At 42.6% G+C, this 113,266-nt stretch overlaps 4 protein-coding genes and 1 long non-coding RNA gene across 15 annotated transcripts; 2 read left to right on the top strand and 3 right to left on the bottom strand.

Annotated features, from left to right (window-relative positions):
- Positions 1 to 9,269: 9,269 nt before the first annotated feature.
- Positions 9,270 to 41,027, bottom strand: stra6l (STRA6-like). Of its 8 annotated transcripts, none has more exons than XM_020487354.2 (18): positions 29,657 to 29,770; positions 29,378 to 29,492; positions 27,308 to 27,408; positions 24,641 to 24,771; positions 23,736 to 23,856; positions 22,357 to 22,402; positions 19,953 to 20,078; positions 18,372 to 18,445; positions 18,003 to 18,114; positions 17,722 to 17,875; positions 17,272 to 17,347; positions 17,069 to 17,150; positions 16,914 to 16,962; positions 15,470 to 15,587; positions 15,041 to 15,160; positions 12,108 to 12,271; positions 11,154 to 11,312; positions 9,270 to 10,232 (listed from the first exon to the last, which is right to left on the bottom strand). In XM_020487354.2, exons 1-18 carry the CDS (start codon positions 29,671 to 29,673, stop codon positions 9,982 to 9,984), a joined length of 2,016 nt encoding a protein of 671 aa, XP_020342943.1. In that variant the 5' UTR covers positions 29,674 to 29,770; the 3' UTR covers positions 9,270 to 9,981. The 8 variants fall into 8 exon arrangements, with proteins under 8 accessions (XP_020342943.1, XP_020342948.1, XP_031684277.1 ...); XM_020487359.2 differs by lacking the exon at positions 29,657 to 29,770 and adding an exon at positions 40,931 to 41,027 and having other exon boundaries at positions 9,287 to 10,232; XM_031828417.1 differs by lacking the exon at positions 29,657 to 29,770 and adding an exon at positions 40,931 to 41,027 and having other exon boundaries at positions 9,287 to 10,232; positions 29,420 to 29,492.
- On the top strand, positions 31,422 to 43,012 carry LOC109894764 (uncharacterized). The gene is made up of 6 exons (XR_004210545.1): positions 31,422 to 31,691; positions 38,790 to 38,870; positions 39,005 to 39,240; positions 39,680 to 41,041; positions 41,342 to 41,447; positions 41,560 to 43,012. It is a non-coding gene; the product is annotated as an uncharacterized LOC109894764 (long non-coding RNA).
- Positions 43,013 to 43,059: 47 nt separating this feature from the next.
- Positions 43,060 to 51,123, bottom strand: LOC109893876 (probable pancreatic secretory proteinase inhibitor). The gene is made up of 4 exons (XM_020487078.1): positions 51,069 to 51,123; positions 44,702 to 44,736; positions 44,172 to 44,284; positions 43,060 to 43,102 (listed from the first exon to the last, which is right to left on the bottom strand). Exons 1-4 carry the CDS (start codon positions 51,121 to 51,123, stop codon positions 43,060 to 43,062), a joined length of 246 nt encoding a protein of 81 aa, XP_020342667.1.
- Positions 51,124 to 54,500: 3,377 nt separating this feature from the next.
- On the top strand, positions 54,501 to 63,140 carry LOC109894124 (beta-1,4-galactosyltransferase 1-like). The gene is made up of 6 exons (XM_020487353.2): positions 54,501 to 55,086; positions 56,698 to 56,933; positions 60,562 to 60,749; positions 60,956 to 61,078; positions 61,446 to 61,550; positions 61,796 to 63,140. Exons 1-6 carry the CDS (start codon positions 54,720 to 54,722, stop codon positions 61,923 to 61,925), a joined length of 1,149 nt encoding a protein of 382 aa, XP_020342942.2. The 5' UTR covers positions 54,501 to 54,719; the 3' UTR covers positions 61,926 to 63,140.
- Positions 63,141 to 65,866: 2,726 nt separating this feature from the next.
- LOC109894763 (phospholipid-transporting ATPase ABCA1-like) lies at positions 65,867 to 106,442 on the bottom strand. 4 transcript variants are annotated; one of them, XM_031828103.1, is made up of 48 exons: positions 106,292 to 106,442; positions 103,871 to 103,976; positions 102,549 to 102,642; positions 99,695 to 99,836; positions 99,319 to 99,437; positions 93,135 to 93,256; positions 91,948 to 92,139; positions 90,269 to 90,358; positions 86,226 to 86,472; positions 85,759 to 85,898; positions 85,437 to 85,553; positions 83,858 to 84,052; positions 82,898 to 83,106; positions 82,523 to 82,699; positions 82,013 to 82,235; positions 81,670 to 81,891; positions 81,242 to 81,446; positions 80,930 to 81,037; positions 80,618 to 80,792; positions 80,111 to 80,242; positions 79,751 to 79,890; positions 79,500 to 79,637; positions 78,734 to 79,005; positions 78,375 to 78,447; positions 78,016 to 78,218; positions 77,806 to 77,863; positions 77,570 to 77,686; positions 77,128 to 77,276; positions 76,727 to 76,851; positions 76,362 to 76,448; positions 76,006 to 76,195; positions 75,783 to 75,877; positions 75,634 to 75,666; positions 75,391 to 75,496; positions 74,994 to 75,068; positions 74,252 to 74,421; positions 73,602 to 73,779; positions 72,713 to 72,828; positions 71,855 to 71,999; positions 71,434 to 71,557; positions 71,135 to 71,264; positions 70,774 to 70,957; positions 70,402 to 70,508; positions 69,993 to 70,134; positions 69,504 to 69,638; positions 68,993 to 69,189; positions 68,619 to 68,862; positions 65,867 to 68,367 (listed from the first exon to the last, which is right to left on the bottom strand). In XM_031828103.1, exons 2-48 carry the CDS (start codon positions 103,934 to 103,936, stop codon positions 68,224 to 68,226), a joined length of 6,852 nt encoding a protein of 2,283 aa, XP_031683963.1. In that variant the 5' UTR covers positions 103,937 to 103,976; positions 106,292 to 106,442; the 3' UTR covers positions 65,867 to 68,223. The 4 variants fall into 4 exon arrangements, with proteins under 4 accessions (XP_031683963.1, XP_031683964.1, XP_031683966.1 ...); XM_031828104.1 differs by having other exon boundaries at positions 77,579 to 77,686; XM_031828106.1 differs by having other exon boundaries at positions 78,779 to 79,005.
- Positions 106,443 to 113,266: the final 6,824 nt, after the last annotated feature.

Below are 113,266 nucleotides of genomic sequence, written 5' to 3'. Positions count from 1 at the left end.
GTTTGGGGCTTGTAAGTAAGCATTTCACTTGTTGTATTCGGCACGTGTGGCTAATAAAATGTTATTTGAAACCAGATGGCCTCTACGGGGATACACAGCATACACTTCCTAGGAAGAAATACTCTGTCTTTCGGATTTCAGACAAAATCTCCACTATGAATCTGCTGCTATGGAATTAGCCAAATCTCCAACTGGAGAAAGGAGGGTCCCACTTGACTTACCAGGAGCTTTCTGGGTGGTATTCGAAATGCGATGGTTGACTTCATTCACCAGTCTAGAATGAAAAGGTACATTTCTTGTCTGGCCTGAAGAAAAACAGAGGTAGAGTATTATCTGTTGGTACTATTTGAATGCAGAGAAGACATTTTGCAGTAACGTTACATCAAATGACATTGAATACGGTATAACATCACAAACCACCTATGTCTTACACAATGGTATGCGTTAGTGCCCTCCACACCTCTCATACTAAAACATGTGTTCCTTCCACTCACCTCTCACTCTGTTTCACCTGAGTGATGGACTCCCTGTTCTGACTCTGTAGAGGCCGGAGCAGGGGAGGGGTTGACCCTCTCATCATGCCGGCTGTACATCTTCCTGATGTCTTCCCCCAGCGCTGAAGCCTCCACAGGTGTTGTAGCTCCGCGGCCGTTGGGGTCCCATGGAGGTGTAAGGCTGGCTCCAGCCAAAGCGCACTGGAGTACGGTCAGGCTGACGCAGGGACATGCGAGGCTTCTCTGGAGGAAGACAAGGGGAGAGATGGAAGAGGTAGATGTCAGTGATGATTAGCATCCTGCATCATTTTTTCACTCACTGATGTGCAAAGAATCAGGAGAGAGAGAGAGACGGAGAGAGAAATATGATTTTGGTCTGAAAGGCCCTTATTCTTAGCTCTTTAAAAAAAAAAAATCAAGTTCTCAAAGGAATAGTTAACTGGGCCATCGAGGAAAGACACATTCAGAAAAAGAGCCATTGCCAGATGACACTGACTGTGACAAGGACAGACGAGACCTAGCATAGAACACAAAGTTTGAAGCCAATTTCGACCTCATCTGACAGTTCAGCATCTGGGAGCTGCCAGACGCCCTCTTGCTGGACTTCTGAAGAGCGACCAGCTGAGCGATGTGGGCCGTTTCTTGACAGACTGCAGCAAAGCACATTATCTATAGGAGAAATATGGAGAGTACAAGCTCATACAAAGTGACACATATTGGCTTAAAACTTAAATCTGACTAGCTCAACTCTCCTCGAACTCCAAATCTGTCCTTCCTCCTGAAATGTGTACGTCTCCACTTCCCTTCATTAGATTTAAAAGGAAAGTAGTAGGTAGAAAGGAAACTGATGGTATAAGGGTTATGCTGCTTGCTCCCGAGGGACACAGGCAGATTTTTTTTTACTTAGTCGGCTCGGGGATTCAAACCAGCGACGTTTCAGTTACTGGCCCAACGCTCTTAACCACTAGGATACCAGACACCCGTTTATTGGGACGAAGACCTTGCCTCCCCCCATGCAATTCTCCATCCTAACCACAGAGGGGGTACTGCGGAGGAAGCACTCCAGTGAAGGGTAGCCCAGCTTTCGGTCAGGGATGAACTCCCCCGTCAGCGACCTGTATTCCGCCTGATGGACACCCCGTTCTTATTGGCCTGGAGGACAGCCCGGAGCATCTTCTTCATCAGACATCCTGACACCTGGTCAGGAACATAATGAAGAAGACAGCTGTCAGTATCAACACAAAATTACGAATGAACTACTTTGTATTGGGGCACCATTTTGTTCCTTCTTAAATACAAATAAACAAATGGAGACAATTTAGAATGAATGTTCAATCATTGCGCTAGATAGCTAAGTCAGTTAGGGTCTACAGTCACCAAACACACAATTACCAAGGCCTCAAATATGCTCGCTAAATACTTCAGCTGTAGATATGTAGTTAAGTTAAAGTTACCTCGATATAACCAGCTCAAAAACTATCTAGCTATACGGTTGCCCACTTAGGCTACAGCTTTCCCAGTGTTTGTTGTTAGCCAACCAAACAAAAGTGGTGATTGCAGCAAAGATGTTTAGAAGGTTACAAAAGTTTGTTTTGATTGTAGGTTGAACTGGATGACAAAACAGTGGGGCACCTGTCATGGGGGGACGCCGATCTTTGGGCGGTCAAACACGTTTTTCAAAGTAACTTTTCCTATAAACATGCATTGTCCTGAGCTACTGTATCCAATGTCAGTCATTGCACTATATTACTGTCTACGGGTAAGCTGTAGCCTTAACGTTGCTGGCAAAAAAATATGCTAGCTAGCTAGCCAACGTCTGCTAACGTTAACTAGCGCCTAGCGGGCAAGATCACTGGAAGTTATTGTAACGAAAGTATCCAAGCTTCAAACTAACGTTAGCTAACGTACATGGCTATTGTTAAAAGTCGCGTGTGGGGCGCCCACGTTCCCTCATGTTCAGGTTGTCAAATGTAATAATTATCAGCATTCGTGGCAGCTTTTAGTAAATATGTGATTTATTTTATTGTAAGACATTTACATAAATGTAATTATTCACGTTCAAGTCAAAGATACTCAATTACAATCATTGATGCAACCAGAATGTCAACATATTGAAATACACTTGACTGTGGCCTATGTACAGTATGTGTGGCATACTATAGCTGCTGGACATAGTTTGGGGGTAGGAACGCTGCGATGGGGGGAATGCAGATGATTTATTTTTTTTGCAGGTGCTGAAGACTTCTACATCAGTCTGCTAATACAGAACTAGTAAAGGCCCAGTGCACTACTTTTGTGATGTTTAACTATGTAATAACTGAAATGGTCTAGTCATTCCTTTTTGTAGACACTCTTATCCAGAGCAACTTACGGTTACATTTGCATACTGGTCCCCCATGGGAATCAAACCCACAACCAGAGCATTGCCAACAGCATGCTCTACCAACTGAGCCACATTATTACATCATCACAAACCACTTGATGTCTCAATGTACACAATTATTGTATTGTGCATTGTTTTTCTTCATGGTGATGGAAAGTCTACAGGTACAAACCTAGATGATTATTATTACATATATTTATATATATTAAATGTAACCTTAATTTAACTACACAAGTCAGTTAAGAACAAGTTCTTATTTACAATGACAGCCTACACCAGCCAAACCCAGACAATGCTGGGCCAATTGTGTGCCGCCTTATGGGACTCCCAATCACAGCCAGTTGTGATACAGCCTGGAATCAAACCAGGGTGTCTGTTGTGACGCCTCAAGCACTGAGATGCGGTGCCTTAGACCGCTGTGCCACAGCTGCGCCACTCGTGATGACCAGCCTATGTACAATACAGCAATGTACATTTATCTTAAGTGGTTTTTAAGGACGCTAAATAAATACTGCAAAAAAAAGGGGTTGTTATCCATGTTTTCACAAGGAAAAGTCCACAGACCCACTCCAAAAGGCTTTCGGAGCTATCATCGACTCAGTGGGTTTTGTCCAACCTGTCTCCGGACCTACTCATTGCCACAGTCATACTCTGGACCAAGTTTTGTCCTGTGGAATAAATATTTTGGATCTTAATGTTTTCCCTCATAATCCTGGACTATCGGACTACCATTTTATTACGTTTGCAATCGCAACAAATAATCTGCTCAGACCCCAACCAAGGATCATCAAAAGCCGTGCTATAAATTCTCGGACAACCCAAAGATTCCTAGATGCCCTTCCAGACTCCCTCCACCCAGCCAAGGACGTCAGAGTACAACAATCGGTTAACTACCTAACTGAGGAACTAACTTTAACCTTGCATATTACCCCAGATGCAGTCGCACCCCAAAAAAACAAAAAAAAAACATTTGTCATAAGAAACTAGCTCTCTGGTATACAGAAAATACCTGAACCCTGAAGCAAGCTTTTAGAAAATTGGAACGGAAATGGCGCTACACCAAACTGGAAGTCTTCCGACTAACTTGAAAAGACAGTACCGTGCATTATCGAAGAGCCGTCACTGCTGCTCGATCATCCTATTTTTCCAACTTAAATGAGGAGAATAAGAACAATGAAAAATTTATTTTTGATACTGTTGCAAAGCTAACTAAAATGCAGCATTCCCCAAGAGAGGATGGCTTTCACTTAAGCAATGATACATTTATGAACTTCTTTGACGAAAAGATCATGATCTTAAGAAAGCAAATTACAGACTCCTCTCACGGACTCCGCATATTTCTCCAAAGCTCAGAGACAAGTTTTTTAATACTATATATCCTGACACATTGATGAAAATAGTCTTGGCCTCTAAACCTTCAAGCTGCATACTGGACCCTATTCCAACTAAACTACTGAAAGAGCTGCTTCCTGTGCTTGGCCCTCCTATGTTGAATATAATAAACGGTTCCCTATCCACCAGATGTGTACCAAAAGTGGCAGTAATAAAGCCTCTCTTGAAAAAGCCAAACCTTGACCCAGAAAATATTTTTTAAACTATCATATTGAATCTCCCATTCTTCTCAAAAAAGTTTTGAAAAAGCTGTTGCATAGCAACTCACTGCCTTCCTGAAGACAAACAATGTATACAAAATGATTCAGTCTGGTTTTAGACCCCATCATAGCACTGAGACTGCACTTCTGAAGGTGGTAATTCACCTTTTAATGGCGTTAAACCAAAGCTCTGCATCTGTCCTCTTGCTCCTAGACCTTAGTGCTGCTTTTGATACCATCGATTACCACGTTCTTTCGGAGAGATTGGAAACCCAAATTGGTCTACACGGACAAGTTCTGGCCTGGTTTAGATCTTATCTGTCGGAAAGATATCAGTTTGTCTCTGTGGATGGCTTGTCTGACAAATCAACTGTAAATCAGTGTTCCTCAAGGTTCCGTTTTAGGACCACTATTGTTTTCACTATATACAGTTGAAGTCGGAAGTTTACATACACCTTAGCCAAATACTTTTAAAATCAGTTTTTCACAATTCTTGACATTTAATCTGTAACGGTTCTCCTCTTCGTCTGAGGAAGAGTAGTCAAGATCAGACCAACACACATCGTGGTAAGTGTCCATGTAAGTATTTTTATAGAACAGAACACGAAACAAAAATAACAACGAGAATGTAAGAAACGAAACAGTCCTGTCTGGTGAAACAACAAAAAACAGAAAGCAACTACCCACAAACACAGGTGGGAACAGGCTACCTAAGTATGGTTCTCAATCAGAGACAACGATAGACAGCTGCCTCTGATTGGGAACCATACCAGGCCAAACACAGAAGTACAAAACATAGATCAAAACATAGAATGAACACCTCAACCCAAAATAGAGACATAAAAAAGAACTAAGGTCAGGACATGACATAATCCTAGTAAAACTTCCCTGTCTTAGGTCAGTTAGGATCACCACTTTATTTTAAGAATGTGAAATGTCAGAATAATAGTTGAGAGAATGATTTATTTAATCTTTCATTTCTTTCATCACATTCCCAGTGGGTCAGAAGTTTACATACACTCAATTAGTATTTGGTAGCATTGCCTTTAAATTGTTTAACTTGGGCCAAACATTTTGGGTAGCCTTCCACAAGCTTCCCACAATACGTTGGGTGGATTTTGGCCCATTCCTCCTGACAGAGCTGGTGTAACTGAGTCAGGTTTGTAGGCCTTGCTCGCACACGCTTTTTCAGTTCTGCCCACAAATTTTCTATAGGATTGAGGTCAGGGTTTTGTGATGGCCACTCCAATACCTTGACTTTGTTGTCCTTAAGCCATTTTGCCACAACTTTGGAAGTATGCTTGGGGTCATTGTCCATTTGGAAGACCCATTTGCAACCAAGCTTTAACTTCCTGACTGATGTCTTGAGATGTTGCTTCAATATATCCACATAATTTTCTTTCCTCGTGATGCCATCTATTTTGTGAAGTGCACCAGTCCCTCCTGCAGCAAAGCACTCCCACAACATGATGCTGCCACCCCCGTGCTTCACGTTTGGGATGGTGATCTTCGGCTTGCAAGCCTCCCTCATTTTCCTCCAAACATAATGATGGTCATTATGGCCAAACAGTTATTTTTTTGTTTCATCAGACCAGAGGTTATTTCTCCAAAAGTACGATCTTTGTCCCCATGTGCAGTTGCAAACCATAGTTTGGATTTTTTTAATGGCGGTTTAGGAGCAGTGGCTTCTTCCTTGCTGAGCGGCCTTTCAGGTTATGTCGATATAGGACTCATTTTACTGTGGATTTAGATACTTTTGTACCTGTTTCCTCCAGCATCTTCACAAGGTCCTTTGCTGTTGTTCTGGGATTGATTTGCACTTTTTGCACCAAAGTACATTCATCTCTTGGAGACAGAATGTGTCTCCTTCCTGAGCGGTATGACGGCTGCATGGTCCCATGGTGTTTATAGTTGGCACTATTGTTTGTACAGATGAACGTGGTACCTTCAGGCGTTTAGAAATTGCTCCCGAGAATGAAACACACTTGTGGAGGTCTACCATTTTCTTTCTGATGTCTTGGCTGATTTCTTTTGATTTTCCCATGATGTCAAGCAAAGAGGCACTGAGTTTGAAGGTAGGCCTTAAAATATATCCACAGGTACACTTCCAGTTGACTCAAATTATGTCAATTAGCCTATCAAAAGCTTCTAAAGCCATGACATAATTTTCTGGAATTTTCCATGCTGTTTGAAGGCATAGTCAACTGTAAACTTCTGACCCACTGGAATTGTGATACAGTGAATTATAAGTGAAATAATCTGTCTGTAAACAATTGTTAGAAAAATGACTTGTGTCATGCACAAAGTAGATGCACCTAACCGACTTGCCAAAACTAGAGTTTGTTAACCAGAAATTTGTTGAGTGGTTGAACAACAAGTTTTAATGACTCCAACCTAAGTGTATGTAAACTTCTGACTTTAACTGTATTTTGCCTATTGGTGATGTCATTCGGAAACATAATGTTAACTTTCACTGCTATGAGGACGATACACAGCTGTACATTATGATGAAACATGGTGAAGCCCCAAAATTGCCCTCCCTGGAAGCCTGTGTTTCAGACATAAGGAAGTGGATGGCGGCAAAAGTTTTACTTATAAATTCGGACAGAGATGCTAGTTCTAGGTCCTAAGAAACAAAGAGATCTTCAGTTGGATCTGACAATTAATCTTGACTGTTGTACAGCCATCTCAAATAAAACTGGGAAGGACCTCGGCGTTACTCTGGACCCTAATCTCTTTTTTGACGAACATATCATATTTCTTTTTTTTGTTTGAATTTTAAACCTTTTTCTCCCCAATTTCGTGGTATCCAATTCTTTAGTAGCTACTATCTTGTCTCATCGCTACAACTCCCGTACGGGCTCGGGAGAGACGAAGGTTGAAAGTCATGCGTCCTCCGATACACAACTCAACCAAGCTGCGCTGCTTCTTAACACAGCGCCACCCAACCCGGAAGCCAGCTGCACCAATGTGTTGGAGGAAACACCGTGCACCTGGCAACCTTGGTTAGCACGCACTGCGCCCGGCCCGCCACAGGAGTCGCTGGTGCGCGATGAGACAAGGATTTCCCTACCGGCCAAACCCTCCCTAACCCGGATGACGCTAGGCCAATTGTGCGTCGCCCCACGGACCTCCCGGTCGCGTCCGGTTACGACAGAGCCTGGGCGCGAACCCAGAGTCTCTGGTGGCACAGCTGGCGCTGCAGTACAGCGCCCTTAACCACTGCGCCACCCGCGAGGCCTCAAGCATATTTCAAGGACAGCTTTTTTCATATTTCAAGGACAGCATTACAATGGCTTGCTCCTACCTATCTTTCCGATTTGGTCCTGCCGTACATACCTACACGTACGCTACGGTCACAAGACACAGGCCTCCTTACTGTCCCTCAGCAACCAGCTGGAGGTAGGGCTTTCTCCTATAGAGCTCCATTTTTATGGAATGGTCTGCCTATCCATGTGAGAGACGCAGACTCGCTCTCAACCATCAAGTCTTTATTGAAGACTTATCTCTTCAGTCGGTCCTATGATTGAGTGTAGTCTGGTTCGGGGTTGTGAAGGTGAACGGAAAGGCACTGGAGCAACGAACCACCCTTGCTGTCTCTGTCTGGCCGGTTCCCCTCTCTCCACTGGGATTCTCTGCTTCTAACCCTATTACGGGGGCTGAGTCACTGGCTTACTGGTGCTCTTCCATGCCGTCCCTAGGAGGGGTGCGTCACTTGAGTGGGTTGAGTCACTGACGTGATCTTCCTGTCCGGGTTGGCGCACCCCTCGGGTTTATGCCGTGGGGGAGGTCTTTGTGGGATATACTTGGCCTTGTCTCAGGGTAGTAGGTTGGTGGTTGAAGATATCCCTCTAGTGGTGTGGGGGCTGTGCCTTGGCAAAGTGGGTGTGGTTATGTCCTGCATGTTTGGCCCTGTCTGTGGGTATCGACGGACAGGGCCACAGTGTGTCCCGACCCTCCTGTCTCAGCCTCCAGTATTTATTCTGCAATAGTTTATGTGTCGGGGAGCTAGGGTCAGTTTGTTATATCTGGAGTATTTCTCATGTCTTATCCGGTGTCCTGTGTGAATTTAAGTATGCTCCTCTAATTCTCTCTCTTCCCTCGGAGGACCTCAGCCCTAGGACTATGCCTCAGGACTACCTGGCCTGATGACTCCTTGCTGTCCCCAGTCCACCTGGTCATGCTGCCACTCCAGTTTCATCTGTTCTGCCTGCGCCTATGGAACCCTGACCTGTTCACTGGACGTGCTACCTTGTCCCCGACATGCTGTTTTGGACTCTCTCTCTCTACCGCACCTGCTGTCTCTAAAAAATCCAACTGACATTTACTCCTGAGGTGTTGACCGGCACCCTCTACAACCAATGTGATTATTATTATCTGACCCTGCTCGTCATCTATGAACGTTGGAACATCTTGGCCATGTTCTGTTATAATCTCCACCCGGCACAGCCAGAAGAGGACTGGCCACCCCTCAGAGCCTGGTTCCTCTCTAGATTTCTTCCTAGGTTCTTCCTAGGTTCTGGCCTTTCTAGGGAGCTTTTCCTAGCCACTGTGCTTCTACATCTGCATTGCTTGCTGTTTGGGGTTTTAGGCTGGGTTTCTGTACAACACTTTGTGACATGTGAAAAGGGCTTTATAAATACATTTGATTGATTGACTGATTGATGTCATTTGATCAATAAAAATAATTAATTTGATGTGGATGTTTGTGTCTTTACCCATAACTTTGCACCTTTGATGTGAGGACATGGTTTTGTTCTTTCTGGATTCCATTAGAATGACAATCAAAGAGAAAGGGACTTCAATTCCGACAATTTAATCCTGCAAAATGTTCTTAATTATACAACTAGCTTTTTTTGCCACAGCAGAGATGCTGAATTATTTTGTTGCTTGAGCTACAGACATCTATATTGTTCTGCTAATAGTAGTAAAGACCCAGTGCACTATTTTTATGAGAAGAAAAAAAAACATCTTTAAGAATAAACATATTTTAAAATGTATATACAATACCAGTCAACATTTTTGATACACCTACTCATTCAAGGGTTACACTATTATTCTACAATGTAGAAAAGTAGTACAAATAAAGAAAAACTCTTGAATGAGTGGGTGTGTCCAAACTTTTGACTGGTACTGTATATTTTTTTAATGATGATTTTTCAGGGAGTGCTGCAGCGCCTTCAGCACCTCTACTTCCCTCGGCTATGTGGCCTACTAAAAACAAACGGGCCATTATGAGGTAAAAAGCATAACTGTGTCCATTTGTCCTGTCATCTTTCACAGTAGGAGTAATTATGTAGCTATTTTCCGAATTTACAATACATTAATTATATTATTCATCACATACAATACATTGTAAGAGCTTGGCCTACAGAAGAATTGGCCTGTAGTATCAAGTGTAGCACTCATGAGCCAAAACGTGTCCTCTGAATGTCTGTAGGTCTACTAAATGTTACATCACAGTATTGTACTACACTATTTCAGGCCGCCCGTGTATAAACCCGGAGCAGAATCAGTCAGTTAATGCCTGCCCATTGGTCATCGTCTGATCTGACGTAACTGTAGCGGCTGTGGCCGTCATCTCTGGTGCCTGTCCCATCTGTTCAGTCTGAGAGGCCAGCAGCCAGGCTTGGACCACAGTGTCCTGGTGGTGAGTGGGACTGGACGAAGTCCTGTTCTTCCTCAGGAGGATCAGTCGTGGGTTCTTCATCAGGGTGTAGAGGAGCATCCATCGCCGCCTGGCCCTGCTTCCACGAGCTGAATCTACAACACAGTGGTATTAGAGAGAACTTCCACGGGCTGAATCTACAACACAGTGGTATTAGAGAGAACTTCCACGGGCTGAATCTACAACACAGTGGTATTAGAGAGAACTTCCACAGGCTGAATCTACAACACAGTGGTATTAGAGAGAACTTCCACGGGCTGAATCTACAACACAGTGGTATTAGAGAGAACTTCCACGGGCTGAATCTACAACACAGTGGTATTAGAGAGAACTTCCACGGGCTGAATCTACAACACAGTGGTATTAGAGAGAACTTCCACGGGCTGAATCTACAACACAGTGGTATTAGAGAGAACTTCCACGGGCTGAATCTACAACACAGTGGTATTAGAGAGAACTTCCACGGGCTGAATCTACAACACAGTGGTATTAGAGAGAACTTCCACGGGCTGAATCTACAACACAGTGGTATTAGAGAGAACTTCCACAGGCTGAATCTACAACACAGTGGTATTAGAGAGAACTTCCACAGGCTGAATCTACAACACAGTGGTATTAGAGAGAGACTGACATTATCTACAAAATATGTATTGTCCCAGTGTTCCTATTTCAGGTCTCAAATGTCACTTGTGTGAGTTGTGGGGCGTCCAGGATCTGCTAATTTGTCTCTTTTGATTACGTCTGGGTTGGGCTACTGAGGTTTGCAGTGGCGGAAAAAGTACATAATTTTAAAGATACCTTAGTAGAAAATTACTCAAGTAAAAGTGAAAGTCACCCAGTAAAATACTACTTGAGTAAAAGTCTAAAATGATTTGTTAGGGTTAGGTATCAAAAGTAAATGTCATTGCTAAAATATAAATAGTAAAGTACAGATACCCCCAAAAAACTACTTTAAAGTGTTAACAGCCCATTATTTGATCTGCAGCTGTGTTCATGACATCTTAATGTTAACTGACCTGGTGAAGATGTGTTGTTGAACGTGGAGTAGGATGCTGCCTCGGTGGTCCTCTGTTGTTTTGCCATGGTGTTGGACAGGAGAAGATGGCAGAAACACACCATGACTGGATTGTTGTGGTAGTGGTCTGCAAAAATCATCCCGATCCAAGTGCTGTAACCTAAAATAGACAGTCAAATAGTTACATTCTATATGACATGCACTTGCCACACAATCTTTGTCATACAAATCCTGTGAAATGCTGCCACCTTCTGTATAAATCCTATATTACAGGCCCTGCGATTGACGAGAGCAGTGTTTCCAAACCTTAGTCCTGGGGCCACTCCTCTGGATGCACGTTTTGGTGTTTTGCCCTAGTACAACACAGCTGATTCAAATATCCAACTCATCATCATGCTTTGATTATTTGAATCAGCTGTGTAGTGTTGGGGCAAAAAACTAAAGGTGAACTCAGAGGTGGGGGGGTCAGGACCGAGTTTGGGACTAGTCCTGTCCAAGGGGTGTACTTGTTCACATCAAGCTGCCACACTCTACAGCAGTGGTAGGCAACCCTGGTCCTGGAGTGCTACAGACACTTCATGATTTGGATTTAACTGACCTGGAAGACCAGGTGTGTCGAATTTAGGCAATCACTGAACTAATTAATTAGCTCAGTTGGTCAGGTGTGGTGTCTCGTTGGAACAGAATCCTGCAGTACTGAAGATATTCCAGGAACAGGGTTGCCTGCCCCTGCTCTACATAAAGGAGAGATAGGCTCCTGCTCCTATGAGCCGTTCTGGCTGGCTATGCACTTATATTACAGTGATTGAATCACCTGTTTGTACGTAGCTGCACCTGTACATGTGTGAGTTTTCAACCAAAAACTATAGGCTTTAGTCAGAGCCTTTAATTAGGGCGGAGAGTTTTTCTTGGTTAGGGAAAACCATCTGGGCCCTAACTAGGTCACTAAACTGACCAGGGTCCATGGACTCGTATCCCTTCGGCATGATGGTACGGTCGATGCGTGACACCAGCCAGGTGCCCACCACGCAGCTGGTTAGCAGACGCAGGATGCAATTACTCAGGCCCATCACAACGTTGTAGAAGAAGAAGAAGTAGTTGAAGTTGTGGAACGCCTTCCTAAAAGGGGAGATACCATAGAGTGCCATGTCAACAATGTACACTGAGTATACCAAGCGCTAGGAACACCTTCCCGATATTTCGCCCTCAGAACAGCTTCAATTCGTCAGAGCACGGAAAGTGTTCCACAGGGATGCTGGCCCATGTTGACTCCAATGCTTCCCACAGTTGTGTCAAGTTGGCTGGATGTCCTTTGGGTGTTGGACCATTCTTGATACACACAGGAAACTGTTGAGCGTGAATAACACAGCAGTGTTGCAGTTCTTGACACAAACCGGTGAGCCTGGCACCTACTACCATATCCCATTCAAAGGCACTTAAATATTTTGTCTTGCCCATTCACCCTCTGAATGGCACACATACACAATCCATGTCTCAATTCCCTCAAGGATTAAAAATATTATTTTTACCCTGTCTCCTCCCCTTCAACTACACTGATTGAAGTGGATTTAACAAGTGACATTAATAAGGTATCACAGCTTTCACAGGTGTTCTTAATATTTTGTATACTCAGTGTATGTATTTCCTGATATGTATGCAGAACATGCCAAAGTGGGGTCACTGCGTGTGTCTTTGGTTGTGTGTGTTCTTGCGTGTGTGTGCAAACAACTTGACTGCACATTGTCTTTGCCACAGATTTATGCATTATGAAGCTCAACTAGCCCTGGTTTGGGTGAAATGCTGTGTCAACCCATAAAATCTCCTCCAGTCTGTCACCAGAGGCATGCAAGATTAACTTGTAAATACTGGTTGTGTTTAACGCTTCACATTAGCTTGTGGACATTAGCGTTTATTAGGTGAGAACCACTATTACTAATCCCCAGCGTTAACCCTGGGTTAAGAAAAGCTTGCGTAACTAAGGTCAACTAAAATAAATAGCTGTGGGTAAAGAAAAATACTTGTGAAAAAAGATGTTATGATGTAAACCAGGAAGTCCAATGCCAATTTTTGTCCCAATGTTTACATTTGCAGTATGATATGTATAGTACAATGGAAGCTGTTGAGGGGAGGACGGCTCACGATAATGTCTGGAACTAAGCTAATGGAATGGCATCAAACACATAGAAACCATGTGTTTGATACCCTTCCACTGATTCTGCTCCAGTCATTACCTCTTATGGTACAGTACCAGTGAAAAGTCTGGACACACCTACTCATTTAAGGGTTTTTCTTTATTTTTTACTATGTTCTACATTGTAGAATAATACGGAAGACATCAAAACTATGAAATTACACACATGGAATCATGTAGTAACCAAAAACTAATCAAAATATGTAATATTTGAGATTCTTCAAAGTAGCCACGCTTTGCCTTGATGACAGCTTTGCACACTCTTGGCATTCTCTCAATCACCTTCATGAGGTAGTCACTTGGAAGGCATTTCAATTAACAGGTGTGCCTTGTTAAAAGTTAATTTGTGGAATTGATTTCATTCTTAATGCGTTTGAGCCATATTATGGCAAGAACAGCTCAAATAAGCAAAGAGAAATGGCAGTGCATCATTACTTTAAGACATGAAGGTCAGTCAATACGGAACATTTCAAGAACTTTGAAAGTTTCTTCAAGTGCAGTTGCAAAAACCATCAAGCGCTATGATGAAACTGGCTCTCATGAGGACCACCACAGGAATGGAAGACCCAGAGTTACCTCTGCTGCAGAGGATAAGTTCCTTAGAGTTAACTGCACCTCAGATTGCAGCCCATTGTAGCTTCACAGAGTTCAAGTAACAGACACATCTCAACATCAACTGTTCAGAGGACTGTGTGAATCAGGCCTTCATGGTCAAAATGCTGCAAAGAAACCACTACTATACGACACCAATAATAAGAAGAGACTTGCTTAGGCCAAGAAACACGAGCAATGGACATTAAACCGGTGAAAATCTGTCCTTTGGTCTAATGAGTCCAAATTTGAGATTTCTGGTTCCAACTGCCGTGTAAGGTTTGATGGTACTTTGCTGGTGACACTGTCTGTGATTTATTTAGAATTCAAGGCACACTTAACCAGCATGGATACCACAGCATTCTGCAGCGATACACCATCCCATCTGGTTTGCGCTTAGTGGGACTATCATTTGTTTTTCAACAGGACAATGACCCAACAAACCTCCAGGCTGTGTAAGGGCTATTTGACCAAGAAGGAGATTGATGGGGTGCTGCATCAGATGACCTGGTCTCCACAATCACCCAACCTCAACCCAAATGAGATGGTTTGGGATGAGTTGGACCGCAGAGTGAAGGAAAAGAAGCCAACAAGTGCTCAGCACATGTGGGAACTCCTTCAAGACTGTTGGAAAAGCATTCCAGGTGAAGCTGGTTGAGAGAATGCCAAGAGTGTGTAAAGCTGTCATCAAGGCAGAGTGCAGCTACTTTGAAGAATTTCAAATCTAAAATATGTTTTGATTTGTTGAACACTTTTTCGGTTACTACCTGATTCCATACGTGTTATTTCATAGTGTTGTGTCTTCACTATTATTCTACAATGTAGAAAATAGTCCAATTAAAGAAAAACCCTTGAAAGAGTAGGTGTGTCCAAACTTTTGACTGGTAATGTAAATGTGGGTGTTTAATCATGCACCATGTCCTCCCTTGTCATCCTTTAATTAAGGAACTGTTAAGCATTCTTCTTTCTTTGTGTGAGCGTTCCAAAGAAGCACACTAACCATAGATTGTGACTGGGTAGAGTTGTGATGGGTGAATGACTGGTGACCAGTAGGCTAAGGTGAACGTTAGGTCAAGAGGTATGGCCTGTGTTGCATAATACCCCACCTGTTGTTGAGTGCCAGAGGTTTCTTCCTGTCTGACGGTGAGATCTTGTCCTGAAGGAAGAACACTTGGACCAGCACCACCTGTAGTATAACCAATCCTATAACGATACCTATGGTCAAACTGATAGAGAGAACGTTACTTCATACAGGATAAGGAATCTCACACTGCTTGGATATGCATACATACCAGGAAATATGTTACGTCGACGCTCAATGGGTAAAGAAATACCAGCGATCAGTGACATTTTTTCATATGAGCTGAGCGGCTCCTTGAATATGTTTTATTTCTGAATAGTTAGAGCCTGTTTAAAGCACTGAACGGGCCAGTTTCCCAAATCCAGATTAAGCCTAATCCTGGACTCAAAAACACTTTCAATGGAGATTCTCTGTTAATCTGGGTCTGGGAAACTGTCCCATGGAGTACACTTACAGAATGGTTCCCATGTTGGTCAACATTTCCAACACTCTTCCATTTTGGATGGGGAGGACCACTCCGTAGGTAAAGAGCAACGCAAAGACGAACTGGACAAAGTGAACAATTAGAAAACCTGGAAGAAATTGGAGAACTTTCATATAGAATGCATTTATTTATCTTTTACCTATCCAATAAATAATTATTCACGGTCACCTCCAAAATTATTGGCACCCTTCATAAGGATGAACAAAAAAGACTGTAAATAATACAAATACTGCGCTATACTGTATCCCCCCCAAAAAAGTGACAATTACATAGTTTTATACTAATACAATTGCTCGGAGAAAGAGATTACGCTTAAGAAGTTTTTTTTTTTTATCTAAAAAAGATACCTGTCAATATTACTGGCAACCCTGAAGATTATTATAAATAAAATCAAACTAAATCAAATCTGCATTAACATTCTACTTTTTAAAAATGTATCTCAGTTTAAGGAACTGTATTGTGGCCTTCCTTGGCTTGCTGTTTCACTGGGGTATAAAATGAGGTAACACACGTGCAAAATCCCTTTGTCATCCATCACCATGCAGAAAGGCAAATAAATCACAAATGAAAAGAGACAACTGGTTGTTGACATTCATAAATTAGGCAATGGCTACCAAAAAAAAAACTGAAAAACCAAATATACCACTTACCACTACTAGGGCAACATTTACAAAGTTTAAAACCACTGGAACTGTGGTAAACTTCCCTGGTAGAGGACCCAAGTGTATCTTGTCCCCACACACAGTGAGGAAGACGGTTCGGATGGCATCAAAAAATCTTGGGGTCACCAAGCCTCCAACTCAAAAGTTAGACACCAACACCATGCCAATAGGCTATTTTATTGAGAGCAAACAACAAATGTAAACTCCTGGAGTTTGCTAAACGGCATTGGCACTTGGATTGGAACCGGGTGCAATGGCCATCGCAGTCTCCGGACTTGAAACCCACTGAAAACCCGAGGTTTGAATTGATGAGGGCAGTCCATAAGCGCAGACCAAAGGATATCAAGGATCTGGAAAGAGTCTGTACGGAGGAATGGTCTAAGATCCCTACCAATGTATTTTTCAATCTCATTAAGCATTATCGGAGAAAGGCTTAGCGCTGTTATCCTTGCAAGGGGAAGGCGCACAAAGCGTTGAAATCAGGAAAATCATTTTCACAGATATCTTTGCGATTTCATTTTATTACTTAAAACGAAACATTTTTCTCTGAGCAATTTTATTAGCATAAATTAGTATTGTGTTTATCATATAATATGTCTCTGTATTGGTATTACTTCTTTTCCACAGTATTCTTTTCTCATCTTTATCAAGAGTGGCAATCATTTTGGAGGTGACTGTTTATGTCTCATTCTATATATCCCCTTATAAGAATGTATTGTGTGGGTTGAAAGGAAGAGGAAAGGTTGTTTTACCCCACAAAGTAAATGCTATTTGCCATCCGGAGTATCTTGTGATGGCAGCCTGTATGTAACGTTACAAAATATGACTCTTAAATATTTTGACACTACAAATAACATTCCCAATAATTCTGTGGAACATTCTGGCATTGGAATGCGCTGCTACTCACCACACTGACTGCAGAATTGGGATTATGGAACTTCTCAGGAAGAAAGGCCTTCTCCCCCGCCCACAATCTCTTCAGATGTTTCCTGTGACAGGGCGAAAATTATAACAGCAATGCTAACAGATCATACATCATTTACATAATCTATACTGTGTATATAGACTATATGGAATATTTGTGGAATAACTGCATCAAACAGGACATACCGGTAGCATGCTAACACATGGAATGTGTATGACACAGACGTTAGGCTGGCAAAGATGGTTGTGGCTAGCCAGCACCCTGGAAAATCATTCAAACAAACAAACTGACACGTAAACTATGCAGACTGATGAATGATAATGGTACAAATATTCAGACAAACTCTGCACTCTTTGAAAAAAGGGTTCCAAAAGGGTTCTTTGGCTGTCCCTTATGGGGCTGTCCCCTATGGTTCCAGGTCGAACAATTTGGGTTCCATGTAGAACCCTCTGGAACCATGTAGAACCAGAGGATTCTACATGGAACCCAAAAGGGTTCTTCAAAGGGTTCTCCTATTTGGACAGCCGGAGAACCGTTTTAGGTTCTAGATAGCATCTTTCTTTCTACGAGTGTGGGTGCGGCAACACACGCAGGCAAGCATACACACACACAATAGTCTAAACCATGCTCCTTACTTCTGGCAACGTGAGCGAATTCCTCAAATTGGGGGATCATAGCTACAAATATCTCTGTCTCATTGCAGGAAAAAGCCAGCTTCTTCAGTTGGTCTTTCAGAACATCCAATTTATCAAACGCATAGTCACTGAGACTATAGTCAGCCAAAGTCATCTGTGGAAGGACAGACGCACCCAAAGCACACAGTCAGAAGCACACAAAAATATGTCAAATAAAATACCTAAAATAAGTGTAAAATAACACATGAAAAACCTAATCCCGCCCATATAACAAGGCGAACCGTGTATAAGCCAATCAGGGATATGATGGATGTGCCGATCATTCTGTTAGGGAACTTGAAGTGGGGGTCCCAGTCATAGACCCTCCTCTGGAACCAACTGGCCTCCAGTTTCCTATCAAAACGATTACCGGAATTTAACGAAACCATTCTTAACGCTCCATGAAAAATCTTTAAGACACACAACCAGTTGATGCTGAATGTTTGCATGACCAACGATGAAATGTAAATGATTGTCACGTGTTGAACATAGTAGGCCTAATTTTGAAACCAGGCCAATGGTGGTGTATTTATTAATGGTGTGACAGGCTGTTACCAATGATTTACTTTTATATAACCACAGAATATATCATGAGCCAGTGTTTCTCCTACTGTTCAATAGGGATCCTCCTCAACAACCTCTGTACATGCTTGGCCTGGTGACACTGGATTAGCTGGTCTTGGTCCTGAAAGAAGATTCTTGTCAACAGACAAACTCATCATTCATTGGATGGTTGCTCCTCAAAGTCGGGCATGTCTAAAGACCTTTTGGCATGCTGAAGACTAGTAAATGCTAACCTAGATCTCTCCCCTTGTTGTGACGGCCATTTCTTTTGGAATGATCTGAAGTTCATGATATATATATAGTTGAAGTCGGAAGTCTACATACACTTAGGTTGGAGTCATTAAAACTCGTTTTTCAACCACTCCACAAATTTCTTGTTAACACAATATAGTTTTGGCAAGTCGGTTAGGACATCTTCTTTGTGCATGACACAAGTAATTTTTCCAAAAATTGTTTACAGACAGATTATTTCACTTGTAATTCACTGTATCACAATTCCAGTGGGTCAGAAGTTTACATACACTAAGTTGACTGTCTTTAAACGGCTTGGAAAATTCCAGAAAATTATGTCATGGCTTTAAAAGCTTCTGATAGGCTAATTGACATCATTTGAGTCAATTGGAGGTGTACCTGTGGATGTATTTCAAGGCCTACCTTCAAACTCAGTGCCTCTTTGCTTGAAATCATGGGAAAATCTAAAGAAATCAGCCAAGACCTTACAAAAAATGGTAGACCTCCACAAGTCTGGTTCTTCCTTGGGAGCAATTTCCAAAAGCCTGAAGGTACCACGTTCATCTGTAAAAACAATAGTACGCAAGTATAAACACCATGGGACCAGGCAGCCGTCATACCGCTCAGGAAGGAGACGCGTTCTGTCTCCTAGAGAATATCGTATTTTGGTGCAAAAAGTGCAAATCAATCCCAGAACAATAGCAAAGGACCTTGTGAAGATGCTGGAGGAAACAGGTACAAATGTATCTATATCCACAGTAAAACGAGTCCTATATCGACATAACCTGAAAGGCCGCTCAACAAGGAAGAAGCCACTGCTCCAAAACCGCCATAAAAAAGCCAGAGTACGGTTTGCAACTGCACACAGGGACAAAGATCATACATTTTGGAGAAATGTCCTCTGGTCTGATGAAACAAAATCAGAACTGTTTGGCCATAATGACCATCATTATGTTTGGAGGAAAAAGGGGGATGCTTGCCAGCCGAAGAACACCATCCCAACCGTGAAGCACAGGGGTAGCAGCATCATGTTGTGGGGGTGTTTTGCTGCAGGAGGGACTGGTGCATTTCACAAAATAGATGGCATCATGAGGCAGGAAAATTATGTGGATAAATTGAAGCAACATCTCAAGACATCAGTCAGGAAGTTAAAGCTTGGTTGCAAATGGGTCTTCCAAATGGACAATGACCCTAAGCATACTTCCAAAGTTGTGGCAAAATGGCTTATGTAAACTTCCGACTTCAACTGTAAATCTCATTTGAATATGAGTCGTAAATAACACAAGTATGTATTTCATCATATCTGATATACGCTATTGAGATTCATTTCCCCATTTCACTGACACAAATCCTCAAACGGATGTGGTAACAACTATTTCTCCAACTGAAATTCTCACCTCAGTTTCAAGCCGGAGTCGAATCCGAACAGCTTTGACCAGCATGTATGTGAACCGCCCCAGGAGGAATACGAGAGACAAAATGGTCGGCCACTGGTAGACGAGCTTCTGGTGACTACCCAGTATCTACAGAGTACAAGTTCAAATTCACATGGCAGTCATAGACACAGAAATACATAGGCCACACCTACTGTAAAGAGTGATGAATGACCTAGAAAATATGGTCAGGGATATAGATTTTGAACGTAGTAAGTGAGAGGAATAACTCATTTGGCATGTGTGATAAAGATATATTATTGAATGCAATGACATCACATACTGTACTGGGAACTATATGTGAGATGAATGGCTTGGGAAATATGCTAAATGTTATACAGTGTATAAGCATTTGAACGTAATGACAATGCTAATAAACGGATGCAAACCTGCTTTGTGAGTGGTATTAGCATCAACGACAGGTATTCAATACCAATCAAGTTAGGATAAGACCTATTTTGTCTGCTATTCAGACAGGCTTTTCTGTTTTTCTGTGCTATCATGCCAGGATGTCGGAAACACAAAATGGATTTAACACATTCTATCACACAATCATCATAGTGGTGGTTCGTCACCCCTTCCCAGAAGAGTGCATATCCATTTTTATTTTCACCTTGATAAGTGCTACAGTCAGTGGCGACTCGTCATTCAAGGCAGGTGGGGTTTTGAGCCCCAGATTTGTTGTTGTTTAATTACAACGTATTTCTTTTTTTTGGGGGGGGGGGGGCTTGCCTGTTTTGCATGTTATTTTGGCATTAATACGTGTCAGTTTGCAAACAATGTAAAAAATGACATATCATTGAGTTAATAAAGCAGCATACAAACATGGTCTCTTTTTTGTTGTCTTGAGTAAGGCAGCTCCAAAATGGTGGTGTTTCAGCCTAGCTCAGTGCTTTCTGTGGTGGTGGGGCAAGCCAGCAGAAAATACGGAGCGTTGCGCAGTGATTGACTCAGTGTTCTATCACTCATGGGTGACTTTACGTCACTGCCAAGAGTAAGAGGAGACATTGAAAATTCTAGCCATTCGGCTGCTGCCATAGAAGTGCCCATCCAAGAAGGCTCAAGGTCATTGGCCACAGATAAAAGGTCGTCAAATCACGTTATATCTACCGTAGCTTTGATTGGACTGATCATTTCAACATCATACTTCACAATCTTAGATAGCAGTCATCAACATGAATCAAGTTGACAAATCCTTTTTAGTCCTTGTCATTTGAAGAGAAATTATAGGTAAATCGTATCGGTGCTCATCGGCCATTGAACATTACAGTTGGAAATCGCAAATTCAATGAGTGGTTTGGAAGGAATCAGTGACAGTGGCTGTGTGGTCCCAAATCTGGGATTAAGGGTCTCTTTTCCAATAAAACAATTATAAACATTCAACATTGGCCACGCTGTCAATGAAGCATGATTTGTGCCGCACTCAAAACAACTGTTAACTTGGAGGATCGCCGTGCCACCTTCCTGTTCAAGTGAGCCGAGTGCAACAATGTGAGTCTAAAAATGTATTGTATGCTGCTTCATAAATTATGTAATATGCCAGGGAGATACAGTATGCATACTGTAGCTAAGAAAGTAATACTAAGTGTATGTTGTGTAGTAAGACGGTAGTAGTCCATGTGCCTCACCCTAAAAATGTGGTTCATTTACCCCTCTTAATTTTGTCTACTGTTCTGACTGTTCTACTGTAGCCTATAACTTGTTTAAGAGAAATGTAATCATTGAATATTGTAAGGGCTTTCATTGTCTGCTTATATGCCCACTTTATTTATCCTACGGTTCGGACTTGGTGTACAGGGAGAACACTGTAAGAACGGCCCATGTTCTGAATTCTGTCGCCATACATTTGAAAGTGCTAAACAAATAGTTAAAACGACTATGTCCGTCCTAGTTCGCTCATTAATGTCTTAATCGAAATTACGGATGGCCTTTTATCCGCTTGTCGTCCCCTTATGCCATAGCTTGTACATTTCAATTGTCATTATAAACCACATTTGTTTAAGTAAGTCAGCAATATCAGCAATGTTTTTTTGAAAGGCAGTAAAGGAGGCTGTGGTAAGATGTTGGGACTGCCGTTTGGACAGCTTTATGTAGGCCCTTTGTAAGACCCTTTTGTCACCGTTATAGTGCAATTAATGTATTGTTTAGTGTTGTGTAGTGGCTTTGCTGGCATGCATCCCACTTTTTATTTTTTTTGCCCCACAAAGATTTACATGCTAAAATCACCACTGACTACAGTACTCTTGCTTGCAGGCAGTATATGTTGCTAAACCACCTTGCTATACCAGCCTGTTATGCCACATTGTTTAAAGTATTCTGAATGGCGAGGGTAAACGACTATGTGTTGGCTTGTTGAGTACTCACCTACCTTACCAGTGGGACACATCACTGTATCCCAAAGCGTGATGATTATCCTGCAAATAAAACCAACCAGGCTATTATAGGGAGTCCTTAGATCAACACAACTCCTGTTCAGTAAAATCGCTGGGCAGTTCCTGTAATGACTAAATCAAGCTGTCTACAGGTACAGTGCTGTGAAAAAGTATTTTCCCCCTTTTGGATTTTCCCTGTTATTGCATATTTTTTCAACCAAAACCTAACATTAGATAAAAGAGAACCAAATAACAAAACAAAAAAAACGTATTTTATTTCTATAAATAACAAAGATATGCAATATCCAATTCCCCTGTGTAAAAAGTAATTGCCCCCTTACACTCAATAACTGGTTGTGCCACCTTTAGCTGCAATGACTGCAACCAAATGCTTCCTGTAGTTGTTGATCAGTCTCACATTGCTGTGGAGGAATTTTGGCAGACTTCGAAACTGCATTTTCCCCCAGAACTGCTTTTTTCAGCGACATGTGTGGGTTTTCAAGCATAAACTGCTCGTTTCAAGTCCTGCCACAACATCTCAATTAACTTAAGACTTTCTGGACTTTGAATAGGCCATTCCAAAACTTCAAATCTCTTGCTTTTTTACCATTTTCATGTGGACTTGATTTGTATTGTGTGATTTGTAATTTTGAATAATTGGTTTTGCTGAATGACCCAGCTGCGCTTCAGCTTCAGCTCACAGACGGATGGCCTGACATTCTCCTGTAGAATTCTCTGATACAAAGGAGAATTCATGGTTCCTTCTATTAAGGTAAGTCATCCAGGTCCTGAGGCAGCAAAGTATCCCCAAACCATCACACTACCACCACCATGCTTGACCGTTGGTATAAGGTTCTAACTGTGGAATGCAGTATTTGGTTGTCGCCAGGAATAATGGGACCCATGTGGTCCAACAAGTTATACTTTTGTTATATATTTGTCCATAGAACATTCTTCCAAGAATCTTGATGATCATCCAGGTGCTTACAGGCGCTTTTTGGTCAACTTCAGTCAACTTTTTGGATGAGATGGGTACCATTATGTCTGGCAAAAAACCATACACTGCATTCCACAGTAAGAACCTTATACCAATGGTCAAGCATGGTGGTGGTAGTTCCCTTTATCTAAAATGTGGTTTTGGTTGAATATCTAATAACATGCAGCATAAAAAATATGCAAGAATATAGAAAACCAGAAACGGGGCAAAAACTTTTCACAGCACTGTAAGTCCCTATAGAGCCAGGAGATATTCGTCCTGACCATGTGTCCTGCCTGACCAGAAAAAACTCTGGACCCTGACTTCAACTGGTCAGGTCTTAGGGTCGGCAAAAACTCCTGACCCTACATCATGACGTCACATAAACCGTGCACTCACCATGTCAAAGAGTAGAGGATTCCCAGAACAGCCCCAAACTCTCGGCAAGGGGTTGACAGACACGCAAAGAAAGGGAAATAGGCCATGCCCACCTCGAGAGCACCCACAAGGTACACAAAAGCTGCAAAGACAAAGACAAAGTTTAGCTTGTTTTGAGAGCAGTGCACATATCATTGTCACTAGGGCTATGTGGTCAGGAAAAACTCCCAGCCCTAACCATTATCAATGCTACAGTGCACAATACAGCAAACAGTGGCATTCATGAATCAATCAAGTACTCTTCCTAGGTTCCTGCCTTTCTAAGGAGTTTCTCCCAGCCACCGTTGTCACGGATCCTTGTTCCAATGTCTTTTGGTCGTGTGAGTACCTGTGCTGTGTTGTTTTGGCTTTCGTGCCGCTTCTATTGTGCAGATGATTACGGGTCTCGACCCCCGTGTAGTATCATTGTGCGCTTGTGTATTTAATCAAGGTACTCCTCGCTTTTTTGTGTGGGTTTCAACCCTGTGTTTTGTATACGTGTTTGTTTGGTCTTCATCCCCGTGCATTTACATGGCACGCTGTAGTTTGGGTCAATAAAAAAAAACAGATTACGCATTCCTGCGCCTGTCTCCCGATCCTTCATACCGACGTGACAACCGTGCTCTTACATCTGCGTGGCTTGCTGTTTGGGGTTTTAGGCTGGGTTTCTGTATAAGCACTTTGTGACATCTGCTGATGTAAAAAAAGGGCTTTATTAAATACATTTGATTTGATACTAGGGAGATGAGAAACCCAGCAGGTACTGAGACCCCTCTGAGGCTCTAATGTTGCCCGACACTCCTGCTACACTGGCGTTCCACTCGCTAAACGACATTCTGACACACCCCTGTTCAGTATTCCATTCACTCAGAAACATTTTGAATTACCTTTGGCCCAGGGTGGAACGTTGAAGGTCATGTAATGCTCTGAGAAAAGAAGCAAGACACTGGAGGATACAGCTCCGAAGGCAAACCCATAGGACCATCTGTTACTGAGGTTCTCCATGAGGTCCAGAGGCCTGAGAGGGAGGGGGTAGTAAGAGGAGTATGTTTGTATCTATGAAGAGTGTTCAAATATTCTATCACACCCTATCCCTCATGTAGTGCAGTATTTAGGACCAGAGCCACACATCATACTCCCCATGTAGTGTAGTACTTTTGATCAGAGCACATACCCTACCCCATCTACGGTGCATTTTTGCATGTGAGCTCTCAACATTTTTAACATGTTTTTTACAATAACATAGTTTGGGAGTTAGAGAAACTTGGATTTTTCGGCAGGGATATGTACAGGATGCTAGCAGGATGCTAGGATAACCTTTACTCCAGATCAAAACTCCAAACCTACAACCTAACTTTGGACAGACCAGATACAACTTCATTTAGCACTGAGGCGTGAAGTGAAAGGTGTCGAAGCCTCTGAGCCCAACACATGGCAGGAGACTCACAGGCTACCCCTCCCAAATCCAGAGACCTTGAAACACCCTGCTGCTATTCAGAGACCATCCACTGACATTTTCTACAAGAAATCTGCCTCCAGAAATAAAGCTTCTCCCAAGTGGGTGTGACACCTACTCCCGCTGCCTGCTGCACTGCTGCTTGGATTCCACCTGGCGATCTGTTCACCGTCTGCCCTGGCTTGTCCCCTTGTCCCCCCCCCCCTCTCTACCGAGCTTTCGTTCGCCTCCAACACACAGGCACTGTTGGGGTGAGTGACTCTGAACTTACAATGGCTAGCCCCAAGTCGTTTTTTTTTTCTTGTGCATTTTGCTCTTTTGCCTCATGACTCCTGCATGCTTTGTTGACTATGAACTTTCTTGTTTACCGTACCGTGGGACAGACTATGTTTGTTCCCACATTCGGACTCTGACTCTATTGGTTACACAGACTTTTGGACACCCATCCTATTCTAACCACCTCTCGCCTGCTTTGTTTCATGTTACCTGATGAAATTGCTGTATAATATGATCCTGTTGCCATCTAATGCACATTCAAGTGTCCTAAATCAACACCTTAGAGCTCTCCCTGTCCTCTGCCGTGCCTTGATTGTATTACTGTTGATATCTGGAAAGCTTTCTTAGTGTCCAACAAGCTTTCTCTGCCCTTCACCTTGTTCTGAACACAAAAGTAATGTGGTTTAGTAAGAAGAATGCCCCTCCCCACAGGTGTGATTACTACTTCTGGGGATTTAGAGCTTGTGGTAGTCACCCTCATACAAGTACTTGGGAGTATGGCTAGATGGTACACTGTCCTTCTCTCAGCACATATCAAAGCTGCAGGCTAAAGTTAAATATAGACTTGGTTTCCTTTATCGTAATTGCTCCTCTTTCACCCCAGCTGCACAACTAACCCTGATTCAGATGACCATCCTACCCATGCTAGACTACGGAGATATAATTGATAGATTGGCAGGAAAGGGTGGTCTCGAGCGGCTAGATGTTCTTTACCATTCGGCCATCAGATTAGCCACCAAAGCTCCTTATAGGACACATCACTGCACTCTATACTCTTCTGTAAACTGGTCATCTCTGTATACCTGTCACAAGACCCACTGGTTGCTGCTTATTTATAAAATCATCTTAGGCATCACTCCCCCTATCTGAGATATCTACTGCAGGTCTCATCCAACACCCGTTCTGCCAGTCACATTCTGTTAAAGGTCCCCAAAGCACACACATCCCTGGGTCGCTCGTCTTTTCAGTTCGCTGCAGATAGCGACTGGAACGAGCTGCAGCAAACACTCAAGCTGGACAGTTTTATCTCAATCTCTTCATTCAAAGACTCAATCATGGCCAATCTTACTGACAGTTGGGGCTGCTTTGCGTGATGTATTGTTGTCTCTACCTTCTTGCCCTTTGCGCTGTTGTCTGTGCCCAACAATGTTTGTATCCTGTTTTGCGCTGCTAACATGTTGTGCTGCTGCCATGTTGTGTTGCTACCATGCTGTGCTGTCATGTGTTGCTGCCATGCTGTGTTGTCGCCTTAGGTCTCGCTTTATGAGTGCTGTGTTGTCTCTCTTGTCGTGATGTGTGTTTTGTCCTATATTTTGTATTTAATTTATTTCTATTTTTAATCCCAGCCCCCATCCCCGCTGGAGTCCTTTTGCCTTTTTGGTAAGCCGTCATTATAAATAAGAATTTGTTCTTAACTGGCTTGCCTAGTTAAATGCACTATATAGAAAGCATTACAGATGTAGGATCCTAATTTGATCACCCTTTTGTTGCTGACAATTTTCCTGCACAGCAGGAAATGCAAACTTGTAGAGTATTCAAAGTTTAAAAAGGCTTCTTAAGTTGTTAATTTCCACTTTAAAATGTCCGACTTAATTTGCCCTGATGAAAAATGGATCAACCCAGACAAAAGCATAATAATTCACATTTCCTGTTGCTGCAGGATTATTTGTTTGCTGTAGCAAACTGGCTCAAATTAAGATCCTATATTTGTATATTGGGAATAGGATGTGATTTGAGATGAAAACGGGTGTGTGTCTGTCTCTATCTTTAAGGATCAGCATGGGTTGACCGGTAAAGGGTCAGGGGTTACGGTGTGACTCACACAACAATGCCAAAGCGGTTGTTGAGAAAGGGGAGCTTCTCATCAATGGGCAGGTGTCTGGATCTCCTCTGCAGGGCCGACAGCACAACCACGATGACGAACTATGTAGAATACACAAAAGAGAGCAAAGACTAGGGTTGCAAAATTCCAGAAACTTTCAATAAATATTCTGATTTTCCCAAAATCCTGGTTGGAGGATTCCTGGAATCAGAAGGGAATAAGCAGGATTTCTGGGAAACCAAGGAATTTATTATTTAAATATAATTGATATTTCCTTTGTGGGCTTTTGTTCCTGTACAGGCTTCCTTCTTCTCACTCTGTCATTTAGGTTAATATCGTGGACTAACTACAATGCTGTTTATCCATCCTCCGTTTTCTCCTATCACAGCCATTAACCTCTGTTAACTATTTTAAAGTCACCATTGGCCTCGTGGTGAAATCCCTGAGCGGTTTCCTTCCTTTCAGGCAACTGAGTTAAGAAGGACATCTGTATCTTTGTAGTGACTGGGTTTATTGATACACCATCCAAAGTGTAATTAATAACTTCACCGTGCTCAAAGGGATATTCAATATCTGCATTTTTTTCTACCAATAGGTGCCCTTCTTTGTGAGGCATTGGAAAAAAATAATCTGTGTTTGATAATCACTGCTCGACTGAGAGATTTTACAGATAATTGTATGTTTGACTTACTCATCTCTGTACCCCATTCAAAAATCATGTTAAACACTATTATTGCACACAAAGCGAATCCATGCAACTTATTATGTGACTTGTTAAGCACATTTTTACTCCTAAACTTGTTTAGGCTTGCCATAACAAAGGGATTGAACACTTAAATTGTAAAAAATTCAAGGGGTGTGAATACTTTCCGAAGGCACTGTTGAATACATGATAATTTGTCAGAAAAATAGCATTGTCTTATTACATAAGCATATCTGTAGTAAAAAAAACACAGTTGAACAGAATATATCTTCTGTTGACGTACTACACTATCTAGAACCTAAAGGAGCTATCTAGAACCTAAAAAGGATTCTTCAGCTGTCCCCATAGGATAACCCTTTGAAGAACTCTTTTTGATTCCAGGATGACCACTTTAGGGTTCCATGTAGGACCACCGAGGGTTCTACATGGAACCCAAAAGGGTTCTACGTGGAACCAAAAAAGGTTCTCCCTGGAACCAAACAGGGTTCTCCTATGGGGACAGCCGAACCCTTTTTTCGAAGAATGTAGTGTTACTGGCATCAGTGGATGTTGGTAACACTTTACTTGACACCTAGTGTCATAACACGTTATGATACGGTCATAACCATGTCATAATGTCATAACAGCTGACATAACTTGTCATAACCTGTCATAATATGGTCATAATACATATATGTAGACCTGATGTGAAATTGATTGCATTATTTTATGGCTGGTTATGACACCTACAAAAGATTGTCAAAACCAACAAAACTTACCACACAACGTAAAACATTCCATTACATCATAGCCTACAACATTTTCTGAAATTGACCATACTGAATGATCATTGTAACTGTGAACACATTGAAGTCAGACATGCACCTACCCCAATGCTCTGTTGACTGGGATGAATGCAGGAGACGATTTCAGGAGCAGGACAAGACACCCATTTTTTGGACTGATGACTGACATAAGGGCATGTACGTGATAGGTCTATCTGGCTTACATCATTCCGATCATACTGGTCATAATGCTTCTTGACAGTGTCATAAAGTGTAAAAACCCGACTTTAAACAATTCATTACATCAACAAAGGATTTAAGAAACAAACTTTCAAATGGAAACTTACTGGCAGGGAAAAAGACACATTTGAATAAATTTGGGTTTTGTCACAACCAGCCATAAAATAACGCAATATATGTCCCAACAGGTGTAAACATATGGGTCATGACAGTGTTATGATCATATTATGACAGTGTTATGATCATATTATGACAGGTAATGGCAGCGGTTATGACATATAATGACATGGTTATGACATATAATGACATGGTTATGACTGTATCATAACGTGTTATGACGCTAGGTGTCAAGTAAAGTGTTACCTGAATGTTAATGTACTGTACGGGGACACAGAGACCCCTTACCGACGGAACGAGAGAATAGTGTAAGAAGAGGTCCATGGATACACCACTGTCACAGGTCTGGTTTGGAGAGCCCCTTCAAGACAAAGATAAATAAACAATTAGAAAAAGGGAAGTAGACTTTCAGACTGAATAATACATTTCCGCCATGAACAAATTAGTAAGATGTGCGTATTTACAGTTATCAAGCATCCCCTTCTAACTGATACAGTAGTTAGACAAAATTTGAATTGCACTCACATGTTGCCTCTTATCATGTTGAAACTACTTTCAACGAGCAAGGGAGTAACATAAAATACCGTTCTTAAAAGCGACAACAGAAAGTTCTCTCTACTGATAGCTCTCAAAGCCCCGTTTCCTAGTTGCGGTCATGTGACGTACCTTTGACCCCAAACTTCACTGATATGTTACCGTGCGATAGCATGGTCAACAGAGAGCCCAGTAACAGATAACCTGAATGGAATCGATGCCATGGTTTTCTCCCTCCAAAGGATAGTTATTTTCCTGTGAGTTTATCATTACTAAGCTCGTCACTCGTCTTCACTGTAAAATGTATTACTGTATGGGCTATTTTTCAACGGTGCTTTGAGGGACAGTAAGAAACAAAAGGTTTTATTTTGAGGAAGCAGTGCTTTGACGGTTGAGTTCTTTCGATACACTCTGTCATTTAGGCTAGTATTGTGGAGTAAATCCAATGTTGTTGATCCATCCTAATTTTTCTCCTATCACAGCCATTAAACTTTGTAACTATTTTAAAAAGTCACCATAGGAGTCAAGGTGAAACCACCGAGTGGTTTCCCTCTCAGGCAACTGAGTTAGGAAGGACGCTTGTATCTTTGTAGTGACTGGGTGTATTGATACACCATCCAAAGGGCAATTAATAACTTCACCATGTTCAAAGAGATAATCAATGTCTGCTTTTAATAAATATACAGTACCCGTCAAAAGTTTGGACACACCTCCTCATTGAAGGGGTTTTCTTTATTTTTAGAATTGTAGAATAATAGTGAAGACATCAAAACTATGAAATAACACATGGAATCATGTATGAGAACCAAGTACAGGGAGTGAACATTTAATGAAACACGGAGAGGAACAGAATACGGACAGTGTCTGGACAGGGGAAAACAAAACAACAATAATACTGAGACAATAATCTAACCGAGGAATAGACAGATATAGGAGGGGAAATCAACAAGGTAATGTAGTCCAGGTGAGTCCAATGAGTACTGGTATGTGTAATGATGGTGGCAGGTGTGCGTAATGAAGGGTAGTCTGGCGCCCGAGGAGGAGCAGGAACAGGCATGAAAAAGTAATTTAAAAATCATGTTAAACACTATTGTTACACAGAGAGTAAGTCCACGCAATGTAGCATGTGACTTGTTAACCACAGTTTTACTCCTGAACTTATTTAGGCTTGCCATTATCAAATGGTTTAAATACTTATACTCAAGGCATTTCAGCTTTTCATTTTTTATTAATTTGTAAAAATGTCTAATAACATAATTGATAATAATTAATAACACAATTTTTTTGGAAGAATTCGAGGGATGTGAATACTTTCTAAAGGCACTGTAGTTACAACAGATAATTATAGACTAACACGTGACAATAACTTAAATAAATTAAATATGTTACTTAAGCATATCTGGTTAACAACTGTTCCCTTCCCGTAAAGGGAATGCATCTGTCCGTGTCTTCCGGCACATACAATCATGTTTATTCCATATCAATCAATATCCACAATAAATCAAATACAGGAAAATAATAGTTTCTCTCAGCCATAGCCCAGTGGTGGCTGGTGCCGGTAGAAACTAAGAAGGCAAGATACCGATACTGTCAGGTTTGTTCAGAGGCTTGTCAACAGGTTGGTTTTTATGTGATGTTAAAGTGCCTCACAAAAGACATAAGGTTGGTCAATTGTTGTTTTGTAGTCTGACGTCAAATGTTGGCAGAAAAACTGGCCAGGCAGGTCGAGTGTACCAATGAGTGTGGTGGGGAAGCTTGTTACCAGTAAACTTTTGTGTTGTAGCCTGTGATTCACAGCACACACCGGTGAGATGGTGAAAAAACTATGCTGCAGGCTTTTGCTTTTAGGTCTCTTATATTTCTCAGTATATTTCTGGTACTCAAATGTTACTGAATCGAGTAGGAATGCTTTGCTGTCCAGTTTGAAGGATAACCAAACTGAAGATGGATTAATAAAATCAGGAGTCTATTATAGAGTTATCCGCTTGCAGTCACTTCAGAAAAGAACAAATAATGAAAGAAAATAGTAAGTAATGTGCTGTATAACTTCTAAATATATGCAAATATATGGATATTCTGACACTATGATTATGTTTTTCAAAATCAGGTGAAGACATTTGAAAACAAGCTAAAGATTTTCTTAATGTCATTTCATGGCACATGTATGGCATATAGTAAGCTAAAAGGCTATTGTTGATTAAATAATTTGATCATAGCTTGATCATAGCTTTCATATAATGTTATATTTCTTGACTCACATAGTAGAAGTACATTAAATACATATATAGTGAATTTGGTATGACTAACAAGTATGAATGATGTAACATCATGTTTCTCATGTTACCCATGTGTACATTTCACGTTACCATACCTCCAAAATCACGTTGTTGTCACGCCTCCCTTGGGGGTCTGGAGAATTTTGTATTGTAAAAACGGTTTGAATGGTCCGCTGACAAGATTTTGATTGGATGCTACATTTTAAGAACCCTCCCCACATGCCCGTAGAAGCGGTTCTGTGTATCATGTGGCGTCCCTTGAGAGGGCAGGAACAAGATGTACAGCGCATACGGAAAGTATTCATACTTTCATTTTTCCACATTTTGTTACGTTACAGCCTTATACCTAAAATGTATGAAATAAACATTTTTCCTCATCAATCTACATACAATAAATAGCCCCCCTGTAGCCCCATCCAGTAACCACGAGCACAACAGTTCCTTGATTTTAACTGGCGGCTTTATTCTGTAGTTTTAGTCAGAATTATCATCTTCCGTGAGAACTATAAAGTAAATGAAAATACAGTTAAGCACACTCTTACAACCTTCTGGTCTTACGAGTGACTTATTAGCTTGGTAACATAACTCTGAAGTGCTTCCATACAAAAAAAGTTTAGCCGGAGCAATAACAGTATCAGATTAAAACACAATGAATAAAGGAAAAATACCTCATTGGCTGCTTATTACAGAAGGGAGGAAATCAAAACTTCACACTTATTATTCCTGGCATGAATTCACGGTTCATCCTTAATTATTCTAACGTTTCCATCCTAACATACACACTTCAAGCTTTACGAACTACACCCGAAAACATGAAAATTTAGCTAACACAGCGCGGTATTTCCTTCACTCCAAAGGTGTGTTGCTACGATAATGATCCCCGTTACAACAGTTATTAGCCACGTAGTTCCGTTTGTCTTATAATTTCCCCCCGCATAGCGAACACGTAAACAATTCAAACAAAAAACAACGACATAGACTTACAGGTAAATTGTCAGTTACATACCCCCTAATGACAAAGCGAAAACTGTTGATTTTTAAACATTTTTGCAAATGTATTTAAAAAAAACTGAAATACCTTATTTACATAAGTATTTCAGACTATGAGAGTCAGAATTGAGCTCAGGTGCATCCTGTTTCCATTGATAATTCTTGACATGTTTCTACAACTTGTTTGGAGTCCACATAAGGTCCCACAGTTGACAGTGCATGTCAGAGAAAAAAAACCAAGCCATGAGGTTGAAGGTATTGTCCGTAGAGCGCTGAGACAGGATTGTATCGAGCCACATCTGGTGAAGGGTACCAAAAAATGTCTGCAGCATTGAAGCAAGAACATAGTGGCCTCTATCATTCTTAAATGGAAGAAGTTTGGAACCACCAAGACCCTTCCTAGAGCTCCCCGCCTGGGCAAACTGAGAAATCGGGGGAGAAGGACCTTGGTCAGGAAGGTGAACCCCAGAGTTCCTATGTGGAGATGGGAAAACCTTCCAGAAGGACAACCATCTCTGCAGCACTCCACTAATCAGTGGCCAGACGGAAGCCACTCCTCAGTAAAAGACACATGACAGCCCGCTTGGAGTTTGCCAAAAGGCACCTAAAGGACTCTCAGACCTTGAGAAACAAGATTCTCTGGTCTGATGAAACCAAGATTGAACTCTTTGGGCTGAATGCCAAGCGCCACGTCTGGAGAAAACCTGGCACCATCCCTACAGCAAACTTTGGTGGTGGCAGCATCCTGCTGTGGGGATGTATTTCAGTGACAGGGACTGGGAGACTAGTCAGGATCGAGGGAAAGATGAATGGAGCAATGTACAGAGAGATCCTTGATGAAAACCTACTCCGGAGTGCTCAGGACCTCAGATTGTGGCGAAAGTTCACCTTCCAACAGGACAACGACCCTCATCAAACAGCCAAGACAATGCAGGAGTGGCCAAGGGGAAAGTCTCTGAATGTCCTTGAGTGGCCCAGCCAAAGCCCGGATTTGAACCCGATCAAACATCTCTGGAGAGACCTGAAAATAGCTGTGCCCAAGAAGACTCGAGGCTGTAATCGCTGCCAAAGTTGCTTCAACAAAGTACTGAGTAAAGGGTCTGAATACTGATGTAAATGTGTTATTTCCATTGTTAAAAAAAAGAAAATGTGCAAAGATTTCTAAAAACCTGTTTTAGCTTTGTCATTATGGGGTATTGTGTGTAGATTGATGGGGGGGGGGGGACAATTTAATCAATTTTAGAAAGAGGCTGTTACGTAACAAAATGTGGAAGAAGTCAACGGGTCTGAATACTTTCCGAATGCACTGTAGCTACTCTTTGCTTCAGATGATAGAATACCATCAGGCCAGTAATGCCATCATACTGTAGACCTGTGGCTGCATTGGTGATGCAAGCTGTATGTCAAGCTGCTAAATGGATTCAGATAGCTGATATACTGAGACAGAGTGACAATCAAATAAAAGAGATCGGAGATCTTACAGCCTGACAACAAGGAAATGTTCATTTGAGAATACAACAGAAACAGAGACACATTACGGACAGAAACCCTTCCCCTCTTTATTGCAGGATTCTGATATGTGATTCATCACCATTAGTTCATGAGACGCGCGTTAATTTTGAAGACTAGTTTAACGATTAAAAGAAGTTTAAACACTTCACTTCAAAGAATCAACACTTTATCACTTCAAAATGTACAAATATCGCGGTGGCGATTTTAGCATGTAAATCTTCAAATCAAAATCGATTTTAATTGGTCACATACACATGGTTAGCAGATGCTAATGCGAGTGTAGCGAAGTGCTTGTGCTTCTTGTTCCGACTATGCAGTAATATATAACAAGTAATCTAAGAAATTCACAACAACTACCTTATACACACAAATACACACAAATGTAAAGGGATGAATAGAATATGCACATTTAAATATATGGATGAGCAATGGTGTGCGGCATAGGCAAGATGAAGTAGATGGTATAGAATGCAGTATATACAGTGGGACTTATTTTCCACCATAATTTGCAAATAAATTCATAAAAAATCCTACAATGTGATTTTCTGGATTTTTTTTTCTCATTTTGTCTGTCATAGTTGAAGTGTACCTATGATGAAAATTACAGGCCTCTCTCATCTCTTTAAGTGGGAGAACTTGCACAATTGGTGGCTGACTAAATACTTTTTGCCCCACTGTACATATGATATGAGTAATGTAGGATATGTAACATTACTAAAGTGGCATTATTTAAAGTGACTAGTTATACCTTTTTATTTAAGTGGCCAGAGATTTGAGTCTGTATGTTGGCAGCAGCCTCTCTCTGTTCGTGATGGCTATTTAACAGTCTGATGGCCTTGAGATAGAAGCTGTTTTTCAGTCTCTCTGTCCTAGTTTTGATGCACCTGTACTGACCTCGCCTTTGGATGATAGCGGGGTGAACAGGCAGTGGCTCGGGTGGTTGTTCTCCTTGGTTATCTTTTTGGCCTTCCTGTGACATCGGGTGCTGTAGGTATCCTGGAGGGCAGGTAGTTTGCCCCTGGTGACGCATTGCACAGATCGTACTATCCTCTGGAGATCCTTGCGGTTGAGGGCGGTGCAATTACCATACCAAGCGGTGGTACAGCCCGACAGGATGCTCTCAATTGTGCATCTGTAAAATTGTTAGATGACAAGCCTAATTTCTTCAGCCTCTTGAGGTTGAAGAGGCGCTGTTGCGCCTTCTTCACCATGCTGTCTGTGTGGGTGGACCATTTCAGTTTGTCCGTGATGTGTATGCCGAGGAATTGAAAACTTTCCACCTTCTCCACTACTGTCCTGTTGATGTGGATGGGAGGGTGCTCCCTCTGCTATTTCCTGTAGTCCATGATCATCTCCTTTGTTTTGTTGATGTTGAGTGAGAGGTTATTTTCCTGACACCACACTCCGAGGGCCCTCACCTCCTCCCTGTTGGCCGTCTCGTCATTGTTGGTAATGAGGCCTACCACTGTAGTGTCGTCTGCAAACTTGATGATTGAGTTGGAGGCATGCATGGCCACGGTCATGAGTGAACAGGGAGTACAGGAGAGGGCTGAAAACGCACCGTTGTGGGGCCCCAATGTTGAGGATCAGTGGTGGGGGAGATGTTGTTTCCTACCTTCACCACCTGGGGTGGCCCGTCAGAAAGTCCAGGACCCAGTTGCACAGGGCGGGGTCGAGACCCAGGGTCTCGAGCTTAATGACGAGTTTAGAGGGTACTATGGTGTTAAATGCTGAGCTGTAGTCAGTGAAAATCATTCTTGCATAGGTATTCCTCTTGTCCAGATGGGTTAGGGCAGTGTGCAGTGTGATGGCGATTGCATCGTCAGTGGACCTATTGGGGCGGTAAGCGAATTGGGGTGGGTCTAGGGTGTCAGGTAGGGTGGAGGTGATATGATCCTTGATTAGCCTCTCAAAGCACTTCATAATGACAGAAGTGAGTGCAATGGGGCGATAGTCATTTAGTTCAGTTACCTTAGCTTTCCTGGGAACAGGAACAATGGTAGCCATCTTGAAGCATGTGGGGACAACAGACTAGGATAGGGATTGGTTGAATATGTCCGTAAACACACCAGCCAGCTGGTCTGCGCATCCTCTGAGGACGCGGCTAGGGATGCCGTCTGGGCCAGCTGCCTTGCGAGGGTTAACACGTTTAAATGTTTTACTCACGTTGGCCACGGAGAAGGAGAGCCCACAGGCTTTGGTAGCAGGCATTGTATTGTCCTGTTATCCGTGATTGACTGTAGACCCTGCCACATACGTCTTGTGTTTTAGCCATTGAATTGTCTCTATACTGACACTTTGCTTGTTTGATTGCCTTGCGGAGGGAATAGCTGCACTGTTTGTATTCGATCATGTTTCCAGTCGCCTTGCCATGATTAAAAGCGATAGTTCGCGCTTTCAGTTTTGCGCGAATGCTGCGATTTAATCCACGGTTTCTGGTTAGGGAAGGTTTTAATAGTCACAGTTGGTACGACATCTCCGATGAACTTGCTAATAAACTCGCTCACCGAGTCAGCGTATACATCAATGTTATTGTCTGAGGCTATCCAGAACATATCCCAGTCCACGTGATCGAAGCAATCTTAAAGCGTGGAATTTGATTGGTCAGACCAGCGGTGTATTGACCTGAGCAAGGGTGTTTCCTATTTTAGTTTCTGTCTTTCGGCTGGGAGCATCAAAAGGGATTCATGGTCAGATTTGCCGAAGGCAGGGCGCGGGAGGGCTTTGTATGCATCGTAGAAGTTAGAGTAGCAATGATCCAGAATTCTGCCAGCTCGTGTCGCGCATTCGATATGCTGATATGTATTGAGCTCAGGTTAGCTTTGTTAAAATCCCCAGCTACAATAAATGCAGCCTCGGGATGTATGGTTTCCAGTTTACATAGAGTTCAGTGAAGTTCTTTCAGGGCCGATGAGGTATCTGCTTGGTGGGGATATAGACGGCTGTGACTATAATCGAAGAGAATTTCATTGGAAGATAATGCGGTCGGCATTTGATATTAAGGAATTCTAGGACTTGAGTTCCTGTATGTTGTTGTGATTACACCATTAGTCGTTAATCATAAGGCATACACCCCCACCCTTCTTCTTACAGAGAGATGCGTGAAGAAACCGGGTGGCTGTACCGACTCTGACAACGTATCCCGAGTGAGCCATGTTTCCTTGAAACAACAGAGAATGTTACAATCTCTGATGTCTCTCTGGAAGGCAACTCGTGCCCTAATTTCGTCCACCTTGTATCTAGAGATTGGACATTGGCGAGTAATATGCTCGGAAGCGGTGGATGGTGTGCTCGCCTTCTGAGTCTGACCAGTTGGTGGGGCAAACTCAGCCATTTTATTTTTACGCATGCTAGTAAAGCCACTACACAACACTAAACTATACATTAATTGCACTATAACAGTGACAAAGAGTGTCCATAAACTGTTAAGAGTCTACATAAAGCTGTCCCAACAGCAGAGCTTTCCTTTCAGCAACATGGAGTGAATCCTTACCACTGCTACACCTAATATGGCTGACTCGCTTAAATAAATAACGTTTCTACTGACTCCTTGTGGATTTGTGTAAGTTGATAAGAACTACATTCTCCAACAATCATGAACCATACACAAACATTATTACATTCATGTTCAGCAAATTCATGATGTGTGTTCTTATATCATTAACACTTAGCTCCAAGTACAAGCAAGTGCAAGAAAACAAGCTGTGACAAGGTAGGCCTATTCATTCAGCAATTTCAAATGGACACCAACAGAAATTGTGAGTCCATGTAACTTACTATGTGATTTGTTAAGACAAATTTTACTCCTGAACTAATTTAGGCTTGGCTAAACAAAGGGGCTGAATACTGATGCATCAACTATATTTTAGTTATGCATTTTTTTGTTATCTTAAAAAATATTTTTTAAGTCTTCCGTTTGACATTACAGAGTATTTTGTGTACATTTGACAACAAATGTCAATTAAATCCATTTGAATCCCACTTTGTAACACAATAACATTTGAAGAAATGCCAGGGGTCTAAATAATACTATAGCAAGTCATTACTTTACTCACATTTTCTTTTGTACAGTGTAACCGATGTGAAACGGCTAGCTAGTTAGCGGTGGTGCGCGCTAATAGCTTTTCAATCGGTGACGTCACTTGCTCTGGGACCTTGAAGTAGTTGTTCCCCTTGCTCCGTAAGGGCCCCGGCTTTTGTTGCGTGATGGGTAACGATGCTTCGTGGGTGTCAGTTGTCGATGTGTGCAGAGGGTCCCTGGTTCGAGCCAAGGTAGGGGCGAGGAGAGGGACGGAAGCTATACTGTTACACCAGCACCTGAGCAAATTTTATATTTGATTTTTCAGAAACTACAGAGACCAAAACCCACTAAACCCCCTTTGTGACCGAGGAATTCAAGAAATGCCCAGATCCCTCTCCACTTCTTGGTACATGGTAACATGGAAAACAATAAATACAATTCCCAATCAATACCAATAGTACTGATACCACTTCTAAAGGCATCAAGTCGCCACATGAATAGATTAAGTTCATTTAATGTCACTTTTCTCCTGACCTGCAGTGGGGCCTCTCAGGGTGGAGTTCTCTACGCCTGTCAGCTTGGACACAGTGAGGAAGGAGAACCCAGGTCTGCAGGGAGGAGGTCGCTACAAACCACATGACTGCATCGCCCTCCAGAAGGTTGCTCTCAACATCCCCTTCCGCCATCGTGAAGAGCACTTCAAGTTCTGACTCCACTACCTCCATCCTGTCTTACAGCGCCAACAGCTGAACTATGGCATCTATGTTATCAATGAGGTACAGTACAACACACATTTGGAAATGTAAAACTTAAATTTAACACTTACATTTAAACACTTGAATGAAACACTTAGGGCCTGTTTCCCAGGAAACAGATTAAGTCTAGTCCTGCACTAAATAGATAATACAATGAAGATTATCCATTCAGCATGCTATTAAGAGCAGAATTAGGCCTAATGTGTTTCCAGAAATATGGCCCTTAAATGACGTAGAGCCTGGTTCCTCTCTAGGTTCCTGCTTTTTTTAGTGAGTTTTTCCTAGCCACCATGCTTCTACATCTGCATTGCTTGCTGTTTGGGGTTTTAGGCTGGGTTTCTGTATAGCACTTTGTGACATGTTAAATCTACTGAATTAATAAGGGCTTTATAAATACATTTGATTGGTTTACAGTAAGATGTTTAATATTCATCTTGAGGATGCCTTTTACCTTTATTAGGATGGAGAGAACATGTTCAACAGGGCCAAGCTGGTGAACATTGGCTATGCTGAGGCCCTGAAAGAGTATGACTACGACTGCTTTGTGTTCAGTGACGTGGACATCATCCCCGTGGATGACCGCAACCCCTACAAATGCTTCAGCCAGCCCAGACACCTGTCTGTCTCCATGGACAAGTTTGGCTTCAAGTACGCGTGATGTCCTATTGCAGTGCCACAGTACGATGTCGACCTCGAAAGATAACCTTTATTTTTGAGTGAACTATCACTTTAAAGGATTAAATGCTGACCCAGGGGTTGTTAATGTTTCCTCATACCTACTGTATTACCCAGGGGGGGGAAAGGACTCTAAGGGCTCGATGCAATCTGTATCGCTGAAGCGGTAGAGATTACGCCACTTAAATGTGAAAGTATTTCCCGATGGAACCGACATATGCAGCGTTTCCCCGGGAATGCAGTCTCCACTAACACAGGAACATTGCTATTAAATGTAACTCTGGCTACAACGCAGAACTTTAGCGCTACGGATTGAATAGATCCCTAACACTTCTTCAATTCCCACCATCGGAGGCCACAGCACGACAGAACAGGAAACTATAATATGTCATAATATATATTTGACATTTAGCAAACACTTTTATCCAAAGTGACATGCATGCATTTTTGTTGGCCCCGGGAATCCAACCCACTATTCTGACATTGCAAGCTCCGTGATTCACTCACGAAGCTGCAGTGGACCCCCAAGGGAGAGCCCGTCATGTCCAACGCCTCAACCACGTGGCTATCACAGCTGCTCGCATATCTAGCATATCTGTTTTTTCTGATTGAGCATATCGATTTTTTGATTGTCTTCTTCTCATCCATAGTTTACCCAATAATCAGTTCTTTGGTGGTGTCTCATCGTTGAGTAAGGAGCAGCGTCATTGTCACGCCCTGACCTTAGTTATCTTTGTTTTCTTTATTATTTTGGTTAGGTCAGGGTGTGACAAGGGTGGTTTGTTTAGTTTTTGTATTGTCTAGGGGTTTTCTAGTCTAGGTGTTTATATGTCTATGGTTGCCTAGATTGGTTCTCAATCAGAGGCAGCTGTTTATTGTTGTTTCTGATTGGGAACCATATTTAGGTAGCCATACTCCTCGGTTATTTTGTGGGTTGTTATTCTATGTTTAGTTGCCTGTTCTGCACTAGCCATATTGCTTCATGGTTAGTTTTGTTCAGTGTTCGTTCTTCTATTAAATAAGTATGTTCGCTTACCGCAATGCGCCTTGGTCTCCACTTTATGACGACCGTGACAGTCATGAAATTCAACGGCTTTCCGAGCAGCTACTGGGGCTGGGGTGGTGAAGATGATGACATTTTCAACAGGTAAGAAAATGTTTAACCTCCTAAACATGTACCACATCGTAACTCTTGATCTTACTAACTTTTGCCTGCTCATAAAATCACGTGATGCACACTGGATGATGTCATCAGTATCTCCGGATGATGTCATCGGAAACATCTTTCACTTAACACTTATCTTTTCAACTAAAAAACATAACCTGCCTTTGCCACATTATGTTGACATTGCGGTGGTGCTGGAGAGGATGCTTTTTGTTAAAACGTTTTTTTTTTCTTCTCTTAATCAATTTAATCAAATTCCTTTCACTGGTCTTATTTCCATAGGGTGAATAACAGAGGAATGTCCATCCCTCGTCCGGACGGCGTAGTCGGAAAATGCCGGAATGATCCATCACGAAAGAGACAAAAATAACAACGACAATCCTCAGAGGTAAAGCTTTAGAACAACCCCATTCACTAAGTTCCCCCTCAAGTTTTGAACTACCACCTGTTCCCCAACTATACTCCAAATGTTGATGACAGTTGATTATTTTGACCTGCAGGTTCAAGAGAATAGATCATTACGTTAAAGACGATGGATACTGATGGCCTCCACTCTCTCGAGTATGAAGTTGTCGCAGTTGAAAAGCATGACCTGTTCACAAAGACTACAGTTGTTGTGAGGATGACACCCAAAGATAAAGAAGACATGGACAAAGGATGAATGAGGAAGAGATGAACTAGCAGGGCCGGATCTTGGGCCTGACTAATCAGTGTCTGTATGTAGCCTCGCTACTTTTATAGCCTCGCTACTGTTTCTCTGTCTTTTTACTGTTTTTATTTCTTTATTTATCTATTGTTCACCTAATACCTTTTTTATGCACTCTTGGTTAGAGCCTGTAAGTAAGCATTTCGCTATAAGGTCAACTACACCTGTTGTATTCGGCGCATGTGACAAATAATCAACTTTGATTTGAATGTGCTGTTTGCTCATGTTATTCTACACATTTTGCCATGATGCTGAGAGAATGTTTCAGATTTAAAGTTATTTTCTGGCAATTCTACATATTTGTCCATGGCTTATGACATGTTTAATATGCTGTCTGGGGGGCCGCTGACCTCCAGTGGGCTCTCTGGGGGTTGGGGTCCCCGGGGCGCGTGCCCGTTTGTAAATCCGGCCCTGTGAAGAAGGCAGGAACCACCTGGAATGAGGTCAAGGAAACTGCCCAGAACAGAGTTAACTGGAGCTGCACCATTGAGGTCCTTTGTTCCACTAGGAGCTGAAAGAAGTCAAGTAAGTGAAGTCAAGGGGAGGCCTGTGTCAATAGAGTATGTAAACGTCTGTCACCTGTGCGTACAGTACGAGAGGTGCTGAGTAAAGAGGGCAGCAGCGCACAATCTATTGCATTAACCAATAACCTATTGCAGAGGCTGCAGCGGTTATAATGCAACACTGTAGAAACGTAACATCTACTGACTGACTTAGTATGAATCTTTGAGGTGTCATGATGTCCACCTACTAATTGGCCCGTTTGTCCTTCAAGCTGCCTGATTGGCAGAGCTTTGTGCAGTACTGCTTTCACCGTAATCCTAATGCAAGTTTCCAACTCTGAAATAACCCCCCTCCAAGCTCCAATTACAAATGGGGAAAGTCTGAGGTGATTTTGATACCCACGTTTACGAGTTGTGACATTTCAGCTCTGATCATTCACCTTTTCAAGGAGCATTTGAAGGCAGCTTTACTTTTGTTTTACAAATACTGTATTTTTGCTCTACACTAGTGTACATCAAGCAAGGGCTATGGAATGTAAAGTTTTCAGAGATGCTTTTTGATATGGTTGTTGATCGAATGTGTTGCCTTTCCTCCTTTGTTATTTGCTCTTTTCTCTGTGAAAATCGGAACTTTCGTTTTGTTAATGGGTTATTATAGTGTGGCTACCGTGTGAGTCATTGGGAAACTCCAACAAACAATTAGAAAATGTTCAACATTTCAAAATAAATACATATGATGATGATGATGATGGTCATGATGATGTCATTTGTTTGGTGATGTCAGACCCCACTTAGCAGCTCTCCTCCATGACCAAGAGGTCCATTCTGGTCTCCCTGTAGAGAAAGGAATGGGGGGGGACAGATTTAGGATCTTAATTTGATCACTATTTTGTTGCTGAATTTTCCAGGAAATGCCTCTGATTGAGAACCACTCCAGGCAACCATAGACTTACCTAGAATCCTTAACTAAACACAATCCCATAAACTACAAAACCCCTAGACAAGACAAACACATAATCACCCATGTCACATCGTGACCTAACCACAATAATAAAGAAAATACTAAAGCCAGGGCGTGACACTAGTCTATGATGAGATTACTATGGATAAGGGCAAGAATAATTTTACTTGTCAAATGGCAGTCAAGCATTGATCATCATGTCACCAAAATAAGACCCTCGATAGGTATTGGAAAGGAGCATCAAGGTCATCTTGCACTTTCACCATCCTGTGATGTTCATAATTGATTTAATCTGTATCCTAATAATCTACATGCTTTCCCGAGTTGTAGTGGGAGTACCACACACCATATCATTGCGTGACTTCAAGTTTACTTTGATATTATGGTTATGTCAATATTTACGCTTAAAGACGTTTCCGCCACCATTTCTCGCATAATTCATTATACCGACACAAAAAGATCCCACCATGGCCAACCAATTAGTTTTATCTGTCTGCATTTATACAATTTTACCTGAACTACCTGTTTCCATCACAGCTGTCATGATTTTTTAAATATGCTTTGTCTTTACTCACATAAACTGTGGATGGAAACGTGGTTCCAGAAGCACCTTAGTGGGCACAACGTTACATTGTAGGAGCCTACAGAATGTGGATTTTCCTTAAATACTGGTTTGATTGAATTCAGTCCCTTGTACTTCAGTGTTTTACTGGACATGTTAAGTGTTGTTGCTGTAAACTGACTCTCTCAGCCTTATAGTGACAATGTTGGACAGGGCTGTGAGAAAGGAGCAGCTGTGTTCCAGGGAAATCGTTCAAATTCTTTTTGTGTTTCAACTTGTCTGGAATGCCTGATGGGCAGGGTTTTGGAACTAGCCTAGCCCAGTTTAAGTATCTGAAATGATTTCAAACAATGCTTAACCCAGGTATGTACAGTACTCACTGTCTCTGAACACAGAGTGCACACTCATTGGGGTAGGTCTTGCCATCGGTGCCACACACATGAGCCAAGTTTATAGGGCAAGCTAGGATCTCCACCATATCAACACAAGATGGCTGCAAAACAATATCACATTACTGTTAAAACCAAGAGCATGGGCAGTCACGAGAGTGTAATGCTACATAATGCTCAGTTAGAAATGCATTGTGTAGAACAAGTCTGAATGATATGATTGCATGTCGTGTAGAATAGGGATTGATTGTGTCAGTTCTATTGATTACATGTCTATCTGCTGCAACATTCTGAATGTTTTATGACACTGAATTCACAGAATAGGGTGAAATTGTCCCTAGATGCTGATCTTGGGTTTTGCGTTTTCCCCGCTAATGGTTAAGGTTATTATTAGGGTAGGGGAAGATGATCCTTGATCTGTACCTAGGGGAAACTTCAACCAAACTGAATTCACACTAGGTTTAGTTTAAATAAGAAGCAGTAATTACATTAAACATTAAGCATGTTAAGATCAGCCTTACCTTTCTGTAAAGTCCAGAGTTCTCTTCTTCTGCGCCTGAAGAAAACAAATAGTATGTTACAATGTTTTTCAAATCCCCTCAAGAATGTTATTACAATGTCAGACCATGGAGGTTTAGATAACATCATACACATTTAACCACAATCTCATGTACTGTACATTAAAACTGGTATATCATCTGGCCACCTAGCCATTATAGTTTCAACATAGTTTCATAGTCCCTTCAATTGAATAAACTTTATTACACCCCTACAACGACACAAGGCGAGACCCAAATGCAGACACAGGAGGCAGATGGTTTGAGCTCTGGTATTTATTATAATCCAAGGGATAGTCGAGAATTTCAATAAGCATTTCTCTACGGCTGGCCATGCTTTCCTCCTGGCTACCCCAACCCCGGCCAACAGCTCCGCACCCCCCGCAGCTACTTGCCCAAGCCTCCCCAGCTTCTCCTTCACCCAAATCCAGATATCAGACGTTCTGAAAGAGCTGCACAACCTGGACCTACATAAATTAGCTGCGCTAGACAATCTGGACCCTCTCTTTCTAAAATTGTCCGCCGCCATTGTTGCAACCCATATTACCAGTCTGTTCAACCTCTCTTTCGTATTGACCGAGATTCCTAAAGATTGGAAAGCTGCCGTGGGCATCCCCTTCATCAAAGGGGATGACACTCTAGACCCAAACTGTTATAGACCTATATCCATCCTGCCCTGCCTTTCTAAAGTCTTCAAAAGCCAAGTTAACAAACAGATGACTGAACATTTAGAATCCCACCGTACCTTCTCCGCTGTGCAATCCGGTTTCCGAGCTGATCACGGGTGCACCTCACCGTACTAAACAATATCATAACCGCCATCAATAAAAGACAGTACTGTGCAGCCGTCTTCATCGACCTGGCCAGGGCTTTCGACTCTGTCAATCACCACATTCTTATCGTCAGAATCAACAGCCTTGGTTTCTCAAATGACTGCCTCGCCTGGTTCACCAACTACGTCTTAAATAGAGTTCAGTGTGTCAAATTGGAGGGCCTGTTGTCCGGACCTCTGGCAGTCTCTATGGGGGTGCCACAGGGTTCATTTCTCGGGCCGACTCTTTTCTCTGTATATATCAACGATGTCGCTCTTACTGCGGGTGATTCCTTGATCCACCTCTACGCAGACGACACCATTCTGTATACTTCTACCCCTTCTTTGGACACTGTGTTAACAAACCTTCAAACAAGCTTCAATGCCATACAACACTCCTTCCGTGGCCTCCAACTGCTCTTAAACGCTAGTAAAACTAAATGCATGCTTTTCAACCGATCGCTGCCAGCACCCGCCCGCCCGACTAGCATCACTACTCTTAGAATATGTGGACAACTACAAAAACCTAGGTATCTGGCTAGACTGTAAACTCTCCTTCCAGACTCACATTAAACATCTCCAATCCAAAATTAAATCTAGAATTGGCTTCCTATTTCGCAACAAAGCATCCTTCACTCACACTGCCAAACATACCCTCGTAAAACTGACTATCCTACCGATCCTCGACTTCGGCGATGCCATTTACAAAATAACCTCCAACACTCTACTCAGCAAACTGGATGCAGTCTATCACAGTATCATCCATTTTGTCACCAAAGCCCCATATACAGTACTACCCACCACTGTGACCTGTATGCTCTCGTTGGCTGGCTCGAGGTCAGGGGCAGGCAGAGTGGTCAGGCAGGCGGGATCAAAGTCAGGGCAAGCAAGGGTCAAAACCAGGAGGACAAGAAAAAGAGAGACTGGGAAAAAACAGGAGCTGAGAGAAAAACTCTGATTGACTTGGCAACAAGACAAACTGGCACAGACAGAGGTTACTTTCTTTATTTCCTATTCATTTATTATCTGGTGATGATGATGTGATTTGTGTGTCGATGTCAGACCCTCCTAGCAACTCCCTTGCCTGACGACTATAAGGTGAATAAGACCAGGGATATGGGCAGTCAGGAGAGGTGTAACGTTAAATAACGCTCAGTTAGAAATGCATTGTGTACAACAGGTATGATATTATTGCATGTCATATAGAATAGGGGTTGATTGTGTCAGGCTCTATTGATTACATTTCTATCTGCTGACACATTCTGAATATTTCATTCCACTGAATTCACAGAAAAGGGTGAAGTTGCCTGTTGCCTCTAGACGCTGATATTGGGTTTTGTGTTTTTCCCAGCTAATGATTAAAGGGCAATTCCGCCACTTTTCAACCATGGTGGAGTTAGTGCCTACAAAAAGACACCATTAATATTTATCTGTTTTACCTTCTGAATTAGAGTAAGTAGTAGTACACACAATTTTTATTTATTTTATTTAACCTTTATTTAACTAGGCAAGTTAAGAACAAATTATTATTTAGAATGACGGCCTACCAAAAGGCAAACCGCCTCCTGCGCAGAAGGGGGCTGGGATTTAAAATTAAAATAAATTAAATAAAAATAAAGGACAAAACACACATCATGACAAGAGAGACAACACTACATAAAGAGAGACCTAAGACTGCAACATAGCATGGCAGCAACACATGACAACACAGGTATGGTAGCAACACAACATGACAACAACATGGTAGCAACATGATGGTAGCAGCACAGAACAGGGTACAAACATTATACAAAAGGAGTTAGTTATCAGTATCTTTGCTAGGAGTACCAGCTAGCTAGCGCTACTAGCTAGACACTGATTAACTAGCGCTACTTACTAGCTAGATGATAGCTAGCCATTTGCTAGCTAGCACTAGCTAGGTAACAGCTAGAGCACAAGCAACAGTGGTTGCTTGGTTGTAGTGATTTTTGGCATTAACATTGTATCATATGTGCTCCCTCTCCGGCCTCTAGGTCACCAGGTTGCTCGTTATGGCACACACCTGTCACCATCATTAAGCGCAGCTGCGCGTCATCGGACTCCATCACTTCCCTGATTACCTTCCCGATATATGTCACTCCCTTTGGTTCCTTCCTCAGGCGTCATTGTTTCTGTTCCTGTGTCAATTCTGTGCGTCGTTCGTGTCTCTTATTTTTGTGTTATGTTGTGTTTATTTATTAAAACACTCACCCCCTGAACTTGCTTCCCGACTCTCAGCGCACATCGTTACAGTATCCCAATACTAAAATATAAACACAACATGTAAAATGTTGATCCCATGTTTCATGAGCCGAAATAAAAGATTCCAAACATTTTCCATACGAGCAAAAATCGTATTTCTCAAAAATGTTGAGCACAACTTTGTTTGCATTCTTCTTAGTGAGCATTTCTCCTTTGCCAAGATAATCCATCCACCTGACAGGTGTGGCATATCAAGGCCATCCTAAAATGTGCAGTTTTGTCACGCAACACAATGCCACAGATGTCTCAAGTTTTGAGGGAGCGTGCAATTGGCATGCTGACTGCAAGAATGTCCACCAGAGCTGTTGCAAGATAATTTAATGTTCATTTCTCTACCATAAGCCATCTCCAACGTCGTTTTAGAAAATTTGGCAGTACGTCCAGTAGGCCTCACAACAGCAGACCACATATAACCAAGCCAACCCAAGATGCTACCCAATGCTAATGTTTGATGGCCACTGGCACACTGGAGAAGTGTGCTCTTCATGGATGAATCCCGGTTTCAACCGTACCGGACAGATGGCAGATGAAATCGTGTGGGTGAGCAGTTTACTGATGTCAACGTTGTGAACAGAGTGCTCCATGGTGAAGGTGGGGTTATGGTATGGGCAGGCATAAGCTACGGACAATGAACAAAATTGCATTTTATCAATGGCAATTTGAATGCACAGAGATACCGTGACGAGACCCTGAGGCCCATTGTCGTTCCATTCATCTGCCGCCATCACCTCATGTTTCAACATGATAATGCATGGCTTCATGTCGCAAGGAACTGTAAACAATTCCTGGAAGCTGAACATTTCCCAGTTCTTCCATGGCCTGCATACATACCAGACAGGTCACCCATTGAGCATGTTTTGGATTCTCTGGATCGATGTGTATCACAGCGTGTTCTAGGTCCCGTCAATATCCTGAAACTTCGCACAGCCATTGAAGAGGAGTGGGACAACATTCCACAGGCCACAATCAACAGCCTGATCAACTCTTTGTGAAGGAGATGTATCGCGCTGCGTGAGGCAGGTGGTGGTCACGCCAAATACTGACTGATCCATGCCCATACCTTTTTTCAAAGGTATCTGTGACCAACAGATGCATATCTGTATTCCCAGTCATCTGAAATCCATAATATCCATAATACATTTATTTATTTTGCCTGATTACCGACGGATATGTGCATAGCACACGGACTCCCTGGAACATGTTGAGAGTTCAGGTTGTGCGCCAACTAAGACATTAAAATACCATGCGCTTTGCGATTCGCAGACCAGCTGGCATCAGCATGCACAATCTGCAGCTGGATGCTTCTCAAAAAAGGTGCTATCTAGAACCTAAAAGGGTTCTTCAACATTCCCCATAGGAAAATTCCCCACAGGAAACCTTTTCTGTTCCAGGTAAAAACCCTTTTGCTTTCAGGTAAAATCTTTTTGGGTTGATGTAGAACCCTTTCCACCCTTTCAACATTGAACCCAAAATGGTTCTACCTGGAACCAAAAAGGATTCTCCTATGGGGACAGCCGAAGAACCCTTTCTGAAGCCTTTTTTCGAAGAGTTTAGATCTGTACATAGGGGAAACATCACCCCAAGCTGAATTCACAGACGGTTTTTGGTTTAAGAAGCAGCACATACTACCGTTCAAATGTTTGGGGTCACTTAGAAATGTCCTTGTTTTTAAAAGAAAATGACATTTTTGTCCCTTAAAATAACATCAAATTGATCCGAAATACATTGTAGATATTGTTAATGTTGTAAATTACTATTGTAGCTGTTTTTTTATGGAATATCTACATAGGCATACAGAGGCCCATTATCAGCAACCATCACTCCTGTGTTCCAATGGAACGTTGTGTTAGCTAATCCAAGTTTATCATTTTAAAAGGCTAATTGATCGTTAGAAAGCCCTTTTGTAATTATGTTAGCACAGCTGAAAACTGTTGTCCTGATTAAAGAAGCAATAAAACTGGCCTTCTTTAGAGTAGTTGAGTATCTGGAGCATCAGCATTTGTGGGTTCGATTACAGGCTCAAAATGGCCAGAAACAAATAACTTTCTTCTGAAACTGTCTATTCTTGTTCTGACAATTGAAGGCTATTCCATGAGAGAAATTGCCAAGAAACTGAAGATTGCCGCCATCTGTCAAGCGTGGTGGAGGCAAAGTGATGGTATGGGGGGTTCTTTGGTGGTGGTAAAGTGGGAGATTTGTACAGGGTAAAAGGGATCTTGAAGAAGGAAGGCTATCACTCCATTTTGCAATGCCATGCCATACCCTGCTTAATTGGAACCAATTTCCTCCTATAACAGGACAATGCCCCAAAGCACAGCTCCAAACTATGCAAAAACTATTTAGGGAAGAAGCAGTCAGCTGGTATTCTTTCTATAATGGAGTGCCCAGCACAGTCACCGGATCTCAACCCTATTGAGCTGTTATGGGAGCAGCTTGACTGTATAGTACGTAAGAAGTGCCCATCAAGCGAATCCAACTTGTGGGAGGTGCTTCAGGAAGCATGGGGCGAAATCTCTTCAGATTACCTCAACAAATTAGAATGCCAAAGGTCTGCAGGGCTGTAATTGCTGCATATGGAGGATTCTTTGATGAAAGCAAAGTTTGAAGGACACAATTATTATTTAATTTAAAAATATATATATTTAAATCATTATTTTTAACCTTGTCAACGTCTTGACTATATTTATTATTCATTTTGCAACTAATTTCATGTATGTTTTCATGGAAAACAAGGACATTTCTAAGTGACCCCAAACTTTTCAACGGTAGTATACATTAAACATGACAAGATCAGCCTCACCTTTCTGTGAAGTCCAGAGTTCGCTTCCTTTGCGCCGGAAGCAAACAAACAGTATATTAAAATGTTTTTCCAGATCGCCTCAAGAATGTTATCACAATCAAATCAAATCAAATTATATTGGTCACATACACATATTCAACAGATGTTATTGCGGGTGTAGTGAAATGCAATGTCAACCCATGACGGTTTAAGACAATATCATACACATCTACCCATTATCTCATGGACTGTACATTAAAACTGGTATGTCATCTGGCCATCCTAGCCATTATAGTTTCAACAAAGTTTCATCGTCCCTTGACTCCAGCAGATGGCTGAATCAAGACTTTCTCACAGTTACTGAAATACTCCATGGTTTAGTCAATGCTTTCTTTGAGTATTCGATTAAATTAAATTAAATTAAACCCTAAGATATCACACAGAAAACAGGCTTACTTGACCTTCAAAGGCGACGAGGCGCATAACACACAGCAGCATCACTACTTTTCCAGCCATGTTGTCAGTGGATAAGACGGTGGAGGCTGCTGAGAGGAGAACGGCTCATAATAATGGCCGGAACTGAGAAAATGGAATAGCATCAAACACATGGAAACCAAGTGTTAGATATATTTGATACCATTCCACGGATTCCACTCCAGTAATTACCATGATCCCGTTCTCCCCAATTAAGGTGCCACCAACCTCCTGTGGTGGATAGACAGTGAGAGTGCCCCATCTCACAGTCTCTCACTGCTTATTATGAGTTTGACAGGTCCGCTGACAGGAAAGTGAGGTTGTGTCCTAAATAGAACCCTAGTCCTATAGGCCCTGGTCAAATGTGGTGCACTGTATAGGGAACAGGGTGCCGTTTGAGACACAACCCTACTTTTCTTAGCCAAAGATTATGAAATACATGTTGCAGTGATGTAGTTCCATGGTTTTCCCCTTTATTTCCCCTTTATTTAACCAGGTAGGCCAGATGAGAACAAATTCTCATTTACAACTGCGATCTGGCCAAGATAAAGCAAAGCCGTGTGACACAAACAACAACACAGAACTACACATGGAATAAACAAACGTACAATCAATAACACAATAGAAAAGTCTATATAAAGTGTGTGAAAATGAGGTAAGATTAGGGGGGTAAGGCAATAAATAGGCCATAGTGGCAAAATATTTACAAATTAGCAATTAAACACTGGAGTGATAGATGTGCAGAAGATGAATGTGCAAGTAGAGATACTGGGGTGCAAAGGAGCAAAAAAAAAAGAACAATATGGGGATGAGATAGTTAGGTGGGCTATTTACCGATGGGCTATGTACAGGTGCAATGATCTGTAAGCTGCTCTGACAGCTGATATTTAAAGTTAGTGAGGGAGATATGAGTCTCCAGCTTCAGTGATTTTTGCATTTCGTTCCAGTCATTGGCAGCAGAGAACTGGAAGGAAAGGCGGCCAAAGAAGCAATTGGCTTTGGGGCTGACCAGTGAAATATACCTGCTGGAGCGCGTGCTACGGGTGGGTGATGCTATGGTGACCAGTGAGCTGAGATAAGGCGGGGCATTACCTAGCAAAGACTTATAGATGACCTGGAGCTAGTGGGTCTGGCGACGAATATGTAACGATGGCCAGCCAACGAGAGCATACAGGTCACAGTGGTGGGTAGTATATGGGGCTTTGGTGACAAAATGGATGGCACTGTGATAGACTGCATCCAATTTGCTGAGTGTTGGAAGCTATTTTGTAAATGACATCGCCAAAGTCATGGATCGGTAGGATAGTCAGTTTTACGAGGGAATGTTTGGCAGTGTGAGTGAAGGATGCTTTGTTGTGAAATAGGAAGCAGATTCTAGATTTAATTTTGGATTGGAGATGCTTAATGTGAGTCTGGACGGAGAGTTTACAGTCTGACCAGACACCTAGGTTTTTGTAGTTGTCCACATATTATAAATCAGAACCATCCAGAGTAGTAATGCTAGACGGGCGGGCAGGTGCGAGCAGCAATCGGTTGAAGAACATGCATTTAGTTTTACTTGCATTTAAGAGCAGTTTGAGGCCACGGAAGGAGAGTTGTATGGCAAAGAAGCTCGTTTGGAGGTTAGTTAACACAGTGTCCAAAGAAGGGCCAGAGGTATACAGAATGGTGTCGTCTGCATAGAGGTGGATCTGATAATCACTAGCAGCAAGAGCGACATCATTGATGTATACAGAGAAAAGAGTCGGCCCGAGAATTGAACCCTGTGGCACCCCCATAGAGACTGACAGAGGTCCGGACAACAGGCCCTCGGATTTGACACACTGAACTCTGTCTGAGAAGTGGTTGGTGAACCAGGCGAAGCAGTCATTTGAGAAACCAAGGCTGTTGAGTCTGCCGATAAGAATGCGCTGATTGACAGAGTCGAAAGACCTGGCCAGGTCGATGAATACGGCTGCACAGTATTGTCGATGGCGTTTATGATATCGTTTAGGACCTTGAGCTTGGCTGAGGTGCACACATGACCAGCTCGGAAAACAGATTGCATAGCGGAGAAGGTACGGTGGGATTCGAAATGGTCGGTGATCTGTTTGTTAACTTAGCTTTCGAAAGAAGTTAGAAAGGCAGTGTAGGATAGATATAGGTCTGTAACAAACGTTTGAGTTTTGAACCTTATTAAGTTATTGCTTTAGTGTTTCTGCAGTAACACTTTTGTAACGGGAATTTCCAGGTGAACAAAAAGGAGGTTAAACCAAAATAAGGTTAATCAAAAAGTTCCTTATAAGGTTAATCAAAATCAATCCGGCTTAATCCAATAATTCAGGGACACACCTCCAGAACAGAAGCAGAGAAAATGTCTAACGGGCCTCTTGGAGAGAGGCCCTTTACAGTATATTCTAATCTGACATTTGGCATAGGTCCCCAGATCCTCAAAAAGTTCTACAGCTGCACCATCGACAGCATCCTGACCGGTTGCATCACCGCCTGGTATGGCAACTGCTTGGCATCTGACCGTAAGGCACTACAGAAGGTAGTGTGTACAGCCCAGTACATCACTGGGGCCAAGTTTCGTCAAAGACTCTGCTACTGCACGGCAAGCGGTACCTAGGACCAAAAGGCTACATAACAGCTTCTACCCACAAGCCATAAGACTGCTGAACAACAAATCAAATAGCCACCCAGACTATTTACATTGACCCCCCCTTTTTTTACACTGCTGCTACTTGCTGTTTATCTAGTCACTTTACAAATTACCTCAACTAACCTGTACCCCGCACATTGACTCGGTACCAGCACTCGTTTATTGCCTCATTATTGTTATGTACATTTCTTGTGTTACTTTTTGATTGACTAGATTTATAAATAAATAAATAAAAACTTTAGTTTATTTCGTAAATATTATATTAACTGTACTTCTTCAACTGCATTGTAGGTTTAAGGGCTTGTAAGAAAGCATTCCGTGATAAGGTCTACACATTTTATTTTATATATAAACCCTTCTCATAAAACATTATCAAGGTTTACACATAAAGGAGCGTATATGTCGCTTATGCTGGTATTGAATTTAAAGTTTTATTAAATCCAATTATTTTAAAATGTAGGCCGAAAGCGCCAGAGAACAATTAGAATGGCCATATAGGCTAAAACGTTTTCTAAGGAAAAAAAATAGACGACCTCAAAGGCATCTATTTGGTCATTCTCCTGGAGTAAATTCAAATTCAAACAAATCACAGCTTAGGGACTTGCAAATTAATAAAGACTACTAGACAAGTACTACATAATGACCATGTTTGGGGCATTTTATTGAATAGTTTGCTAGTGCAGTTGCCTAGTAGGCTATGATTTCCTCGTTGTGGGCTTTTATTATGGAGGAAGCCACAGGTCCACTAACTGTCATGTTACTGCCATGAAGTGTTGTACACAAAGTTCATTCACTCTCGGGAGCCTACGACAATTGATGGTCACAGCCACACAGCATAGGTTGTTGGAGAAAATTATATTACCTTGTCTTTTAGCTTGAAACTATACTGATTTAGGCACAAAAAAAATAGAGTATTTTTTAAATTGCTTTTTTAATACGGTCGGTGCGTAAACGGTTATGTATTTGTCACTACAGTTCCACATGTGACAGCCGCATTATGCTCGACTCATCTCTCAACTTTAGGCTGCGGAAGAAAGGCTGGACCGTGGTTGTAGTTTTAGGTGTTATTAATCTCTTAGTGGTTTTATTTTATTTAACGGGTTACTCGAATGGGTTGTCAGCAAACAAACAAATAAAGACACAGACGCGAATTGAAACAGCTTTTATTACCGTGACACTTCCACCGCAAGATAATGGACAACACGACCTTAATAACAGCATTGTAATATTGCGAACTCCGAAGTTTAAGGATATACATTTACCCAATACAGCTACTACAACTACTACAACAACTACTAACACTACTTCTACTACAACTTTGTGGAATAAGTTTGAAAAATGTCCTGATCCGTCTCCTCATCTGGGTAAGTAGGCTATGATTTGATCAATTCATTTTAATTCAAGGGCTGCTATTTAATCAAACATGCACAGCAGAACATGACATTATATTGTATTATACATGTAATTGTTATAAACACGTACAAGGACTCTTTATAACACATTAGCAGGCTATTTCCATGCTGATTTTTTCTCCAATTCTTCTGTCATGCACATATGGACTGTATTTGTTCCCCTAATCAAGCAGGGAACCTGAATCCAGATAGTTTGTCCTCCCAAGAAAATACATTCAAACTTTATATATTTAATCGAACTGTTTGGCCAAAAATAACAAGCAAATGAAATATATATAATTATCAAACATTAGGAACACCTTCCTAATATTGAGTTGCACCCCCTTCGTCCAGTATGCCCCCAGAACAGCTTCAATTCGTCAGGGAATTGACTCTACAAGGTGTCTGACTCCAATGCTTCCCACAGTTTTGGGGAGTTTTGTCAAGTTGGCTGGATGTCCTCTGGGTGGTGGATGATTCTTCATACACACAGGAAACCGTTGAGCATGAAAATCCCAGCAGTGTTGCAGTTCTTGTTTCTGACACCTACTACCATACCCTGTTCGACACAAAAAAATGTTGTCATGTCCATTCATCCTCTGAATGGCACACATACACAATCCATATCTCAATTGTCTCAAAGCTTTAATTAACCTGTCTCCTCCCCTTCACATAAGTGACATAAATAAGGGATCATAGACTGAAAAGGTGAATCCAGGTGAAAGCTATGTCATGGAAAGAGCAGGTGTTCTTAATGTTTTGTATACTGGCACAGTCACATCAAACATTGTATTATGTAATTATACATATATTATGTAGTTGTGTATCTCATATTATGCCTATATTTCCTGGCTTTAAATGAAAGTTAATACGAGGAAAGATCTCTCGATTTATTTCATGTTAAGCCGAGCTGCATTGTGAAGTTTGCTCTCTGTTGCTGAAAATAACTATATGTTCTGTGTTCAGCTCAATCACGGCTCGGGGCAAATACTTTCAGCAGCATAGACCATACTTTTTTTGGGGGGGACGAGATAACACACATTTCCTCTTAACCTCTGAACTGCCTGTTGCAAAGAAACAAGCATGAGATATACGTTAAGTCAGCACCATTTCCTTTGGATCTGTGTGTCAAATCAAATTTTATTGGTCACGTACACATGGCGAGCAGATGTTATTTCAGAGGGGTTGGGTTAAATGCGGAAGAAACATTTCAGTTGAAGGCATTCAGTTGTACAACTGACTAGGTATCCCCCTTTCCCTTTCTTGTGAGTGTTACGAAATGCTTGTGTGTAAGCTAAATGCTTGTGTGTAAGCTAAATGCTTGTGTGTAAGCAAAATGCTTGTGACATCAATAAGGGATGCGTGCATGCGCGTGCGTGTGTGTGTGTGTGCGTGCGTGTGTGCATGCGTGCACATGTGTTTGTGTGTGTGCTTTTTCTACATGAGGTCAAAGGCTGAAAACTTTGAACAAAGAGAGAGCGAGATAGAGCAGGGAGTGATGGAGGTGTGAATGTGGTTGAGGAACAGGAAGAGGTGTGTGAGAGTTTATGAGAGATCAAGAGATCTGTTTCTCCTGACCTGCAGTGGGGCCTCTCAGGGTGGAGTTCTCTACGCCTGTCAGCTTGGACACAGTGAGGAAGGAGAACCCAGGTCTGCAGGGAGGAGGTCGCTACAAACCACAAGACTGCGCCGCCCTCCAAAAGGTTGCTCTAATCATCCCCTTCCGCCATCGCGACGATCACCTCAAGTTCTGGCTCTACTACCTCCATCCCATCCTTCAGCGCCAACAGCTGGACTACGGCGTCTACGTCATCAATCAGGTAAAGTCAGAGAAACCAGTCTAATCTCTGTGCATGACTGGTTTCATCTATTCACTGAACTCACCTTTCAGAGTCTGTCTGAACAAAGAAAGCCGCTCAGTTGTCATGCATTTGTTTATTCATACCTGAAGGTTTCCACACAAGTAACCTCCCACCCGTCATTGTAGATACCAGGAAGAATGTTAACGTGTGTCGCAACATCCCCCCCCCCCCCCCCCCTCACAGTTACAAATCATTACTCAGGGTCTTTAAACCGAGGCTAAATCTCAATAAGCCTATCCTTGATTCCTTGTAGTATCCTCTCCAGCCGTCCTTCACCCTCGCTTCCTACAGAAAATGTAAGAGGGATGAAAGAAGAGGAAACGTAAATGTACAGAACTACGAAATTATAGATTTGTAAGAAGTGCGACGTTTGTGAGAAACTAAGAGAGCTCTGAGAAAGACACTGAGAGAGACACTGAAACAGGAGATAGACAGGCATCCAGCCCCAGCCCCCCAGCTTTCCAGCCCCAGCACCCCGACTCCACACAAGCCCAGGCCTGTACTTTAAACACAGACATGGTTCAGCTGTGAGTTGAAGTTTATACTCACTATCTGTAAACCACCAGGTGTCTCTCACAGATAATCAGAGGGCACAGCCAAGTCACCGTGATGAACAAATGGAAGCCTTCGGTTTGCAAAACGGTTTGCAACATGGAGTGTCTCTATCAAATAACCGTGATGTCATCAAGTATGAGTTTATTCTAATGTATTGTTTTAAAGGACAACATATCTTACATGTTATAAGAGGAACTAAACATGTTTGACAGACAGCCTCTAATTCCTGATTGTGTGGTATCTCAGGTCCATGTATTTCTGTTGGACGGTTTCTCCCGTGGGCAAAAGTTTGTAAGTTTAAGTCAACAGATTTAGTCATTGTGAAAAGGATTTCAGACACAGATGCATCTTGCTGTCTTTGTAAACCGATTAGAAACCAGATATGGCAGTATGAGTGCCCATCCTACACTACTGGAAGAGAAAAGAGTCAATGGCTCGCTATAGAATGGCAAAGCACCCTTATTTTTTAGCAATGTAGGATGCTCCTATACAAATGTTCTCACAAGGAAACATTTGGTGTGAGGGATGATTAAAATAATCATCCAACGATTCATCCTCACCAGCTGAAGTTGTTTGACTGCATACCGCTGACAGCTTCTCACTTTCTTTTTATTCTCCCCTCTTTCCTCCACACCTTTCCTCCTTTCCACCACATCCATAACCTCAATGAACTCTCTGCCTTTCTTAACTTGTAATGATAAAGAGACAGAGGACTACTTTTTTTTCTCTCCCATAGATAAAGCAAAGTAGCTGTATTTTAGTTTGTTTAAGCTGTTTTCTATTGGCATTTATTTGGATGCATCCATAACAATGAGCTAATGATGCACGATTTTCCCTGACATAGAGCATTTGCTCTCCTGTCAGGGCACTGTTCAGAGGAGCTAGCCAACTACACAGCAACACAGTCACTTCAAACGGAAGCAGGAACGACCGCACACTAGCTGCATTTAATTTAGTTTGATTCATGATTTCGACGGGCTAGGAAAATATGTTTGTCTCGTCCTGACACCATTATCCTCATTGGGACAGTGGAGATAGAATTTCAACAAATGTCAGAGAGACCTACAACCCCCCGTTGTTGCAAACCAAATGTAATGCCTCGATCAGACCGACATCGTCTGCGTTTTGGCACACCAGAAGTACATTCACTTCCAATGGAACGCTGCGTTTGCCTTGTATGCATAGACTTGACAATATTAGCAAAAGGTGAATGTTAAACTTTTATTGCACACATATAGAGTACAATTTTGGATTACATAATGGGGAAGTTTGACTGCAGAATTGATTGCACAGCATTGATGTTACGACACTGTCGGTCTGATTGAGGCGTTAGGCTAGAAGCACGGGAGATAATGTCTAGATCCTTTTTATAGTGGAAATCAAGTTAATGAATGACCTGTCTGGGCTGATGGGACAGTGGATGCGCAGTGATTTCTCAGATGGAACAGAAAGCAAGATGCCAATTTTTGCATTATAGGCTTACCCGTGCTAAACTGGTTATTTAGTATGTCTTAGACCGTGTCTCAACCAATCACAAAGCTTGTTTTGACCAACCTGTTGTAGAATTCTAACTTAAGATTTTTGTTGTTTAAATAATCAAATTCAATATTATTTCATTTTTGTGGTGTATTTGAATGACAGAATCACCACTTCGGCCCTAACTGTCAGCTGGTGACTACCACGCATTGATAGTGAAGAGTAGCCTACTCCTATGAAGATGCCATTGACAGTGTAGAGGAAAGAACTGTGTCCTTACATGACTTCTACAGGTGCTTCCTGTTCTTGAAACCAAAATAGCAGATAACGTCTCTCTCTCTGTCTCTCTCTTTCCCTCTCTCTCTGTTTCGCATTCTGACATACTAATAACTACTACTAACTCTGTTTCCACTCTCCTAGCACTGCATGTTTGCAACCAATCACATCTCTGCTAAAGTATGGTTGGGTTCTTCCAATGCTCGGTGGCTTTCTTCTTCTCTTTCTGCTTTCTCCTGAGGTAACTAAGTGCAACTGTTGGTATACTCCGCGGTTCTTGAACACGCTGTTGCTTAGTTTCTGACATTTCTTAAGGGGAAGTCCCTTGGTGTTTCTATTTAGTGTATTACATGATGGTTTTGCAAATATTGTTTACTTTCCTCATATGAGATAAGGACAAAAACTTGTCTGGGGCTCCTAGGGGCGGTTTCGACAGACACACATGAAGCATAGTCCGAGACTAAATTTATTTCTGTGTCCAAGAAGCGGGCCCCGAGTGACTGTCTTTTAGAAGGTCAATGACCTGAAGTAATCTGTAAAATAAAAAAGTAGTGAGTGCGGACCTTCCTTTTTTTGTTGTTTTTTTTGTACTTTGCTCATATGCTAATGACAATGCGAAGTTAGCTGGGTGTTGGGAAAGAGAACTGGCTGGAATGTAATGTTGCAGCTCAGTAGATCTTCAGGCTGTCAGTGACTTAGAAAACTGGTCTGCTTGCTTTTTAAAAATGTATTTAACTAGGGAAGTCAGTTAAGAACACATTCTTATTTACAACGACGGCCTAATCCAGCCAAAGCCTAAACCAGACAATGCTGGGACAATTGCTCACCGCCCTATGGGACTCCCAATCACAGCCAGTTGTGATACAGCCTGGAATCAAACCAGGGTCTGTCGTGACACCTCTAGCACTGAGATGCAGTGCTTTACACCGCTACGCCACTCGGGAGCCCCGTCTCAGTAAATCTTTAAATAGTTTACCCAACAATGGGAGATCTGTGACAGCTAAGAAGAACAAAAATACTTTCTATGTCTGTGATGTGGTCGCCCCACCTAGATAACTGTAAGTCGCTCTGGATAAGACCGTCTGCTAAATGACTCAAATGCAAAATGTAAGAGTACATCAACTTGAAATCAATTTGCATATACCAGATTTTTTTTTAAAATACACTTTTTGATGAATTAAACATGTTCTAAGGACAAACTTTATTCAATTATAAGTGAATATTTGGCAAATAATTTAGCGTACCCATGTTTTAAAAATTACTGTCATTTCTTCATTAGGATGGAGACGACACATTCAACAGGGCCAAGCTGATGAACATTGGCTATGCTGAGGCCCTGAAAGAGTATGACTACGACTGCTTTGTGTTCAGTGACGTGGACATCATCCCCATGGATGACCGCAACCCCTACAAATGCTTCAGCCAGCCCAGACACCTGTCTGTCTCCATGGACAAGTTTGGCTTCAAGTATGGCACAAAACTCAACCGACAACTTCTTTCTAATGCATCATCATCATTTTCATTAATTGGGACTCTTCCTCAATTCATACAATGAGTACATAGCTAGAAGAGTAGTAAACAAGTATATCTGTTTATGCTTAGCCTTTCCTTTTCATTACTTGGCTCTTTGTATGGGCCAGATGAGAAATATTTTGTCTTTGTCTCATCCATAGGTTGCCCTATAACCAGTACTTTGGCGGTGTCTCAGCGTTAAGTAAGGAGCAGTTCCTGGAAATCAACGGCTTTCCCAACAACTACTGGGGCTGGGGTGGTGAAGATGACGACATTTTCAACAGGCAAGACAGTGCATTCCAATCCAAACTTTTAAAGCATTACGGATGGGCCTATATTAAAATCAGACTTGGCAAGGGGACATCATCCCTTTCTAATGTTACCGATGCATTGTCTAATGCTCATGCAAAACACAATCTATTCACTAGGGTGTTAGGGTCAGTCAATTCAGAAACTGAAATGGCAGTTTTTTTTTCAATATATTTTTTTTATAAACTGAAAAGGAGAAGCTGTTTACTTAAAAAGTTGTCACGTTTTTTAAAACTTAAATCACTTCCTGAATTGAATTAGAATTGACCCCAACCCTGAATTCCACAGTATTTCCAACGTGTATGCAAAGTCCATTATAATAATAAACTCTGATTTCCACAGGTTGAGCTCCAGAGGAATGTCCATCTCTCGTCCAGATGGCGAGGTCGGAAAATGCCGGATGATCCGTCACGAGAGAGACAAACTGAACGACCCAAATCCTCAGAGGTAAAGCTTTAGATCAGAACAACCACATTCAACAGGTTCCCCACAATGTTGTACCTTTAAAAAAGAAAATGTAGATTTTAAGGGGAAAGTTTTTATTTCTTCATGATAGCATCAGCATTGTTACTCAGCCATCCCAGCCAAGAAAATATTGGCTATTGTATGGCCCCAGAATTGACATATCAGTGCATCCCTAATATCTTCATAGGAGGATAGTAGACTGATGAGTCGTTTCCTTTGCATCGCAGGTTTGACAGAATACAACGCACAAGACTGACGATAAATACAGATGGGATCAGCTCTCTCAAGTACAAAGTCGTCAAAGTGGAAAAGGATGCTCTGTTCACGAAAATCACAGTAGATGTGGGGAAACCTTAGTGAAAGTGGATAAATGTTAGTAGTTATTTTGCACATCACTTATCACAAGGTGGAAGACAGAGAAAGCACAGCGGAACCATGGAATGCAGTACTGAGAATACTCTGAATTCTCCGGAATGCGTGTATTTATTGTGGAAACAAATGGACAGCACTTGGATGAATGGGATGGCACAACAAGACCTCATAAATATCAGAGTGGATCAAAATGTTTGATCAACATGTTTGACTTCTAATGGCAGGACACAAGGGAAAGGGCGTGGGACGAAGAAGTTATTTTGTATGTCATTTGTAATGAGTTGTCTTTGTGTAATTCTGTAAGGGAGAACTACTTGGTTTATATGTGTATATAAGTTGTATACATTTGCATATAGTTAATACATATTTTATATATTGTTTCTTTCATTTTCGGCTAAGATATTTGAGATGATTATGGGTTTAATATATTTTGCGGAAATGTTTCCCATGTTTGAAACTGTGTGAAAGGTCTTAATCACAATCTAAAAGCAACGATTGGTTTGGTTACTTATATATGTTTCTAAAAACATCACTTGTCTGCTGTGATTCTGTACATTCACTACCTATGACATGATCACTTCCATGCTTCTTTACATTCAAAACCTGTTTACTACCTGTGACATGATCACTTCCATGCTTCTTTACATTCAAACCCTATTCAGTACCTGTATGAATGATCACTTCCATGCTTCTTTACATTCAAGACATGTTCACTACCTGTTACATGATCACTTCCATGCTTCTTTACATTCAAACCCTATTCAGTACCTGTATGAATGATCACTTCCATGCTTTCTTACATTCAAGACCTGTTCACTACCTGTTACATGATCACTTGCATGCTTGTTTACGTTCAAACTCTATTCAGTACCTGTATAAATGATCACTTACATGCCTCTTTACATTCAAAACCTATTCAGTGCCTGTTACATGAATGATCACTTCCTTGTTTCTGCAGCGCACAAATCAGTCGGGAACAAACATACATACTACAGCATTGTGATGGTCAGTTGTATGTATGGTCAGTCTCAGTCCCCGCCCATTTGGCTTGTCTTAAATGTGTAGAAATACTGGTTTGGTGAGCACCCAACCTGTCACTTTATTTCATGTGACTGAAAGCAAAAGCCTACTGCCTGGTTTTCATTCATTAGAATAGAACATGGAGAAGTTATTGAATAAATAAAATGTTTTACATTTGAATTATTCAAAATCTATTTTTATTGAATAGATTTAACTTTAATTGTCCTGTTGGGCTATTGAATATATTAATTTATTATAGTAAAAATGATTGGAATACGTGTTTAATTGAATTGATTTCATTTCAATTCTCCAATTGGGGTTCCAAAAAGTGACTACAGACCTAGCTCAGGATTTCCATCCTGTTACAAGGAAACCAGTAACGGATTAATTTGTGGTTAGTCAAATAATTAGAAGAAACACTAGTGAATCAGTCTCGGGAAATCCCAGACCTAGGGCAACATTGTTCACATTGTGGGAGGCAAACCGTGTGCCTAGGGAGACTAGAGTATTATTAATTTAGAAGTTAATCATTTCCTTTTCCCCCGTCACCTCACAAATTGGAACTTGACCATATAACTGGGCAATAGTCCAGGTGTGATAAAAGTATGTCTTGTAAGACTTGTTAAGTTGATTGTGATGTCAAGAAAGCAGAGCAGTGCGTTATCACAGATAGACCTCTCACCGAGGTAAAGACAGTTTCAGGTTGGATATTTGACAGATATTCGCCTGTAGTTTTCCTTACGTCCACCAACAGCAGTTAGGGACCTTCAACATACTGACAAATCTAATTTTTCACATTTCAATAGTTCTTTAACCATTCCTCCTAAAACGTTCCAAACGGGTCATAGCTAACCCGATGGCATAGACACACATTGCACACACTTTTTGTTGTTGTTGATTCACATCTCGCACTATTTTAAATGATTTATTTACATTTTTGAATTTCAATAGCTCATTGGTCATATGACCTACTGACTTCAAACAAGGTTCTGAATGTCCACTGACCACCCTTCTATATTTTACATGAATTTTTCCAAATGTAAAATTTCAACAGCTCCTTTGTCATGTGACCTACTGACTTCATACATGGTTCAGAATGTCCACTTAGTGGGCCTACACATTGCACAACCTTTAGTTTGTCCATTTTCATCAAACATGTTTTTACATTCATTTTTCACAATTAAAAATGTCAACAGCTCCTTGGTCATGTGACCTACTGACTTCAAACAAGGTGCGGAATGACCACTGACTACCCTTCTATATTGCACACTCTTGTTTGGGTACTGTAAAATCACATGGTGTAACATACATTTTTCATAGTTTTACAGTTCAATAGCTCCTTGTGACACACCTAAGAAGCGTGCAGTGGATATACACCCATATTGCATAAACTCTAGACATGCATCTTTTATACAGTTGTACATTAATATTAGTTTTGACAATTAGGGGGTTCAGTCCAGTGTTGTTTACCCTTTTCTTTAATATGTATCTATAATAACTGGTAGTTCTAAAGACTTATTTTCCCTGTTTTTAAAAATATTTTTCCACAGTATTTAACATAGGTACACAATAGGAGAGAGAAACAAGGTTCAGAATGTCCACTGACCACCCTTCTATATTGCACACCCTTTAGTTTGTTCATTTTAATCTCACACGATTTTACATTAACTTTTCCAAATTAAAAATTTTAATAGCTCCTTTGTCATGTGACCTAATGACTTCAAACAAGGTTCAGAATGTCCACTGACTACCCTTATATATTGTGGATTATCAGTGGACATTCTGAACCTTGTTTGAAGTCAGTAGGTCACATGACCAAGGAGCTATTTGAAGTTTTAAATTTTGAAAAATTCATGAAAATTGACAAACTATGCAATGTGATCCACAATATGGCATAGGATGTGAAGCCATAACGCATACATTGTTTCAGCAGCAGACGATGATCTATAATGCCAAAAGCTGCACTGAAGTCTAACAAAACAGTGCATCTGCTGCATCTAATCGCCAGCTTGTGATACAAGTATTATTATAAATGTTTTTGTATCTCAAGTTTACCTTTCCGTCAGTCAACACCTCTAAAATATTTTGGGAGTGCGTGAACTCGTGCAGATGATTATCTACTGGTGTTTCCCTACCGTACATCTTCTATCAATCACACGTCATAGATTGCATCACGTAGGTTGGTAATAGCAGAGAGGAAGAGAGAAGCCCAAATCAACAGAAATCTGTCTCCCTCCAGCAGGTGTTTTTATTGTTGTTGCGTTTGCCCATCAAGCAAGGTTTTTTTTTATGGAGGTCAATGAGTGTCATATTCGATCATTAAAAAATGTATGGCTTATTTGCCAAGTGAGGTTTATTTGATCAAATAAAAGTTTCGTAATGCTTAAATTGTTACAATTGTACTGATAGAAGTAGGACAAGTGACATCCCGGCAACTTTGAGAGAAAAAACACTTTGTATGTGGGTTGTCTCGAGATGGCTATGCATATTCATGAAATGAGGCTCGTATCATAGTCTCTCTCTATTGAACACAGGCGGATGACGTCAACAACCCTCGTTGAATATTTTTTTAAATTACAATAATGAGATGTATCCACCAATCAAAAGAAAGGATAGGCGGCAGCTAGACAGCCTGCTGTTGTGCGGAGATGTATTTTGTCAGTATATCCATAATCTGTGGTAGCAGTACTTTTCCGGTAATCTCAGGTAAAGGTTGACATGTAAACAGCAGAAATGTTAACATGAAGTTGATTGACTTGAATTATTGTAGAAATAAGGGCAACTCTAAGTGATGTATTTTAGAAAGGGTTTGGAAAACAGTTTTTGTCCTTCACGTTATCTAGAATTGATAACGGTGAAGACAAGATAATAGTGGTAGATTTGAAGAAAGCAGACAAACTACTGTCTTGAAAATGTATCAATTTTTATTCCTGTAAATAAGTACTGTACACAACAAATAACAGACACAACCAGCCTTTTTAATACTTCAAATGTAAACAAATAATATTCAACACAAGAAAATAACTACCATGGTACTGCAGGACAATTTTTCTTCCAAATAGTTTTTTTTTTTTTTGTCACGGAACAAAACTAAATGCATTGTAGTTTCAGGCGTATCTTCTGAAATCTGGGGCTATTCCAATGTAAATCCTGTACTGTGTAGATTACATAGAAAACTTCAATAAAGTGCTAGGTGTCCACATCCCTCCCCATCATGACCAATGAGCAGATAGGGGTCTTTGTATGATCAGCAATTCTGTCCGAATGAACGTAGTACTCATCGTAATGTAACCAAAACAGTGGCATTTTTTGGGTCTGGTCCCTCTCAATTCGACCGGTGTTCGACTGTTGCCTTTTATCGTGTTTGTTTGGCCCTAAGTTTGCATGTTAATATGGCAGACTGCTGGTGTAACTATGGCAGATGTGTTGTGCATCAGTAAATACAATACCAGGAGTTAGAGAAGAGGGGGGGGGGGGGTGTACAATTGGGTTTGTGGTCAGTAATAATAACGCACAATAGACACGCACAAAAAGGACCTTGGCAACAGCCCAGAAAGTACAATGATGGTTGGATTGTTTGTCAGCACCATGTGAGACCCAGCCTCCATGTGCAGCCACGTGTTCAATGCATTCTAGCCGTTCCATCCTTCACTTTCAGCACGTGTCCTTTACTTCTCAAGCGGAAAACTCCAAAGATGGCGGCTGAACTACAGGAAGTCAGCTGTTCAAGGAAAAAGACAAGTGAAAGTGTACAAATAAGCCGCCCCGCCCCCCTGACTCAACCTCGACACAACGTTGACTCAATGTTTTGGCACTGGTGACTGTTTACTGAACGACACATATCCAGATAGATCTTCAATATAGAATATATATATTCATCATCATCATCATCATCATCATCATCATCATCATCATCGTCTGCTCTCCTGTCACTGTTACTTCACAATACATAAATAAATGAAAAAAAATGGTATACCCAGTCACATTTCTCTCGCGGTCACGTTAGTAATACCGTGTTTTCTACCACAGAATCTTGAAGCCTGCCGGGGGAAAACCCCAGTAGGTTATCCAACAGCAACAGCCCATCTCTTTAGTCCATTATACCTGTCTTAAGAGGGTTCATGCTTTGGCACACATACCGTACAGGTCCTATCTACACTACGTGGTCCATTAAAAAGCATGACATTTAGGTCCATCCTCACACTTCAGAAAACCTGTCACAAATGTCAAAAGGATGATTGTTAGCGAATAAGCAACCTTTGTCGTTATTAGATTGCACATTCACGTACAGAAGTTGACCCTTCATTACCTATGGCAAAGTACAGTACATTTAAAGCAGTAATCTGACAATAAGGTCTCTCTGAAATCCCTTCAGGGTTCTAAAGAATCTCCGGTCTTTGTGCTTTGTCATTCCAGAACATTCCATGGCCTCTCTTTTGGAGTGTTAACATTATCTCCAACATGATTGACAGGCACTGTGCTGGACGTCATGACAACAACAAAACATGAATCTTTTTTTTTTTTTAAATACAACAAACTCCATTAGGTTCCATTTTTTAAGATGCAAAACTGAATTGATCAATATACTGTATTTAAAATATCTTTCATTTGGGATTGGACTATCGTTGAAATTCATTCTTATTCTTCCAGTTCATAAAAACAAAAAATGGTAACAAAGAGCGGGAGATAAAATACACCCTGAATCCAAATGACTGTCGGTTAGCAATGAGCGAGTTGATTGGAACTTCTTCTTCATACATTGTCGAGCGTGTCGCTGATCCTGCTTGAGTGAGCACACAGGAAACGGTGTACTCTTCATGCTCTGCCTGGGGTACAACTTTGAAATATATTCAAGTCTTTCAGTCTTTTCAATCTAGCTAGCGAGGGGCACAAGGCTGTTCCTCGTAGAACACTTCATGGGATTTTATAATCTTTATTTCTTTGCATTGATTTGCATTGACTTTCAGTGTTGAACTTCTGCCGCTCGTTCTCGCGTCACCCTACAAAAGAACGCTAACGCTGGGCAGTCCACTGAGAAAGAATAAAAGAAATAAAAAAACGCTACAATAAAGTAGAAAACCCTCCTCTCCGGAATGACCCATCTACAGGGGCCTCGGCAGTTCATCTAGGAGAGGAACAGACACAGGGTTCGTCCAAAATGGCACCCTATACACCACACGGGGCACTATATTGACCAGGGCACTGGTTGAAAGTAGCGCACTTATGTAGGGAACAGAGTTCCATTTCAGGTGCAGCCTTGGATTCACACGCAGCTCTCCCTGGCCTTCTCGTCTGTGAGAAAAGACTTGAGCTGAGTAATGTCCACTGCCACCGCGTCTCTCTTGTGCATCGAAATGTCTTTTAAGTGGTCCTCGTCACTTTGGTCCTTGGCGAAATTGACAAATACCTGAAGTTAAGAGAACACACACACAGACCAGATTAATCAGTGTGCTATGCAAGCAATGTTTGTTTAATTTGCATTCTGGTTTAAGTGTTATTCTTTTTATTGTTCTATTTGTACTGGCAAACGAAACACTAATTTCATATAAACCTATACAAGACCCCCTTGAAAAACAACATTTCAATAATAAAAAAGTAAGAAGAATTGCTATGATAATCAAAATGGCCGACAACATTTTCAACCAGCCCAGCTCTTACTTGGTCTAGTGTTGTCTGGGAAACGGAGTAGTCCTCAATGTGCAGCCACTCCTTGTTCTTGGCCAGGATGCTGAAGATGCGTGCCAGGGAGGTTTTGGAGGAGGACAGCTGATACTGCAGCATGTTCCTGTGCTTCTCCTTCAGAGTGCTGCCTGGAAGCTCCTTCTCAATGAACTCCATCACCGGCCTCAGGTCCGGGTCAGGTCCTGCCACCCGGAGGATGATGGTGTAGCCATCCCCAAATCTGAATGAGGAAACGCATAGGGATGATTAGCGTTAGCTCAATGTTGATCCAAAATGGCCACCGTGCTTCTTCACCAACGTAGGTGTTCACTACGGTACAGTAGGTAACTCCCATCTCTCCCTGTTCTTACCTGTTCTTTAAGTGCTGTACGCTGCCCAGGCAGCGGAACCTCCCATTGACCATGATGGCCATCCGCGTACACAGGGCCTCACACTCCTCCATACTGTGCGAGGTGAGAACCACCGATCGCCCCTCCTTGACGATACTGAGAATGCAGTTCCACAGAGCCCGTCTGGCCTTGGGGTCCATACCAGTGGTGGGCTCGTCCTGTCAGTCACAGAGAAGAACAACACCAGAGCCTGGTCAGACTAGGCCCAGGAACAAGTTGGTGTAGGAAACAACACCCTCTAGCGCCTAGTCTATTGTTGACATCCTCAATGGAGAGACTGGTTTGACTATGATGTGATCAGGAAAAACTCTGAGTCCTAAATACTGTAATAGGTAGTGAACATGAATGAAAGGTTGATCCCGTTCACACACACATCGATATACTGTAATGTAGCATGACTGAATAACATAACGTTTGGGTATATGAACAAATTATTAGTTAGATAAAAGGCTCATGAAGTAGGCCTACTCACCAGGAAGACCACCGGGGGGCCACCGATCAGTGCCATGGCCGTGGAGAGTTTCCTCATGTTCCCTCCACTATAGCTCCCTGCTGCCTTGTCCACATACTTGATCAGGCCTAGTTTACGGATGCCCCACTCTGCCACCTGGACCAGAGAGAGAGAGAGAGAGAGAGAGAGAGAGAGAGGGGTGCCAAAGACATGATTAGACAAACAAGATAATCAAGATCACATGCTATAGCCCACCCGGGCTGGGGTCAATTCCATCTCACTTCAGTCAATTCAGGAAGTAAACCGAAACAACCTGTCCTTAAAACAAAGACATGTCCTTAAAACAATGACCTGCCCTTAAAAATGGACCAACAAAAAGGCAGAGACAAGGTCTCCAAATAAGGAGCATGACATAGTTACCTGTCCTTTAACAGGGCACAAAATGTCACGGTTATAAGAATGTTTTTTTTTTTTGTCTATCAAGAGGATAACACACGGACACACACTCACCTCACACACTTCCTTCTCGGGAACCCCCCTCAGGATGGCGTAGAACTCCAGGTGCTCCCTGCCAGTCAGCAGGTCGTTGATAGCATCAAACTGAGGGCAGTAGCCCATGTTCTGGTGCACCTCGTTGATCTCCGTCAACACACTGACAGACCACACAGAGAACGCACGCTGTCAGTCACAACAGCACACACCTCCAAAACAATTTGAGACCCCGTTCACAGTACATATTTCAAGACCATTTTAAGGCTATTTCAAGACTATCGCCATATACAGCAGTTATGGAATCTTCAGTGTGAACGAGTTCTTAGAGGCTATAATCAATCATGCATTTAACCTTTAAGATATACTGTATAAATCCCAGAATAACAATTTGTTCAGCTTGTTTAATGATATTTACTATCCCTCTCACCTCTTTCCCGCCAGGTAAGCTTCACCACTCGTGACTATGGAGTCTCCGGTCAGCATCTTGAAGGTGCTCGTCTTTCCTGCTCCGTTGACTCCAAGAAGACCAAAACACTGGAGAGAGAGAGAGGAGAGAAGAGTTTCACTGGACTGAACCATCAACAGGATATGAAAGGGGAGAATCTATGGGTCGGGCCAGAAACTTCTCCTGACCATCTGACCTGACTGGTAAAGCTGGTCTATTGTAGACTAATGATCAGGTGAGGTCATGTGGCCAGGAAAACTAATCTAATGGAGGCTAATGAGCAGGCGAGGTCATGTGACCAGGAAAAACTCCCGTCCCTATCTATGCTGTACAGTGGTAGCAGAGCCAGCTCACCTCTCCTGGAGGAATTCCGACACAAAGACGATCCACTGCTGGTTTCTGTTTTCTATTGTACACCTTGGTCAGCTGCTTGAGTTCCAGAATGTCAGACTGTCCCCCTCCTCCCAGAATCCTTTGCCTCTCTCTGGCCACGTCTTCATCCTCTTCACCAATAGGTTTCTGGTCGGTGCTCATAGATCTGAAACAATCAATTAGATCAAGGAGAATATTTACAGCAGGTCATTATGAACACAAAATGTTTTACTGACTTGACTACTTTGATATGTATTCATTTTTAAATAGAAAGTGGATAAAGGACACAACAAAAGAGTCTAATTTGATGAATCTGTCCAATGAAATGTCAGGCCACGCCTACCTGGCCTTGATACAGAAGCGGTATTGGATGAGCACGGTGATAGTGAAGAAGACCACACCCTGCACAGCCATGGCGAACAGGTTCTTGCCCACCATGTCCCACGCCAGAGGGGAACGGAACCGGTTCTCACCTAGAACCAATGCAAGGAACAGATGATTGTCAAGAAATAGAAGCACAGCACTGACAAATGTACAAAAAAATTTTTTGGAAACATTAAATCACAAACTTCATTCATTGACATGACTTTTTTTGGTCCTAAAGTAATAACGAGCTATGACCTATGACCTGAGCCTGCTTACCAAACCTCTCCAGAGCGTCGGCCATGGCCTGGTTCTTCACCATGTCGATGAGGCCTCGACCCAGACAGAAGTGAGGGAAGATCAGGAACACATTCTTCAGGATGTCGTTGATCCCTCCGATCTCCTGTTGTCACATAGTAGAACAACACAATCAATCAGTCAAACTATTTACATTTATTTATAAAGTCCCAATTGAATTCAATTCACTTTAAAATGTTGTAATTAAATAAGGGCTAAATTGTAACAGGATGTCACACTGATAAAAAGCATTTCTACAGGGATCTTTCATTTCTGCAGTATTGGTCCACTTAATGACTTGCACAAGTTCTATGAAGTCTCATTAAGCCCTATTAAGTCACTATGAAGTCTAACGAAGCCCAACGAAGCCCTACGAAGCCCTACGAAGCCGTGTTGTACGCACATTGCTGCCGAAGAGCTCGAGGACAAAGGTGGAGACGCTGCCGTTGATGCCGATGAGGATGTTGACGGAGGTGAGCACCACGTAGGCCGTGCTGGGGATCTTAAAGAAGAAGGACGCCGGGTACATCAGGGGCGTGATGGACCACCTAGGGACAGACATCAAAAAGGAAGTTAGAACATGTGCGTGTACAATTCCCAATCTTGTGTGCGACATATTGTGTGCATCAAAGGCAGTGTGTGTGTGCACGTTGTGGCGTACAGCAGGTCAGCCACCAGGGGGAGACTCGTCGAGGCCTGGTGACAGATGGAGTATACGTCACGAGGCGATGGCTCTATCTGCTGGACGTGCCAGGTCTCGGCGGGCTCTCCGGGCCAGTACTAATTGGGGCTGATTGGGGAGTTGGTGAGTAATCAAGGGCTGATTGCTCAACAGTTGTACAAGTCCCATAAAGCTGCCAGGAGGGCAGCGCACAGGGAGAGTGGGGGAAGGAAGGATTCCCGCATGGTTGGGGGTGGTTGCAGAGGTAACAGGAATGGGGTCTTTTATTTTTTACCCCACAGGATACAGCCAGACTCGGAGCCCAGAAGACGGTATCCCAGAGAGGGTCTCATGGGGGAGACCTATTCTTTTATTTAAATAAATAAACACCTTTGAAACTGAGCTAATCCTAACTCTGTCCGTGTCTGATCTGTGTAAACGTTTAGACCCAAAACCCCCTGGTCTGCCACAACGTGTTTTCTCTCTCTCTGTGTGTGTGTGTGTGTGTGTGTGTGTGTGTGTGTGTGTGTGTGTGTGTGTGTGTGTGTGTGTGTGTGTGTGTGTGTGTGTGTGTGTGTGTGTGTGTGTGTGTCCCCTCACCCATAGAACAGCAGCAGTAGGGCCAGTACAGGCAGGTTGGTGGAGGAGACATAGGCGTCTTGTTGGAAACAGATGAAGATGATAATGACCAGAGTAGCAGGGACGATGTAGTTACACTGGAACATACAGGAAGAGGCCAGGACATTCAGGACTTTCTCATACAGTCACGTACCATTTCAAGGTGAAGAACCGGCTGCGTACAGTCCAGATACAGAGCTATTCCAATGAGTTGACTTAAAACAACAGAAAATGTTGTGTTTGTGACATTTCCATGGTGTCTCAAGGCATTTGTATTTTTGTAAAATTCTAATATACAGTTAGTGAAAGTCTACATGTCACTTGTACGGTCTTCACATTATGCTGCCTTCAAATGACATCTAAAAAGGTGTGTGTGTTCACTGGTCACTGTAAGACTAATATATATGGTATACTGTATATACACACTGACCTCTCTACACTCTTAGAAAAAAAGGTTCTCCGGCTGTCCCCATAGGAGAAGCCTTTTTGGTTCCAGGTAGAACCCTTTTTAGTTCTAGGTCAGTGGAGGCTGCTGAGGGGAAGACGGCTCATAATAATGTCTGGAATGGAGTGAATGGAATGGGATCAACCACATGGAAACAACATGTTTGATACCATTCCATTGACTCCCTTCCAGCCATTATTATGAGCCGTCCTCCACACAGCAGACCCCACTATTCTAGGTAGAAACATTTTCGGTTCCATGTACAACCCTCTGTGGAAAGGGTTCTACATGGAACCCAAAAAAGGTTCTACATGGAACCAAAAAGGGTTCTTCAAATGGTTTTCCTGTGGGGACAGCCGAAGAACCCTTAAAGGTTCTAGATTTTTCTTTCCTTCTAAGAGTGCAGGATGAGATGAGAAGCCTTACCATGTCCCAGATGAAGTTGGACAGCCAATAGAGGAAGGGTTGCACCCCACTGATGAACTGCATGTGTTTGGCCTTGTTGACTCTCTCCTGAATGAGGAAGACTACGAAGCTGGCCGGGACGAAAGACATGGCGAAGATCACGCAGATGGACACCAGCACGTCCACAGAGGTGGTCATCCTGGAAGGGAGCACGCAGAGGGAAAAAAGATGCTTCTGAGTCATACATAGAACAAGTTAGAAAGCATTATGCCTGGATGCTTTAAGTAAAGTGTTGCCATGCTTCTTTTTTATAATAAGAAATAAATAGTAGGTTGGTACTTATATTTGTCCTATTTCATACACATGTCCTATTTCACACACATGTCCTATTTCATACACATGTACAAGTGTGTATTAGATGAATGTGTGATTTGATTTTTTTTTTTTTTTGCGTATCCCAACTCCCTCTGATTCACCCCCCATTGAGCAATTGGGATTACGTGCCTTGCTCAACAGATGTTTCACCTTGTCGGCTTGGGGATTCGAACCAGCGACCTTTCAATTACTATAAGGAGGTGCATTGTAATACTGTATATTTCTTCCAATCCATGTCATTGATAGATGAGAAAATTATTTCATGGAAGAATTTGAGTTGTCGGCTAGGTACTTACAGTGCGACCTGGGACAGTTGCTCCTTGGTGAGGTTGAGTGGGTGGTTGAAGGCCTGGATGCCATACTTGCTGGGGTCCTGGCCCGCGGGCAGGCTGGCACGCAGGATTCCGTTGTTCATCACGTTCAGGAAAGAACCAATGCTATGCCACCCCTTGTTGTTGAACCAGATCTGGATGGGGTCAAAGGTTTACAGGACAGAGGTTAGGAGGGAGGAGCTATTAAAACAGAGGAAGAATGAAGTGTGTTTGTTAGGTCTTAAAATGGCGGAAGCATTAAATGCGAAAACTGACTAAGCACACACCTAAAGGCCTCAACTTCCGGTTCGTGGTAGAATAACGGAAGTGATGATGAGTGACTTTAGGTTCTAGAACAAAAGGTCTTTGGTCTGAACACCGTTCAAGTTCCCTGAAAAACAATGTGAGCTTTTCCCCTTTGTTCCCCAAGTCTCATTTCCTAGTCATGGCATTTCCGTTGGTCTGAACCTGCTTATTAAGATCAACGTGCAGTTGTAGATATTTTAAAACCCTTTCTGCTGTGTAAGCATGGAAATCTGTGTTGGGTCTGAAACAATGTTCCTACAGTACAAGGGGCACGACGCTCAACTTGTGATTAAATGAATCCCTGTGCAATCAAAATTGTGCAACAAAAGTGGAATGAGGTGAAAAGTGTATTGTGACATTTACTGTCCTAAACGTACATTTATACGAGTGTGGAAAATGTGCACCAAAGCAGTAAACTAACCTTGACGTTGTTCTTAGTGTCCAGTCCCTGGATAAAACTGGATAAGCTAGCGAGGAAACGGTCAGCAGCAGTCCCCTATACAGAGAAAGACCACAAACCCCAGTTTAGCACGCAAGCTAAACCCTAACAATATTAAATGCCAACATTTAAACAAATAGCAAGCATTGGTAATCATTGAAATATAATTGTTAGAAGGGACAAAGCCCCGCAGACCATGATCATTTGAGTGGAACACTCATGAGTACACTCAATATGGCCTCCGGTCCCTGCATAACAGAACCTGGACTTCCATTCTAGTCATTCTATTTCTATGTTGTTAATGCTGTACAGTACATTACAGTGGCATTGTTCCAGGGTAAGTATATGGGATATTAAGTATGTAAATGGTAAGGCTTACTCTTTCCAGGTGGAAGCGTCGTCTGATCTCAGAGATGGCCTGATCAATATCATCACCTGGTGGGAGGAGCTGAGTGTTCCTAGCGCCCAATGAGAATCCCCCATATCTGCATAAAAACGTATAAATTAGCATATTATTGAATAACGTGGTACAGAACGTTCTCAGACCACTACTGATGCCTCTGGTGCCTTCTAAAGACCTACAGTGTATTTAGCATTGAGAGATTGACACCTGCCAGTTTACCTGAATTCATTGACCGAGATTTTGTTCTTCAAACTGTGAAAAGACAACATGTACAGAATTCAAATAAATGTTCCACCTTCTTTCATTTATATAAAATGGAGCATAAAAAATTATTAACATTTTAAATTAAATAAAACAATAAATTATACCTTTTCCCGATAATCTGAGCATAGGTTTTGACCAGGTAATCTGAGATATTTCTGCCAGTCAGATTTTGCAGGGTACCTTGGTCACTGATTTTCACCTGAAGAGAAAGAAAGAACGAGGTTAAACTTTTGTGGATACTACATTATCTGCATTTCTCTGTGTGTGTGTGTGTGTGTGTGTGTGTGTGTGTGTGTGTGTGTGTGTGTATTGTGTGTGTGTGTGTACCTGTGGAGGAGGAAGACCACCAGCTCCCGCTGGGCATTCAGGTAGCATCTTCTTGCGTCCTTCACAGCTGCACTCACAGAGAGGAGAGGGGTTTTCCATACTCCAGTTGCCATTCATAAAGATGTCCCTCACACTCTCCGGTACCTCAGGAACAACCCACTCATCATTCAACGTGTTGCAAGGAGCATGGCTGTTAAGCGAGAGAGCCCGAGATAGATAGACAGAGCGAGGGAGTTATAATCATTCTTCAAAGCAACTAAGTACTTAACCGTCAACTCTTTTACAACCAGTGAATATCTGATCCTAGTAGTTTAAGCCTCATTCTATTTGGTTAGTAGGGGAGGAGTCAGACTTACGGTGAGTTACAGCGTGAACCAAAGCCATCGTAGTTTGTCAGGGCACCCAACAGCTTGTTCGTGTCTGCATCCTCAGGGGCGTCGTTGCTGCGAGGAGATAATATCGTACCATCGTCAAGGAAACGTTGATGCTTCTAAAAAAAGCTACATTTACTTCATGGAAGGTTCGAGGTTAGTGTCGTTATCATTCCTCTATGTAGGAAACACTATACAGAACATGGACCTTTGATTTCCAGGCTTTCTGGCCCCGGTTCAAGTAACTGAGTGAACACGAGAAGCATCTACAAATTCAAAGACGTATGAATACGAATAAAACATTTGTCTGCCACTAATATCGCTCCGTGGAGTTATAGCGTTGGTCGTACCTGATGAAGGTGAACTGTTCTTCATACATGCCAGGCTCCAGCTCCAGGCTGGGGTACTTTCCAAACGGAGGGACGATGAGACTGAAGACGAGGGCGATGCACACAAACACAGCAGGAAGCACGATCTGAAACCAACACAGGACAAGGCTCCGTTTACAACCGGAACAAATATTTGAAGTTGAAGATTAAGATCTACTTCCCCGCCAAACGAAGAGGTTCCAAGGTCAACACGGCAATTACCCACAATGGCAGTAAAAATTTGGCGTAAACTTGCACAGTACAATAGATGCAGAAAGGTACAAATGTACCTGCTGCGCCATCGCTAGATCATGTAATGATGATGAATTACAATGTAACACTTAACAACTTTGATCAACTTTTAATTCTGAAGTACAGTTTACCTGAGCGAAGAAGCCTTTCCTGGACCGCCGGGCATACAGGAAGCGTTTCCATATCAACGCCACAAACTGCTGTCGAATCAGACGCCAGCCTTTGACCTGGTACGAGCCTTTACCATCCGAGCCTCCCAGCCAGTCCGTCTCACGAGATTCTGGGGCAGGAAGAGGAGAAACAGAATGAGCCTCACGTGTTTGAGGGTTTCCACTACTTACCACAGCCACAGTCAAAATATGGTAAAAAATAAATGCTATATCGACTTTGACTTTCGACTTTGTGGCTGTGGTAACTAGTGACCACAGTGTTCAAGGGCAAAATGCACAAATATGATGCTTTAAAATGAGATGAGATCCTTCTTGCGAATTAACAGTCAGAACGAAAGAGTGCATCATTCCAGTGGAACGTTAGAGAAGAGAAGTGATGGTTCATGGGTAAAAAAAATGGTACCTGGGTCACCTTCAGAGTCGTTGAAGTCGAAAGCGTCGTCCTCGTTGAAGGGTTTCAGACAGCTCTGGTGGTCTCCGAATGCATGTCTGCGGTGCCTACGAGCCGGGATGGTGCCATCTGAATGAAAGACGACATAGAGGAGGTTGAGTCACGGGATAATAATTAGCAATGGAACATGAATAAATTAAGTATATGCTATAAAGGAGTTTCAATGGGGTAGTATGATAATGTCTCACCAGAGTTGGGAAGTTCAGCAACATCCACTCCACTGTCTTCTGCTACTTTCAGGAAAATCTACAAAAAAAATTGAATACATAAAAAACTATTTAAGAACCAAAGTCAACATACATTCATCAAAATAATCAACAGCCACAATAACTCACTTATAAGAATATAAATATCTGAAAAAAAGAATCAAATCCAACTGCTTGGTTTATTTGCCGTACCTCTTCCAGAGTGGTGTCTGAGATGCCGTAGCTGGAGATGCCGAGGTCAGAGAGGCGGTCGTCGATCTCGTGGAAGAGCTCCACGAAGGCTCCACCTTTGGCCGCCTTGTAGGGCAGAACGTAGGTGAGTTCATGGCCCAGGTCCTCAACCAGCCTGGCAGCGGGGACGTGCTTGAAGATCACATTGGAGATCATGGTTACGTCTACGGGGGAGAGGAGGATAAGCATCAAAAGGATTATCGTCAGCATCATTATCGTCACCATCCTTATCTTGTTCTTCAAAAAGGAGGTCCCAAAGGGTTTAATTCACCCCTCTTATAGGGACGAAGGGGTGCTCACAAGGCATTTGTCTGACTTACCAATAGTGGTGGCTTCACTCTCAGGTTCACTACCCAGTCCAGCGTCAGAGCTGCTCTCGGAAACACTGTCCTCCTGCAGAGAGAAGAGCAACACACGTTCGTCTAACAGACTCTTTAGCAAAAGGCCCAAAAATTGCATTTATATATTGGTCTGGCACAGGGCGATTAACTTGTTTATTATGTGAATAAAAGATTAGAGCACAGTCTAGCTGTGAGTAGATGTCCATTTCTGCCATTTCTCACAACTGTGATGTCTTTCAATCTACCTTTAAAAGTGAGCACCGCAAGTTTATGTGTGTCGGGAGGTGTCGGGATCTGGGGGGTTTTCGTCCCTTCATCCCGGATGCATTTCAATCTACCTTTAGGACTGTGAGGGCCTGGGGTTGCGGTTGAGGGAGGCCCACCTTCTTGCTGTAGGAGACAGAGCTGCTGCTGGAGGAGTTCCGACAGGAGCTGAGGGTCAGGTCGAAGTCTCTCTTCACCAGGGTCAGGTAGTAGCCCGTCCCCAGCTGGGTCTTCAGGAACAGGGAGGAGCCCACGCAGCACAGCTTGCCGTGGGAGATGATGGCGATGCGGTCGCCCAAGATGTCCGCCTCATCCATGTGGTGAGTTGAGAGGATGATGGTGCGGCCTGAGGGGGAGCGAGAGCGAGAGGCGGTGAGGGAGAGAGGGGGGGAGGGAGAGAGGGGGGAGCGAGAGCAAGAGGCGGTGAGGGAGAGAGGGGGAGGGAGAGAGGGGGGAGCGAGAGCGAGGTGGTGAAGGAGAGAGGGGGGAGGGAGAGAGGGGGGAGCGAGAGCAAGAGGCGGTGAGGGAGAGAGGGGGGAGGGAGAGAGGGGGGAGCGAGAGCGAGGTGGTGAAGGAGAGAGGGGGGAGGGAGAGAGGGGGGAGCGAGAGCAAGAGGCAGTGAGGGAGAGAGGGGGGAGGGAGAGAGAGAGAGAGAGAGGGAGGGTGTTAGAACCAAGAGGAGGACATTAGATTGGATATAAAGCTAGCCGTTAGCCTATTTACACAATCATTTGCCTGGTTTCCATTATGCAAACAATTTCAGAGCAATTGTTTGCATAATAACAGTCGCACTCCTCCAGCACAGGAGAAATAGTAAAAATTATATGTAGAGTTCGTTACCGGCACGATACTTCAGAAGCAGGTCCCAAATTCCCCGGCGTGCGTAGGGGTCGACTCCAGCAGTGGGTTCATCCAGGATCACAACCTTTGACCCTCCAACGAATGCCAACGCCACTGACAGTTTCCTCTGCATGCCCCCTGAGACAAAAACAAACGCCAAGGTCAACTCGAGAAATCATTAAGGGTCCAAATGTAAATTATTCTCAGCAATACTACTATTTTTAACAACAGCTGGAAGGAGAGCCACTTACCGGACAGCGTGTTGCTACGACACTGGCGTTTGTGAGGCAGGCCGATGTCGTTGACGATCTGCTCCATCTCAGCCTTCACCTTCTCCTCAGACAGACCCTTCAGACGGGCATAGAACCAGATGTGCTCCTCCACCGTCAGCCTGGGACAGAGGAGGAGGAGGAGGAGGAGGAGGAAACGGAGGAAGAAAGAAACAGATACAGCCAGTCATAAACAAACAGCTACAATCGTATTGTGCGAATTAACTTGAAAACTTGAGTTAGAACTACAAGTCATTTTGTTTTACTTGAACTAGTAAAGTACTAAAACGGGCAACCCCTGTGAGTATGTATTACAGTCATAGTACAGTAGCGATGACTTACATGCTGAAGAGAACGTTGTGCTGAGGGCAGACGCCCAGGTTCTGTCGGATGGCGCTGAGCTCCGAGCGGATGTCCTTGCCCAGGATGTAGGCGGTGCCAGAGGTGGGCGGGAACAGACCCGTCAGGATGGACCTATCAGAGCCAGGGAGAACGCACAACCATACCTGTCAATTAACACAGTTTAGTTTCACACATTTCCTATGTACTCATATTGCATCGGACTGCTGTATTTTCAACGTGTCAAAATGTTTTCATTGTGTCTGTCCCGACGCTAATAACGATCGAAACAAAAGATTGCCCTTACAATCAAATTCAATTAAGTTGCTTAACATTTCTAGATTTATAAAAGGTGTATAAACCCCATAAACTGTCCTGCTACAGCTATGTGATGGGAGGTATCGGCATCGAAGCATATGATTGGTCTAGTTATGTAAGGGATCGAGGGGATTGGATGCGGGTTTTAAAGAAACGCCCCTCGAGATTAAGGTCTTTGATCCTAGGCCTTACATGGTGGTGGTCTTGCCGGCTCCGTTGTGCCCCAGGAAAGAGGTGATCTGCCCCTCGTAGAAACCCAGGGTCAACCCGTCTACAGCCAACTTGTTGCCATGGCTATACACCTTCACTAGGTTCTTGATGTAAACACCAGGCTCGATGTGAGACGGCTCCTCTTCGATGCACACAGCTGAGGGCGAAACAAGGCTAAATTTGCATCTGAAATATCTCAAATCAAAATCACCCAATAATTATTATTATTATATATTTTTTTTAAGTGTTAAATCCATCAATAGAGCGGAAAGCCTTTTTCTTTTTTAAATCTACCTTCCGCGTTTCCTTCCTTTCTTTCTTGTATGTTCTTCCCTTGTTTCTCTCCACACCAGTAGGACTTGGTGAAGGGAAAGTACCAGGGTCTGGGGATCCCATACTGGCCTAAAGGGGAATACCAGGCATCATACATGATGAGTACAAATACACACTCCTTTAGGTACAATATAATAGGACGTTTCATAATATGACATTTATTGTCTAATACCGTTGGTAGACATAAGAAAATGTGTGTAGCTATGCTTGGGAACACAATCAAAAACAATACATGTTCATCAAATGACATGACTTCCTCTGGCTGCTGCTCACCAGGGAAGACAGCCTCGATGTACCAGGTCATGACCCCGTAGAGGAAGGAGTCAAACAGCATGAGACAGATGGAGGTGGTGAGGGAGTAGCTGTCCTCCTCCAAGGGGCTGGACAACAGGTTGGACCACTGGATACCCACTCCCTGCTCCTCAAACAGGGCAAAGTACTCACAGCCGAACCCAAACGCCACCGGGGACAACAGGCTCTGGAGACAGATGGGAGAATAGAATACAAGTTTTTTTAAAAGAGGACTATGTTCATGACAAAGAACAAACAAAAACGTGAAAAAAATAGATTCGAACAGTCTTCAGGTCTCGGGCAAGGTAGCTCGTCATCACGTGAGAGCGTTTCACAAACCCACCTCCATCACAATCCCCATTACAACATTACCACGGCAACAAAAGAGTGTATTAGCGATCTGAACTCACCACAATGACTTTAGCCCCGAAGCCCACGTAGTCCTGCCAGGCCACACAGAGGACGTAGGGCAGGTAAAGGGTGAAGTAGATGATTCCCCCACAGGCCGCCGCCAGGTTGGCACGGGAGAAGATGGTACTGATGAGGAAGCACTGCATGATGGTTACCACAGCAAAGGAAGCCAGGAACAGGAAGACCACGCAAGGGTCGCTGTAGGGAAGCAGGTTCCCCATCTGATTGGACGGGAGGAGACGGATGAGATTATGAAACGGGGTGAATTGGGTGTGTACGTGATTGCGTAAGGATTCTGTGCGTTCTGTGTGTGTGTGTGTGTGTGTCTGCTTCCACACACACCTTGAGAATGACCACCAGCAGCGAGGCGGAGATGAGCAGGGGGATGAGGCTGCTGATGAACCAGCTGAGCCACAGGATGCCGTTGTCCAATCCCATGATCCTCATGGTCTCTTTGAGCCGCGCCTCCTTCTCATAGACCACGCCCTTGATGATGAGGGCCACAGAGTACATCCAGGCCAAGGTCATGAAGAGAGGCATGGAGCGACTCATCACCCGCAGGAACCTGGAGAGGAGGGAGCACGGAGGAATCAGGAAATCATGAAAATGATTAAAGATACACCGTACTTTTGCAGGCAGTGTTAACAACTAATCGGAGCTTGTTGCCTCTGCTCTGCCGTACTATGCTCTGCTGTGCTCTGCTGTCTTATCCTGTGCTTTGCTCTGCTATGCTGTGAAATGCTCTGCTGTGCTACGGCATGATTTTATATTGTGTTATACACCTATACACTATAATATTTCATCCTGGCGAAACAAAACAGTGTCTCTCCAAGTCTCCACAGCGCTACTTACATGTCGTCCACGTAGCAGGGGTAAGGCATCTGTTGGATGTAGACTCCAGTCTTCTCTTGACTGCCCGTCACTGCCCTGATGATGCCCTGTTCAATAACGTCCTGCAGGTAGGAGAAACCGCCCCAGATGTAGCGCAGGTCCTCAAAGGGGTCCGCCCGGGGACCAGGGTCCCAGTAACTACAGAGAGACCAGGGTAGAAAGTTAGGAAGACATGTTCATTTACTCTATATTCAGGATTGGCGTCTAATACATTATTACAACATACTGGACTCTTGGTAACCGGTGGCCCCACGGGCCAAATACAACCTGTGAGCCAATTTGATTTGGCCAGCCAGAGTTGTCGTAGGAATATTTTTGTTACGTCATGTATCTTACCCGTCCTTGATCTTGTTGGTGCGCTCCACGTTGTCGATGTCCATGCGGATCTTGTAGTTGACGTTACCCGGCAGATCAGAACTGTTGCTACGGGCGATGTCCGGAAACACTATACCAGCCCAGAACTTCTGGTTGTCTAGGAGACCCATGGATTTGTTGACCAGTCTTTCCTCATTGGCCACTGGCTCTAGTTTATCCAGGTTCACACACTGCGGAGGGATACAAGAAGGGTTGTCAGGCTAATAACTACTCGCTTGACTTCAAATGACTTGTACAAATAAATTACCATTTTGAATTGGTTTCTCATTTTGACAAATGCACACTGAAACACTTATTTAAATGGCCATTGGCAAGGTAGAAATGTGTTAAAGTGATACGCTGCACTAATACCGCAAAACGCATAAGCCAGCATGACTGTTGAAGGTCTTGGCCCCCAGCTTTTCAAGACTCCCATACTTTGAAAGGACCAGCGTCACCCAGCCAAGGCCAAACTATTTTCAGCCAGTATGTGTCAACTAGAATTATCTGGAATGGAAAATCATTAGCTTGTCTAATTGCGTTTAACCCTGGCATGGGCAACAACAGTTACCCTTTCATTGAAGCCAATAAAATCGATCAGCATTTAGCTACAGAAAGCAGGGTTACGCAAGACACTGGTAAACTGGCCCAAAGTCTAAACTGTGTTAAATCGATTCGATGTACAAAGGCATGGTAACTGTGATGTTCCCAGGGAACCTGAAGGCTTAGAATGACCGAGCGATCTATTGGGAGCTCAGCGTTAACAGAAACCAACCAGGTGCTTATTTATCATCTCATGTCCCTTTACCTTGAACTGAGCCGACAGAATTAGATGGGAGTGTAGACTATAGAACGTTGGCCAATTCCACCTACGGTCCGCAATTGTCTTATTCGTGTCATCCAAGTGTACAGCGGTCTTTGAGAAGGGCTCAACACACGCACCTCCATAAAGCGGGAGATGGTCTTGATAGCGTCGTCGGTCTCGCCGAACACCTCTCTCCAGGTGTAGGCCGAGCCGGCGGGGCGTTTGTCCTCCGCAGCCTTGGACAGGAAGCGGGACACGTCCTCCACCTTCCACTCTGTGCCAGCCAGACGGTCGTTGAAGAAGCGGGCGCTGGCGTTGTTCTGAAGCAGCGTCTAAACAGGAAGGAGGTAACAGGTAGATATAGATTCCGATAGAGATGCCGTATTGGTTGCCTATAATTGTTTGTGTAGTGTGGAGCTCTCTCATAAGCATTTCCACCAGGTTACATTTTTTTAAGACTAATAATATATATATATATATATATGGAAATACAAAAGAGAATAAGACAAAGACAATGTATGGTCTAAACTGTACATTTCGACTGTTTGTTTTTTGTTCCCTTCATATCCTTCATCCATCCTATCCATTAGCCTGTATCTATTATCAGAGGTCTCCTATCAATACCACTCCCACCACAAAGTACTATGTAATGATAAGTCAATTTCAAGCCGTTGTGGTTAATGGCCACATTAGCTGGAAGCCACTAAAAATACCTCAAGATGAATTGCTATGGAGAAAACGCCTCTGGGAGTTCATTTTTGTCATATATTTTTCATATATTTTTCGACCACTGTGAGGCACTATGGGACCGGTGATATACATTGCTGGCAGGACCATGGCTATTCTAATAGCATGAGGAGGAGCCATGTTAGGTAGTTACCTCGGTAAGAAACGAAAGATCCTGTCTCCTACAGTTACCTTAAATGAACATGAATCGAATCATGTAATATCGTCGTTGCTTGTCCCTTCCAACTGCATGTCTGTTTCTCAAAACGATAAACCCACTGTGTGTTCACTGAAAACACCGTCCCCTCTTTTCTAACCCGTTGCAAAAAAATTTGGGGGAAAGTTCTGAAACGGCAGTAAAAGTGCAGTAACTGCAGTTGCTGTGGTATTTTGGACACAGCCACTGTAGAATATACTACACTCTAACTGCAGTTACGCTGCAAAATGACTGCAGTTTATTTTGGTCGTAGTATTTGCAGCATACTGCAGTTATACGGCAGTCTGACTGTAATATTTAGTTACGATGATGGAAATCTTGTCAATTAATAATAATAAACCACACAGCAAATGATGTATTGCTTGGACTGTCTGAGGGTTCTTTCACTTCAAAGTGCTTGCACTTCAAATATCCCCCCCCCCCCCCCCCCTTTCATAGCTCTGACTTTGCTGGTAGCTACTTTATTGATGTACTTACTATGACTGTGATATGTGGTCGTCCCACCTAGATCTCAAGATCAACGCCCTAACTAAGTCGCTCTGGGTAAATCTAAAAGATCCTTGCTTTCTTTTAGGCTAATAGGAACCATGATCACATTAGCAGACTCAAACCCTATCAACACTAAACCTATACGCGGAACCTTATTTTCTGTTTTATGTGCTTTTCTACAGAGCCCGATGCTGTTGGTGTCATGACAACAGATCGACTGTGGCTACTGTATACTGTAGGTACAACTGTAAATACTATGAGATCAGATGAGAGTAGAAACTCACCCGAACCAGGTTCATCTCCTCACTGCTCTCCATGAAGGTCCAGATTTTAGGCCTCATCTCCTCCCACATCCCACCCAGGTCCCTCAGGATACCCAGCTCCTGGAACGTCTTGTTCATCTGGGGAGAAAGACAGAGAGAGATAGGAGAGAAAGAGGGTGAGAGAGAGAGAGAGAGAGAGAGAGAGAGAGAGAGAGAGAGAGAGAATGGAGGGAGATGGTTATAATGGCTGCCTGGCCTCAATGCCGAGTTAGTAGAGAAACATTTATGTGTAGGTTCCTTTTCACGCAGGCTTCTTTGTGTTCCTTCAGTTAGAGTCTCTCACCTCGTGTATGATCCTCTGTGTGGCGGGAGTGTCGGGGGTGTACAGGATCTTTCCCATGAGGAGAGGCTTCAGGGCCCTCCAGATCATCCTGGAGACGGGGCTGGCTTCCAGACTCCTCATCATGCTGTTACAGTACGGAGCTGAGGGGCGGAGGACAGACGGACACAGGTTAGTATCACACCACCGTTGGCAGAGTATCCAGTAGCCTATACAGTTTGAAGAGGGTTACGGTAGCTATCTCTGTGATAACACCAGGGAGGAATACACTGGAGTCCATACATCCTGTATCCCCCCCCTCCAAAACTGTTAAAAGCTTTACCAAAAATTACAAACTGAAATTGCATCTGATTGAACTGTGTAGAGATTCCTTTCTTTTACTATAGAATGATTAACAAAATTGATCCGCGTTTGATACAAGTAAAAACTATTAATGAATTTTAGAGCAGGGAGTTGACCCAAGGACTGACTTGAGGTGTTGTCGTAGGCGGACACGGGTTCGTCGTCGCTGCCGTTGCCGCCACGGTTACCGAACAGGGCCTTGTAGTTGTTGTCCTCGTACCAGTTGAGCGACTTGATCTTCAGTCCGCCGCCCTCGGGGTGGCCACAGACGATACGGGACACGGCCTGGTACATGTGGCTGGGGGAGCCCGTGGCGTTGACCGTCAGGTAAAGGATCTCGTTACGCATCTCCTTCCAACTCTTCATACTGGCCAGCTGGGGGAAGAGGAGAGGAATAGGTACATTTAAGAAACTATTGAATCTATTGAATCTTCTGAATCATATTATTTAGGATTTTTGTACCTATTTATTAGAATGTTTACTCTTGTATTTGTGTGTTGTGTTCTACTGTGTTTTGTGTATGCGTAAATTTAAGTATTTTCATAGTACAGTAATATGTGTCATGTCAACACATGATTACAACATGTGCCAAAGACATGTTGAGACATGTTTACGCCAACACTCTGACATGTTCTAGAACCAATGTACTGTGTGAGTTCAAAGAGTTAATGAAAGCTATTCCAGGTAGGCGTCCTTGGCTGCAACGGGCCCTGGTCAAAAGTAGTGCACTATATAGGGAATATGGTGCTATTTGGGAAACAGACTTTGTTAGACATAAGGTGAAAAACACTTGTCCTAACAGCCTGGGACAAATATAGCAACTGTTCTTGTCACACACACTCAATTGGCATGGTAGCTTTGAACATGTTGAAAACATGTGGCTTTTGGGGTCTATTGTGCAATCCCCCTCCCATATTTTCAGTAAAGGATTTAAAAAAAAAAACCATTTTAAATACTCAAATCCTTATTCTCCTCAAGTCAACACTACTTGTGAGAATTCTGTGTCCGGTAATAAATTCGAATAGCAACGGGATCACTGTGCACTCTAGGTCAAACATGCCGACAATCCACAAACATTTAAGCCTTAAAAAAAAAAAACTTCACAACTTCTATGAGAGTTGAACTTTTTTTTTTTGTGCGGACCCATCACACCTTCATGCGTCTCTGGATTCCCGGGTTATACGCCCTAACCACACTTCCGGGAGAGCGCCATGGTCCCCTTCTTGATTGAGTATTGAGCTAATCTGGGTCTTTAGGTGTGAAAGTGAGGTTGGGAAAAGCAGGCTGATCTGTGTGCTTGAGAGTGAGACAGGCTCTGGGTGCGTGTATCAGTGTTTGCACAATGGAGAGAAAGAGAGAGTAACCTGTCTCATAAAAGGAGCCACAGTGGACTCACTGCCCAAGCGGCAGGTTATCTTAGAAAAACACGGTGAAGACAGTGGACGGAGCTAAAACTAACGCACCTATGCATGACAAGGTCTTTTGTCATTTGAGAATGAGAACGGGTAGGTCAGTAGTCTTTCTGGAACTATAAACATATGTTGGCTTTATTATCCAACCTCGTTCGATAATATCATGTGACACGTGATTAAATGAAACAGACTGGATATTGTTGCACAGTTCTTGTGGCTTTCTGCCACAAGGAGACGACTTGAGACCCTCCGACACTTAACTTATCTTCATTGACGCTGATCCTTTAATTAACAACCCGTTTAGAACGGAGTAATCACTTAGAACGGTGTAATCGCATAGAACGGTGTAATCACTTAGAGCGGTGTAATCGTTTAGAACGGTGTAATCGTTTAGAAAGGTGTAATCACTTAGAGCGGTGTAATCGTTTAGAAAGGTGTAATCACTTAGAGCGGTGTAATCGTTTAGAACGGTGTAATCACTTAGAACGGTGTAATCGTTTAGAAAGGTGTAATCACTTAGAGCGGTGTAATCGTTTAGAACGGTGTAATCGTTTAGAAAGGTGTAATCACTTAGAGCGGTGTAATCGTTTAGAACGGTGTAATCGTTTAGAAAGGTGTAATCGCTTAGAGCGGTGTAATCGTTTAGAACGGTGTAATCGTTTAGAACGGTGTAATCGCATAGAACGGTGTAATCACTTAGAACGGTGTAATCGCATAGAACGGTGTAATCGTTTAGAAAGGTGTAATCACTTAGAGCGGTGTAATCGTTTAGAACGGTGTAATCGTTTAGAAAGGTGTAATCACTTAGAGCGGTGTAATCGTTTAGAACGGTGTAATCGTTTAGAACGGTGTAATCGTTTAGAACGGTGTAATCGTTTAGAATGGTGTAATCACTTAGAACGGTGTAATCGTTTAGAATGGTGTAATCGTTTAGAACGGTGTAATCACTTAGAACGGTGTAATCGTTTAGAACGGTGTAATCGTTTAGAACGGTGTTAATCGTTTAGAACGGTGTAATCGTTTAGAATAACAAAGACATTCCAGCGAACTATGAGATCCGCTTTCCGCCCTCAGCGTCCGTGGTTGCAGCTGATTCCGGGAGCCGCCTGAGCAAGTCACATGCTTCCTCAGCTCCGTCCAAAAACACACAAAGAAAGAAAAAAGAAAAAACAGTGCAGCCAGTGGGAGGAGATGGGAGGGAGGATTTCTCTCCTCTCCACCTCAAGTAGAGCTCTGCGTATACCGTGAGAACCTTGACAGAGAAAGGCCTCGCTCTTTCTCTTTCTGTCTCTCCCTGTCTCTCTGCCTCACGCCCGCGGGCCAGACATATAGCATGCAAACAGGCCGAGTCATTTGAGGAAGGCAGTGTTCTGTTGCAACCCCTCGCACCTCCAGCCTGAAGAGCGGTTACTAAAGGTTATGTCTCAGAGCCGAGGCAGCTCACCGCTAGTCCGCAACAAGGCTAACTAAGCTTCTCCCCTCTCACACCAGGGAACATAAGCAGCCAACGGCAAAAAGCTGTGGTTGAGGTAAAATAAGGGTGGAAAAAGTGTATTCTTCAGTTTTTCAGTTTTGCTTCTCTTGTCTTGTAACATTGCTGCTTGTTTGACTTGTTGAGTAGGGAGGGGATCATTCAATCATTAGTTGAAGGGACATTTCTTTGTCTCTGTCCATGGATTTCCCCTGACATACAGTTCTGCCAGAGAGCGTATGCTAAACACTTCAGTGGGAAAGACCTCTCAGTGAAAAGACCTCTCTTTCCCACAGCTGACGGCTTCCTTATGTTTCCGCCAACTCAGCAGTACTGTGGCTGGAGAGAGGGGAGGTGGAAGGGAGAGCGATTGAGAAGAGGCGGCAGGGGGGCAGAGAGTCTCGTGACTAGGTGATCTATTGTTGTTTGTTCCCCTAGCACATCCTGCTAAGTCTCTTAGCGTTCCCCAGCCATGTACTTTTGTGGACATTCCTTTAGTTTTTTTCCTTGAATTTTTTGTTGTTGTACTTTTTTTAAACCTATTTTTTTCCCCAATTTCGTGATACCCAATTGGTAGTTTACAGTCTTGTACCACCGCTGCAACTCCTGTGCGGGAGAGGCGAGGTTCAAGAGCCATGCGTCCTCCAAAACACGACCGTGCCAAGCCGCACTGCCTCTTGACACACAGCTCGCTTAACCCAGAAGCCAGCCGCACCAATGTGTCGGAGGAAACGCCGTACAACTGACGACCGTGTCAGCATGCATGCACCCGGCCATGTCCTGACCTGGACTGGTACCAACTGGACTGCTGACACTAAACAGTCTATTTGTTGTGAAAGACTACCCTTGTGTACAACATGACAGGGTTACAGCCATTTGAGGCGGCCATTTTGTGAGGGCCAGAGCACCAAGCTAGCTTGTTTATTATTAAGGGGTTAGATTGGTTTTGTTTGCACATTGAGGTCCAAAGCTGTGTAGCGGGAGGACCTGTTTTTGTCAGACCACTACTACAACTGATGGCTCTCTTAGTGGTTGTTTTCGGCCGACATTCAAATGATTTCACTGATAAGGCAGTTTGCTTCAAAGGTTGTTTAAGACGATCCAAAACAGATGCATACCCAGAAATGTACATCGAAACATACATGTAAGTTTGTGTGTGGTGTGTGTGTGTGGTGTGTGTGTGTGTGTGTGTGTGTGTGTGTGTGTGTGTGTGTGTGTGTGTGTGTGTGTGTGTGTGTGTGTGTGTGTGTGTGTGTGTGTGTGTGTGTGCCTGACAGACAGTACCTACCTCTACAGCCAGCGCTCCCAAGCTCTCCAGCAGACCGTCGGTTGCCGCGGATACCTTCTGGACGACCTCAGGGTCGGACTTCACGTCCTTCTGTTGTGGGGGAGGAGGATGAGGGAGAACGGGGAGAGAGGGGGGAGGGGGGATAAAAGACATGAGAACAAACACTCTCCAGGGACACTTCAGAGAGGGTTTCCTGTTCAACCTCATCTGTTATTGACTGTCACAAGAGGGCCGCTGAAATGTGAGCTGCTGTACACTCACAGCTAACCCCAGACCAGTACTTAGTTGCTAAAGTGGTTCTGAAATGGAACCTGATTCCTTATATAGTGCATTACATAGGGAAAAGTGTGCCATTTCAGCGCACCTTAGCCACTAAGTACAGGTCTGGGGTCAGCTTTCCTTATAGGTACAATATTGCTGCGATCCATTGTCCATATTAGTGTACCACTTAGAATGCAAGCCTAATGCAAGGCTTCATTTTATGTGTCGAGGTATGATGTGGATATTGGATCAGGGCCTATTCAGAACAGGGGTTATTTATTCAAACCCCTCGTGTAATATCCCTGATCTGTTTTGTTCGGGAGGGAAACCTATTAGTCTTTTTCAGAACAAGTCTTGCTTTTACACCCGCTTGAAATTACGGCTGATTCAGCGGTGCGATATTTCAACAACTATTTATGACATTTCCTCCCGTGTCAGTTGACCATTGCGACAGCGTTTTACATTGGCAGACTGTTCTGTACACTTGGGCACCTTCCAAAAGCTTGTCCCAACAACCCGGACTGAGAGTTCTGACTGAGCTAACGAAACTGGGTCAGCTAAAATGGACCACTCTTTTATCTGCATCCAAGTGTGACGGTCATCTGAAGTGTAGAGGGATTCTATTCACTGTATTGTTGAAAATGAACTAACTAACTAACTTTTCTTTGTCTTTGTCTGTGTGTGTGTGTGTGTGTGGTGTGTGTATGTGCGTGCATGCGTGGGTTGTGTGTGCGTGCGTGTGTGTGTGTGTGTGTGTGTGTGCGTGTGTGTGTGCGTGCATGTGGTGTGTGTGTGGTGTGTGTGCGTGTGCACGTGTGTGTGTGTGTGTGTGTGTGTGTGTGTGTGTGTGTGTGTGTGTGTGTGTGTGTGTGTGTGTCAGTGCCAGTGTCAGTGCCAAAAAGTCTATATTCAGACACTTGGCACAACAGGGTTCACAGCCTCCCCAACCCCCATTACAAGAAAGGGACAAGGGACGCATTCATTGTCAATCTAATGTTTTGTGACCGGAACAGGATTTATTCTTCTTATGCGATAAGAACAGAAACCTTGTACAGAAACAGGGATTGGTTAAGTCCTGACCCTAAATGGTAATCATGCCAGGGAACATGATGTTCTCTTTATCAGAAGAAAGAAGGTTTGGTGTCAGCAGGCTAAATTATCCCGTCATAAAGTGTGTGTGAAAGTGAGTGCAAAAGGGAATAGCCTATTCAGTTTGTCTGACTGACCAATCATTTAATAATACATTGATTGAACAAATTAAGATTAGCTAGGTCTATAGCATTGTCTTATTAGGCGTACACTGTTAAATCCCCCAGTGTTAAAGCCCCCAGTGTTAAAGTGTTCAGTGTTAAAGCCCCCGATGTTAAAGTGTTCAGTGTTAAGTTTTAAAAAGTGTTAGTATTTTAAGTGTTTCTTACCCGTATGGGTTTCATGAAGTCCAGGTTGGACAGGAAGTGGTCCTGGGCCTTGTTCAGCCAATCAGGGGAGGCCTTGCAGATGATGTCTTGAGTGAGCCGTGACACATTCTTGTCGGAGATGGTCACAAACTCCTCCAGAGAAGTGGTGTTACACATATCTCTAAGATGGACGCCGAAACCTCCAATCAGGACCTGGTAGATAACATGAAATTATATTTCAGGGATCAAGTTCTTGCAGTTGAGAAACGGAAAAAAAAATGTGTTGCGAGGATGTCGGGGAGAATTGTGATTTCAAGCTTTAACTGTGACAACTTTCACGATGAATGCCTAGTCAGGAATGATTTGGCAAATGTGTTTTGAATCATTTATCATCACAGGAAAGCTGTTGTCATGTCACTGCTCGTAGTATTACTGCCTCTAGAGGCATTACAAAACTGTTCTAAAATGTTCCTATGACTCAAACAAAGATGTTTGTGGGAATGTTATTTCTAACCTATCAGAAACACTTTGGAAACACAATTTTTTTTAAATTATATTCCAGGAAGATATTTGCTTGTGGAATGACCCATAAATAAAATACATTTTCATTTTTCTACATTTCCACATGGCCATAGCTATTGCACAACATGGTCAACAACTAAACATATGAAAAATGTGCACAGTGCAGCTTTTCAGTCATGCATGGGGAGGCTGTCTGTGGAAAAAGGGCAGAGAGGGGGGGGGGGCTGATGGGTAATAAAACATCTACAGTGGGGGTGGAATATGGTTAATAGATCCACCGCATGCGTGTGAGCCCCTTCTCCGCACATGCTCACTGTGAGGCAGACAGAAGATGGAGGAGAGATGGAGGGCGGAGCAAAAGTAATGTGACTACTGCCCTCCAAATACAGACAGTGATGAATATCTGCTGAAACTGAGCTTAATTCTTTTCCCCGAGAAAGAGGATGACATGAGCCACAGACTTGGTTCTCATCCCCCTTTCATTACACGGTGTTACGAGTTTAGCCGTCTCGCGGTATATATAGTTACCGTCGGTCCGATACCAGCAAACCAAGGTCATGGCATGTGTGACTGCCTTTTAAAAAGGTACTCGATGTGGTGACAAACGGGAGAGATCGGCCTTCTATTTTCACAAACGGGAGAGATCGGCCTTCTATTTTCTCTTCGCACACAGTCAATATGTTTACCTTCTCTAGGTTGAGGTCAGCCTCGACAATCTGCTGGACGGCGTGATGGGATAGGGAGGCGTTGCGATGCAGGAACGACGATAAGGTCTCCTTATCACGGAGAAAGTCCTTCAGCTTGAAACCTGGAATGGGATGACGGGGATGCACATTCAACAGACTGCCTAGGAACACTGCGCTGCATGATTAGAAACAGATCTATTTAAAAAATGACAGAAATATGTTTTTACGGATAGAATTGTGATTTAGCGTCGAAACTCATCATCTTGAATAGAGAAATGATTGTCTATTATCTGGGGAAACTCCAAATACACAGCGTTACTTGGGTGAAAACTGTAAAGTCCTCAATACTATGGTATAATAGAAATATTATACTAATACACTGGCATGGACAGAATGGAGTGATACAGTGAGGGGGAGACATATCATGGACACAGTCTACCCCGCTCAGGGGGCTTTTGTGTTCACTGGGTCAGAACATTCCAGAGAAGTCATCTCCGCTTAAAAAACAGTTGAAGTCAGCTCAGCACTCTGCTGCTTCGCACTCCGCAGCTGGGGTTACTCTAGGGCGTTCCACTTTGGCCCAAATACTGGGTGAGAGTACTGGGCTCCTCACTTTTCACTCTGTCCCGTCCCTTCCTTCCCAGCTTGAATTGGAAATATCCTTACTTAAACGTTAGTTAGCACAGTGACAAGAGTAGCTGCCGGATACATGGTAAAGTAGGAGCATTACCCCTTGGGGGGTGGGGTGGGGTGGGCTACTAGAAGGGAGTGTTACCCATAACTAGGGCCAAGGAGTTTTTCTTGATCAGAACCCTAACCCTATACTCTTAGAAACAAGTTATACCTAGAACTTTGTCTGTCCCTGTAAGGAGAACCATTTTGGGTTCCAGGTAAAACTCAACTGTTTACACGATCTAGACAGGAAACACTTAGCTGCTCCAGAGGCTCCTGGGAGCAGGTCAAAGGGGACGTGATGTGTGTTGTAGAGATATCCCCAGAGCATAGAGACGACCCCAGAGCATAGAGACGACCCCAGAGCAAATAACCAGGGAGTGGTAATGAGCTCTAATCATCCTGACTTCAGGAAACAAGAGACTGGAGATGTGCCCTAACAACATCACTGAGTGAGAGTACTGCCGTGAAAGACCAGAGGGATAGCCCCAAAAGGTACCGTCTATCTGCACTTGGGTCCTAACTACTGAGTGAGAGTACAACCATACATGAAAGAGGAATAGCCCCAAAAGGTAACGCCCATCTGCACTTGGGCCCTAACTACTGAGTGAGAGTACAACCATACATGAAAGAGGAATAGCCCCAAATGGTATCGTCTATCTGCACTTGGCTTAGGTGGTTAGTATGCTGTGTCTTTGACCTACCAAAACAATAACAAGTAGGCTACAACAATACGAGACAGACTGCCATCCAGGCTTGTCACTACTTTATAGGCATGAGGAGACATATGTTTAACATGTTCCCAAACTTCTCTGACTCAACAAACAACCTACAATCAGACAAACAAAATGTCCGCCTTTGCCAAGCGTGACAAATGACAGTTGGCTACAGATCATTTCAGGTTGATAGAAAAAGTGGAACAAACGTACTGACTGAGAGGGTCGTGGTCAACTGAGGCCCGAACGACCCACCCTGTTTCCCATAGGGATCTGAACAAAAGTAGTGCACTATATGGGGACACAGAAGATGATGGTCCTGACTGACTGAGTCTAATAACCTGAGAGAAGGAAGCTGCCTGTGGTGTTACTCAACAGAACAAAAATGGGAAATGAGAGTCTGACTGATTTGGAACTTGACCACCCGACAGGGGGGGGGGGGGGGGGGGGAGACAAACAATGTGGGACACTAGGCAAGCCAGAACTCTTTGAGAAGGAGAATTGTGCGTGCGCGCGTCCTTGCGTCAGTGGGAAGAGAACCGAGAGGAGTTTAGAGACCTTCGAAAGAACAAACGACCCACCTAAGAAACCTTTCAGACAGTCAGTCTGGCTGACACATCAACCCATTACATTAAAACTAGTCTGGGTTACAAACCGAAAAGACAAACGCAAGCAGCAGCATATCGATGTCTAGCATATAAAACATACAGCCAAGTGAGAGAAGAGTAAAGTGGATATATTTCAGGAATAAGATTAAAGTGCTTCCGTTGTGACACGAGGCACTAATTCTAATTCTAGCGCCAACATGAACTTTCTCCCCTTTGACATAACGGCACTTCACTGTAAGGCTTCATATAGTGGAAGGATTTTTAGAGAGGGTCGATGCAGAGCTGTGATCTGCTCCTAGACTCCTTTTAAACACTGAAGTAACCAATTGTAACACTGGTTGCTTTTAAGTCCTGATATTCAAACTGGTATTTTTAACACGGATACATTTCTCCACGTTTGGCCAGATTGTTCACGTGACTTGTTTTATTTGCATACAATATAATTATGCTGGAATTAGCTATTACACAATAGTGTTTGACACAGTCTTCATGAACTGAATATATCAGGTAATATCTTAACTAGGCTCTGAAAGGAAGCCTAGGTGAGAAGTTATACTGCAGGAGTAGATTGACGATAAATGCATGTTGGAGGGGGAATGTGAAATACTACTCAGACCAAAGTGGGGTCAGTGAGTTCTGTTTTGAAGCGATTAATCTTTTAGTGGTAGGCCTATGTTAGTCTCTGAACTACTCTTTTCTCAATGTAAAATAGTGATAGTATGGTTACCACAGACAGCTCATTTATGCTCCTTTATGTAATAATGATAATAATAATAATAATAATAATTTGCTAGCTCTAAAATGTGTCAGCTTGATGGTTTAACAGTAGTGTTAGCGTTAGCCTTGATGGTTTAACAGTGGTGTTAGCGTTAGCCTTGATGGTTTAACAGTGGTGTTAGCGTTAGCGTTAATGGTTTAACAGTGGTGTTAGCGTTAGCCTTGATGGTTTAAACACTTCTTTGGGAAGTGGGGGGCAGCATTCACTTTTAGATGAATAGCGTGCCCAGAGTAAACTGCCTCCTACTCAGTCCCAGATGCTAATATATGCATATTATTATTAGTATTGGATAGCAAACACTCTGAAGTTTCTAAAACTGTTTGAATGATGTCTGTGAGTATAACAGAACTCATATGGCAGGTAAGCACCTGAGAAAAAATCCAAACCGGAAGTGGGAAATCTGAGGTTTGTCGTTTTTGAACTCAGCCCCTATCGAATACACAGTGGGATATGGGTCATCTTGCACTTCCTAAGGCTTCCACTAGGCGTCAACCATCTTTAGAACGTTGTTTCAGTCTTTTACTGTGAAGGGGGGCCGGATGAGAGCTGTTTGACTAAGGGGGTCTGGCAGCAGCCTCGTTCTCAGTCACGCGCATTTCACATGAGAGGTAGCTCTCATTCCATTGCTTTTCTACAGACAATGGAATTCTCTGGTTGGAACATTATTGAACATTTATGATGAAAACATCCTAAAGATTGGTTCTATACTTAGTTTGACAAGTTTCTACGACCTGTAATATAACTTTTTGAACTTTTCGTCCGACTGGACCTGAACGCGCGTTTGGATTTGTTTACCAAACACCCTAACAAAATAAGCTATTTGGACATAATTGATGGACTTTATGGAACAAATCAAACATTTATTCGAACTGGGATTCCTGGGAGTGCATTCTGATGAAGATCATCAAAGGTAAGTGAGTATTTATAATGCTATTTCTGACTAATGTTGACTGTGCAACATGGCGGATATTTCTTTTGGCTGTTTTGGGCTCTGAGCGCCGTACTCAGATTATGCTTTTTCCGCAAAGTTAAAAAAGAAATCTGACAGCGGTTGCATTAAGGAGAAGTTTGTCTTTATTTCCATGTATAACACATGTATTTTCATCAACATTTATAATGAGTATTTCTGTAAATGCATGTGGCTCTGCAAAATCACTGCATGTTTTGGAACTACTGAATGTAACACGCCAATGTAAAATGAGATTTTTGGATATAAATATGCACTTTACCCAACAAAACATACATGTATTGTGTAACATGAAGTCCTATGAGTGTCATCTGATGAAGATCATCAAAGGTTAGTGATTAACTTGATCTATATTTGTGCTTTTTGTGACTCCTCTCTTTGGCTGGATAAATGGCAGGGTTTTTCTGTGACTTGGTGGTGACCTAACATAATAGTTTGTGGAGCTTTCGCTGTAAAGCATTTTTGAAATCAGACACTGTGGCTGGATTAATGAGAATTTTAGATTTAAAATGGTGCCTAATACTTGTATGTTTGAGAAATTTGATTTATGAGCTTTCTGTTGATTTGTATTTGGCGCCCTGCAATTTCATTGGCTGTTGGCGAGGAACACCGTTCCCAGACAGGTTAACAGTGGTGTCAGCGTTAGCCTTGATGAGGTGCCATGAGGCTCATCCAGCAGCTGATGTTACCTAATTAGGGAATTCAACCAAAATAAGTCAATTAATGGTCAATGTCAGTTGTACGTTGAAATATGACATTGGTATAATGTTAATTCAACGTGTTTTGCCCAGTGGGTAGGTAATATGTATGGCAGATATGTACATAGGGGTGTGGGGACTGGGACACCTCAGGACTCAAGGGAAAGATACTATCATCAACCTGATTTCCTCAAATACCTTTCCCCCACTCTTCCTGGGCCAAAGTCATGACAGCCCCATGTATTTTCCACTCTGAAAATGGCAGCTCAGCAAGAACTAAAAGCTAACATTACAGTATCCATTAAATCTGTGGAGCAGTGTGCAGAAGTTTATTTTCAATGGTATTCATTTTTTTTCCTGCTGGTAATACGATTACTTATTCACCATCTAAAATGAGATGGACAGTCACGTGAGGGGAGACCAGAGCACATAATGACCCTCAAACAGGATGCAGACACATTCCAAGCCCGGGGTTGGTCCAGTTCAGACACAGAGATAGCAGTCAGAACATTGAAGGGCCAGTTAGTTTAAATCTGTATCCTGTTGTGATGGGTGGGCCCAGGGAGGTCTTCCTGCTACTTAAAAAGAGTTAGAACAGGACAGGGGCACTGCCCCCTGTTTGGCCCAGCAGCAACCTCCCCACCCAAGGACTGGCATGGACTGATTACACCAATGCTATGCCACCCATAGAAATCGAATTACTAGAAGGGACAAAGCCTGGTCCCATATTTGTTTTTGCCATCTAGCCAACTCCCAGCAGATCTGGGACCAGGCTAACAAAGCCCCTCAGACCACCGCGCTTTTGATTGGATTACTCATGAATCGTAGAACAATCAATGAATCGTAGAACATTGACTGGAATGAGAACGTCCATTCTAATAACTCTATTTCTATGCTGCCAACCTGCACCCATTGCCCTCCATTACGAGCCAAACGGCCCCATTTTGATTAGGAGCTGTATGGTCGCCAGTAATCTGCTTTTCTTCGCATTAGGAATTTGGGGTTTCATGGAGGCCATTAAAATCTAAGCATGACATTTGCTCTGAACTCTCTGCACCGCACTGCCCCAGGAAAACGAGGACTTCACCATCAAACAAGTCTCAAGTTCAGTACTATGTGCTTCAAGTCGACAGCGTGTGCCCTACGTCTATGGCTATGAGGCATGTACAGATAGGTGATCATACATACCTACTGAAAAACTAGGCTAATCAAACTCAGATCAGTATGCGTGCTATGCGTCTATTGCTCAGGGCCTATGTACGCAGGTGGGCACAGGCTTAGGATCAGATTCAGTAACATCACATGCAGAAACAAACATAAAATGTGATGTCATACAGTATATAAACAATACGTACAAATATAGAAATCAGCGTAAATTTATGGACAGTTCATCAACGAAAAGGTTATCCATGCACATCCCACTGGGCACAGATGGAATTTCAACACCTAGTTTTCATTTACATTTGGTTGAGTTGTCAACTAACGTGAATTCAACATGAAATCAACAAGAAAAATGTAACCATGTCGTTGAATTTAAGTTAAAAGTTGAGTGAAAAAAGACAAACTTCCCGTACGTTGATGACTTTTTGCAAATCCAATCAGATTTCCACGTTGATTCAACATCCTCACTTTGCATTTCTTTGTTGAAATGACATGGAAACAACGTTGATTCAACCAGTTGGTTGCCCAGTGGGATGCATCTTTAAGTCTGTAGCTCAGGGTCTATGTACTGTGATCTGTCCTACCTGCCGTGTTGCTCTGTAGTTTCCCCAGAGCCCGCACCAGAACTTTGTAGCCCTCAAAGCTCTTGTCATTCTGGCTGTAGAGGAGGATCTTCTTGGCATCGATGAACAGACGGGAGATTCTGTGTTTCATAGAGAGACGATTAGACGACGTGAGGAACAACGGTGGTAAAACACACATGCTGATCCTCTGGGGTTGAGGGTCTGAAAGGAGGAACAATGCTCCTTGTGGCACGGTCCATTATTTCAAATGTTTTAATGTCTTAGCTTACATTGTTTACTTGGTTGTTTGTCACAGACATGACTAATCAAATCATTCTATCAAATCAGTCAATGTTAAAGAATTTTTAAAAGGGTCAGTTCTCCGGGATGAACTCACATAGAATCGTTGAAGTTGCCCACCAGCCCTGGGCTCTCTCCTGGTGTGGGGTGGCGGAAGCAGGGGTTGTTGGCGTTACAGATGATCCCTTGTACCCAGGGCAAGGTGCCCGCCGAGGGCATGGCCTTGTTGGGGAAATGGCCTGGAAGGGGACAAATAGGGAAGGTTCAATGATCGACACCACTCTACCTCACAATATCTCCCTATGTAGCTGCCCAGATGGCCACTGAAGTCAAATGATTATGTTGGGTAAACAATGGCAGAGCAAGGAGGACTGAGTGAAACTCCATTTCAGCTTGGCTCAATTCAGAAGATCGAAAATAACAGCCAGGCGGACATCTTGGTTTAGCAAGAGTACAGTACAACGGGGGACCTCGCGTGGGCACGGATTCCTCGTGTACTCTTGAGGAACTGTGTTGTCTAACAGAGAGGCCAAGGCTGCGTCCCAAACAGCACCTTATTCCGCAAGTGCTCTGGCCAAAAGTACTGCACTATTTTGGGAAACAGGGTGCCATCTGGGACGGAGACCAAGAGAGATGGGGGGGAGGGGGCGTTATTTGGTGAATAATTGCCTCAGTGAACTACATGACTCATGTGACCGTTGGATCAACATTCACTTTCAGTGACGAGCCAAAAAGAGGTTATAAGCAAACCGTTATCTGCTGCTGTACAGTAGCCCAGCAGATTGTGAGGCAATCAAATAGAGTAGGACTATTTAGCATGACCCAGTCCTGAGGTCAATACTGGTGAGTTCAATGGGTGAAATCAAGTATTACTATCTACGGCCGAGTTAACTAGTGTTGACAGGTTTGACCATCAACAAAATGGTGACGTGCACATTCTGTAAACAGGATGTTACAGAAGTATTCCCGTTTTCCTTTTTTGTCAATGTGTGTGTGTGTGTTTGTGTGGATCTGACAAGCCTTTGTAGTAACACTTGAATAGTTATTTCACATTCCACCGTTATGGTATCATACAGTGAGTTTAATAGCCTAGCCTACTGGCCTGCTATCCAACCTACACTGAGTGTACAAAACATTTTGAACACCTGCTTTGTCCATGACATAAACTGCCCGGGTGAATCCAGGTGAACGCTATGATCCCTTATTGATATCACTTGTTAAATCCATTTAAAAAGCAGTGTAGATGAATGGGAGGAGACAGGTTAAAGAAGGATTTTTAAGCCTTGAGACAATTAAGACATGGATTGTGTGTGTGCCATTCAGAGGGTGAATGGGAAAGACAAAATATGTAAGTGCCTTTGAACGGGGTATGGTAGGTACCAGGCGCACTGGTTTGAGTGTGTCAAGAATTGCAACGCTGCTGGAATTTCCACGTTCAACAAAAACGTGTATCAAGAATGGTCCACCACCAAAAGGATATCCAGCCAACTTGACACAACTGTGGGAAGCATTGGAGTCAACTTGGGCCAGCATCCCTGTGGAACGCTTTCGACACCTTGCAGGGTCCATGCCCAATTCATTTAAAGGGGGTGCAACTTAATATTAGACAGCCGTTCCTAATGTTTTGTACACTCAGTGTATATCTGTATTATACAGGAGGGCAAAGGCATAGCCTTCTGACCTGGTGAAATACAGTATGTATGTCCCAAATAGCACCCTATTCTCTATGGACCCTAGTCAAAAGTACTGCACTATATAGGGAATAGGATGCCAATTGGGATGAAACCAAGATCTTTACTGGAGACCTGTATTGACAAGATAGAGATAAGGAGGGCAATAGAAAGTATAGCAGCTTTACATCCTTCTACTGACGTCCATTGATGTGAACAAACATATTACACAGTCCAGTGTTGTTGGAGTCTTACTGGTATACATTTAAATTCAGGAAGTTCATTTAATGGAGATTCATTTATTATTGTTTTCGGGTGAATCTTGCAATAATTCAATTTCATTTGGTGCTCTGATTTTACCGAGAGAAACAATTCCATTTTAGCTTCTAACTTTAGCTTCTAACTCAAAGTTGAGAATAAATGATCTGTGTAAGTAACAAACTGTTCCCAGAGCTGTTATTGTGTAATACAGGCCAGCGGGTCAATATATCAAATATTGACCTACCGAGTTGGATATTGACCAACTGATTGGGATGTTTTTAAGAAAACTGTATAGAAGGAAGACCTTGGCTTGGGATGAGACATGGCAGGTAAGGATATTAATGTACTCTTCTCTGCATTGACATTTATTGGACAATAAAACATTTTTTCTTCCTTTCCAGTAGGCCTATGGAACATTTCCACGTGTTCACACAGCCCACAATTTTTTTACCCCTCATCCATTGTTCTAGAATAACTAAATCCATTGGGACACATTTCTTGTGGGAATCTCCTGCCTTCCACTGTTCTGTTGTGACTATCTGTCTTTGATACGAACAGTAATGTCCTTTAAAAATGATGAGCTCTCTCTTTCCCTGAAGTATCTTTTGTCTGTATTGCTTTGCTTTCCAAAGACTCTTGGACTCAATAAACGCTAGTGGCCTATGATGTAAAGGACAACTGTCGAGCATCCTGTTGTCCTCCATCTTGTGATCTGACTCATCTAACTACAAAGAGTGAGAAACGGGAACAAATGATGACAGGAAACAGCATTTGGACCAAATGTCATGAGACCTCTAGTGCGTCACTACTTACCCGGCCGAGACACTAACATTTTTCTTTAATTGCCTCATTATAACTGAGTGAATAAATCACCATAAACAAGGCTAGATTTGAGTCAATTTGAACAATTCAAATTCTAAAAGCTTTATTGTCCTTCAGATGTACATAAAACAGAAAATCATCTTTCACAGGCGAATACATTGTGATTTCAGGCACTCTGTGTATGTGTGGGCTACTTACACTCATGTTGCTCGTAGGGCGGGTAATGCATCCTCACAGATATGAGGATGAAGAAGATGAAGAGCGGCCATATTATCTCGATAATTAGCTGGAGCTGAAAAGGAAGTTCAGAAGGTCGATGAGAGGCTGATAAACTCAGTCAACAAACAGCATTCAAACAGTGAAACTAATACCATAGTAAGGATGTCTGGTCTCCCTACAGAAAAACCCATTTGGAAATTTCAATCATACAATCATGTGTTGTTTATTTGGGGAAAAACAGCAGATAAGGAGGAATCTTTGAACCTGAAATTGTTTGCAAAGTAGGGTGGCCATGGATGTAACAAAAATTTGACGAAAAAAATGCATTGAATGTTTCAGTGTCCTAGAGCAGTGGTTCCCAACCAGGGGTACTTGGCCTACCCACGAGGGGATACTTCAGGGGTACTCCGGGTAGAGAAAAATGCACTTGGTGATACAATAACCAAAAAAGGTTGGGAACCACTGTCCAAGAGTAGACAACCCACCTCTAAGCTTTCTTTGTGTACTTTAGTCTACAATCCAGGTTACAAATTTATTGACTATATTGGATGGGTCATTTTGATTCTAAATGAGACATTTCCTCAATTACAATTAAAATCTAGGATCCCCTTTAGAATGGACTGGTCCTGCATTACAATGGAAGTGGGTCATTCCACAAACCACTATGAGGGAGTCAGGCAGCCATTAAGGGGTTTATCAGCTGTTGGCAAATATATTATAATCTTTATCCTAGCTAAGACTGGGAGTGGAAAGGGAGAAGGGTTGGTTGGGTGGACATATGTCCACAACAGCTGCTGTCCTCCCAGCCCCATCCTCACAGAGCATTGGTCAAATGGAGGCTGGGGATCTGTTCTATAAATGTATCTTGTTCTTAGATTCTTCTGAGAGATTTTGAGGTTTAACAGTTTGATGACATGATAAGGCGACGGTGTAATTTAAAATGTTCCAGAATCCAAACCTTTTTTTGCGGAAATGTGTACTTGAGAGAGCACTTAAAACTCCTCTGTGCTACCATTGACGCCCTGCTGCGTTGATGTCATCGACGGTCTGAACATCCTCAATGATTCAAAGGATAAATAATGTCCATTCAACGGGTGTTTCACAATCTCATTCCTTTTACCAATAAATAGAAGATGCTATTCTTTGTGTGAATTGGCCACACAAACGACAATAGTAACACATTGTATTTCTACTAAACCTTGTAACCACTAAAGCTTATTATTCCACTTTGCCCCATGCTCCCCTTATCTCACAGAATCTACGTGGGGTTGATAGACTTGTTCTATATAGTAGCTACTTACTGTCTGTCTCCGTCTGTAGGTGAAGTTCTTCCACAGCAGTAAGCCCAGTTGAGTAGAGATGGCCATCTCGCCTCAGGGACCTATGCTACAGCCGTCCAGCTCCCAACTGCAGAGCACAGTGACAACACAGTGAGACTCGGGGACCTTTTCCTACTGCTTTTGAGCTCCCAACTGCAGACACGCAGCACAGTGAGACCAGAGAAGCAGGCTGTTTGAGTCCACTAGACACCTCGCCACTCATAGGTCAAAGTCCAACCAAATATAACCATCAGATTCCCCAATGGATACTAGACTGTATTAACCAATCGGGGAAGTTTTTACTCTGTGCACTGGTGGCATTTCCAGAATTGAGAGATTCAGTGTCTGTTACAACAACAACAAAAAACACACACAAGGACTTTTGGATCTTCAAACAGTCAGTGGATACTCGGCAAGTGAAGGTGTGCCACCCACACAATATAACACAAAAAAGACTAATATCTAAACTACCAGATGTTCTCATAATATGACATTTCAATTCAATCCAGCAATTGCGATACAGAAATGAACAATCCCTACAATTGCATGAGGCAAATGCTGTTACTATTTATCTAATTATATAGCCAGCTGTATTATTAAATACTTTCAGATGCAACAGAGTTTTTAGGACATGAATGGGTCTCTGTGTGGCTCAGTTGGTAAGAGTGCCGGTGCATGCAATGCCAAGGTTGTGGGTTTGATTCCCACGGGGAACAGAATGCAATGAAAAGGTTTGCACTTTTTTCGCTCAGGGTAAGAGTGTCCTTTTAATGTAGTCCTTTTAGTCTGAACTTGCCATTCAATCAATTTTGGGGAGGCTGGTGGCCTAGTGGTTAGGGCGTTGGACTAGTAACCGAAAGGTTGTAAAATCAAATCCCCGAGCTGACGAGGTAAAAATCTGTCGTTCTGCCCCTGAACAAGGCAGTTAAACCCACTGTTCCTAGGCTGTCATTATATAAAAAAAAATCTTAACTGACGATGATGGCGATGCAACAAGCTCTCAAACAATTGGAATGTCTATTCTCGAGACGAATGAAGGACCAGCAGGCTACGCAGGTAACATTTCATTAGTAGCCTGGGTGGATGGATAGCCTATTCAAAAGATGTAATTTGGCAAAATCGGTATGATCGTCTATCTCGGGGCCCGGCATAATAAAAACAGATGTTCTAATGAACAGATCTTGTATTGGTTACATTGGAAGTCGTTGTTTTTCCATCAGCTTCAACGCATACCATAACAAACCACTACAGTAGGCCTAGAAGTTGTAAACAACAGCCTCTGCAAATTAATCAATGCGGTTGCCTGGTGCAGAGTTGCTCTAGGATAATGCCATATCCATATGATGATCATATTTTTTAAATCCAAATTAATCAATGCGGTTGCCTTTTTATCCAATTGCCTGTTATTGTTTCAACTACGTCTCAAAACATTGCAAAAATCATTCAGAATATGAACATCTTACAAAGGCTAAAATAACAAAATTATGCAATGCTTTGATGAAACAGGCTATGAAAAAAACGAATGAATAACAATATGACAACCACTATGGTCAACGATGGATCGACAAAAAAAACATAATTGCATAACCCGTTTGGTAAACATCTCCTTCCTTAACTACAACATCAAGCCTGAATCAATGAATCAGAAACAAGCATTCTTTAAAACAATAACACAATTTCACTATAAAAACAATTACACAATCTAAGACGTTACATTCTATAATTGTAATCGAATGTCAACCATATCAGTGCAATATAATTATCGAAATCATTTCAGAACTTCATGCTGGATGTTTCATTGTTTCAAGAGGAAGGGGTTACTTTCGGTCATTCAGCGTAACGCAGCCTCTTCCATACAATGAACAGCAACAGATGCTGTAGCCAATACACTGTATTCATCAAACACAATACGGTAATATGCGATAGAGGACATTAAATACACGACCCACAGTTTGTCATCTTACCCATCCTACCAAAAACCTCATAAATGCATACGTTATTCAATACATTTGATTAAGGATAAACACTGGAAATCATGTGCTGATTGTTGTGAACAATGTCGAAATACACGACCCACAGTTTGTCATCTTACCCATCCTACCAAAAACCTCATAAATGCATAAGTTATTCAATACATTTGATTAAGGATAAACACTGGAAATCATGTGCTGATTGTTGTGAACAATGTCGCGTACTATACAGGCGCGGAGGCAAAGATGCGCTTTTGTTTTGAAAAGATTTACAGACTGAATCAAACAACCATATACATCCGCAACCATACAGATCCGTTCTGTACATATCAAATAATAAAGTTCCTTTAGGATGTTGCATGACACAAGGCATATCACCCACAGAGCCACTTAACAAAGAAACAACAAAAACGAATAAAGAAAAACAACCGACCTTTTCCCCTAATGCTGCGAAATTCCAATTCTTCAATGTTCATCAAATATAATTCCTTGAATTGGAAAATGTCCAATGGACGCTTTTGTATTCGCCTTTTCACGACCGTTATTGTCTTCGCTGCTCTGTATCTGGTTCTAACAGAACAGCTTTTTTTCTCCTCCAAGCTTTTATAGGGGCAGCCAATGCAGCCGCTTTCGGAAGAGGAAAGGTAACTCGCGGTCAAAAGGATCCAAGGCTGGTTGTGTTGCTGTCTCCTTAAACGGGACGCACGTGTAGAGAAAAAAAAACGGCTCTTAAGAGGGCTACGGCGCCCTATACATATTTATTTCGGTATTGAATCCGTCCATGCAATGTATATAATCATTTTATGATTGTGTAATTGTAATATCTGTATAATACTCTAATTTGTGGTTGAAAACAAGTGCTCAGTCTTGTCAGTGGCCATTGGGGACATAATCGAGTCCAATAAATACCAGTATTCTATGACAGACTCTAAATGTAGATTCAATCTGAAGGCATATCAGTTCACACACTTTATAAAAATAGAATTCTGTTTTATCCTTTTGAAATATAATTCTATATTGTTTGAACTTCAGATTTAACGTCCATTTAGAGTCTGTCATAGCATATTGATATTTATTGACCCAAAGACCATTCCACCTCAGTGACTTTGACTAAACAGTAACTAGACACACAAGCTTGATGACCAGGTTCAGTGGTTAACTAACTACAGAATACTGTTCAACGAGCTGCATTCAGGGCTTCGGGAAACAGCAGAGGGTGCACCCCCATATCTACATTGACAGGACTGCAGTGGAGAAAGTGGAAAGCTTCAAGTTCCTTGGCGTACACATCACTGACAAACTGAAATGGACCACCCACACAGACAGGAGGCTAAAGAAATTTGGCTTGTCAATTAAAACCCTCACAAACTTTTACAGATGCACAATTGAAAGCATCCTGTCGGGCTGTATCACCGCCTGGTATGGCAACTGCACCACCCACAACCGCAAGGCTCTCCAGAGGGTGGTGCGGTCTGCCCAACGCATTACCGGGGGCAAACTACCCACCCTCCAGGACACCTACAGCCCCCGATGTCACAGGAAGGCCAAAAGATCATCAAGGACATCAACCACCTGAGCCACTGCCTGTTCACCCCGCTATCATGCAGAAGGCGAGGTCAGTACAGGTGCATCAAAGCTGGGACCGAGAGACTGAAAAACAGCTTCTATTTCAAGGCCATCAGACTGTTAAAGAGCCATCACTAGCACATTAGAGGCTGCTGCCTATAGGCATAGACTAGAAATCACTGGTCACTTTAATGTTTACATATCTGGCATTACTCATCTCATATGTCTATACTGTATTCTATACTATTCTACAGTATCTTCATCACTTAATGTTTTACATATCTTGCATTACTCATCTCATATGTATATACTGTATCTTAGTCACTTAATGTTTACATATCTGGCATTATTCATCTCATATGTATATACTGTTTTCTATACTATTCTGCAGTATCTCATTCACTTAATAATGTTTACATATCTTGAATTACTCATCTCACATGTATATACTGTATTCTATACTATTCTACTGTATCTTGGTCCATTCTGCTCTGACATCGTTCGTCCATATGTATATAGCCTTAATTAATTCCTACTTAGATTTGTGTGTATTTTGTATTGATTTTTTACCTTTATTTAACCAGGCAAGTTAGTTAAGAACAAATTCTTATTTTCAATGACGGCCTAGGAACAGTGGGTTAACTGCCTGTTCAGGGGCAGAACGACAGATTTCTACCTTGTCAGCTCGGGGATTCGAACTTGCAACCTTTCGGTTACTAGTCCAACACTCTAACCACTAGGCTACCCTGCCGCCCCGTATTGGGTATATGTTGTGTAATTTGATAGATATTACTTGTTAGATATCACTGCACTGTCAGAGCTAGAAGCACAAGCTTTCGCTACAACAGCAAATAACATCTGCTAATCGCGTATATGTGACCAATCAAATTTGATTTAATGACTAGGGCCAATATCAGATGTAAATCAACTAGACTACAGGAGAAAATACACTCTGAGGCTGGGTATAAGTTGAATGTTGAAGATGTATCACAGATTGTTGAGTAGAGTAATCCTAATTGGTTTGTGTCTTTGTCTTTAGAGGATGGGTGCAAGGACATGGTAGCATCTCTCTGCAAAGGGATCGACCATCTGCTGTTCAATCTTTAAATACCTTGTCTAGTCTCTTAGGTTTAGTCTTACTGTAATACAACCTTACATACACAAACTCAGCAAAAAATGAAACGTCCCTTTTTCAGGACCCTGTCTTTCAAAGATAATTCGTAAAAATACAAATAACTTCACAGATCATCATTGTAAAGGGTTTAAACACTGTTTCCCATGCGTGTTCAATGAACCATAAACAATTAATGAACATGCACCTGTGGAACGGTGCTTACAGACAGCTTACAGACGGTAGGAAATTAAGGTCACAGTTATGAAAACTTAGGACAATAAAGAGGCCTTTCTACTGACTCTGAAAAACGGCAAAAGAATGATGTCTAGGGTCCCTGCTCATCTGCGTGAACGTGCCTTAGGCATGCTGCAAGGAGGCATGAGGACTGCAGATGTGGCCAGGGCAATACATTGCCATATCCGTACTGTGAGAAGCCTAAGACAGCGCTACAGGGAGACAGGACGGACAGCTGATCGTACTCGCAGTGGCAGATCACGTGTAACAACACCTGCACAGGATCGGTACACCCTCGAACATCACACCTGCGGGACAGGTACAGGATGGCAACAACAACTGCTCGGGTTACACCAGGAATGCACAATCGCTCTATCAGTGCTCAGACTGAGAGGCTGGACTGAGGGCTTGTAGGCCTGTTGTAAGGCAGGTCCTCACTAGACATCACCGGCAACAACGTCGCCTATGGGCACAAACCCACCGTCGCTGGACAAGACAGGCAAAAAGTGCTCTTCACTGACGAGTCGCGGTTTTGTCTCACCAGGGGTGATGGTCCGATTCGCGTTTATCGTCGAAGGAATGAGCGTTACACTGAGGCCTGTACTCTGGAGCGGGATTGATTTAGAGGTGTGGTCTGGGGCGGTGTGTCATCGGACTGAGCTTGTTGTTATTGCAGGCAATCTCAAAGCTGTGCGTTACAAGGAAGACATCCTCCTCCCTCATGTGGTAGCCTTCCTGCAGGCTCATCCTGACATGACCCTGCAGCATGACAATGCCACCAGCCATACTGCTCATTCTGTGCGGGATTTCCTGCAAGACAGGAATGTCTGTGTTCTGCCATGGCCAGCGAAGAGCCCGGATCTCAATCCCATTGAGCACGTCTGGGGCCTGTTGGATAGGAGGGTGAGGTCTTGGGCCATTCCCCCCAGAAATGTCGGGCAAATCTGGTGCAGTCCATAAGGAGGAGATTCACTGATGTACTTAATGCAGCTGGTGGCCACACCAGATACTGACTGTTACTTTTGACCCCCCCCCCCCCCCCCCCCCCCCCCCTTGTCCAGGGACACATTCTTCCATTTCTGTTAGTCACATGTCTGTGGAACTTGTTTAGTTTATGTCTCAGTTGTTGAATCTTGTTACGTTCACGAACCCTTAAGATCTTCATTTGTTGACTTAAGTCCTTTTGAGGGCAACACAAAGGTTGTTCCTTACAGTATCCTATCTTTGTAGCTTTACTGTAAGATGGTGAATCTATACTGTATCTTTATGTATATCTAAATATATTTTAAAATGTAGATGACTGTTTCTATACTCATTTACTGCACAGGAGGTTGGTGGCACCTTCATTTAGGAGGACGGGCTCGTGGTAATGGCTGGAGTGGAATCAAATACATCAAACACATGCCATTCCATTCACTCAGTTCCGGCCATTATTATAAGCCGTACTCCCCTCATCAGCCTCCACTGATCTACTGTACCTTGAAGACAGTTTACAAAAAGTCCTCCTTTTTTCCTAAAGGGGTAGTAGGACACTACCACACAGTAGGGGTTGCGTTTCAATTAGACAGCAGTTAGGAGAGATTAGACACATAATCCATCAATAAATAGGATTAATTTAGCTCAAACAATAAGGATGAAGGAGGATCCTGATTAAGAGAGACAACTGTATTGAAAACGGCTCAATATTTATCCTTACAAAGCTCAATTGACTTCATGACTGTAATGGTTTTCCTCCTCTTCGTCTGAAGAGGAGAGGCGAGAAGGATCGGAGGACCAAAATGCGGCGTGGTAAGTGTCCATGTTTTTAATATGAAAAAAACTCAACATGAACACTAATACAAAAACAATTATCGTGAACAAAACCGAAACAGTACCGTGTGGCGAACAAACACAGACACGGAAACAAACACCCACAAACAAACAGTGAAACCCAGGCTACCTAAGTGTGATTCTCAATCAGAGGCAACTAATGAGAGAGGCCCGGTAGATTTTTTTTAGGTTTGTTTTTGCAAGTACATTTATTGATTGATTAATCACATGCAACACAAAGATGCACAACATACTTTTTCTAAACTAATCAAATCAGTTAGATGTATTGCACCCGTTACTGAAATGGTTTTTCCAGTTTAAATGGTTTATGTAGTCTCCTTTATTTTTATGTTTTTTTTAACCTTTATTTAAGGTAAGGTAAATTCTTATTTTCAATGATGGCCTAGGAACAGTGGGTTAACTGCCTAGTTCAGGGGCAGAACGACAGATTTGTACCTTGTCAGCTCGGGGATTCGATCTTGCAACCTTTCGGTAACTAGTCCAATGCTCTAACCACTAGGCTACCTGCAGCTCAGTGTAATAATAATCGGCCCCCGGCTGAATCAAATCAAATGTATTTATATAGCCCTTCTTACGTCAGCGGATATCTCAAATTGCTGTACAGAAACCCAGCCTAAAACCCCAAACAGCAAGCAATGCAGGTGTAGAAGCACGGTGGCTAGGAAAAACTTCATAGAAAGGCCAAAACCTAGGAAGAAACCCAGAGAGAAACCAGGCTATGAGGGGTGGCCAGTCCTCTTCTGCCTGTGCCGGGTGGAGATTATAACAGAACATGGCCAAGATGTTCAAATGTTCATAAATGACCAGCATGGTCAAATAATAATAATCACATTAGTTGTCGAGGGTGCAGCAAGTCAGCACCTCAGGAGTAAATGTCAGTTGGCTTTTCATAGCCGATCATTAAGAGTATCTCTACCGCTCCTGCTGTCTCTAGTGAGTTGAAAACAGCAGGTCTGGGACAGTTAGCACGTCCGGTGAACAGGTCAGGGTTCCATAGCCGCAGGCAGAACAGATGAAACTGGAGCAGCAGCACGGCCAGGTCGATTGAGGACAGCAAGGAGTCATCATGCCAGGTAGTCTTGAGGCATGGGCTAGGGCTCAGGTCCTCCGAGAGAGAGAGAAAGAAAGAGAGAATTAGAGAGAGCATACTTAAACTCACACAGGACACCGGATAAGACAGGAGAAGTACTCCAGATATAACAAACTGACCCTTAAAATTAGACATAGGCTGAAATTAAATTGAAACGGCAGTTGACTGTGATATTTTGGACACAGTAATTGAATAACTGTAGTTGAAATGCAGTTGTAATGCACTGCAGATAAACTGTAAAATTACTGCTGTAAAAACTGTGTTTTGGATGCAGTATTTGCAGCATACTGCACTATAACTGAAGTTATACTGCACTTGAACTGCAGTTATACTGCACTCTAACTGCAATTATTTTTGTAAGGGCATGCTTATGCAAAGTGTAGGCCATTTGTTTACAAAATATTGCCTGTGTGCACACATGCACTCTTATATAAGCTATAGTAGCCAGTGGTGGGAGGGTTAACAAGTACACGGAGTTAACACACTTTTTTTGCACGACAGTTTTACCTTCCTTTTGCGGAAAAAAAAACTAATTGAAACCATTTGGAATTTAACTTGTTGTTTTTTTTCGCAACCGGTGATCAGAGTTTCCCCAGCAATTTGTTTTTTTTTACCACTACATCACCGACAGTTGTCTATTATTACAGAACCCCAAAACATATTTAGTCGTAGGAGGAAGAGATGCTGCCTATTTACCGCAATGTGGGTTTGTTCATTGGGGGAGCACACCGTGGCGTTGCCCTTTTAAGAGCGAGCAGTTATGTGGTGGTCAGAGGGGGCTACTTGGTCTAGAGCAGAGAACCAGATTCACGGAGAAAGCGGCAGTCAAAAGGATGCTGCACACCGAGTGCCTTTAGAAGAGGCTTTATCTTTATAAATATGATAAGACTAATGACTTATTCAAAATATCAAACACATGATGAACATGAGCATAATGACCATCATGTTGAATGAGGAACATTCACTCATCAAATAAAATTTGCCACAGAAAATGTTGACCATTGAAATTGATGACTTGGATCGCCTATTTGTGTTTTGCACAATTGACATTGCCTCAATCTGAAATGAGTTTCATAATTTGGCAACCACACTCAATCAAGATTGCGCTCCCTCAATTTCCTAAATGTCTAGCTCCTCAACGCCATTACCCATAGCAAGCTAACCTCAATAACGGTGCGTCAAGAAGACCACGATACAATGGGAACAGAGACTGCCTGCACGTCCCCATTATCCGAACAGTACGTGTTAAAGAATACAGAAACACAGCTGTGTTGAAAACAAAGGCACGCCTGCCTGCCAGTATACAATGTGGGCAGCACAGTTGATTCGCGGAGGAGGATGGTTTGTCCGATAGTAACCTCTGAGTGAGCGAGAAAAGAAGGTGGGGGTTACAAGGTAATAAATAGTTGGCTATATATAGAACGGATAATGGTACATTTTTATATGTGTACCGTGTCCTGTAATTGTGAAATAAACTAATTACCCTCCTGGACCTGTAAAAGTGTCCATTCTTGTCTCAAAATATGCACCACTCATTCCTTTCTCTCTGTCTGACATTTTTCATACAAAACCAG

Source organism: Oncorhynchus kisutch, linkage group LG7 (genome assembly GCF_002021735.2).
Source record: "Oncorhynchus kisutch isolate 150728-3 linkage group LG7, Okis_V2, whole genome shotgun sequence".
Lineage (NCBI taxonomy): Eukaryota > Metazoa > Chordata > Actinopteri > Salmoniformes > Salmonidae > Oncorhynchus > Oncorhynchus kisutch.
The sequence above is the reverse complement of the archived record's forward strand: the minus strand, read 5'-3'. Positions and strand labels throughout refer to the sequence as shown.

Coding starts and splice junctions, on each gene's coding strand:
- LOC109894763 (XM_031828103.1), bottom strand. CDS start 103,936: ATGGCCATCTCTACTCAACTGGGCTTACTGCTGTGGAAGAACTTCACC. Junction 72,000..72,712: donor CTACTGCTGCTGTTCTATGG/GTGAGGGGACAC, acceptor GTCTGTCCCTAG/GTGGTCCATCACGCCCCTGA. Junction 68,863..68,992: donor GTACAGCACTTAAAGAACAG/GTAAGAACAGGG, acceptor TTCCTCATTCAG/ATTTGGGGATGGCTACACCA.
- LOC109893876 (XM_020487078.1), bottom strand. CDS start 51,123: ATGGCTGGAAAAGTAGTGATGCTGCTGTGTGTTATGCGCCTCGTCGCC. Junction 44,737..51,068: donor GCGCCTCGTCGCCTTTGAAG/GTCAAGTAAGCC, acceptor TGTTTTCTTCAG/GCGCAGAAGAAGAGAACTCT. Junction 43,103..44,171: donor GCACTCTGTGTTCAGAGACA/GTGAGTACTGTA, acceptor CTTTCTCTACAG/GGAGACCAGAATGGACCTCT.
- stra6l (XM_020487354.2), bottom strand. Junction 20,079..22,356: donor TGATGTGTCCCACTGGTAAG/GTAGGTGAGTAC, acceptor TGTACTCTGTAG/ATACTGGGTAGTCACCAGAA. Junction 15,161..15,469: donor ACCAACATGGGAACCATTCT/GTAAGTGTACTC, acceptor TCTCTCTATCAG/TTTGACCATAGGTATCGTTA.
- LOC109894124 (XM_020487353.2), top strand. CDS start 54,720: ATGCTCGACTCATCTCTCAACTTTAGGCTGCGGAAGAAAGGCTGGACC. Junction 55,087..56,697: donor TGATCCGTCTCCTCATCTGG/GTAAGTAGGCTA, acceptor CCTGACCTGCAG/TGGGGCCTCTCAGGGTGGAG. Junction 61,551..61,795: donor AACGACCCAAATCCTCAGAG/GTAAAGCTTTAG, acceptor TTTGCATCGCAG/GTTTGACAGAATACAACGCA.